The 123426-nt window shown below is 40.0% G+C and overlaps 4 protein-coding genes, 1 long non-coding RNA gene and 1 pseudogene across 6 annotated transcripts; 5 read left to right on the forward strand and 1 right to left on the reverse strand.

Moving 5' to 3' along the window:
- The first annotated feature begins 1873 nt into the window (after nt 1-1873).
- Nucleotides 1874-9670, forward strand: KRT25 (keratin 25). The gene is made up of 8 exons (XM_043469746.1): nt 1874-2379; nt 2682-2764; nt 3301-3457; nt 5682-5843; nt 5929-6054; nt 7781-7998; nt 8493-8560; nt 9280-9670. The coding sequence occupies exons 1-8, from the start codon at nt 1888-1890 to the stop codon at nt 9387-9389; spliced, it is 1416 nt and encodes a 471-aa protein (XP_043325681.1). The 5' UTR covers nt 1874-1887; the 3' UTR covers nt 9390-9670.
- A 6492-nt stretch (nt 9671-16162) lies between these two features.
- Nucleotides 16163-45622, reverse strand: LOC122442250. The gene is made up of 6 exons (XR_006269597.1): nt 45568-45622; nt 30899-30937; nt 30425-30607; nt 28221-28303; nt 19078-19222; nt 16163-16291 (listed from the first exon to the last, which is right to left on the reverse strand). It is a non-coding gene; the product is annotated as an uncharacterized LOC122442250 (long non-coding RNA).
- Nucleotides 30455-34733, forward strand: KRT24 (keratin 24). The gene is made up of 8 exons (XM_043469760.1): nt 30455-31051; nt 31790-31872; nt 32252-32408; nt 32904-33065; nt 33163-33288; nt 33632-33849; nt 34063-34175; nt 34375-34733. Exons 1-8 carry the CDS (start codon nt 30455-30457, stop codon nt 34476-34478), a joined length of 1560 nt encoding a protein of 519 aa, XP_043325695.1. The 3' UTR covers nt 34479-34733.
- Nucleotides 45623-47094: 1472 nt separating the features above from the next.
- On the forward strand, nt 47095-58597 carry LOC122446346 (annotated as a pseudogene).
- Nucleotides 58598-66557: 7960 nt separating this feature from the next.
- On the forward strand, nt 66558-76288 carry KRT222 (keratin 222). 2 transcript variants are annotated; one of them, XM_043469788.1, is made up of 6 exons: nt 66558-66725; nt 69891-70019; nt 70762-70982; nt 73392-73468; nt 73678-73813; nt 74221-76288. In XM_043469788.1, the coding sequence occupies exons 1-6, from the start codon at nt 66630-66632 to the stop codon at nt 74447-74449; spliced, it is 888 nt and encodes a 295-aa protein (XP_043325723.1). In that variant the 5' UTR covers nt 66558-66629; the 3' UTR covers nt 74450-76288. The 2 variants fall into 2 exon arrangements, with proteins under 2 accessions (XP_043325723.1, XP_043325732.1); XM_043469797.1 differs by having other exon boundaries at nt 66672-66807.
- Nucleotides 76289-79838: 3550 nt separating this feature from the next.
- Nucleotides 79839-101813, forward strand: SMARCE1 (SWI/SNF related, matrix associated, actin dependent regulator of chromatin, subfamily e, member 1). The gene is made up of 11 exons (XM_043469773.1): nt 79839-80405; nt 82627-82678; nt 82856-82899; nt 85845-85949; nt 90838-90918; nt 92095-92226; nt 92491-92662; nt 97675-97847; nt 98381-98482; nt 99103-99313; nt 101540-101813. Exons 2-11 carry the CDS (start codon nt 82672-82674, stop codon nt 101746-101748), a joined length of 1236 nt encoding a protein of 411 aa, XP_043325708.1. The 5' UTR covers nt 79839-80405; nt 82627-82671; the 3' UTR covers nt 101749-101813.
- The last annotated feature ends 21613 nt before the right edge of the window (nt 101814-123426 follow it).

The raw sequence follows: 123426 nt of genomic DNA on the forward strand, positions 1-123426 counted from the left end.
TGCTGAAATCATTATCCATATCGAAAAAACGAAATTTGATTACATACCATAGAATACACAAAAATTATTCCAAACTACCAAAGCCTTAACCATGAAAGGCAAAATGTTTCGAGTATGTTACCAGAAGATACTTTTATGACCTCGCAGAGTTAATCACTTCCTTAAGTTAGATAAAATAATCACAATCCAAAAATGAAGAGTGATGTGTGCATGTGTGTGCTTAGCCACTCAGTCATGTCCAACTCTTAATTCAACCTATCTAAAAATAAGATGATAATGAGTTAATATCCAGAATATAAAACAAACTCCTACAACTTCACCAAAAAAAAAAAACCCAACATGATATTTTAAGTGGGCAAAGGACTTAAATAGACATTTCTCCAGAGAAAATATGCAATTGGCCAACAAGGACATGAATAGCTGCCCAACATCACTAATCATTAGGGAAATGCAAGTCAAAACTACAATGAGATACCACGTGATATGGTGACTGTCAAAAAAAAGGAAATAACAAATGTTTGTGATGATGTGAAGAAATCAAAATCCTTGTGCACTATGTATGGGAATATAAGATAGTGCAGCCACTATGGAAAATAGTACAGTATTTCTTCAAAAAATTAAAAATAAAATTTCCATATGATCTAATAATTCTACTTTGGGGTATGTTCCCATGAAAAGGGTACACAAGGACTGGAACAGATATTTATACATCCGTGTTCATAGTTGCATTATACATTATTTAAAATAACTAAAAAGTGGATGCAACCCAAGTGGCCACTGACTGATGAATGGATAAACAAAATACATGCAATGGAACATTATTCAGCCTTAAAAAGAGAGGAAAATCTGATACATGCTGCCACATGGATGAACTCTGAAGACATTTTGCTAAGTGAAACAAGCCAGTCACAAAAGGACAAATAGTGTATGATTCTACTTATCACAAGTGTCAGAAGAATGACTGGCACATAGTAGGTTCTAAATGAATGAAAGAATTAACCCATATTTTCACAACAGCCTCACATAATAAATATTCATGGAAATTTTGTCCATAAGCCAATTTCCAGATTTTTTTCCCCAAATTGCCATAATATTTAGAGTTTTCAATAAATATGTGGGAATCCACATCCAGGAAGAAGCTTACTGATGACTTTCACCTAAGCGAAACCACCACGAAGTAGAAACAGGTGAAATAATTCTTTCCAGGTTTTTGCTTCAAATTTTGCAAGGTCAGGAAATAAGTTAATGTCCTTCCAAACTCCCACAACCCATAACAGCAATTAGGGGTGTGTTCCTAATTACCAAAATGGATGTGAGAAGACAACTCTACCCAGACATAAGTACGTGTCAACAAAACACCCTGCATGTCAGCCAAAATGGAAATTAACTTCCCACCAGAAACAGTAGCAAGGGTTGAGGAGGAAAGACGGTGGTTGAAGATCCAAGCTGGGGAAATAATGATTGCTGTCCTGTCCTCTATTTATGTGGAAAGAACTGTAAAAACAGAAGCAGTAAAAGTCTCAGAAACATCAAAATCTACCTTGGCCTAACAGCCCAAAACCATGACACCAGATTTTTATTCGGTGGTGGACTGGTGAGTTTTTATCTTCTAAGGAGGGAAGTGAGGAATGACTCACTCACAATTTAAAAATGTAATAAGGAACCAGAAATTGCTCCACCCAGACCCATTTCTCAGATAACCACCAACCTGCGGGCAACTGCCCTCCTACAGAAATGAGCCGGGCAAAGTTAGATACTAATTAGGAAAATTCATCCAATTAAGCTAACTTGCTGAGGCTGGCAAGCAGTGTTTGACTCTCTGTAGGCAGAATTTCATCCAGAACACACTTGAGCATTGTCTATAAAAAGGACGAGAGAAGAGCTGGGATGGGCAGTCACTCCATTCCAGCTTTCATAAACACAGCTCTGCAACACACCTGTCCTGACATCATGTCTCTTCGACTTCCCAGTGGATCCAGGAGGGCCAGTCCCCGTCCCACCACCAGCTCTCTCAGGCTCTCTGGTGGGGGAGCCAGCTTTGGGGCTGGAAATGCTTGCAGCATGCCTGGAATTGGAAGCAGTTTCTCGTGTGCCTTTGGGGGCAGCTCGTCAGGAGGAAATGCCTTGGGGAGCAATGCCTGTGCTGGCTTTACTGTGAATGAGGGGGGCCTCCTTTCTGGCAATGAGAAGGTGACCATGCAGAATCTCAATGACCGCCTCGCATCCTACCTGGAGAATGTTCGCGCCCTGGAGGAGGCCAATGCTGACCTGGAGCAGAAGATCAAGGGCTGGTATGAGAAATTTGGGCCCGGTTCTTGCCGTGGTCTTGATCACGACTATAGTAGATATTTCCCAATAATCGAGGATCTTAAAAACCAGGTAAGAAATTACACTTCACCATCATTTTTATGCACTTTTATTTCCAAATGTTCTTTGTCTTTCTTCACTGAATACTAAAAACATTTCTCATTCCTACTTGTGACTTCTTAAAGGGAATTTCAATTTAGCACTGGAAATAAGCACTAAATAGATTCAGTAGTTATGATGAAAATGTCACTATCTATCTAGTAACTATATTAACTTGGATTATTTCCATTTCCTAATCTTAAACACACACACACTTTTTGGTTTTTATCAGTTATGATAAATTGCCTCTAAAAAGTCAAACTCCCTGCTTCCAGATCATTGCTTCTACCACCAGCAATGCCAATGCTGTTCTGCAGATCGATAATGCCAGGCTGACCGCTGATGATTTCAGACTCAAGTAAGTAGACTTACAGAGTGAAAAAAAAAATTCACAAGGTCAATGAGAAGCATTCCATTAAATTTATTTTTTGATCCCTCATTAAATATTACCAACTCTGGTCCTAACACTGTAAAATACTTGGACTTAAACAGAATGTTATTATTTTTTTACTCTTTGGCTACAAAATATAAAGTATGAACTGCTATCAAAGCAGTGTGCAAAACCCTAGTTCTTTTTCTGCCAAGAAAGTATCTCAAAATAATTACGATACAACATATTTTGAAAATGTCTCTCGTGGCCAAATGTGTCACTTTATTTTCTTAAACTTTTTATTTTGTATTGGGTTATAGCCGATTAACAGTGCTGTGATAGTTTCGGGTGAATAGCAAAGGGACTCAGCCATACATATACATGTATCCATTCTCCCCCAAACTCCCCTCCCATCTAGGCCAAATGTGTCACTCTAAAATTCCAGAATTCTAGCATTTGATTACTGATCAGTGACTAATTCCCCAACCATGAAATTAACTGGAAAATCATTAACCCTCTTTAAGGTACGAAAATGAGCTGGCTCTTCATCAGAGCGTAGAGAGTGATGTCAATGGGCTTCGCAGAGTTCTGGATGAAATCACCCTCTGCAGAACAGACTTGGAGATTCAGTATGAAACCCTGAGTGAAGAGCTGACTTACCTCAAAAAGAACCATAAAGAGGTAAGAGCTGACTGCCATCCCTCTGCAGACACTATCCATTTAACAGGAGATAATGGACTTGACTTCTTAAGTAAGAAATTGGCACTAAAGATCCGTGATCAGACAAACATGAGGCCTGAGTGGTTCATAGCAGTGGTGAAGTATTAGTCCAGATTCACCTCTGATCTCACATCAAATTTCCCATGGCAGGGAGGGGGAAAGAATCTTCTTTTCCATACCAAACATACCAATCAGGGTTCCAAGAGCAATGTTTCAGCTAGGCAATTATGGCTAAGTTAAAACAGCATACTTAGGAGATTACATCTAATTAGATAAAATAAATATACTCTAAGGATATCTTAAGGAAACCAGAGCTAGATTTCTATAAAACAGTGGCAGATTTAAAACACTTAAACATTTACTTCGTATACACTTCAGCATATGTTCTTAATGTATAATCTTAATATATATGATAGATATAAACTTAATGTATATAAAAATAATGAGACTGAAGCTAAACATATAAAAATGTACACTTCCAAATAAATATCCAAAGTGGTCATCATTGGAAGTTAGATTAAAAAATCAGATCATACAGCCATGACTCTGGAGACATTTTGGGGAAGGCTTTCAGAACCACTGTTTTCTGAGAAATCTTTATTCTTTGAAATTGAATTTCTTTTAAAATAGTCAAAAAAGTTCTAAGAGTCATGCCAAACCTCAAAGCAGGAGATCAAGCTAAGAATGCAATTTGATTAGCCGTGAGGCTGTCTTGAAACAATACCTACTTAAAGAACATTAATATGAACATACAGGTTCAGGAATGTTTATAGTCCATGGTAGCTACGTGATAATCTTTTTTTTTAATCTTTGGGTGTACAACTCAGCATGTGGGATCTCAGTCCCCCAACCACAGATGGAACCCGTGCCCCCTGCAGTGGAAGCTCAGTCTCAACCACTGGACCACCAGGGAAGTCCCTATAACAGATTTTTGATGAATTGAATAAATTGATTTTTTAAATGATTCACTCACAGACAGACCCACATGCATCTTTTTTATATATTTCTGCTTGAACTGAGAAAGTTTTCACTAAATCCTCAGAAGTAAAAACCCCACCTGGAGAAAGAGAAGGTATACAGATCACCGGGAAAAAAGAAAGCCTCATTATTGTCATTAGGTCCAATTCAGGGCTCTGGACATGGGCAGGCAGGAGGGTTTCTGCAGTAGAGACCTAGGCTGATCCCTGCTGTTGCAATGTATACAGTCTTAGCAGTGATGTCTGCTATCCACAACCTTAGAACTGAGTGCATCCCAACAGCCCACACCTCGGATGGGATAATAAGTAGACTTTGGCTGCAAAACTGATTCCAGCTTCTGTGATGATGACAATGATCATAATAACTAGCATTTGTTTTAGCATTTAAACACCAGATAGTATTACTAGGTCTTATCATTAATAATTCTTTCCCATCGTTCAACCACCCAGAGAAGGATATTTTTTATTCTTATTTTATCTGAAAATCGAGACTAAAAAGTCAAGGATTTTCCCAGGTTCGCTTAACCACTATAGAGTAGAACCGGAGTTCATGCAGAGATCTGTCTGACACCCAAGTCCATCATGACACTAGTCCCTGTGCAAGCTTAACAGCTTAACTGACAGCTAGGATTCTTTAGAGGAGTAGGTTCTCCCTTTATTAATTGCAAGTAAGCAAGTATGTTTAAATTATAAATATACATATGTAACAAATATTTGTTTATAATTATTCAGAATTCTTTAGACTTAGCCCCTGGATCATGTTCCTACTGTCTGAGGTCAGGAGAGAGCTGATCAGAGAACACTTCAAAGCTGGTCTCTTAAGTAAAATGCAGACCAGTGCATCAAGGTGGAGACATTTCAGCCATAAATAAATAGAATAAGAGATAAGGATAACTCATTTTAAATATCTTAGGGACTTTCATTTGGGAAAGGAAGAAAGACTCTTTTTCTGTGCAGCAGAACTAAAATCGATGAATTGGAGTTTTAGGAGCAGGAATTAAATTGACCAGAAGGAAGAGCTTTGGAGCAATTAAAACTTTATGAGAATAAAACACATTACTTCATGAGACAGGAAATACGAAATGTAGAGGTAGCTGCACAGCCTGGGAGGTGGACCCAGAGAAACTCTAAGAACCCTACCAAATCTAAGCCTCTAGACTTTTTACGACGTCCCTACACAGCTAAGCTGATTGCTCTTCCATCTCCAGGAAATGCAGGTTCTGCAGTGCGCGGCCGGAGGCAACGTGAACGTGGAGATGAACGCAGCGCCCGGCGTGGACCTCACGGTTCTGCTGAACAACATGCGGGCCGAGTACGAAGCCCTGGCCGAGCAGAACCGCAGGGACGCTGAGGCTTGGTTTAACGAAAAGGTGAGCCTTAACCGGAAAATACCCCCTCTACCTTTGAACGCTGTTCACAAAACTAAGATGTGCTCCCTCCTTTACACCTTGACAGAGCGCTTCCCTGCAACAGCAGATCACGGAGGATGTGGGAGCCACCACCTCAGCTAGGAATGAGCTGACAGAGATGAAGCGCAACCTCCAAACACTGGAAATTGAACTTCAGTCTCTCCTAGCCACGGTATGAAAAGGCTGATCTCTTACCATCTCCTAGGTTATCTTTTTTATTCTTTTTTTTAATTGATGTATAGTTGATTTACAATGCTGTGTTAGTTTGAGGTATAGAGCAAAGTGATTCAGATATACACATAGACTTTAGCTGCAAAATTGATTCCAACTTCTATGATGATATAATGATCATAATAACTAACATTTAACATGTGAACATTAAAAAAAAAATGTGAACATTACATATATATATCTTTTTCTGATTCTTTTTCATTATAGCTTATTACAAGCTTATTACAAGATATTGAATATAGTTCCCAGGAGGACCTTATTGTTATCTATTTCATATAAAGTAGTGTATATCTGTTAAGCCCAAGATCCTAATTTATCTCTTTCTCCCCTTCCCCCTTTGGTAACCATAAATTTGTTTTCTATGTCTGTGAGTCTGTTTCTGTTTTGTAAATAAGTTCACTTGCATCACTTTTTAGGTTCTACATATAAGTAATATATATTTGTCTTTCTCTGACTTACTTCATGTATATGATAATTTCTAGTTGCATCCATGTTGCTGCAAATGGCATTCTTTCATTCTCTTTTTTTTTTTTATATTCTCAACTGAATGTCCCTGTTTTTTTTCTTTTCTTTTTTTCATTTATTTTTATTAGTTGGAGGCTAATTACTTTACAATATTGTAGTGGGTTTTGTCATACATTGACATCAGTCAGCCGTGGACTTACATGTATTCCCCATCCCAATCCCGCCTCCCACCTCCCTCTCTACCCAATCCCTCTGGGTCTTCCCAGTGCACCAGGCCCGAGCACTGGTTTCATTTATGGCTGAGTAGTATTCCATTGTGTAAATACACACCACATTTTCTTAATCCATTCATCTCTTGATGGGTCCTTGGGTTCCTTCCATGTCTTGGCTACTGTAAATAGTATTGCTATGAACATTGGTGTGCATGTATTTTTTCAAGTTAATATTTTCTCTGGATATATGCCCAGGAATGGGATTGCTGGATCATACAATAACTCTATTTTTAGTTTTTTAAGGAACCTCCATACTTTTTTTCCATGGTGGCTATACTAATTTACATTCCCACCAATGGTGTAGGAGAGTTCCTTTTTCTTCACACGTTCTCCAGTTCATTATTTGTAGACTTTATGAGGATGCCATTCTGACTGGTACAAGCAGCTACTTCATTGTAGTTTTGATTTGCATTTCTCTAATAATTAGTGATGTTGAGCATCTTTTCATATGCCTGTTGGCCATCTGTATTTATTCTTTAGAAAAATGTTTACATGGGTCTTCTGTCCTTTTTTTGATTGGGTTTTTTGTTTTATATTGAGCTGTAGGAGCTGTTTGTATATTTTGGAAATTAAGCTCCTACGTTACCATTTTAAATGTGTGCCAGTTGATGTTAAAAGCCTTAACTGTGTTGAGAATATATCCATATATCCAAAAAATATATATTTTTATGTAGTTAACTTAGAACATAAGAAAAGAATGGTATTTTATGTAACAGCTGAAGCAGCATCACCGATATCTTTTGGCTTATTCTACCAAAAAAGAAAAATTTGCTGATTTTTAAGAGTGTCAGAGAGTGTCTTCTTAACTATGTGTCAATGTGAAATCTAAAACAATTACAGGGAGAGGGAACAAAAGGAAAAGGTCATCTATCAAAGCAAATGTCTGCATATCTGTATATCCATCCCAGATTCTTTACTGTTTTCCAACAGAAACACTCCCTGGAGTGCTCCTTGACGGAAACGGAAGGCAACTACTGTGCTCAGCTGGCCCAGATCCAGGCTCAGATCGGGGCCCTGGAGGAGCAGCTGCACCAGGTCAGGACCGAGACCGAGGGCCAGAAACTGGAGTATGAGCAGCTCCTGGACATCAAGGTCCACCTGGAAAAAGAAATCGAGACCTACTGTCTCCTCATTGGTGGAGATGATGGGTAAGTGGAATTCTTTACAGGGAAAATGCAATATACCAAAATCTGCTTGAAACTTAGATACCCGGAAAGTGAACATAAATTGAAATGACCAAATTTATGAGCATAAATGCTAAATATTAAGCGTGATACACTACTGCCAAGATACAAATTAGCCACATCTTACAAAATCAAGGTGCCACAAGCCCTGTATTTAAGGTGAGAAGATTTTAAAAACCACATCTTGTTGCTAAAGCAAAGTAGCTTCAACTGTGTGACCCACTGAAACTCTTCTCACCGAACAGCTAAAGAAAAACAAGAGTTAAAAAAAAGAGGGGGACTTCCCTGGCAGTCCAGTGTCAAGACTATGCTTCCACTTCAGGGGGTGCAGGTTCAATCTCTGGTCAGGATACTATTAATAAGAGAACAAAAAAGGAAAACAAGAGTGAATCTAGAGTTAAAGGATTTCTTTCTAAGTCACTCTCCTGTGTGACATTTTCAACAATTTGTGTCCACAGGGCTTGCAAGTCTGGAGGTTACAAGTCTAAAGACTATGGAGCTGGAAATGTGGGAAACCAAATGAAAGGTAATTAAAATGGAATTCTGATTTTCTGCTATTCTACTTCCTTTTCAATGCACGGCTTGACTGTTTTCATATTTCCAGACCTCAGTAAGTACAGATGTAATAAAGAACTGTAGTGGATACCAGTGTGTGCTAGATGTCTAACTTTAGCGATGTGTGCTAATTTTAAACAAAGTGTTTTGTCATCACATTTTTAGTTAGCCAAGAAATCGAAATTCCCCAAAAATGAGTCTGAGTATTTGTGCTTCCTGCATAGTCATTTCTATATAAAAATTCTATTATTCCTTTAATTAATATAACTTCTTATTATTTTTCCACTTTTTTACTGTAGTAAAATACACAGAACATAAAATTTACTATCTTAACCATACTAAGTGTATAGTTCAGTGGCATTAAGTACATTCATAATCTTGTGTAGCCATCATTACTGTCTATCTCTTTTCATCTTGTAAAATTGAAACTCTTTTCCTGTTTAAAAAAAAAAACTCCCCTTTTCCTCCTCCTCCCTCCAGTTTCTTCAACTACCATTCTACTTTCTCTTGCTATGAATTTGACTACTCTAGGTACCTCATATAAGTGGAATCATACCATATTTGTCTTTTTGTGATTGATTTATTTCTCTTAGCATAATATCCTCAAGACTCATCCACATTTTAGCTATTGTGATTTTATTCATCTTGTTTCAACTCTCTAAAAATTTCCTTTGAAATTTTGAATTTTAGATCCAGTCAAAGCCATTGTGGTTAAGAAAGTCCTTGAGGAGGTAGACCAGCGCAGCAAAATACTTACCACCAGGCTCCACTCCCTGGAAGAGAAATCTCAAAGCAATTAATCTGATATGCAAGAGACAGCATATGCCAAAAACTCTCTGAGAAGAGATGGCATAATATTTCTGTCTGGGAAAATAAGCAAGTCTTAAAAAAAAAGGTCTGTCCTCTTATCTTCCTGTTACTGAAATATAATCTCTGTCTGGGCAATCAGTAGCATTATCAGTAGTATCTTCCCATTTATCTGGAAGAACATCACACATAAATATGATGACTCATTTGATTACCCCACAGAAAATGTTGTCAGTTCTTTTTAGTCAATAAACCTTCTTCCTTTAGCAAGTTATCACTGGTGGTGTTGTCTTATCTTTAAAATGTTCATGTATGTGGTACAGATGTACGAACATCTAACAGCTCTTGATCTACATGAAAACTTTAAAAAATAATTAAGATTTCTCCCTGGATTTTCATGAGGCTTTCCCAATAACTAAATATGAGATAAACTCAAAAGGAATAAAAATCCTTCCACTGAACCCCCAATCTGCCATCCTTTGACATATAGCAAGTCTATTCCTTTTCACAGTAGTCCATTTCAGGTTCATCTATAAAACAATAACAGTACTTCTCTCAAGTGGTTATTGTAAAGATTAAACAAATAAATTATCATAAAGTACACTTAAGGGTAAGCACTCAATAAATGTTAGCTCATTTTTTAATACTCAATATTTATAGTGATTAATTTTCAGATCTCATTTACCTTTTGAATAAATATTTAAACACTATTTCAAATGTAAAGGAGGTTAATTAAAAGTTCTGGCTTAGAATTTAAGTTTTTTTAATGGAGAACTTCATTTGTATTACAAAGTACACTTGATATTTGTAACTCTCTTGATCAACATCTCCAAGAAAGGGAAATAAATTAGATAAACTGAAAACATAATTTCCTCAGATCAAATATTACCCCTAGACATTCAGCTGACTCTTAATACCCTATAGATACCCATGTTGTGATCCATTCATGAAAATCTGATTTCAAGATCCATCTGAAAGTATTACGCAGATAATAATATTATTATTAAGCAGGTAATAAGCACTAGAGTTATCCTTGAATTATTTTTATTGTAGTTATTTCTCCACTGATCTCCAGTAGCATATTGGTAGATCAGTGGAGAAATAACTCCAGAAAGAATGAAGGGATGGAGCCAAAGCAAAAACAACACCCAGTTGTGAATGGGACTGCTGATGGAAGCAGGGTTCGATGCTGTAAAGAGCAATATTGCATAGGAACCTGGAATCCATGAATCAGGATCAGTTAGGTCCATGAATCAAGGCAAATTGGAAGTGGTCAAACAGGAGATGACAAGAGTGAACATCGACATTCTAGGAATCAGTGAACTAAGATGGACTGGAATGGGTGAATTTAACTCAGATGACCATTATATCTACTACTGTGGGCAGGAATCCCTTAGAAGAAATGGAGTAGCCATCACAGTCAACAAAAGAGTCCAAAATGCAGTACTTGGATACAATCTCAAAAATGACAGAATGATCTCTGTTCATTTCCGAGGCAAACCATTCAATATCAGGGTAATCCAAATCTATACCCCGACCAGTAATGCTGAAGAAGCTGAAGTTGAACGGTTCTATGAAGACCTACAAGACCTTCTAGAACTAACACCCAAAAAAGATGTCCTTTTCATTATAGGGGACTGGAATGTAAAAGTAGGAAGTCAAGAAACACCTGGAGTAACAGACAAATTTGGCCTTGGAGCACAGAATGAAGCAGGGCAAAGGCTAATAGAGTTTTGCCAAGAGAACACAATAGTCATAGCAAACACCCTCTCCCAACAACACAAGAGAAGACTCTACACATGGATATCACCAGATGGTCAACACCGAAATCTGATTGATTATATTCTTTGCAACCAAAGATGGAGAAGCTCTATACAGTCAGCAAAAACAAGACCAGGAGCTGACTGTGGATCAGATCATGAACTCCTTATTGCCAAATTCAGACTGAAATTGAGGAAAGTAGGGAAAACCACTAGACCATTCAGGTATGACCTAAATCAAATCCTTTATGACTATACAGTGGAAGTAAGAAATAGATTTAAAGGACTAGATCTGATAAACAGAGTACCTGATGAACTACAGATGGAGGTATGTGACATTGTACGGGAGACAGGAATCAAGACCATCCCCATGGAAAAGAAATACAAAAAAGCAAAATGGCTGTCTGAGGAGGCCTTACAAATAGCTGTGAAAAGAAGGGAAGTGAAAAGCAAAGGAGAAAAGGAAAGATATACCCATTTGAATGCAGAGTTCAAAGAACAGCAAGGAGAGATAAGAAAGCCTTCCTCAGTGATCAATGCAAAGAAATAGAGGAAAACAATAGAATGGGAAAGACTAGAGATCTCTTCAAGAAAACTAGAGATACCAAGGGAACATTTCATGCAAAGATGGGCTCCATAAAGGACAGAAATGGTAGGGATCTAACAGAAGCAGAAGATATTAACAAGAGGTGGCAAGAATACACAGAAGAACTGTACAAAAAAGATCTTCATGACCCAGATAATCACGATGGTGTGATCACTCACCTAGAGCCAGACATCCTGGAATGTGAAGTCAAGTGGGCCATAGGAATCATCACTATGAACAAAGCTAGTAGAGGTGATGAAATTCCAGTTGAGCTATTTCAAATCCTGAAAGATGATGCTGTGAAAGTGCTGCACTCAATACGCCAGCAAATTTGGAAAACTCAGCAGTAGCCACAGGACTGGAAAAGGTCAGTTTTCATTCCAATCCCAAAGATAGGCAATGCCAAAGAATGCTCAAACTACCGCACAATTGCACTCATCTCACACGCTAGTAAAGTAATGCTTAAAATTCTCCAAGCCAGGCTTCAGCAATATGTAAACTGTGAACTTCCAGATGTTCAAGCTGGTTTTAGAAAAGGCAGAGGAACCAGAGATCAAATTGCCAACATCCAATGGATCATCAAAAAAGCAAGAGAGTTCCAGAAAAATATCTATTTCTGCTTTATTGACTATGCCAAAGCCTTCAACTGTGTGAATCACAATAAACTGTGGAAAATTCTGAAAGAGATGGGAATACCAGACCACCTGACCTGCCTCTTGAGAAACCTGTATGCAGGTCAGGAAGCAACAGTTAAAACTGGACATGGACCAACAGACTGGTTCCAAATAGGAAAAGGAGTACATCAAGGCTGTATATTGTCACCCTGCTTATTTAACTTATATGCAGAGTACATCATGAGAAATGCTGGGCTGGAAGAAGCACAAATTGGAATCAAGATTGCTGGGAGAAATATCAATAACCTCAGATATGCAGATGACACCACCCTTATGGCAGAAAGTGAAGAAGAACTAAAGAGCCTCTTGATGAAAGTAAAGGAGGAGAGTGAAAAAGTTTGCTTAAAGCTCAACATTCAGAAAATTAAAGATCACAGCATCTGGTCCCATCACTTCATGGGAAATAGACAAGGAAACAGTGGAAACAGTGGCTGACTTTATTTTTCTGGACTCCAAAATCACTGCAGATGGTGACTGCAGCCATGAAATTAGAAGACGCTTACTCCTTGGAAGGAAAGTTAATGACCAACCTAGATAGAATATTAAAAAGCAGAGACATTACTTTGCCAACAAAGGTCCGTCTAGTCAAGGCTATGGTTTTTCCAGTGGTCATGTATGGATGTGAGAGTTGGACTATAAAGAAAGCTGAGCACCGAAGAATTGATGCTTTTGAACTGTGGTGTTGGAGAAGACTCTTGAGAGTCCCTTGGACTGCAAGGAGATCCAACCAGTCCATCCTAAAGGAGATCAGTCCTGGGTATTCATTGGAAGGACTGAACTGAAGCCGAAACTCCAATACTTTGGCCACCTGATGTGAAGAGCTGACTCATTGGAAAAGACCCTGATGCTGGGAAAGATTGAGGGCAGGAGGAGAAGGGGATGACAGAGGATGAGATGGTTGGATGGCATGACTGACTCAACGGACATGAGTTTGTGCAAGCTCTGGGAGTTGGTGATGGACAGGGAAGACTGGCATGCTGCAGGCAATGGGGTCACAAAGAATCAGACACAACTGAGCAACTGATTCAAACTAACTGATCAAACTAAGGGAAAATAAATTCTCTCATTTATTTGTTGGAGAAGGAAAGCACTGAAGCCTGGTTAAGGGATCAGGAAGCCCTGAACTGCCTGGATTCAAAATAATTTCTACCTCTTTCTAGCTGTGTGTCTTTGTGAAAAGTATCTAACTGTTCTGTTGCTCAATGTCATTACCTGTAAAACTGAGATAAAAATGAAACTATCTAGTTCAGAGGGTTGTGGTGAGGAGTCAGTATCCAGTCCATGTACTTTGAAAAGTGCCTGGTTCATATTAATCTCTCAATAAATGTATCTGTATCAAAAGGTACAAACTGCTAGTTATCAAATAAATAAGTACTAGGGATATAATGTACAGTGATAAACATAATTAACACCACTCTATGTGATATCTGAAAGTCATTAAGAAAATAAATCCTAAGAACTCTCTTCAGAAAAAATTATTTTTTTAAATTCCTATATCCATGGGGTCACAAAGAGTTGCATATGACTTAGCCACTGAACAATAACAAATTCCATATAAAAAAGATCTACATGAGATGAATGAATGTCCACTAAACTTCTTACGATAATCATTTCATGATGTATATAAGTCAAATCCTTATGCTGTACACCTTAAATTTATACAGTGCTATCTGTCAATTACACCTCAATAAAACTGGAAGAGGAAATAAAAATTTTTTTTTAAAAAGTAAATGTAGGGAACTTCCCTGTTGGTCCAGTAGTTAAGACTCCATGCTCCCAGTATAGGAGGCCTGAATTTGATCCCTGGTAAGGGAACTAAAGGGCTTCCCTGGTGGCTCAGAGGTTAAAGTGTCTGTCTGGAATTCGGGAGACCCCGGTTCGATCCCTAAGCTGGGAAGATCCCCTGGAGAAGGAAATGGCAACCCACTCCAGTACTCTTGCCTGGAGAATCCCATGGAGGGAGGAGCCTGGTAGGCTACAGTCCATGGGGTTGCAAAGAGTCGGATACAACTGAGCAACTTCACATAAGGGAACTAGATCACACAAGCTACAACTAAAGGATCCCACATGCAACAACTGAAGATTCCTTCATGCCGAAACTAAGGCCCAGCATAGCCAAATAAATGAATAAATAAAAGTGAAATATTTTAAAAATAAATTAAATGTAGCTATATAATGATGAAATTAGAGAACTTCAAAGACATAGAGCTTAGAGGTTATAGAGTCCCTGTCAAGCTTCCCTAAAGAGGATTCAGGCCCCAAAAGGATGAAGTGGCTGGTTTAGAGTCATCCTTGGTTCTCAGAACAAGAGCAATAATCATATTAATCCCTTTAAAGGTGAATACTAACTCTCTCTACTTTATGATAATGCTCAGGAACTGAACTGAAAAAATCAGCCAACTAAAACAGAAGCATTTAGGAGAAAAAAAAAAAATGACCTAATTCCAACCAATGTGTTGCCAAAATGGCAAGACTACAAAGAGAACAGAGAAAAAGGCACAGCTCCTGATCCTATTCCTTGTGATACTCATGCCTGCAGGAGTGCGGGGCTCAGCAAGGCCAAGGTGTTCCTGCTCAGGAGGGAAGTACTACCTGGCAAGGCAATTAACATGCTTGAACTAGTCTCAAAGGCAGGATGTAGCTGAAAGCTCTCCAGAAAGGGAAGAGGGATGTAACTGCTGTGGTTCATCAGAGCCTTTTACCTACTTAATGTAAAAAGGAGTATAGTTATATACGGTACTGAGAGAACATGGATTTTAATTTTTTAATTATCAAGATTACAATTTGCATCTTAAAAATTGCTTTACCACATCTACCTGTCACATACACATACAAACATACACACACAAAGAAGTTCTTTCTTTTTGCAAAGAAGTAAACTAATACAAAATATAAAATATCCTGTGATAATTTTTAAATTGCTCTGAAGGGGCAGAATTTAAGAAGGAAATACTGAATTTTCTGTGTAAGGAACCCTAAAAACTAAAAGATCTATGCGCTTCACTGGTAAATTTTCTCTCTTCAGGTGTGACACCTCTCAGCCAAAGAATCTCTCCCAGATAAGTGGGAGGCCAGGGACGGCCTCGGGTGACAATCTGGAGGAGAGGGTGTCAGCCATATGCTTACTTAGATGTAATGAGACAATTGTTGGGCAGAGTCAAAAGACCCAGGTTTCTAATTTTGGTTCTTACATGGACAAATTATATTACATAAAGGAAAACATAACTTTTGAGCTTCAGGTTCCTTCTCTGTAAAATTTCCTGACCACTTCTCACAAAGCTCATAAGCATTTACTCTGCGTGTGTGCTCAGTTGTATCCAACTCTGTGCAACCCCATGGACTGCAGCCCATGGCTCCTCTGTCCATGGAATTTTCTAGGCAAGAATACTGGAGTGGGTTGCCATTTCCTTCTCCAGGGGATCTTCCCAACCCAGGGATCTCCTGTGTCCCCTGCATTGGCAGGTAGATTTTTTACCACTGTGCCACCTGGGAAGCCCATTCATAAGCGTTTGCTTATACACCAATATGTAGCCTCAGTTCAGTTCAGTTCAGTCGCTCAGTCGTGTCCGACTCTATGACCCCATGGACCGCAGCATGCCAGGCTTCCCTGTCCATCACCAATTCCCAAAACTTACCCAAACTCATGTCCATTGAGTCCTGGGGATGCCATCCAACCATCTCACCCTCCGTTCTCCCCTTCTCCTCCCGCCTTCAATCTTTCCCAGCTTCAGTGTCTTTTCAAATGAGTCAGTTCTTTGCATCAAGTGGCCAAAGTATTGGAGTTTCAGCTTCAGCATGAGTCCTTCCAATGAATATTCAGGACTGATTTCCTTTAAGATGGACTGGCTGGATACATAGGCTGGTAGGGTTGAAACCTGCAAAAGTGATATAGAAATGCAAGCATGAATAGCAGAAGAGATTAGACAAGAAAAATGATTTCTTATTTAAAGGGGAAAGAAGTCTTGAATCTGAGGAATCATTAGAACAAACTTGAAAAATGACTCCATGCCAATTAAGGATAGTGGTGTAGGTGTAAGTATAGGTTTCCATGGCGATAAACACCAGTGAAGGTAGTGTCATGATGCAATGACTGGGATCCACAGCAGTGGGCTTTTCCCAGGTGACAGACATACCATCTGGAACCTCAGTTATCAGAATACAGTATAAACAGGCTGCTGATCTGAAAATCAAAATCAACAGAGATTTGGTCCAAGCAGATATTACAGCAAATATTCAGTAACTGAAGAATTAATGAGTTAAGTAAGAAACCTACACTCCTCAACCTCTTTCTTAAAAATAACGCATTGCAACATATACATAGCTAGCCTTCTATTTTTCAGGTCACTGCTGCTAGTGATCAAAATTCCAGAACTATTTTTAAATGGGCAAGGACATAAGGGTTATTAATTACCTCGATTTGTCATTAAAAACAAAAAGCAGTCTTCTGTTCAAAAGGGGGTTGTATTCCAAGAGTTGTTTATAAATATTTCTAGGTAACAAACATATTTCACACTTACTATTTGTCACATATTATTCCTAGTCCTTTAGGAATATAATTTGTTTAATCCTTATGATAACTCTATGAAGTAGGAACTGGTGTCTTCATTTTACAGATGAAGAAACACCAAGGCACAGAGATGTTAAGTAATTTTCTCAACATCACACAGCTGGTAAACAGCCTGATAATGACTGGAGAGCTGGAAGTGCAAAAATGTGGTTCCAGGATTCTTTAAGTGCCATGCCAATGCTGACCTTTGGGAACTTGAATATATTTTCTTAGAACAAAGTTATTGTTGTTTTTGTTGTTCAGTCACTAAATTGTGTCCAACTTTTGTGACCCCATGGACTGCAGGCCTCTCCATCCCTCACTATCTCCCAGAGTTTGCCCAAGTTCATATTCATTGAACATGTTATAAATGAACAATGTTGTACATAGTTACAAAATTCCATGCTGGCTTATTTTACCACATGTAGCTGAGCTGAAATTCTGTAGATCTGTTGATGTACTATCCCTGGTTCCCATTACAGTGTCAGTCAGAGCAAGCACTCAATAAATGTTTCTTGAGTTTAATACACAAAGGACACCCCACTATGGACATAAGCACTCTGGAAGGACTTGGAGCATCCAACAGCAGGAACATAGGTGTCCTCCTTCCCAGCCTCGCCCACATCAGTCCCAACAGTTTGAGAGTGGAAAGGAATTTGGACTAATGGGCCAATGGAGGTAGAACAAGTCTTTGGCAGTTGACAGATGGGGGTCTTGGTTTTAACAGCAGCTCAAAATTTCAGCAGCAAAACTAAGGAGAGAATCTGGGTTTTTACTGCTGAGTAGGAGGATACGATTGCAAGTCTGTGACAGAAGGTGGTGTGAAACATTGTGTGGAATGGCAAGCTGAGTTGATAGGACCAAGCTACAGGGAAACTGGGTCTCTAACTAGGGCAGCTGTTTGTAAGCAAGGGAAGATGATAAATAAACCATTGGCAACCAAGAGTGTACAGCTAGGTCAACCACCGAGATGGTAAATAAACTCTATTGTTACTTGGTTTTTTAAAATAAGCAAGTTATTTTTCTGACACTTTCTCAACATTGTGAAAATTACATGAGAGAAGATTTGATGGGAGCATATAAAAAGGAACAAAAATTTTATGCACATTCTTCAAAATTAGGGACTGTGACTTTCCAAGATCTGAGTGCTTTTTGCAAGATGCTCAATTAATAATTGATAAAAATTGACATATTACTGTGTATAAAGTATAAACTAATAATATAATAATAGAGTGATAAATAATAAAGTAGAATAATACTAAAACAAGATTAATAGAATAAAATTATAGAATTATAAATAGAAAAGAGGTAACAGAATAAACAGAATAATCAATAAATATAACAAGTGAATAATAAATAATACAGTAATAAGTAAACAGAATCACAACTGAATAGAGTAATAGGTGAATGGTAAATGAATGAAGCAATAGAACCAGCTATTAACTATTACATTCAACATAAATGATGAAATGAATTTGAAATAATCATACGACCTTGTGAGCAATTAAGAAAGCTGGCATTAATTACCATATGTAAAATAGGCAGGTAGTGGGAGTGGCTGCACAATGCAGGGAGCTCAAGCTGGTGCTCTGTGACAACCTAGAGGGGTGGGATGGGCGGAGGTGGGAGGGAAGTTCAAGAGGGAGGGAATATATGTATACTTATGGCTGATACACATGTTATATGGCAGAAACCAACACAACATTGTAAAGCAATTATCTTCCAATTAAAAATAAATTAAGGGCTTCCCTGGTGGCTCAGAGAATCTTCCTGCCAATGCAAGAGACACGAGTTTGATCCCTGGGCCAGGAAGATCCCACATGCCGTAGAGCAACTAAGCCCATGAGTCACAGCTACTGAGCCTGTGCTCTAGGGCCTGGGGCCCGCAACTACTGAAGCCCGAGCATTCTAGAGCTTGTGCTCCACAAGAGACGCCATCTCAATGAGCAGCCCTCCCAGCTCAACTAGACAGGAGCCCCTGCTCGCCACAACTAGAGAAAAAAGTCTGCACACAGCAATGAAGATCCAAGACAGCCAAAAATATTTTAAATAAAGAACTAAACAAGGTATGTTTAATTGATTAATTTTGAAAAAGAAAGCAGGTATTAGACTTACCCTTTCCCCAAAATAAATTATTCTGAAGCTATCAAAATTCCCAAATTTAATTTTGAAAATCTTATGGTATAGCAGGAAGACATGATTCCAGTTTATTCAAACAGGCATTTTGGTCCAACTTCCTCTTTGCACACAACAGCAAAATCTACAAAGCAATATAATGGAGAATATTCTTTATCCTATGAATAAATAAGCAAATTAAAATGCAGATGCCTTGGAGCTTTATTTAGGCAATACCATTAACTACATTGAGATCTTAAATCATCACTCTGAGTTTTGAATTTTTTTATTTTAAAAGAAATAAATTAATCTAAATTATTATGCATGCTTCATCCTTTTCTAAGTGGTAAAGAATTATTCAAAACGTGCCTGTCTAGTCTTATCTCTAGACTAGACAGCAGAAAATGCATATAATTTAATAGAAAATATTTTAGAAATAGTCTTATTTGAAGCAATTTTTAAGCAGTTTCCAAAAGCACTGGTATCAAAGTTAAGGTTTATCTACAGAACAAAATGGAGGTCAAATGCCCAGTTGATGTCTTGAAAACTTTGACGAGTGCTGGCCTATGAAAATCAAATTGAAGAAAGAGACTTACCACAAAATAGAATCATGCCTCATGCTTGTCTACCTCACCTTCAAAACAATAATTTTCTTCAAGATTCATTTTATTAATAGCAAAACCAACCACAGAAAATAGAAGTACAGTTTTAATTTAGTTTAAAAATCTTTTAAACCTTAATAGAATATGGTAGAAATCCATCCCAACACCAACGGGAATTCATGCAGCTAGTGAGCCAAGTGACTCCAAATTTTGGCTATGCAATTTAATCTTGTCCCGGCTGCAGTTTGGCGCCACCTTCTGGCAGTTGTCTTCTATGTCTAAAATCAAGAGAGAATTCTGGGACCCGCTAACTTCAAGAAAGTAGGCCATGGGTATTTTCATTGCATTATATATGTCTGTTCAAGGACTGATGGCCCCAGTATAGAAATTCATGAATGTATATCTATGAGTTAACCATACCAATCAGAAACGGGTACATGATATACATAAGCAATTCATGAAGTATGAATGGCCAACCAGCTTTAAAAAAGTGACCAAGGGCCAACATCTATAGTAAACCAAGAAAGGCATTAAAACAGGTCCAGTTTGTTTAATGATTAAACTCATGGTGTAGGGAAAAGGCACTAATACATCACTGGGTGGACTGTAAATTGGCAAAAAACTTCATAAGAACATCTCAGCACCAGATATTTAAGAAAATAATATATCCTAAAGGGCCAACAGCTCTATTTCTAGAAATTTATTCTTAAACAATCAGTTATTTATTATATGTCTATTCCTCCTAGCAGTGTTTTATCACAGTGAAAAATTAGACATAATAAAATATCTGACAATGAAGAATCAACAGACCATCAAAAGTCCATAAGAGGAGAGTCATGCAGCCATTAAGGATATTCAGGTTCATGGACTGACCTGAAAAGATGTCAGTCATCAATTAAACAAAAAGCAGAGTTTCAACACAGAAAATACGCTATCATTTACCTTTAAAAGAAAAAGAATTGTACACAAATTATATACGTGCCCATTAAAAAATGGAAACAATATACCTATAAGTGTTAACAGTGATTATTCACTGGTAGTGAAAATATGGGTGATGTTTATTCCTGCTACAAGTTTATATATATTTTCTAATTTTTTCTGTGATAAATATCGGTAAATTTTTGAATCTTCCAAGAAAAATCATCTGTTTGTTTAAATGTTTTTACAATGAATATGTTCCTATTTTTAATCTTTAAGGAAAAATAAAAGAGTAGTCAAGTGGTAAGTAATGTCATAGAAACTTTAAGAACAATGAAGAAAGAAGTCGTGGGGAGGAGAAGCTGGTAAATTAGGAGCTGGTGACTGGAGTAAGAAAACGTTCTAGAAGAGGCAGTGTTTGAATGGTGGTGAAATGTGGACACACGGAAAGAAGAGAACCGGGCATGGTTTGGGTCCTCGGCTGGCTCCAGGACGAATCATACAAAGTGCTTCTAGAAACACCCAATCACCTACCATGAAGACGTGATAGGTCAGTGTCCAAACATCACCCATTTACCCTTTCTAGAAGTATCAGGGACTTCCCTGGCAGTGGTTAAGACTTCGCCTTCCATTGCAGAGGGCCTGGGTTCCATCCCTGGCCAGAGTACTAAGCTTCCACCTGCCTCACAGCCAAAAAATCAAAACATAAAACAGAAGCAGTGCTGTGACAAACTAAATAAAGACTTTTAAAGAAGAAATATCAATACGTGTGTCTACTCTGCACCGAGAAGGGCAATGGCAGGCCCTGGACTTGCTGTTGAACGCCACTGTGGGAAGAACGCTAGGCTTACCCCCACGCACTCTTCAACCTCAGATTCCCAGACACCAGGTTTCTCTGCCTCCTTCCAGGGCACAGGGATCAGAGGAGAACTATTGCTTGCTGGGACCTGTTTCTCATTCATCTAGCCAAGCCCCACATTAGAGCTAAGTCTCGTTCATTTTCTCCCTTCCTGAAAAGATCTGGCTTCTTAATCAGTATTCCCACCTGTTCCCTTCATGCAATAGTAACCATATAGACTGGCCCCCAGGTTCAACCCTCCCAAGCCTGGCCCAGATCTACAACCTCCCAATTCATACTTGCCCTGTCCTGTGAACCCTTCCCATCTGAGGCCACAGCTCTGCAATGGTTTCCCAACAGCCGTGTTCCCCTAGGGTCAGCCCTGTGCCTCTTCTCTCACAAGCAAAAAACAATTTGGCTAAGTACTAGGAAGATTTCCAAGTGTTCCATTAACTTGTACATGGCATTCTCTTATTATTTTCACCTTTCCTGTACCCACAGTTATGTCTCCTCTCCCATTCCTAATTCTGTACTTCTTAATCTCTCTCTCTTTTCCTAAATCAGAACCACAAAGATGTCATCTATTTTAATGGTCTCTTTAAAGAATCAGTTTCTGAGCATCTGTATGTATTTGTTATTTTCTATCTCGATGTCAGCTCTTCTTGTTATTCATCTATTTTTCATCTATTTTATTTTGTTGTTCTTTTAAAAAAAATTTTTGTAGAGACATCCCTGGCGGTCCAGTGGTTAAGACTTTGCTCCCCAGTGCAGGGGGCGCATGTTCGATCCCTGGTCGGGGAGCTAAGAACCCACATGCCTGGCGGCCAAAAACCAAAACATGAAACGGAAACAGTATTGCAACAAATTCAATAAAGACTTTAAAAGTGGTCCACATCAAAAAAAAAATCTAAAAAAAATTTTGTAGTAAGGTTCTTCATTGTTAGTCTCTCTTTAATAATGCAGCTATTTGAGGTTATGAATTTTCCTCTACAATTTTAGCTATAACTCAAAAGTCCAGGTCTGGAGTTTTCTTCATTACTTTCTAGTTGGTTCGTAATATGGGGTTTGATTTTCTTTGGTCCAGGAGTTTAGGAGAATGTGTCTGAGTTTACAAATTAAGGTTGTTCCAGTTGTCTTTTTATTGCTGAATTCTAATTGTGTCAAATAAAAACAAATCTGGACTTAGATAAGGATGATTTTCCTTAGAAAGACTCTTGCAGTAGGAGGATTGCTCTGATGTCAGAAATATACAAGCATGTCAAAATCATGCAGAAAAGAGTTTTTTTTTAATAGACTAAAATAGGAGGCAGGCAGAGATACACAGAATCTTTGGAGAGGAAGCAGGGCAAGCAAGGAGAAAAGACCTCTGGGATCTGACAGGAAAAGAGTCTGCTTCTCCTGAGGTCAGCTGATTCCAAGGAGCAATTATAAGGGGGGCATTCCACTTTTTTTGTACTTGCTCAAGCTTGAGGGCACATGTGCCACAGCTAGAGAGTCCATGCACATGATGCAAAGATCTCACAACTAATGCAGCCAGATAAATAAATTCTTTTTTAAAAAGCCATGAGGTTAGGGCCTGAGAGCCCTTAGCAAAGGTGACTGTGACCATTTTGGGGAAGGATGGCCACATGGGGTCACTTTATAGCTCAGAAGGTTGAGTCCCCAACTTTCTGGAGACTCAAGAAAAGTGACCTGCTCAAAAAAAAAAAAAAAAAAAGCCAGAAGAAGCTGAGGGGTCAACCTCAGAGAGACACAGAGGAGACTGCCCAGCAAACTGACTTAGTAATGGCGAGAGACATGGGAGCCTGGGTCATGCCACTCACGTTACCATCTGGGTTATAGCTGTCTGTGAGTCCTCTAAATAGATGCTGTCTACCTTGTATGAAGGAAGATCCAAAAGGACCTTTCAAGCAAAAACAGTCCAACTCTGTGCTTAGTTCAGTTCAGTTCAGTTCAGTCACTCACTCATGTCCAACTTCTTGCGACCCCATGGACTGCAGCACACCAGGCTTCCCTGTCCATCACCAACTCCTGGAGCTTACTCAAACTCAGGTCCATTGAGTGAGTGATGCCATCCAACTATCTCATCCTCTGCTGTCCCCTTCTCCTCCCACCTTCAGTCATTCCCAGCATCAGGGTCTTTTCCAATGAGTCAGTTCTTCAAATCAGGTGACTAAAGTATTGGAGTTTCAGCTTCAGTTCAGTCCTTCAAAGGAATACCCAGGATTGATTTCCTTTAGGATGGACTGATTTGATCTCCTTGCAGTCCAAGGGACTCTCAAGAGTCTTCTCCAACACCACAGTTCAAAAGCATCAATTCTTCGGCACTCAGCTTTCTTTATAGTCCAACTCTCACATCCATACATGACTATTGGAAAAACCATAGCCTTGACTAGATGGACCTTTGTTGGCAAAGTAATGTCTCTGCTTTTTAATATGCTATCTAGGTTGATCATAACTTTTCTTCCAAGGAGCAAGCATCTTTTAATTTCATGGCTGCAGTCACCATCTGCAGTGATTTTAGAGCCCAAAAAATAAAGTCAGCCACTGTTTCCACTGTTTCCCCATCTATTTCCCATGAAGTGATGGGACCAGAGACCATAATCTTAGTTTTCTGAATGCTGAGCTTTAAGCCAACTTTTTCACTCTCCTCTTTCACTTTCATCAAGAGGCTCTTTAGTTCTTCTTCACTTTCTGCCATAAGGATGGTGTCATCTGCACATCTGAAGTTATTGATATTTCTCCCGGCAATCTTGATTCCAGCTTTTGCTTCATCCAGTCCAGAATTTCCCATGATGTACTCTGCATATAAGTTAAATAAACAGGGTGTTTTACAATATACAGCCTTGACATACTCCTTGGAACCAGTCTATTGTTCCATGTCCTAACCATTGCTTCTTGACCTGAATACAGATTTCTCACGAGGCAGGTCAGGTGGTCTGGTATTCCCATCTCTTTCAGAATTTTCCACAGTTCATTGTGATCCACACAGTCAAAGCCTTTGACATAGTCAATAAAGCAGAAATAGATGTTTTTCTGGAACTCTCTTGCTTTTGCTTTTTAAAGGATCCAATTGATGTTGGCAATTTGATCTCAGGTTCCTCTGCCTTTTCTAAGACCAGCTTCAACATCTGAAAGTTCACGAATGGTTGAAGCCTGGCTTGGGGAATTTTGAGCATTACTTTGCTCGCATGTGAGATGAGTAAAACTGGGTGCTAGTTTAAGCATTCTTTGGCATTGCCTTTCTTTGGAATTGGAATTAAAACTGACCTTTTCCAGTCCTGTGGCCACTGCTGAGTTTTCTAAATATGCTGGCATATTGAGTGCAGCACTTTCACAGCATCATCTTTCAGGATCTGAAATAGCTCAACTGAAATTCCATCACCTCCACTAGCTTTGTTCGTAGTGATGCTTCCTCAGGCCCACTTGACTTCGCATTCTTGATGTCTGGTTCTAGGTGAGTGATCACACCATCACGATTATCTGGGTCGTGAAGATCTTTTCTGTATAGTTCTTCTGTGTATTCTTGCCACCTCTTCTTAATATCTTCTGCTTCTGTTAGGTCCATACCATTTCTGTCCTTTATTGTGCCCATCTTTGCATGAAACGTCCCCTTGGTATCTCTAATTTTCTTGAAGAGACCTCTAGTTTTTCATGTTTGTTGTTTTCGTCTATTTCTTTGCATTGATCACTAAAGAAGGCTTTCTTATCTCTCCTGGCTATTCTTACTTAAATCTCCACCTCTGCTAAGTCACTAGGTGGCGCTAGAGATAATGAACACACCTACCAATACAGGAGACCTAAGAGAAGCTGGCTGGTTCCCTGGGCAGGGAAGATCCCCTGGCGAAGGAAATGGCAACCCTCTCCAGTGTTCATGCCTGGAGAACTCCATGAACAGAGGAACCTGGCGGGCTACAGTCCATATAGGACATGACTAAAGCAACTTAGCACACACAAAGTCACGTGTCTGTTCTCCTAACTCTCCATAAACTGACTCAATGATCTTCAGGAAAATTAGGGAACTGAGCTGTGTAAAGGAATTCTAGAGTCTTCAAACACGACAAGTACAAAGCTAAGTCATTTTCTTTCAGAACAAAATTTGGCAAAATGTCACCGAACAGATGCAGGTGGGGAAGCAAAGGCCTTAAGCGGACACACTTAACTGAAGCTACCAAGAGAAGAAGAATGGAAAGATAACAGGGAAAGAATTCGGGAAAGGAGAGGAAGGTGTGAAGGAAGATAAGCGCTCACAGCATTGGTGGATTTCTGCTCTATCTGTAACTTCTTTGGTGTCTGACAAGAGCACCGGGTTGAAATCGATTTAGGGATGATGCCAGATCCAACTAGAACCACCTCTCAGAATACTTCTTGTTGCAAAAATTTTTTTTCCTCCAAGTAGTTGAGCCTGGTGGGGCTCACAGTGGCCACCACCAGGACATGAACCTAAAAAATGATTCTCTACAAGGGAGGCTCCGGCTCATTCTGGCATGTCCTTGCTGCGCCCTCCACAAATAGCACCTCTCCTCACCAATAACCCTTCCAACACACACACACAATCACAAGCCCAGAAGATGGAGAAATAAAGACTTAGAAGGCAGAACAAACAGTAGGGGACAAAAGTGATCAAAGTGTTCACAAAGCAAGTCAGGCCAGGCTGTATTTCATTCATTTCAAGGAATACTTAGTGACTCTCCGCAGTATGTCACGTATTACAGAGAGACTGTGCACACATCAAATTGGAGCTTTTCCCTTTCCCCGGCTATCTGCCACCAAAATTTCTGCCAACACGCCACAAATTCTCTGGTGCCCACTTCCTTCCCTTAGCTAATCTGATCTTGTGCTTTTATCTCAGTATTCTCTGGAATGAACAGACGGTAGATACCCTGAGATCATTCTATTATTAACTCAAAAGATTAATCAGGGGCAACATGCCATATTCTTTAGTGTTTAGTTTTCCTCCTAATCTAAAAACATGCAGCTTATTCCTCTGAAATCTTTTAAAATACAAATCCATCTCACAAAAAAAATGCTGCTGGTTACTACTGGCAAATCATTCTGCACTTATTATAAAAGTCAGGTGCTACAGTGAAGTGTCATTTATATGATCCTTCACAGGTAAAAATACATAAATAAATGAACTGCTAATCACAAAGTAATCAAACATACATGGAACTGAAGGCAGAGCATTGAGCTGGGAGCCTGGACACCCAGGATTCAGTCTATTGCTTTTAAACAATTATATATTAAAAAAAACTACCGGATGCCAGGCACTGAAGCCAGCATTCCTGAATGTTCTGTTTCACTGGAACCTCATCCAATTCTGAAAGCTTTCATTTTACAGGTGAAAGAAATGCCGAGAACTAATGTGTAATCTTTGGCAAATCATTATTTTAAGTAAACAAATTATTAAATTCAGGGATGTCTGAGAACAACAGAGACTAAGGTTTATTAAAGAATTCTAATACTTCAAACAGGAAGAACACTTTATTTACATATGTGATTAAAATTCTTTAATTCGTGAAATGCCAACATTCCAGACAGTTTGTAACTCACGGAATCTAGATTAGTCTGTTGGATAGAGTCACTATTTAAAAGAAAAGCACATAGAAAGAGAAAGCATGAAAAAGGATTTAAGGAAATCCAAACAGGGGGAATTCCTATGGGTTTACCTCCACATTTATTCACCCACTGCCTCATTAGGTAAAGAATTTGAAAAATAAATAAAAAATAAAATGAAGCTATGAAATCTCAAAAAAGAAAAGAATTTGAGGCCGGGCTTCCCATGTGACTCCGTGGTAAAGAATCCACCTGCCAGCACAGGATATGCAGGAGACATGGGTTTGATCCCTGGGTCAGGAAGATCCCCTGGAGTAAGAAATGGCAACCTGACCCAGTATTCTTGCCTGGAAAATTCCGTAGACAGAGGATCCTGGCAGGCTACAGTCCCTGGGGTCGCAAAGAGTCAGACACGACTGAGCACACACACATACACAATGGCCATTTACTTATTAAATGCCTTTCCCAGCAGTCATTTCCAAAGTATAGAATAAAGAATAAAAGAATAATATCAGAGAAGCATCTCAGAATCACTTAATTTTTTTTTTTTTCCCTGCGGGATCTTAGTTCCCTAACCAGGGATCAAACCCAGGTCCCAGCGTGACAGCTCTGAGTTCTAAAGACTGAACTGCCAGAGAATTTCCAGAATAAGTGAATTTTTAAACTGAATTTTAAAAACAAAGAAGAGATAGATGTCAGCTTTTAAAATTGTATCAAGAAGAAAGCTAAGAATAAGAAACAAGAATACCTCAGTCATCTCAAGCTTCCTCAGTTAAGACTCAAATATCTAAATATCCCAAAATAGACGATACATAAAGTTTCCGAACTGAAACTGCTACAACTCAGATGACAACTATAGAAAAACTCCACAAACCGCAGGAAAAATTCAGAGGCCAAAGATACTGCTAAACTTTGTCTCTTCTCATTCTTCTCACCTAAAGCTCTTTCTACCCAGGATCTGAAATTTCTAAGTTTCACCAAGTTTCTTCCACTTAGGTATTGTGCCTTTCTGTATACTTTTTAGCCAAATGCCAGCCTTTATGAAAGTGGAAAGATTACATTTCATCATTTGAAAAGGAAGGAAAAGAAAGGGACTGTTCCTCCCAGAACCCTAATATTTGCATATAATTTACCCATTACTGTTTAGACTTCTTTGGTTTCATAGCTTTGGGGAAAGGTTAGGCAAGGTGACCAAAGTACTTTAATGGGCGGTGCATTTTTTAACTTACCTTAGAACAGTGTAATGAGAACTACTCCCAGTTTAACGATTTAAAGTTTAGGAAACACCTTGAATCCTCAAAGCACTGATGCGCTAAAAGTAAAAACAGTGACACACCATTACTGCAAAAACAGTAGAACCTAAAAGCTAAGAACCTAAAGAGTTACACAGTAAAAGGAACAATCACCTGTTTAATAATATGTCCCCATCAAAGGCAGTCTAAGAAAGAAATCAAAGCAGGCAGAACACTGGACAACAAACAATTGAATATAAAGATTCAAGAACTCACACAGTTTAACAGAGACTGCCAAGATAAGCAAGAAAGTTGTAAATAAAAGTCAGCGACTTGGGCCTAAAGCTCAGCAAGCCAAGAAATATTTTTGAAAGCATCTATACCTTCCTAAAAAACCCACTTTTTAAAAATTGCTGCAAAATGCCCATAATGTAAAATTTACCATCTAAATGATTTTTCAGTGTACAGTTCAGGAATGTTATATACATTCACATTATTATGTGACCAAACTCCAGAACTCCTTTCTTTTGCAAAACTAAAACCCTGTACCCATTAAACAACTGATTTCCCCTCCCCAAGTCACTGGCAACAACCATTCTATTTTTGGTCTCTGAATTTGACTACACCAGGTACCTCATATAAATAGAATCATGCAGTATATCTAAACAGAAAAAAAAAAAAAAAACCTTTCAAACCAGAGAAACTACTAGCAGAGGCAAATGGAAATAATCTAAAGAACAAAGGGACAGAAAAACAGGAAGCAGAAAGTGAACAACGGGGGAGGATTCTAGATTTCAGTATCTATGAAATATGATCTCAACCATAACGTTAGTTATCAGAAGTGGATCTAGATCCTCTTTTCTAAATATCTTTCAAACAAAAACAGAAAAAACCTGAGCAGAGAGTAGACTGGAAACTCCAGGTTTGGGTATCTGCAAAACAACTCCAAGCCTAACACTGGTTCTCAGAAGTGAATCACATAAAATTTTTTTTAAATAAAATAAAAAATAAAGTAAATTTAGGGAATTTCCTGGCAGTCCAGTGGTTAAGATTCCGCGCATCCACTGCAAGGGACACAGTTCACTCTCTGGTTGGGGAACTAAGATCCTGAGTGCCTCATGGTGCAGCCAAAAATAAATGAATGAATGAATAAATAAATTTTAAAAGGAGTGATTCAGATCCTCTTCTCTAGTTATCAACAAAATCAACATTATCTCTTCATTTCTTAAGATCTGATTCTAAAGAAGGAAGTTGATGTTGTTGACTTAAAAAAAATAGTCACAACCTAGAAGTAGAGAGTCATGCTTTAGTTTTAGGACCTGAAGCCTGGGAACAAAACATAACTCTCAGCTTCTAGGTTGTGACTGTTTTTTAAGTCACCAGTATCATTATTTCATATTCCAGTTCAGTCAGAAAGAAAAGCATCTTTGCAGCACAGCATCACACCGCTAACTCTGATCTAATACTAAAACCATCTGCCTGAACACTTTCTCAATCTTTCTTAGACTTTCTCTGAGCAAATAAATGTCATTAAGATCTAATAATGCATACATATAAATGTGGAATACTATTGTTTCAGAGTTTCTTAGTAACAGTAGAAATAGCTAATTCGATCTCAAAATATTATACAAAGGAAGACAATCATCTAAAGTCACAAAATTCAAAAACCTTAGAAATAGGCAATTGAAACAATCAGAGAAGGACAAGCAAACCCGAAAGAAATGCTGATGTTAAAGCTCATTTCAACTTAAAGAGAATAAAATGAACAAAGTCATAAGTTTGATGGGAAATTTCCATTCTCATCATATTAAGTATATTTTCATTACACCTGTTAATCTGGGGATATGCCCTGCAATTGGGAAATCATGAAGCAAATTTAACACAATTACTCTTTCAGAAAAGAGTTATCAGTCACCAAACCTCTGAAAGATTAAAACTGTAATTCTGAAAAATAATTTTTTTTGCTTTGCTCCACCTTATTTCTTTTCTTAATTTAGTAGAGGCCCCGAGGCTCTGACCTAGCTTCAGAGAATGAGCCAGTAGAGTGGGTTCAGAGGGGGAAAAAGTATGCAGTTGCAGATTAGCAAAGGTGTTACAGGGATTAAGAAATGACACAGCCAAGGAACACCCTAAAAGTGTGTATATAAGGGCCCAAGAGGCAGCCTGCAAATAGGTTCTTCACGATCACCTCTCCTACTCACCTGGACAAGCCAGACCTTCGCAGGAACACCATGTCTTGCTCATCTCGCATGTCCTCCTCCAGGGCTGGAGGCAGCAGCTCCGTCAGGGTTTCTGCTGGTGGCAGCAGCTTCAGCAGCGGAAGCAGATACGGTCTCGGGGGAGGCTCTGCCCGGGGCTTCCGAGGAGGGGCCGGCAGCTGTGGCCTGAGTGGGGGCGCAAGCGGAGGCTTTGGAGGGGGCTTTGGTAGCTCCTCCATAGGGGGCGGTTTTGGAGGAGCTTCAGGTTCTGGGATTGGCTTTGGTGGGGGCTCTAGCTTTGGCGGGGGTTCTGGCTTCGGCGGGAGTGCGGGATACAGCGGAGGCGCTCGTGGAGGTTTCTACAGCTATGGTGGTGGCGTGGGTGCTGGCCTGGGTGGTAGCCTTGGTGACGGGGGGCTTTTCTCTGGAGGTGAAAAGCAAACCATGCAGAACCTCAATGACCGGCTGGCCAATTACCTGGATAAAGTCAGGGCCCTGGAAGAAGCCAACGCTGACCTAGAGAACAAAATCAAGGAGTGGTATGAGAAATTTGGACCCAGGTCTGGGGATGGTGGATCTGGAAGAGATTACAGCAAATACTATCCAATCATTGAAGATCTCAGGAATCAGGTGAGACACTAGCCATGCTGAGTTTCTATTATTTCTGTATCTTTCCCATTTATTCAGATCATGAATGATGAATTTAAGTCACAGAATTATTTGAAAACATATTTGTTTTGTTGTATGTGTAAAACGGGATTACAAGACATCCAAACACATTAATTTTGTTTGCATCTCACATTTGAGTATTTCTACATAAAAGTAGAATTTACACAATGCCAGGTAGCTAATTAACCTAAGAGTGATGGCCATAAATCGACACTAGCTTTCTCTAATTTTTCATCATGATTAATTCTGGCAGGTTGATGTCCTTTAGCCTCCTACTAGACTTAAATAGCCTTATACCTATTTTTCTTCCTCGAAAACCTGGTGCAAATAGTGTATGAGAATGTGATGGAGTCTAAAATGTTTAGATGTAGTTGTATGGGAAATATATTTTTAAAGACTCTTTTATTTCCTGAAAAAGCTCATAGAATAACTGACCTTCCAAAACAGCAAAACTATGTAGAGGATTGTGTTCTGTGAAACAATGTTCCATGCTCATTCCAGCAAATGTACAGGCTGCTAATTTTTGCAGAAGGATGTAGTCTAAGTACATTAGGGTCATCAATGCAGGTGTCATTACTAAGCAAATTTTAACTCACTTTTAAAGGTTCACTCAGGAGACATCTACTCTCACAGACGGGCATGTAGACATAGGTTTAAAAAAAATAGCAACCATGATTTATTCACTATTGTCTTTTCTAGATCATTACTGCCACCATTGAAAATGCTGGGATCATTCTGCAAATTGATAATGCCAGACTGGCTGCTGATGACTTCAGACTGAAGTAAGAAAAGTGAAGACGTGAAAACAAACATTGTAGGAAAAATAAAATTCAATCCCTTGGCTTAGTTTATTCTAAATTTTAAAGAAATCTTTTAGGGGATCAAGACCTAAATTCAGAAACATCCCAAGGGTACATTTTACAAAACCCTCATTCCACAAACAAGAGCAGAACGAAGGCAATTTCAGGATGAAATTTTTGCTATCAAAAATATCAGATATCAATAGAGTTAATGTACGGTTCAGATTTTGCTTTACAAGGGGAAAACTCCTAAGAGAAAACTTATCGTTCATAGATCAAATTGCTCAGGGGACAAAACGTTTTCTTGCATATATGAGAATCGACTGTACTCTTTGAAATGGGCTGTACTGTACTCTTCCAGATATGAGAACGAGCTGCATCTCCGGCAGACCGTGGAGGCTGACATCAATGGCCTGCGGAAAGTCTTGGATGACCTGACCATGACTCGCTCTGACCTGGAGATGCAGATTGAGAGCCTCACTGAGGAGCTGGCCTACCTGAAGAAGAACCACGAGGAGGTAGGAACGGGGTCCACATTAATCAACAATGCTGGCCTACAGAGGTTCCCCCACATCCATTCTATAAAAATAAAATAAATTCCATCTGGATGGACTTTCAGCTTCTGTAACCAGGAGGAAAAAAAGTAATCATGAGAAAATTATATGTGAATTTGGTGGTTTTTTTTTTTTTTTTTTCCTTTCCGTGTCCTAGTTTCAACTTTTTGTTGGCTTATGCACATCTTAGGAAATCATTGCTTTTCTTTTAAGTTTCTCTTTTCTTCGTTGGCTGCACTGGGTCTTCATTGCTTGATTTCTCTAGTTGCGGCGATCAGGGGCTGCTCTTCATTGCGGTGGCTTCTCTTGTTGCAGAGCACCGGCTCTAGGGCACACCGGCTTGAGTGGTTGTGGCACCCATCCCCTGCACTGACAGGTGGATTCTTAACCACTGGACCACCAGAGTAGTCTGGGAGGTCATTGCTTTCCATCACTATGGTCCTTTTTGCTTCGTGCTAGGAAATGAAGAGTATGCAAGGAAGCTCCGGAGGGGACGTGACTGTGGAAATGAACGCTGCCCCAGGCACGGACCTGACTAAGTTACTGAATGACATGAGGGCACAGTATGAGGAGCTGGCTGAGCAGAACCGCCGTGAGGCCGAGGAGCAGTTCAACAAGCAGGTAGATCATCACCCTGAGCCTCTGAGTCCATGGCCACGTGTGAGCCACTTCCTGTCATTGCACCAGCCTGCAACAACTGCATTTTATTTGTATTTAGAGTGCCTCACTGCAAGCGCAGATCTCTACTGATGCCGGGGCAGCCAGTTCCGCCAAGAATGAGATCACAGAACTGAAACGCACTCTGCAAGCCCTGGAAATTGAGCTGCAGTCCCAACTGGCCATGGTTTGTGCAAAGAACTTCTCAAAACTCTCCAACGGGGAAGTTGAGCAGTTGGTTTCCTTTCTTTGCCAAGATGTCCCACTTGGCATGTCATAAAAGCAGGATTAGGAAGGACTGTATTATGGTTGTCAAAAGCATAAGACATTCCAGTTAAAGATAATATATCTATTTCCAAGAAAGATTTAGTTTAAAAAATAATGGCAAGAAAAATTAAGGAAGCAGAGAGAGCCATAGAAGTTGTAACTCATGGAAAGTGCATTTCTCTTAGTATCTTATAAAATGTATTTTTTTAAAATCATCCAATGATTTGTTTTCATGGTGAAATTTTTATTTGCTTTTCTCTTAGAAAAGCTCCTTGGAAGGGACCTTGGCTGACACGGAGGCCAACTACATGGTGCAGCTGTCGCAAATTCAGATGCAGATCAGCAGCCTGGAGGAGCAGATCTGCCAGATCCGGGGTGAGACCGAATGCCAGAACGCAGAATATGAGCAGCTGCTGGACATCAAGACCCGCCTGGAGATGGAGATTGAGACCTACCGCCGCCTGCTTGATGGAGAAGGAGGGTAAATGAAAGTCAGGAACATGCTAAATGCAGACCTTGGTGTATTTATGTTATGCATAACAAAAAGGGGCGTGGGGACCAGACTTGTATTTATAATGCAAGAGTGACACAGTCCGATGAAAAGACTGCTGCCATCTTGGGAAAGAGTCCGCTGCCTGGAGGGTTTCTCCTGCCTTTGCAAAGTGCAAAAACAAACAATTCTTTTTTTCTCCAGTGGTTCTGGTTTTGGAGGATCTGATTTTAGAAGTTCGGGATCCAGAAACATGGGATCCAGGGATTCATCCATGTCTGATGGCTCAAGATCTGGAACTTCTGTCCAAAGCAGAGGTAGATATTTTTTTCATGTTTCTGATTATTTTATAATGGAAACATAAAGACATGCTTTGTTTCTCAAACAGAAAGTATGTACTGTTGTTCACATCATCTTACCCAGATAGAACATACTCAATGAATACATTTGGATTTATCTTGATCTATGTTTCTGTGAGTTTCTGTGAGACTGACATTGTGATTCTGCGATTTTCAGACCCAAGCAAGAGTAGAGTGACTAAGACCATCATAGAAGAGGTGGTGGATGGCAGAGTCATCTCATCTCAAGTCAGCAATGTTTCTGAGGTGAAACTGAAATAAGCAATTTCCAGATCAACAAGAGTGTCTTTCAGAGGAAAAAAAAAAAAAAAAACTCTAAAGGACACCAATGAAGAAACTGCATCAATCTAGCCATCTTTCAGGATCACTTCAGGGAAAAGTATCTATCCAGAAATAGAAGACGAACCAATTTTTCTGCATCCTCTTCTTTTCTTATTAGAATGCTCTTGAAAAAGTTGAAAGACAGCTTTGCTTTAATTATTTCTGTGCTTCAATAAACTTACTTTTGCAAGTTAACTAAATTATTCCTGAATTTTTTTAAGAAATGCAATACTTTAACCTAGAAATGAAGCTACCAGTTATGACCTAGCTGCATTATCATCATGAATAATAATATATGTATTATACATTATTTATATAGTATCTTCTTCATGAGAATCAAAATTATAGCCATTTTGTATGTGGGAAATTTTAACAACATCACATTAGAACACATTGATAGTTGATTAGACCTCAGGGTCTCTACAACTGCAGTTAACAGTTCAGCCCAAAGAAGGATGAGATTATTTGAATAATCAATCTATAATTAATTACTGTCTAATTTCTTTTTTCTGCTTTTATTTTTGAGTTTCATTTTATATTAGAGTATGTTGTTTAGTCACTAAGCCCTTTCCAACTCTTTTGCGACCCCATGGACTGTAGCCCACCAGGCTCCTCTGTCCATGGGATCATCCAGCAAGAATACTGGAGTGGGTTGCCCTTTCATCCTCCAGGAGATCTTCCCAACCCAGGGATCGAACCCAAGTCTCCTGCTTGACAGGCGGATTCTTTACCACTGAGCCACCTGGGGCTGTTTTATATTATAGTTGATTGACAATGTTGTGTTAGTTTCAGGTATACAACAAAGTGATTCAGTTATACATACACATATATCTATTCTTTTTCAAATTCTTAATATATAGTTTCTTTTTGTCCATCACTGAACTGGGGATTTCATGAGATAAAAAGAAACAAAAAATATGTCTCTTACTTCAAAAAGTTTACATTTTAGATGGAAAGGAAAGCTAAAAGCACAAAGAAAATAGCAGACAATACAGGGTGTTACTACTAAAGGGCTTGATTCCACAGTATCCACCAGAAGAGCCACAGGAATCTGACAATTCATGTTTGCAGGACACTTAGGAGAATGGTCAAACTAAAAATCTTAGGAAAGAAGATGGGATGTGTGATACGGTGCCAAATTTCTGAAAACCTTCAAAGTCCCAAAGAGAAGAGATGCTCAGACATTTGCTCCCTTGTCAAATCTAGCCACATCTCTAACCAAATATTGTCACATAGCCAAGCTGGTGTTTCCTTTTCCCCTGCTCTCCATGGCTGAAGTCTTTTACCCCATCAGTGGTCCTCAGAGCTCTGTCTTGCCTTGCTGGGAAAATGAAGCCTGTTAAAGTAGGGTAGAGGGTTTATTTGGCCAGTCTCAGGAAGAAACAGGCAAAGGACAAAGCCAGGTTCTATAAGGACTTTCCCACTTAAGGAATTTAATAGGACCAGATCACAAATTAGATCATCAATCCCACAAGCCAGTCTTCAAGAAAAGAACATGGAACTTGGCACAAAAACTCAAATGAAATATTACAATAGGGTAAACTTGAATGTAATTCATGTAAATTGTACCTTCAAATATAAAGTCAATAGGAGCTGAATGAGCGTATGGTATCTTAATAATAAAAACAATCAAATAATGTAGCTTTTTTCTTGTAGGCACATTGAATAAAAAATAAAAATGAACCTAAAAGCACCCTGTAACCAGAGAATGAAGTTAGTACCTAAGCCTCAACCACTATTCAGAGAAAAAGAGCAACATTGTCTCAAGTCAAACATGTGTTTCCCATCAAAGCATTACAGCAAGTTAAAACTTGGATGTTTCTTCTCTGCTGAAAAGTTATGAAATGTGAACTTGCTGATTCAGCCTGATTAAAGACAGAAGGACAGACTTGGAAACCAGCTTATATGTGGCCTCCCATCCTTTGGGCCATCATGGTCTCATCAAGAAAGCCTCTCTCCATGAGTCATCCCAGGTCCAGTCTTCCAGTCCTGTACTACCTGGGGACCTATGTTTATGGTTAGTATTAGCCTCATGTCAGGGCAAAAATATGTGGCTACTCTGAAGATTATCTTTAGGTGAAACCCTCATTCTGGGTTTCCCTGGCATGCATTGAGATGCTGCATTTGTACTAAATGATGGTTTACAGATACAGAAAGGTCTGGTTCATAAGTGCCAACTTCTGAGATGCAATAAGATGTGTTATAAGCTCATTCAACTTTAAAAATTTAAATAATTGAAATTATTACTGAATTATTTTGGATTGTGAAATTTATTTAGAGGGCTGAATAAAATACTAAGGACAGGGTGTTCATATGTTATTGTTTGACATTTCAAAGACAGGTACCGGATTCCAGCCTATTGTTGCTGTTCAGTCACCAAGTCATGTCCAACTCTTTGAAACCCTGTGGACTGCAGCACACCAGGCTTCCCTGTCCCTCACCATCTCTGGGAGTTTTCCCAAGTTCATATCCACTGAATCGATGATGCCATCCAACCATCTCATCTTCTGTTGTCCCTTTCTCCTCCTGCCCTTAATCTTTCTCAGCCTCAGGGTCTTTTCCAATGGATTCCAGTCTACCCACCACAAAACTTATCCAAAGATCTGGAAACTGGTTTAAGGAAACTGCAACAGTCAAGTGTAAAATGTTATAATATGTTATAATAAAGAGTTATGATGTAGATATCCTAAGAAATTAAGAGAACATGGCCACTTCCTTTGGAAAGCTAATTCATTGGAATGATAGGGAGAAGAGTTCTCTCAGAGACTGACCATTCCTCATAATGTGACAATTAAGATCTGTCAGATTCTTTAATATGCTTAGACCCAGAGATCTGGTATGTGCAAGGATATTTGTTACATTATTTTCTAATAAAGTAAAAGCATGGAAACAGCCTGAATGACCATCAGTAAAAAATAAACTATGTGCATACAGACAATGGAATATAATGTAGACATTAATAAGAATGCATTAAACAAATACACTCACAGACATACAGAACAGATTTGTGGTTGCCAAAGGGGAGGGGAGGAGAGGGGTCAAGTGGGGTGTGGGGTTAGCAGATGCAAACTATTATATATAGAGTGGATAAACAAGGTCCTGCAGTACAAAACAGGGAGCTATATTCAATATCCTGTGATAAACCATAATTCAGTTCAGTTCAGTCACTCAGTCGTGTCTGACTCTTTGCAGCTCCACATACTGCAGCATGCCAGGCCTCCTTGTCCATCACCAACTTCCAGAATTTGCTTAAACTCATGTCCATCGAGTTGGTTATACCATCCAACCATTTCATCCTCTGTCGTCCCCTTCTCCTCCTGCCTTCAATCTTTCCCAGCATCAGGATCTTTTCCAATTAGTCAGTTCTTCGCATCAGGTGGCCAAAGAATTGGAGCTTCAGCTTCAGTATCAGTCCTTCCAATGAATATTCAGGACTGATTTCCTTTAGGATTGACTAATTTGATCTCCTTGCAGTCCGAGGGACTCTTGAGAGTCTTCTCCAACACCACAGTTCAAAACATCAATTCTTTGGTGCTCAGCTTTCTTTATGCTCCAACTCTCACATCCATACATGACTACTGGAAAAGCCCTAGCTTTGACTAGATGCATCTTTGTCGGCAAAGTAATGTCTCTGCTTTTTAATATGCTGTCTAGGTTGGTTGTAGCTTTTCCTCCAAGGAGCAAGCATCTTTTAATTTCATGGCTGCAGTCACCATCGGCAGTGATTTTGGAGTCCAAGACAAGAAAGTCTGTCACCATTTCCATTGTTTCCCCATCTATTTGCCATGAAGTGATGGGACCAGATGCCATGATCTTAGTTTTTGAATGTTGACTTTTAAGCCAACTTTTTCCCTCTCCTCTTTCACTTTCATCAAGAGGCTCTTCAGTTCCTCTTTGCTTTCTGCCATAAGGATGGTGGCATCTGCATATCTTAGTTTATTGATATTTCTCCCAGCAATCTTGATTCCAACTTGTGGTTCATCCAGCCCTGCATTTCACATGATGTACTCTGCATATAAGTTAAATAAGCAGGATGACAATATCCAGCCTTGACATACTCGTTTCCCAATCTGGAACTAGTTCGTTGTTCCACGTCCAGTTCTAATTGTTGCTTCTTGACCTGCATACAGATTTCTCAGGAGACAGGTCAGGTGGTCTGGTATTCCCATCTCTTGAAGAATTTTCCACAGTTTGTTGTGACCCACACAGTCAAAGGTTTTGATGTAGTCAATGAAGCAGAAGTAGATGTGTTTCTGGAACTCTCATGCTTTTTCTATGATCCAACAGATGTTGGCGATTTGATCTCTGGTTCCTCTGTCTTTTCTAAATCCAGCTTGAACATCTGGAAGTACATTGTTAACGTACTGTTGAAGCCTTGCAGAAACCCAAAAAAGATGTCCTTTTCATTATAGGGGACTGGAAAGCAAAGGTAGAAAGTCAAGAAATACCTGGAGTAACAGGCAAATTTGGCCTTGGATTACAGAATGAAGCAGGGCAAAGGCTAACAGAGTTTTGCCAAGAGAACACACTGGTCATAGAAAACACCCTCTTCCAACAACACAAGAGAAGACTCTGCACATGGACATCACCAGATGATCAATACCAAAATCAGATTGATTATATTCTTTGCAGCCAAAGATGAAGAAGCTCTATCCAGTCAGCAAAAACAAGACCAGGCACTGACTGTGGCTCAGATCCTGAGCTCCTTATTGCCAAATTCAGACTTAAATTGAAGAAAGTAGGGAAAACCACTAGACCATTCAAGTATGACCTAAATCAAATCCCTTACGATTATGGAAGTGACAGTGGAAGTGACAAACAGATTTAAGGGATTAGATACAGAGTGCCTGAAGAACTATGGATGGAGGTTCATGACACTGTACAGGAGGCAATGATCAAGACCATCCCCAAGAAAAAGAAATGCAAAAAGGAAAAATGGTTGTCTGAGGAGGCCTTACAAATAGCTATGAAAAGAAGAGACGTAAAAGGCAAAGGGGAAAAGAAAAGATATACCCATTTGAATGGAGAGTTCCAAAGAATTGCAAGGAGAGATAAGAAAGCCTTCCTCAGTGATCAATGCAAAGAAATAGAGGAAAACAATAGAATGGGAAAGACCAGAGATCTCTTCAAGAAAATTAGAGATACCAAGGGAACATTTCATGCAAAGATGGGCTCAATAAAGGACAGAAATGGTCGGGATCTGGCAGAAATGGTAGGGATCTAACAGAAGCAGAAGATATTAAGAAGAGGTGGCAAGAATACAGAGAAGAACTGTACAAAAAAGATCTTCATGACCCAGATAATCACAATGGTGTGATCACTCACCTAGAGTCAGACATCCTGGAATGTGAAGTCAAGTGAGCCTTAGGAAGCATCACTATGAACAAAGCTAGTGGAGGTGATGGAATTCCAGTTGAGCTATTTCAAATCCTGAAAGATGATGCTGTGAAAGTGCTGCACTCAATATGCCAACAAAATTTGAAAACTCAGCAGTGGCCACAGGATGGGAAAAGTACTGTTGAAGCCTGGCTTGGAGAATTTTGAGCATTACTTTGCTAGCGTGTGAGATGAGTGCAATTGTGTGGTAGTTTAAACATTCTTTGGCATTGCCTTTCTTTGGGATTGGAATGAAAACTGACTTCCAGTCCTGTGACCACTGCTGAGTTTTCCAAATTTGCTGGCATATTGAGTGCAGCATTCTTAGGACTTGAAATGGCTCAGCTGGAATTTCATCATCTCCACTAGCTTTGTTAGTAGTGATGCTTCCTAAGGCCCACCTAACTTCGGAGTCCAGCATATCTAGCTCTAGGTGAGGGATCACACCATTGTGATTATCTGGGTCATGAAGATCTTTTTTGCATAGCTTTTCTGTGTATTCTTGCCACCTCTTCTTAATATCTTCTTCTTCTGTTATGTCTGTACCATTTCTGTCCTTTATTGTGCCCAAGATGTTTGCATGAAAATTTCCCTTGGTATCTCTAATTTTCGGGAAGAGATCTTTAGTCTTTCCTATTCTATTGTTTTCTTCTATTTCTTTGCATTGATCACTGAGGAAGGCTTTCTTATATCTTCTTGCTATTCTTTGGAACTCTCCATTCAGATGAGTATATCTTTCCTTTTCTCCTTTACCTTTAGCTTCTCTTCTTTTCTCACTTATTTTTAAGGCCTCCTCAGACAACCATTTTGCCTTTTCACATTTCTTTTTCTTGGGGATGGTCTTGATCATTGCCTCCTGTACAATGTCACGAACCTCCATCCGTAGCTCTTCAGGGACTCTATCAGGTCTAATCCCTTGAATCTGTTTATTACTTCCACTGTGTAATCATAAGGGATTTGATTTAGGTCATATCTGAGTTGTCCAGTGGTTTTCGCTACTTTCTTCAATTTAAGTCTGAATTTGGCAATAAGGAGTTCATGATCTGAGCCACAATCAGCTCCTGGTCTTGTTTTTGCTGACTGTATAGCAAAAACACTATTTATTATGATAAATCATAATCGCAAAGAATACATACATATATATACACATATAACTGAATCACTTTTCTGTGCAGCAGAAGTTAATACATTATTGTAAATCAACTATGCTTCAATAAAAAATAAAATGTTAAGAATGCATTAAATTTCTGTGTACTAACCTGTGTGTGAGTATTAAGTCACTTCAGTCACGTCTGACATTTTGGGACCCTATGAAACATAGCCCTAGGCTCCTCTGTTCACTGGATTCTCCAGGCAAGAATACTGGAGTGGGTTGCCATTCCCTTCTCCAGGGGATCTTCCCAACCCAGGGACTAAACCTGTGTCTCTTATGTCTCCTGCACTGGCTGGCAGATTCTTTACCACTGCACCACCTGGGATCTTCCTTGATAGCCCAGCTGGTAAAGAATCTGCCTGCAATGTGGGAGACCTGGGTTCAATCCCCGGGTTGATCAGATCCCCTGGAGAAGGGAGAGGCTACCCACTCCAGTATTCTGGCCTGGAAAATTCCATAGACTGTAGTCAACACCACTGAGTGACTTTCACTTTCACTTTTCCACCTAGGAAGCCATGTGGTAACCTGGAATAATCTATAATATTCTGTTAAGTATAAAAAACAAATGCTCAGTCAGTATACATAATACATTTGTGTAATATATATAGAAGGGAGAGAAGAGAGATTAACCCTCATGTATTTTTATGTGTTTGTATGAGCGTAGAAAACTGTGATTGCACCAAAAGGTTAGCTGTGATTACCTAGTGGGGTCTGATGAAGAACTAGTGGGCAGAGGAAGAAGAATGTGCAATCTTTCTTAATACATCTGTTAATGGCTTTACTGAGTCTATGGAGTAGGCACTGCTTTTGTATTTAAAAGTAACTTAGAAAACGTGCAACTGTATGTGCTTCCTCTGATGATGCAAAAGCATTACAATGAACTAATAAGTCTATAATTATAAAAGCTAGGTGTTTTTATAAGTGATGGCAGCATAACAACTTTTTTTATTTTATAGTGGGGTTTAGCCAATTAACAGTGTTGTGAAGGCATAACAACTTTTTGAGCCAACCAAAAAAGGGGAAGAAGATGAATTCATAAAAGAAAAGGAATTTGCATTTCCTAAACTCCGGGAGTTTGTGATGGACAGGGAGGCCTGGCGTGCTGCAATTCATGGGGTCGCAAAGAGTCGGACACGACTGAGCGACTGAACTGAACTGAAGCACTTGTTATAGGTATAAATACTTTTTTGTTGCTGTTCAGTCATTAAGTCATGTCTGACTCTGCAACCCCATGGACTGCAGCACACCAGGCTCACCTGTCCTTCACTATGTCCCGGAGTTTGCTCAAATTCATGTCCATTGAGTAAGTGATGCTATCTAACCATCTCATCCTCTGCTGCCCGCTTCTTCTTTTGCCTTTCAATCTTTTCCAATGAGTCAGCTCTTCACATCAGGTGGCCAAAATATTGGAGTTTCAGCTTCAGCATCAGTCCTTTCAATGAATATTCAGGACTGATTTCCTTTAGGATTGACTGGTTTGATCTCCTTTCAGTCCAAGGGACTCTCAAGAGTCTTCTCCAACACCCAGTTCAAAAGCATCAATTCTTCAGTGCTCAGCTTTCTTTTTTTTTTTTCATTTATTTTTATTAGTTGGAGGCTAATTACTTTACAATATTGTAGTGGGTTTTGTCATACATTGACATGAATCAGCCATGGACTTACATGTATTCCCCATCCCGATCCCCCCTCCCACCTCCCTCTCTACCCAATCCCTCTGGGTCTTCAGTGCTCAGCTTTCTTTATGGTCCAACTCTCACATCCATACATAAATGAACGTTTACCATTTCCTATATTCAACTCACGATGTAGCCTTATTCTGTAAAAAGTACCCAAAAGAGGACTATGTATATTTCCATTTTTCCAAAACTACCTTTCTCCCAACTAAAGTAAATAAGCAGAGTTTAAAATTCCCAGAACCCTCCTCCATCTGCCTCAACAGGAGGAAATTGTCAAAACTGGAGACAGGAAGTGCTAACAGAGGTGGCCCTCAGCCTGAGTTCAGAAAGAAGACAGGATACTAAATGCCCCTTTGGCCGTTAAAACTGAAGCTGGATTTCTGATAGTGGGCAAAACAAGGGGAAGACCAGCTTTCAAAGTAGGATAGGAGATGTTTCCTGGTAAAGTCAAGTGTGGCATCTTGAAGTGAGCTTCATAATCTTACCCTGGCTGCAAAGGTGGAGGATGAAACAGGTGAGGCAAATATTTTCATTAAAACTAAATTTTTATGCACAAAAAGTTTAGATGATATGCATTATAAGCAAGAGCCATTCTAAAAATTTTATAATAAGATGGTGAGGAGATCTTCTGCAAAGAACTTTGTAAAGATCTGATACATGTTTTGAGAGATGTAATCATAGTCTAAGCCTTCCCTCTTATCCTTGAAAACAATCTATAGATACAATACATAACTGAGATTATTAGTACCTGGAACTCACTGACCTTGTGGAAAGAGGTTTTCATACTCTCACAATTTCTGTCAATTAAGTCTGGCATCCTCATCTTCAGAGACATATCACTTTTAGCTTTACTTGTTGCTGACAGCTATCTGTGAAATACATTACTTCAAATAATGTTTTCTTAGTTTGCCTAAGATCGAAAGGTCAGATTGTTAAATCTCCATGTTTTTATCAAGAACTCTGTTGCACCATTTCAAAATGAGGTCATTTTGCTTTCCCCATTGGGTGTTCCACATCTAATAGTTTCCGTAAAGATCCAATATTAATGCTTGTGATTTCTATCACAATCATAGCATGGGGCTTCCCAGGTGGCTCAATGGTAAAGAATCTGCCTGACAATGCAGGACACACGGGTTCGATCCCTGGGTCAGGAAGATCCCCTGGAGGAGGAAATGGCAACCCACCCCAGTATTCTTGCCTGGAAAATTCCATGGACAGAGGAGCCTGGCAGCCTACAGTCCATGGGGTCACAGTCAGACATGACTGAGCAACTGAGCACAAAGCACTTTGGTGTATGCTAGAATCTCACACAACATAGTAAATTAACTATGCTTCAATTAAAAAAAAAAATCACACAGTTTTAAAGAGTTGGATAGTGACTTTTATTTCAACCTCAAACCCAGAACAGAAATTCTTCCTGAAAGATGATTCTAGGCCTCTAGCCTCCAGCTGAAAGTGCCCAGAACTTGGAAGTTCCTGCCTTGGTAAAGCAGGTCATCCAATTTAAGGACAGATGTAATGTTGGAAAAGTTTTCCTTATGTTGAGCCAGACTTGTCTCCCTGTGTAACTTCCAGCAATTTGATCCTGGCTCACCAGGCTTTGGCAGCAGTTTTTTTATAGGCTGTGTATCTTCTCTTTTTTCTAAACAAAAAATCCAGTTTCTTTAGCCTCACCTGACATTGTTTCATTCATTCACTCTTCATTATCTGGATCATGTGTTATTGACATAATGGACATATTTGCAGTTAAATAGTATCCTAAAATACAGCACCCAGAACTAAACACCTGGTTCAAGAGAAGAGGGAGAATGGCCCCTGGACCCTGATTCTTTTACTGTATTCTCACTAGCAGCCACTAGTCTGTTGAGGGGGAACTTTTGCAGAGAAACTTTATCCTTCACCTGATGTTTTGTTCCCTTTGTGTCTTTAACTTACAGAACTTCGCTTTTAAAACTTCACTTATTTTACAAAATCTAATTTATTGGGCATCATCCTTTCAGTCTGAAAGATTTTGTAATATACTTTCAAGTCTCTCACTCAACATATTACATATAATTGGGATCATTTTGAAGAAAAGTAACAACCATGAAACCTAAAAATGCAGATCTCATCACCCTCATGGCCCCACACTGGCCAATAATAGCTATCAGCTCGACATCTGTGTTTCCTAAATATGTCATTTGAGGACTTTATTCTGTGTAGAATTGTTTCTACTTTAACAGAAGTTTTAAGGGATGTTTATTTGATGACTGGGATGTTCAAAGATACAGGAACAGGCTCAGATTCCACCTCAAGTACAGTGAAGCCAAGGCCATGCAGAGAGACAACATCAAGCAACACCAAGGTTATTGACCAAAAACATTGTCCTTCTAGTGGGACAGCTTTCATTAAAGATAGGTAGACTACACACGAAACAGAAACAGACTCAGACGTAGAGAATAGACTTGTGGTTGCCAAGGGGGAGAGGCAGGCTGGAGAGGGATGGATTGGGAGTTTGAGTTTAGCAGATGCAAATTATTATGTATAGAGAATGAATAAACAACAAGGTCCTACTGTACACACAGGAAACCCTATTCAATATCCTATGATAAACCATAATTGAAAAGAATATGAAAAAAGAATGTGCATATATGTATAACTGAATCACATTGCTGTATAGCAGAAATTAACTCAACATTGTAAATCAACTAAAAAACTGAAAAAAAGACAGATGATAATACGTGAACAACACATTTTGTAATATGCAAATCATGGGGGAAGGGACTTCCCCATGTTAGTAAGAAATTGGCGGGGGGCTGGAAGCGCAGCTTGTTCTTCTTCTTACCTCTAAGTAGAGTATTTCTGCTACAATTCAGGATCTGCATAGAACGATTTAACTGCAAAAGAAATAAGAAGCAGCCACTGCAGAGGTTTATAAGAACCTGGAGAAACTTATAAGCTCGCTGTTTAATACTAACTCAGTACACTATATTGTATCAGCTCCTCTATTCCACTTTAATTATTTGAGGGTCTTAAACTTTAATAAAATAAGAACACAAAATTAGCATTAATCACTTCAGAAGTCCAAGGCAGGTTTCAAGAAAATTTTGAAACTTAACGTTTTATTTTTCTACAATTGACAAAATTTAGGAAAAACATCAGAGAAGGCAATGACACCCCACTCCAGTGCTCTTGCCTGGAAAATCGCATGGATGGAGGAGCCTGGTGGGCTGTGGTCCATGGGGTGGCTAAGAGTCGGACACGACTGAGCGACTTCACTTTCACTTTTCACTTTCACACATTGGAGAAGGAAATGGCAACCCACTCCAGTGTTCTTGCCTGGAGAATCCCAGGGATGGGGGAGCATGGTGGGCTGCTGTCTATGGGATCACACGGAGTCGGACACAACTGAAGTGACTTAGCAGCAGCAGCAGGAAAAATATAACAAGAGAATATAAAATGAATTAAACCCTTTTCTCTTCCCGCGTTTTATTCTTACATACTGTACAGGGTACATAAGCTAAGGATCGGCCACTTTGTATTCCTTCACCAGAAATCCCTAAAGTTGGTTTCAAATAACTTCATCTGAAAAGATAGCACTTATCACACAATTCCAAAGCAAAATAAAGTATAATAATCACAGTCATAAAAAAAATGCATGGGGGCAGAAATTCATAAGGGAAAATACAAGTTTAACTAGGTTGATATCATGTAAATATTCCCGGCTACCTTTCTCCAATGTTAGATAATAGATATCTGAAGGTATTTTCTGTACTTTTAAGTAAATAAACTCTATGGAGTTTAACAAATAATTACCAAAACAAAAATTTAATATTGTAGATGCCATTAAAAATCCTTAAGGTAACTCCATCAGAGATGAAACATCCACTTTATCTGCTATAATAGGAGTTACTAATTGATAATTCTCTCAACACTCCCTTGGAGCATTGGGTTTTGCAGTGTTGAAGCCTTTCTTCATGTCACACATTGCCCAAAAATCAAGTGTATGGCAATTAGACTCTCTCCAAGGGAAAAGAAGAATTGTAGGGGGAAATGTGGTTTAAGTGGCTTCTTGGGAGCTTTTTCCAACTTTGGGAGTGCCAACTGGGGAGTAAGTGAGGGAACAACAGGTTGAGAAATCTAAATGTCCATCTCACAGTTTACCTAAACCAGGTGGCACTCTGGAGCAGGCACACAGTACACTTGAATATAAAATCAAAGCATTGTATACAAAATTTTGGACCTGGCACTAATGGTCAAGGAGAAAAGCAAGACTACATGGGAATTGCCTCGCAGTTCAGTGGTTAGGGCTCCACACTTTCACTGCCGAAGGTCTGGACCCTGGTCAGAGAAGTAAGATCCCTCAAGACACATGACATGGCCAAAAAAAGGGACAAAGAAGAAGAAAAACAGTTCTGCAAGAAGTATTAATCAGATAATTGAAGAATTTCAAAACAAAGTAAGAAACTTTGCTACTGCTAGAAGAAAGAGCTGCACTAAAAAATCACAAAATAGTAAAAGATTGGGAACATCTTACACGTATATCTATACATTTCTCAATTTAACCAGATTAAGGAATTCAGCAAGCAACAAAATCTACCTCTTAACTATGTTAGCTTTTTTTTCCTAATTTGTTCACTTCTATATAGTTCATTTTATGGAAAGAGCTATAGAAATGTTCCCAAATGTTTCAATAAACTTTAAGTAAATTGCATACAATTTTTTTCTTCTTAAGAGATAAATGCTATAAAGAAATATTTAGTCAATTATCTAATGAATTTGTCTTTAGAGAATCATATATATATATAACTTCTTTGAAGACCCTGAAATTGGCATTGCTAAATACCAGTGCACAGAGGTTCAGAATGTGAGTGTAACAAACACAACTTTTGGGGGTCCTGCTTCCCCAGATATCAGATGCAACTGTAGACAACACCAGATTCATGCCACAGGCTGACAATGTAAAACTAGTAGCCAAGGGCTTCAGACAAAAGTAAGACATGGTTACTTTTATTGGGCACAACAGAAAACACAAGCCAATGACAGAAACACTATGTGAAGCCACACTTTTTTTTTTTTTTCTTTTTTTTTTTTAATTTTTTTATTAGTTGGAGGCTAATTGCTTCACAACATTTCAGTGGGTTTTGTCATACATTGATATGAATCAGCCATAGATTTACACTTATTCCCCATCCCGATCCCCCCTCCCATCTCCCTCTCCACCCGATTCCTCTGGGTCTTCCCAGTGCACCAGGCTGGAGCACTTGTCTCGTGCATCCCACCTGGGCTGGTGATCTGTTTCACCATAGATAGTATACATGCTGTTCTTTTGAAACATCCCACCCTCACCTTCTCCCACAGAGTTCAAAAGTCTGTTCTGTATTTCTGTGTCTCTTTTTTCTGTTTTGCATATAGGGTTATCGTTACCATCTTTCTAAATTCCATATATATGTGTTAGTATGCTGTAATGTTCTTTATCTTTCTGGCTTACTTCACTCTGTATAAGGGGCTCCAGTTTCATCCATCTCATTAGGACTGGTTCAAATGAATTCTTTTTGACGGCTGAGTAAAATTCCATGGTGTATATGTACCACAGCTTCCTTATCCATTCATCTGCTGATGGGCATCTAGGTTGGTGAAGCCACACTTTTTTTTATACTGGAGTCACCAATTATGAAGAGTATTTTTCTGTTTAGAAACAAATGAAATCCTAAAAATGAAAAGTCATTTTAGCTGAACACTATAGAAGGTCATTATTTACAAGAATGTTTCATGTTCAAAGAATCATTACCTAATTAATGCTGCATAAGTAAGAATTATTCCATTTATGTAAAGTTGAAAAACATGTACCACTATGAAATGATGTATGGTTTAGTGATGCAAACAAAAGAGGTTAAACTGAAAAGAATAGCAAATAAAATAAAAACACAAAATTCAGGGGCAGGAAGAAGAGGCACACAAGAGGCTCGATGACACTCTTAATGACAATGTCTCATTTCTAACGTGAGTGTGGTTGATGGGTATCTGTTGCATTATTTTTCCCAATACTCTGTACATAGTTTATAATTATTACTTTTTATCTACTCAACAATGTTTTTAAGTTCAATAAAGTTACAGGGCTTGAATTTTGAAGGAAAGATTTGAATAGGCAGACTTGAATCCAATATGAATGAAGGAAAAGCAATAGAACTGACCATTATTTATATGGGACTATGACGCTGAATCTGGCAGAGTGAAGAATTCACCAGGAAAACGATAGGATACAGCATACAGGGTCAAAACAGGAGAGTCTTAACAGCTTCTCTGAGAAGACACTAATCAATTTCACAAGGAACTCTTGGAAGCTTTAGGCTTAGGAGTAACATATCAAGGTTTGAATAAGGAAATTAATATGACCTCTGTATGCAAGATGGTTTGGAGTGGTGGGGATAGAAACTAGAGAAAAAGTGAGCATGTTACTATAGCAACTCAAAGATAAATTGAAATTTTTCTGAATGGAGATGATCCTGGGAGTAGTAAAGAATCTGAAAGTTGGGATTTAGTCAGTTATTAGACTTTAAAGAGCTAAAACAGGGTAAGCAAAAATTTTTAGTTTTCCAGGTAGAATAAAAATTGGTAAGTTGAGAGGGAGAGCAAGAAGAGATAATAGAGCAAGTTGTACTTAAATTGAATTTGATGTAACAATGGAACACCCAACTGGAAATATCCAATAGAAACCCAGAGATACAAATGGACATTGCCTACAAGTTACACTGAGATAAATCTGTAGGGCACGAAAAAAACTGTGTTTTCATTGTTATGCAAAATTTATTATGTACTGCAAAAATCCTAACCAACTGATAAACAGTCAAATTTGTAGAGTACATTTTAAAAACTACTCTACAACTCACACAACTCTAGAAATTCAGAGCTAAATGTATTCTGAGGTATGAAATATCTCAACTCAAGAACCACAAAAGAGAGGTCCTTTCTGGAAGTGAGTCACATTTTCAAACACTCATTCAGAATGGAATCATGTCTGTCTTGTAGGTACTCAACTCAACTCAAAAAACAGTTACTGATTGCTCAGAATAGGCAAGTACAGTAATAAGGTAACACAACTAAACTATTAAAGGTATCATACAGTTGAAAAAAGATCAAAGTTAATCCTAAAAGATTAACGTTTAGGATTCTCAAAAGAGAACTGAATACATTTGCAAATTCACAATCAGTGCTGACCTCAGTGAACATCTCTTTCAATGCAAAAGTCATCAGTTTTCTAACAACCTGGAGAAGTTTCAAAGATAATGATTTTTTTGGGTAACTGAGCTTGTGGTACTTGTTGGTCCACATGTCCCCCGATTTCACTTCTGGGGTCAGAAATTATAGATGAAGTGAGCTTCTGGGAAGATGGGACATTTGAAAAAAGTGATTCCAAAGGAGTTAAAGCTTAATGGATTAGTATAATGAATTTTCTGAGGGCAACGGCGTGGAAATATTTCTAAGAGGTGAAGCAGAACATGGAATCACTAAAAAGCAACTATTCTTGCCCAACCAACAATTTTGTTTTCATATAGGCTGGGTAAATTTTCAGAAAGTATGTTAATTTCCCAATGTAATGGTTTATATTTTAAGCCAAAAGATATCTTTAAATGTATTGAATTTTTTTTTTTTTTTTTTGCTGAATGCACCAGTGGTGTAAGAACCAGAAGAGAAATAAAAGTCAAATTGAGAGGCCAAAAAAAAAAATGAAAAGGAAATTTTCAAATGTGCACAAATACCACAAACAGTATTGCAGACTACAGTCTTCCAGAAATCAACAACTGGGCTTCCATAGTGGACCAGTGGTTAAGAATCCTCCTGCCAATGCAGGGACATGAGTTCGATCCCTGGTCCAGGAAGATCCCACATACCACAAGGCAACTAAGCCCATGGGCCACACCTGCTGGGCCCATGTGCCTAGAGCCTGAGCTCTGCAACAAGAGAAGCCACTGCAACAAGAAGCCCACACACCACAACTAGAGAGTAGCCCCCACCCTCCACAACTAGAGAAAGCCCTCGTACAGTAATGAAGACCCAGCACAACCAAAAATAAAAACAAATAAATCTTTAAAAAGAAATCAACCGTTGTGTTAAGCACAAAATCAGAAAATGATTCTTGAACATTTTTACTTTAATACCAGATTATCTTTCAAAGACAGCTCAGAAATTATTGTTAACTATACCAAGTTAAAGTTAAAAGTGAAAAGGTAGCATAGACAGCTAAAGCATCAATAGTGTCATATAAGAGTATACAGGTGAAAACAGAGTGGGTTCTGTTTTACTCAATCTTTGAGATTAGCACTGAGAATTTATCAAAGAGAATAGAAAATAATTTTCAAAGAGTGCTGAGTTCAACAAACATCTCTTTTAAGACATGGGTAGTTAGTCTTGCGGCTGCTTGAAGAGGGTTTCAAAGATAATGATTTTTCAAGGTTAAAATCTACAGACTCCACTATTTCCTCCAAACACTCAAAATTGTTCACAGAAGTAGAAGCATTATATTCACATAAAATGACACAATCTAGAGGTGTAATTAAGTCACATTATACCAAAAATTGCCAGTATGCTGTATTAGTGTCTTTAATCAGAACACAGTCTCACACCCAAGAGGAAAAGATTATCATTCAATCCTAAACACACAACAGTAATCCCTAAGAGAGCAACTCCCCTCCTGGTTATACAATAAGAAAGTCAAAACAGACCTGAGTCTTGCAATGAACATTCCATTTATTTAATAGCCAGTTTACCTCTTCCAAGCCTGTCCCCACAGGCTTGGAATATCATTAAAAAAAAAAAAAAACTGTACAGCTAAAAATTTCTTTTGTAAAATATTTTTTTAGAAAGAGCCTAAATGTACCACTCCTGAGACTCAGGTTTTTAATATATAAGCTTACTTAGAAAGGGATCCACGTATAAATACCATCTGCCATACTACCAGCCATGCACACTGCATCCTTCAAAGCTATACAACAGTGCCAAGAAGTCAAGGATGCTCAGACACTCAGAAACTGACTGGAAAGTTGAAAGCAAGGGAAGAAGAGAAGAAGGTGTGGACAGAAACAGATGCATCTGACAGCAGCTGTCAGGGAGCACAGTCCAGCCCAGAAAAAGTTGGAGGACTCTGTCATGACAGCAGAGAACTGAGGAAGTGATAAACACCAGGGGGAGGTAAGAAGGCAGGGGAGACATAGGACATGGAGAGCTTGCTTCTGGAGCAGGCATGTTCATTTAGCCAGTTTGTGCAGTGTGAGTGCATTTCAGCCTGAAAACAGCACTCAGTAATTCAAGCTATTATGTGAAGACTAATAAGCCAAAATAATATCCAAAGATATACAAGTCTGGGTTACCAACAACAATGATGTTGTACCACTGAATGTGATCCACACTTCTCCTGCTGCCCACACAATCTGTCCTGGGGAAGCTATTGGAAACAACAAAAGAGGAAAACTGAAGCTGAGTCCTGCATTCAAGGCATGTGAAACACATGCTCAATTCTGAGGACTAGACAATTACAACTATAATAGTGATGCAGGGCATATATCCAGAACTAGGAAGCAACCGGCACTAATGTCAGAGAAGGTTCATACAGAGACACAGCTTGCTTAGGCAAGATGGATGTTCAAAGTCAAACAGAGGAATTTCTGTAAACTTTTGTGTCCCCTACCATCAGCCACCCTCTGATTTGTCTACCTCCCACCTCTCCCTCTTTACTGCTACCATTTACCACTTCACATGAAGGCCATATCATCTGTGGTAAGAGCTCAAAGTCTAGCATATAATGTCTTTCCATATGTGTCAAAACGTTCCTTCCAAAAAAAAATTTTTTAACTAATTCTGGATGTTTAATACAGACAATATGTGTCCTTTTGTGGGTCTGGCTTCTTTGACTTTGTATGATATTTTCAAGGCTCATCCATGTTGTATCATGTATCAGTACATCATTCCTTATTGTGGCTGAATAATATTCCATTGAATGGATATACCACAGTTTGTTCATTCATCTGTTGACGAAAACTTGAGTTATTTCCATTTTGGGGGTATTATGATTAGTGCTGCTCTTCATAAAAACAGAAAGCAAATTGATGGTTACATAGGCTGGGAGGTTGAGGAATGGGGAGTGATTGCTTAATGGGTATGGTTTTTCTTCTGAAAATGCTTTGGAACTAGATAGATGTGTTGGTTACCCAACATTGTGAATGTGCTAAATGACTTGTACAGTTTTATTATTTATTTATTTTTGGCTGCATGGGGTCTTAATTGTTGCACTGGCTTTTCTCTAGTTGCGGTCTAGTTTCAGGGCGCTTTTCACTGCAATGGCTTCTCTTGATTTGGGCAGAGCAAGGCTCCAAGGTGTGCAGGCTTCAGAAGTTGCCAGACAAGGGCTTAGTTGCTCTGTGGCGTGTGTAACCTCCCTGAACCAGGGATCTAACCCATGTCCCCTGTATTAGCAGGAGGATTCTTAACCACTGCACTACCAGGAAGTCCTGTACATTTTTTAAAGGTTAATTTTATGTTACGTGAATTTCTCCTCGATTAATTTTTTTTAAGTGCAAGTCAAAGCCTCCATTGCCACCTGCCTAAATCAGGGTCCTATGCGTGGGCTAAATTACAAATAGGATATGTAAGATAGTTTAAAATAGATTGTCTGTAATACGTAGGTTGTCTTCCAAAGCCAAGATCAGACACTACCTGCTTTTTGAAGCTTAGGGGGTGTGTGAGTGTGTGTTAGTCACTCAGTAGTGTCCAATTCTCTGTGACCTATAGCTGACCAGGCTCTTCTGTCCATAGGATTTTCCAGGCAAGAATACTGGAATGGGTTGCCAAGCCCTTCTCCAAGAGATCTTCCTGACCCAGGGATTGAACCCAGGGATCAAACCAGGTCTCCACTGAAGGCAGATTCTTTACCATCTGAGCTACCAGGGAAACTCACTGGAACTTGTTGGGGAAATATAATTAAAAATAAAATATTCTCATTCAGAAAGCCTCTCCACTAAGGTAGTAGAGAAAGAAGACATTTTTGCATTGAATAAGCATTAAACCAGAATGTGACAAACATTTCATTAACTCCACTAGGAAAACCACAGACAGAAGGATCTCTTATCCTTTTATAGCCAAGCAACTAAAACCCATTACATCTTTGTTTTCAAGCAAACTCGTCCTCAAATAAGAGGACCTGACATCATCATTTGTCACACATAGTTCACCTAGTAATTCGGGTGACTTTACCTAGTGACTGGGGTTACTATCTGTGTTCACTAACAGGCTTCATATAGAGGAAAAGTACATATCTTGTAATAGGAGGTAGTTTTGGAGAGAGGCTCCTTCCTTCCCTCAGGAACTAAGAGACCGGGGTGTTGTTTTCCTTGGATGTTTACATTCCAAAGTATGATTCCCAGGTCCCTGAGGAAAACATTCCTGGGTCATATAGCTGGCCAATGGTTTATTGATCTTTTTAAAATGTGCACTTACGTTTTGAAGAGACAGAGAAAGAATCTACAAGATTTCTAAAGCAATTGTTTCCAGAAAAGAGAGATGGGGGAGGTATCTCTTTCCTTATTTTCAAGAAGGAGAATTAAGTCTCTCATTTTTAATTTTTGTTTATTTTCTCTGGTCTCAGCAAAAAGTAATTACTCCCTCTTCCAAGGTGCCTTTCTGTGGCACTTCCCACTTAGTATTTTGAATTGAAGTAATTTCAACAGGATCAGTATCTGTTTTCTTTCTGCACCCCTCCTGGTGCCCAGCACAATGCCCAGAGCCAACACTCAGAAAAGGCCCTGGATGACAGGCGAGAACCTTGTGGGGATGGAAATGTCCTGTACCTTGACTGCACCAATGTCAATATCCTGGTTGTCATTTTGTCCCATTGTTCATAAGATATTACCATCAGTCCAGTTCAGTTGCTCAGTCATGTCCAACTCTTTGTAACCCCATGAACTGCAGCACACCAGGCTTCCCTGGCCATCACCAACTCCCAGAGCTTGCTCAAACTCACGTCCATTGAGTCGGTGATGCCATCCAACCATCTCATCCTCTGTCGTCCCCTTCTCCTCCTGCCCTCAATCTGTCTCAGCATCAGGCTCTTTTCCAGTGAGTCGGTTCTTTGCATCAGGTGGCCAAAGTATTAGAGTTTCAGCTTCAGCATGAGTCCTTCTGATGAATATTCAGGACTGATTTCCTTTAGGATGGACTGGTTGGATCTCCTTGCAGTCCAAGAGACTCTCAGGAGTCTTCTCCAACACTGCAGTTCAAAAGCATCAATTCTTCAGTGCTCAGCTTTCTTTATAGTCCAACTCTCACATCAGTACATGACTACTGGAAAAACCATAGCTTTGACTAGACGAATCTTTGTCGGCAAAGTAATATCTCTGCTTTTTAATATGCTGTCAAAGTTGGTCATAACTTTTCTTCCAAGGAGCAAGAGTCTTTTAATTTCATAGCTGCAGCCACCATCTGCAGTGATTTTGGAGCCCAAGAAAATAATCTGTAACTGTTTCCATTGTTTCCCCATCTATTTGCCATGAAGTGATGGGACCAGATGCCATGATCTTAGTTTGCTGAATGTTGAGTTTTAAGCCAACTTTTCAACTCTCCTCTTTCACTTTCATCAAAAGGTTCTTTAGTTCTTCTTTGCTTTCTGCCATAAGGGTGGTGCCATCTGCATGTCTGAGGTTATTGTTTCTTCTCCCGGCAATCTTGGAGCAGTGACCCCACAAGAGACTGACCCAGACTTGCCTGTGAGCATCCAGGAGTCTCTGGTGGAGGCATGGGTTGGCGGTGGCCTGCCGCAGTGTCGGGGGCACTGAGTGTGGCAGTACACGCACAGGACCTTTTGAAGGAGGTCACCATTATCTTCATCACCTCCACCGTAGTTTGGTCTCAGGTCAAACAATAGGAAGGGAACACAGCTCTACCCATCAACAACAAATTGGATTACAGATCAAACCAGTCCATCCTAAAGGAAATCAGTCCTGAATATTCATTGGAAGGACTGATGCTGAAGCTGAAACTCCAATACTTGGGCCGCCTGATGCGAAGAGCTGACTCCTTGGAAAAGACCCTGATGCTGGGAAAGATTGAAGGCGGGAGGAGAAGGGGATGACAGAGGATGAGATAGTTGGATGGCATCATCAACTCAATGGACATGAGTTTGAGCAAGTTCTGGGAGTTGGTGAAGGACAGGGAAGCCTGGCATGCTGCAGTCCATGGGGTCGCAAGAGTCAGACATGACTGAGTGACTGAACTGAACTGAGCATGGACCCGCCCATCAAAACAAAACCCTGTTTCCGTCACAGTCAGCCTCTCCCACCAGGAAGCTTCCATAAGTCTCTTATCCTTATCCAAGAGGGCACACAAAATGAAAACCGCAGTCACAGAAAACTAATCAAACCACAGCCTTGTCTAATTCCATGAAACTATGAGCCATGCCGTGTATGGCCATTCAAGACGGATGAGTCATGGTGAAGAATTCTGACAAAATGTGGTTCACTGGAGAAGGGAATGGCAAACCACTTCAGTATTCTTGCCTTGAGAACCCCATGAACAGTATGAAAAGGCAAAAAAAGATATTACCATTGGCGGATTTTAATAAAGGGCATGTGAGTTTTCGCTGTACTATTTCTTACAACTAGATCTACAATTACCTCAAAGGTTTAATTAAAATTTTTAAATGTCCTTGAATTAATAAACACAAGTGAATTACTGTCAAGTAACAGTTACAGAATACTCTAAAGAGAAATACAAACCAGACTGAAGGGAAGAAAATTGACAGGGGCATTCAGGGGAAGAGTTGAGCAGAATTGAGGGATGCCTTTAGGTTACCATGGGGACTAGCAACCAGGATGCTAAAAACTGCTCTGCAGAGTAGAAAGCTCTGAGAATGGACTAGGTAAAAAAAAAAAAGAAAAAATTGACAAAATTAAAATGTTTAGCAACATGGATGAACTAGAAATTATCATACTATGTGAAGTAAGTCAGAAAAAGACAAATACCATATCCTAGCACTCATATGTGGAATCTAAAATATAACACAAATGAACTTATCTATGAAACAGAAATACTCACAGACATAGAGACTAAGCATGTGGTTGCCAAGTGGGTGAGGTGAGGGAGAAATGGATTGTGAGTTTGGGAACAGCAGAGGCAAACTATTATATATGGAGTGGATAAACAATAAGGTCCTACTGTATAGCATAGGGCATTCTATTCAATATCATGTGATAATTCATTATGAAAAAGAATGTGTGGGTGTGTGTATATACATACATACATATATATAAAATGTTTAAAGAGAGACAAAAAGAAGGCAAGAAGATAATATCCAAGAAAGGATGAATGCAAATAAAAAGGATTAAATTGTCTAGAATAACTAAGATAAAGGGAAGTTAACTAAGACACGACTCCCCGGGACACTTACTAGAAGACAGCTGGGTCAATGTCATGAGTTAGAGAAAGAAGGTTTAGAAAAATCATTTCTTCAAAGGCAGGAAGAGAAGCTAAAAGAATTCCTGTCAAACTGGTGAAGAAGATGTACTGGGACCCAACAAAGAAAGTCTAATACTGTGGCTCAAATGGGAGCCATGGATGGGTGCACAGTTTTAGCTTAAGAATTATAACTTTAGAGGTTAGGACCTCCTAACGAAAAGGGAGTGGAGAACAGGAAATCAAATTCTTGTGGAGTTTTGTTTAGTGCTTACAGTCTGCAATGCTAACAATATAACATGAGTTATATTGGTAATACACTGAAACTACATAATTGGTATCCTAAATTGGCCTCACTCTCTAATAATGTTCATTTTGGGAGTATGAAACATCCATGTACTGGGCTACAATGAACAAGTTAGGAAGGGGAAGTGCTATGGAAAATGCCAGAAAAAATAGGACCCAAATGCCAAATCTTTGATTAGAGAAATAGCCCTGCATTTCACTCTTGAGTTCCAACAGCAAAGAATTTTACCAAGAACACGCTGGCGTGCGCACGATGCTCTGATAAATCACTCCATGTGAAATGCATGTGCAGGACAAACAGAAATGAATGCCAGTATCACTCACACACCTTAAAACAGGCTGTGAAATGCTGACAAACATGTTCCAGCACAAATCTGTCTAATTATATTCTTAACTGATACATGAAACACAAGATTAAACCAGATCGTGTGGAGGCGTGCTCCTGTGAGAAAAATCAACAGAATAACAGAAGGAGGACAAACTAGTAAAGTGAAGGTCTGTCACATGCCAATTTTCTTACAGTACAAAAAAATATGTTTTATTTGCTGATGAATTATGCATCTATAATCTATCGAATGGCATGATTGATTAAAAAAGAAACTCGGCCGGCCTTTGAGCGACAGCGACGCAAGATGGCAGCCACCACGGGCTCGGACAATTTATGAAAACCGAATATACAGCCTTAAAATAGAATGTGGACCTAAATACCCAGAAGCACCCCCCTTTGTAAGATTTGTAACAAAAATTAATATGAATGGAGTTAATAGTTCTAATGGAGTGGTGGACCCAAGAGCCATATCAGTGCTAGCAAAATGGCAGAATTCGTAGAGCATCAAAGTTGTCCTGCAAGAGCTTCGGCACCTAATGATGTCTAAAGAAAATATGAAACTCCCTCAGCCACCTGAAGGACAGTGTTACAGCAATTAATCAAAAAGAAAAACCACAGGCCCTACCCTGCCCCCCATTCGATTTAAGCAGTCTTCATTTTCCACAGTAGTAAATTTTCTAGATTCGTCTTGTAGACCTCAAAGTACTGGAAAGAAAGCTCCCATTCAAAGGCAGTTTATCTTAAGATACTGTAAATGATACTAATTTTTTTGTCCATTTGAAATATATAAGTTGTGCTATAACAACAAAAAAAAAAAGAAACTCATACTATTTTAAGTGGCTAAAGAAATTATTCTTAATAAGCAAAATAATACCCAAGCTCTATGAGATTATCCCCCTAATTAAAGGATCAGTTAGACTGTTTAAAGAAAAGAGATTCGTATTTACAACTGCCTGGAGGAGAAATCCATCGGATAGAAACTTGTGTGCCATCAGTTCTCTCTGGTACAGTTTTCACTTTTTTTCAAATTAATTTTTATTGGAGTGTAGTTTCTTTACAATGTTGTAAATTCACAGCAAAATGAACCAGCCAGCACCTCCCTTTAGACTTCCTTCTCATCCAGGTCACCAAAGTGTATATAGCAGAGTTCCCTGTGCTATACAGTACAGTTTTTAGAATAAAACCTGATCACAATATTTATGTGTAAGACAGGCAAAATACTAAGTGGATTAAGATTCAGGACCCACACATGCAACAAAATTAGGCACTTGAACAGATGCCCAAATATGTTATATTAAAAGCACATACATATGTGCCCAAGTACATTACTTGAAAATAAATGAACCTATTATTTTCCTTTCAATATTTTTTTCATCCTGAAAGCAAAAATCCAGTCTTAAGTACAAGCAGGTTAGAAGAGACACTGTGTCCTTCAAAGGTTCAGGCCAAAATCCCAATATATCACTCAGTAAAAATCTATCAAGATGGAGGGTGGATATATGCCTGATTTGCTTGGATTCATAAACACTAAAAACGTGGGGAATGTAATGGTTTTGAACTACGTATCCATCTGCTGGTAGTTCATCACCCCCACTCCCACCTCCTTCAAGCAAATAAGTGACTCTGTTCATCGCCTCAGGGAAGAAGAAAGCAAAATCCTTGGTCTTGGAATAAAGAGGATTCAGAGTCCAAACAACAGAAGAAGCATCATTCATTTTACATGCATTTATTGTCTTCTCACTGCCAGGCACAAAGCTAGAAAGTGATGAAAGAGCCGTGAATAGGACAGACAGGTCTTGGGGCTTATATTCTAGAACAGAACCTTAGGATAGAAGAGCTTCCCTGGGACTGAAGGGAGAGGGGAGAAAGGAGGAGGGAAGAGACAGGGGTAGTGGTGGGTCTCCAAGAGAGGAGCCCCAGACCCTGCTGCTGAGTCAGAGCCCCTGCAAAGCAGCAGAATGGGAGGTAAGCTTGGGGACCTGATGGCTTCGGAGCACTACATCCTGCTTCTTGGACTGTGGCCCCAGGAAATGGACAAGAGCCAAATAGGTTATGGTTGAACGGGGTGTCTGGCAGATGGAGCTACAAACAACCCACCTGGAATTTCCATGCCAGAGGCACACTAATGTAGCAGAAGGGTTCTCAAGGCCTCAAGCAGGAAGCAAGCAGCTAGAAGCAAAAATACAAATTCAAACTAAGAGGCTTAATCTTCCGTTTTGAAATAAGGTAAGACATACACACACACACACACACACACACACACACACCGTTTTCTTAGAGCATTTACTTTAGAACCCTTGTCATTGTAAATTCTTTCTCTGTTTCTTTGCAATGTAAGTGAATCTTTTTAAAAGCTAAATAAGATTTTGTCCAGCTTTGCAACCTATGAAGGTCTTTGACTTCGGAATGTAAACATCCCAGGAAAATAACACACCAGTCTCCCAGTTCCTGTGGGAAAGTAGGAGCCTCTCTCCAAAACTACCTCCCGTTACAAGAAGTGTAGTTTTCCTTTATGCGAAGAAGCCTCTTAGCGAACACAGATGGTGACCCAAATTACCAGGTAAAGTTACGAGATGAACTGTGTGTGACAAATGGCGATGTCAAGTCCTCTTTCTGGAGGACTAGTTACTGCTTCTCTTGAGAACGGGGGTGTAACAGGTTGTATCTGCTTGGTTCTAGAAGGGGAAGATTTCCTTCTGTCTTTGCACTCAGTGATTCCTGGGATGTGCATCATATTCTAATATAAAGCAACATGTTTTCTTTCTCTACTATCTTTGTGGAGAGGATTTCTGGGTTGGGAGATTTTGTTGTTAATTTTTTCCCCAACCCCCAACAACACAAATGGAACCATTCAGACGGATAGAGACTGACTCAGGGAACCCAGACTTAGACAGACAACATCAAAGATAGTACAGGGGCCCCATAGTCACAACTATGAAGTTCCCCAAAACTTAGACACAAAATTTTGGGAAAAAAAGGTGGGAAGTTCATATGATGAAATTTAATTACACATCCTGTGCAGAATTGAAGCTCAAGGTAAAGACTAATTTGTTATAGAAAAATATAGTAATGTATATGTCCTGTCTACCCTAGCCTATGGACTCAGATTTATATCAACTATAGCAAATAATGGAACTTGCCAATGTTTAACTTTGGGAGTCCTATTTCAGACATTTGTGCTAAACACTCATTTCCTCTGGGTGAAGCATAGAGGGAAAAGAGTGGAAGGAAGCCTAACATTTGTAACAGTGATTCGCAAGTGATTCTCAAACTTTGCTGCATGTTAGACATCAAGGAAATCAAACCAGTCAGTCTTAAAGGAAATCAATCCTGAAGATTCATTGGAAAGACTGATACTGAAGCTGAAGTTCCAATACTTTGGCCCCTGATGCAAAGAGCCAAGGTCTTGGAAAAGACCTTGATGCTGGCAAACAGTGAAGGCAGAAGGAGAAGAGGGGGACAACAGATGAGATGGCTGGATGGCATCACCGACTCAATGGACATCAGTTTGAGCAAACTCCAGGAGATGGTGAAGAACTAGGAAGTCTTCTTCTCCCTGGTGGCACTAGTGGTAAAGAACCCACCTGCCAATGCTGGAGACATAAGAGATGCAGGTTCGATACCTGGGTTGGGAAGATTTCCTGGGTTGGGAGAAGGCCATGGCAACCCACTCGTGTTCTTGCCTGGAAAATCCCATGGACAGAGGAGCCTGGTGAACTGCGGTCATAAAGAGTGGGACACGACTAAAGTGATTTAGCATGAATGCACTTTATGTGCCAAGTGTTTTACATCAATTACTAAGACATTACCAGCTTATGGTCTAAAGGGTAGACTCTGGAGTCAGACTGCCTGGCTTTGGATCTTGGCTCTGCACTTCACTGGACTTCAGTATCTTTATCTATATAATGAGGATGATGATAATAGTACTACTATCATAGTAGTAATAATATGAAGGGTATAGCACTAGTCTCATTTTACAGATGAAGAAATTGACGTTTAAACAGTATTTAACCCAAGCACACTTGGCTAGTAATTGGCAGGCAGAGGCTTGACCCAGATCTTTTTCAAGTGTGTGGATCAAATTTAATCTAATTCCCCTCCTCTGTTTCTGATCACGGAGCTGAGACAGAAATGGGGCAGGGCACAACCTTTAAAAGAATGACTTAACTGTTGAGGACACAACATATACCTAAACTGGTTAGACTGACGAGGTCCTCTAAGAGGTGGACGATTCGATTTCCTGTGGACCATGAGCCTCATTATAGGCTCATTGTTATATATTAGCATGTGCTAAGTGACACACCCACAGATGCCAAGACAGTTCTGAATCCGACCATCAAAGGCAAAAGTGTGGGTGGTGACCCAGTTTCTAGAAATTTCCACTGCTTCCCCAAAATAGTTGGAATAATTCTCCCATTCATTAGCCTATGAAATTACTCAGCCCTGGTGGTTCAGATGGTAAAGAATCCACCCTGCAATGCAGGAGATCCCGGTTCGTTCCCTGGGTTGGGAAGATCCCCTGGAGAAGGAAATGGCAACCCACTCCAGTATTCTTGCCTGGAAATTCTCATGGACAGAAGAGCCTGATCCCGCATGAGGGTGACAAAGAGTCAGACATGACTGAGCAACTAACACACGTGCACACATAAAAACGAAACATCCCATATTTCAGAGCTGCTCTCACTTTCTCAGACTGCTTTCTGTCTATGGAATGTGTATCTCTCTAAATAAACCTGCTTTCATCTTACTTTATGAGCTTCCCTGGTGGCTCAGGCAGTAAAGAATCTGCCCACAACGTGGGAGACCTGGGTTCAATTCCTGGCTCGGGAAGATCCCCTGAAAAAGGAAATGACTACCCACTCCAGTATTCTTGCCTAGAAAATCCCACGGGCAGAGGAGCCTGCTGGGCTACAGTCCACGGGATCGCAAAGAGTAAGACACTGACTGAGCATCTAACACTTTCACTTTGTTTTTCAACTTAACTATGGCTCGCTCTTGAATTCTTTCCTGCTCAAAGCCAAGGGCCCTCAGTTGGTGGCCAGTCCCAGGGATTCACTCAAAACCTGGGACAGAAGCACTCATGTTCTAGTTGCAGAGTGTAAATCTGTATGATCTTTGCCCTCTCCTCCTCTTCCCTTCAAAATCAGTCACCACTTGCTAAAATTCACTGATTTCATGCATGCTCCCCCTCCTCTATGCCCAAGGCATTATTCACATCCAGTTTCCTATGATTGTCCAGCCAGAACTTTGAAAATAACTTCACTTCTTTCCTCATGAACACTGGTTCTCTAACTGCTGTCCTCACTCTGAAATCTTCGGCACTCCTCCCCAATTAATCTGACCATGTGACTCCCCATTTCAAAAACCAGGAATGATTCTCCATTTCTGACCAAATAAAATCTAGCCTTTGTAGCTTCCCTTTTCTATGATCTGACCCTGAACTCCCCTCTTTTTTTTTCTCTTTCCTCTACAATGCCTTCTCCACATTTTCTCCCCACAATATGGCCCAAAAGGTCACCTCTCCACTTCAGAACTCTTCTAGAACTTTATCTTTACCCAACACACTTCTGTGCAAACAGTAATCATCCAATAACCAACTGAATGAATGAATGACCTTCAGTCGTGAATTCTAATTCTGAAGGGTGTGGGGGCTCACTCTCGTGAATGTCCCTACAACTGGTGTTCTCAACCACAGCATTTTGGTTCTTGCGAGTTATGTTATAATTAATTTGTTTCTAGTAACAAAACACATTTCCAAATGATTTGTTTTTCTAATAACCAGAGTAGATTCAAGATGATCCCTATAAGAAGGAAGGAGGTCCTTGCTTATTTGCACTCTGTTATTTCTAAAACATAAAGAATAGCATGTAACTGTAACTAATGCACTGAGAATTACATGGATCCTGCAATTTTATATATGCCACAGTCTTTAATGAGCTATTATTACTGATTTCTCTAACAAAAGACAGTATTTTTAACAAGCAAATTAGCAAAATTTTCCTTGAAAAGTGACATTTGAGATCTTGAATTAAATAACTTCATGATTCACATGCTTATAGAATACTTTTAAATACATCTCCTCTCTCATTAAAAAAAAAAATCTGGCACTATTTCTTTTAATCTAGTATGTACGTGGAATGTTCCAGACATGGAACTCCCATTTGTGTGGGCCAGCAGGGCCCAAATATTTAAGCTGCAGTGTTTAACACAGTAGCTACTAGCCATGCGGGTTCTAAGCACTTTAAGAGTGGCTTGCCTAAATTGAAATGAGCATAAAAATATGCATTGGATTTCAAAGACAGTATCACAAATAAAGAATGTAAAGTATCTCATTAATACTTTGTATTTATTATATGGTATATGGTCCAGCTCTCACATCCATACATGACTACTGGAAAGACCATAGCCTTGACTATACAGACCTTTGTTGGCGAAGTGATGTCTTTACTTTTTAACAAACTGTCTAGGTTTGTCATAGCTTTCCTGATGAGAAGGCAGAGCACCAAAGAATTGATGCTTTCAAACTGCGGTGCTGGAGGAGACTCTTGAGCATCCCTTGGACAGCAAGGAGATCAAACCAGTCAGTATAAAGGAAATCAACCCTGAATATTCATTGGAAGGGCTGATGCTGAAACTGAAGCTCCAACACTTCGGGCACCTGACACAAAGAGTCAACTCAATGGAAAAGACCCTGATGCTGGCAAAAATTGAAGGCAGAATGAGAAGAGGGTGACAGAGAATGAGATGGTTGGATGACATCACCAATTCAATGGGCATGAACTCGTGCAAACTCTGGGAGATGGTGAGGGACAGGGAAGCCTGGCATGTTACAGTCCAAGAGTCGGACATAACTTGGCGACTGAACAACAACAATAACAACTACATGATGTATCTTAGATATTTAAGGTTAAAGAAAATATTTGAAAATTCATTTCACTTGTTTCTATCTTTTGATATGATGGCTAGAAAGTATTAAATTACATGTGCGGTTTACATTTGTGGCCCACATTCTGTTTCTTTCTTGGAAAGCACTGCTATAATGCAGAAATACCTGAGAGGTTTGTCTCAGATGCAGATTGCCAGGCCTGGAATCTAGTTCAGCTCTCTGTATTTTAGGCAGAGATCAGCAGGAACTACATAAAGTAATAAGAGTGTAATTCTTTCCTGATTCTCCTCCCACTATCAATGCCTGTTTCTCTTCCTATTTCTCAGTTGCAATTACCAAAAAAAGAGAATCCGTTTGGCCTAAATAATCATAAGCAATGCTCTTTAGTCAGAGCTTTTGGGTCAGGCTACTTCACAGGTCTCTGACCTACAGATTGACTCTCCTTAGGTAAAGTGTCCACCCCTAGACCAATCCACTGTGACCAGTGGGGAAGGTGGAAGAGGCGAGGGTCAAATTAAACAGAGCGTAGGAATGACCTGGAACCTCACCTCTCAGCAGGAGTCCCGGGTGCCCAGCTTCGTTTAGAGAGGACTGCGGGAATGCCTGGCACAGACTGGACTGGCCAGCGGTGAGTTAATTCAGAAATTAAAAGAACATAATGTATATTCAAAGGCCCTGTGAGCACCAGAGCCAAAGATTGATTATTTCCTGAACTACACTCCAGATACAATTTCAGCCAAGCCACTCTACAAATAACAGTGATAGATCTAGCCTTTAAAATATTTCAGTCATATCTAGCAGCCAGCTTTTCAGGTTAAACAAGGAATTTAGGTGGGGAGAGACGTAACATGGAGGCAGACAGGATAGTACCTGGAATACAGCCAAGGGATCAAAGCCCAGTCCCAAGGATGCCATTACATCACCAATCAGCATATGACTTTGGGAAAGACACCTTAACCCCTCCTGCACAGACTTATCATCTTTACAGTTTACAAAACAACAGGGATTGTGACAATTAAATAGAATGACAGATGTAAAGGTGCTTTATAAAGTTAGAAGAGCTGCACAAATGTTATATGAGTACGTAGGAGTTGTCATCAACTCTGTTTACTCATGAAAGAGTAACCCAACAATACATCTTATCTCAGTGAATATACCCAGCACAGGGGCTGTCCTGTTGTATTTTTTCAACCTTGTTGAAATGTTGGAAACGTTAACTGTCACTTCTCATCCTCTCTTAGCACTTATCTCCAGCCATAGCTTCATCTGTAATATGCTTTCAGGAATTCACCTCAATATATCAAACTCTGCCATCAGGCCAGCCGCCCACCACAAGTCAAGCAGTATGTATTTAAGAGAAATACAATCAGTCAATCCTGCAGCTTATGACAGCTGTCAGCTGAATATAATGGTCAGTTTTTCCAGTAACTGTCAGAATATTCAAGGTTTACAACATATTCTAATGCCCTCTTATAGCATTTCTGTTTAAATAATCCAAATGGTGAGGAAAGTCATAAAAGAAAAGCTTAGGTACCATGTTTTAAGCCCAGATTTATTTCCACGTAATATTTTGGGAAAACAAAACACAATTTTCTTCGTGTTATACCCCATTTTCTTTCCACAAGCTAAATTAACTTCCCTCTGCCAAATGTGCTCAGTTTTACAGAGACCCAATCCAGGAATACTGAGACAGTCTTCATTTTTTTGCTCTTTTATGGAGAGACTGACACTTCTACCAGATTGACAACAATAGGAGAAAAAGGTTTACCAAATATTTGCATAATTGATGAGAAACCCAGGGGTTTCCATGGCTTCTGAAAAAAGGAGCTCTGTATCTTTAAGGCTCCATGGCGCTCTCTCTGCTCGCGATGCAGACAGAGCAGGTTCTGCCGCAGAGACTCATCCTATCCATAAGGTTCTGTTAGCCAAGGTGGAGGATGGGAAAAGAATGGAGCTGTCCCAGCTACTCAATGAGATCAGGGCAAACTATGAAAAGCTCCTCACCAGAAATCAGATAGAGACCGTGCTCTCAACAAGGATCCAGGTAATGATTTCATACAGACAGGCATCTTCCAGGATAAGGAGACAATCCATGTCTATCCAATTCCTGTCCCGGCCTCTCTGAGGTACAGTATTTCCTTTTCAATGCAGCATATACTGGGGAAGGAATTTAGGTTTTACTGCAATGTGACAGGGACTTTAGGGGGAAAGGCTGTGTGTATTACTGTTAAATGACCATTAAATGAATGTTGATTGATGCATTTGATTTTTATATAAACCATGAGGTTACTGTCATTAACAAAACATGGGATCAGTATACAATAAAATGATGCACAGTAATCTTTTTTAGAATCTTATAGGAAGGAAGCATTTCAGATACCCTTGGAAGATACCATGGATTTACTTATAGAAATAATTTAAATAACACCTTTAAAATGACAGGCTTTATAGTGAATTTATTATCTAGCACACTTTGCAAGATAAAACTAAGTGAAATATTTCTAAAAGGTTTCTATCATTTTTTCATGAGTTTGATTTTATACCAGACTGTTACAAACAGAAATCATGTGAGTATGTGAACATGGTATTCAGAAACAATGATATAAATTGGGACACTCAAAATTCTCCAAATCAATAAGGACTTTCCACTTTGACTATAGATTTTTTTGCTTTTGTGCTAAAAGGTGAGAAATGTTTATCTCTAACACTAAGCATGTAATATTTAAGTATTGTTTAGAAAAAGAGCCAAATTAAATAAGGGCTAAATCCTCATTTCATAGACACTTTGTTTTAAAATGACAATCACTCTTAGCAATTAATTAAGGTCTCATCTCTAAACAAGTGGACAAACATCTATTTTAGAAACAAAGCTTCAGAAATTCAGGGTTTTGGGTTTGTTTTTTTTTTAGTTTACCTATCATATCTGAGTTCAAGTTCTATTCCAAGCACCCAAACACAGCAAAGAGTTTACTTAAGAACATCACCAAAAGGGAAAAAAATATTGCTGGGAAATCATAGGACCTTATCATGTTAGTAATTCATTTTTAGTAACATCATAAATGTAATCTCTAGGTAACATTTTCAGTCTTCATAAAGAATGATCAACATCTCAGATGAAGCAAATTCACTGAGATATTTGAAGTGCTGCAAGAATTCACTCACCTTTTACAAAGAGAAGAAAACAATAGATGACAATTTCTGAAAATTATAAACCAAATAAACATTTTATTTTGCAATAATAGAAATACAAGTTACTTAGTTTACAAGTCACAATGCTGAAAGACTAAAGTGAAAAAGCAAGACTACAGTAAGTTTTGTTTCCTTTTAACATAAAACTACTTTAGGGGACTTCTTTTTTTCCTAAAGAATTCAGAAAATCAATGGGAATAAATTTGAGAAAGCATGATTACTTAATTATTACACAATAAATGTAAGCTCTTTTAGTTATTTACAGATATACAACAAACCACTCTAGAACTTGGTGAATTAAAAAGACAATTGTATTGTCTTTCATATTGCTGTGGGTTAACTGAGTTCAGTGGGGGTGATTCTTCCACCGCACATGACACTGGCCAGGACCACAGTCATCTTGGGGTACAACCAGGTTGGGCCAGCCAACGTGGCTTACTCCTGCGTCTGGCACCTTGGCAGGACATTTCTGGAAGGCTGGCTCAGCTGAGACAGCTGGGCCTGTTTCTCTCCATCTGGCCTCTACACAGTCTCTCCAACAGGGTATCTGGACCTCTTATACATTGAGGTTCCCAATGTATACCAGGGCTCCCTAAAGCACAGAAGTGGAAGTTGTCAGGGCTTCCTAAGGCTTAGGCCTACAACTGGCACATCTTCTATATTCTGCTGACTAAGGCAAGACACAAGTCATCCCAGATTCAGTGTGGAACAGGACCAAACAAGGACATGAATCTGGGGAGGAGTGATTCACTGAGAGCCATCTTCAGAATCTAGCTACCACACAAACCTAGCTGCCAGCTCCTCACTCAAAATCCAGTAGGTACCAGAATTTTTATGCTCTTCTATTTCTGAAATTCTTGTCCTCCTCTTTTGCGGTTTCTCTAATATGTGTTGCTGCTTTGTTTTGCCAACCTAACACTAAGAATAAGTGACATAACAAATCAAGAGAAATGAATGAATTTTGTCATGTAATTCCTTGAACTATACTTTATTGACTTTCATTTAATCCAATATTTCCTTTAAAAAATCTATTGTCCCACCAAATTAATTTTTGTATGTTTTAAAATGCATTTTTTTTTTTTTGCCTATGAAGTTGGCTACACAAATCATAGGCAGTATTTTGAACTTATATGTTTACATAAATACTCTTTTTTTTTTTTTTTTGTAAAATGCATTTTTATATGAACATTAAAAAGTTCTAATTTTTGCCTCAAAATAGTACAATCAATTCCATACATTGCTCCGACTGCTCCTGGGGCCAAATGTTGAGAATTCTGTCAAAAGATACTTTCATTCAATCCCAGCATCCGCATAAGAACACTTAAAGTTGAATATAAACTAATTCACTCATTATTTAACATGAGAACATTTAGAGAGCAGTCTTTAAAGAAGTCATTTTGCTACCACCCTAGATATCCAAAGTTAGCATGCCTTCTAAAAAGATCATTTTGATAAAGGTGAATCAACAGTGGATTCTTTTAATATAGAAGTCTATTTTAGAACCTCTAATGCCTATGAAAACTTAACTCTCTAAATTATTCATAATATATTTTCTAGTAGTATTTACTTCCTGTCCATATATCCAGTCCCAGAAAAAATTGATTCATAAAGTAGCTTATAAGAAAAAAGTGGGGGAGGGGGGAAGAAGTAGCTAATTTTCTATCTTTCTTCCTTAATGATGCCATAAATAATGGAAAGTTAAGAATCAGAGGTCTCAAACTTAGGCCTTGCAAGCTTACTTCTCATTAAAATGTATTTTTCTGCATTTTATAGACCGTCATGGTAGGAAAGGACTTTCGAGGTTCATTTTACATCTGAGAATACCGAGGCTAAGAGTGCAATTAACTCATGCATGTGTTTAATTAGTGACTGAGCACCAACCAGAACATACATCTGTAATCTAAAGAAAAAAGATTTGATTCCTATCCTATTTGTCTATAACTGCTTTTAAAGGTCTCATTTTCAAAAGTGCTTTTTGTTGTTGTTGTTGCTACTATTGTTGTTGTTGGCTTTCTTCTAGTTGGAAGAAGATCTAAGCAAAAAAATGGACAAAGATGAAGAGGCTTTAAAGGCAGCTCAAGCAGAGCTCAAGGAAGCCCGACGCCAGTGGCATCACCTGCAAGTGGAAATTGAATCTCTGCATGCTGTGGTAAGCACGACCTCAAGGCGGCTGGCCCACTGGGTCCCCAGATGTTATCTGACTAGGAGAGGGGAAGAGTGACATCCCTTACTGGACAGCGAAAAACTAAAAATCAGGGCACTGAATTCTATCCATTTGACCTAGTTCAACTAGTGCCCTGCCTCCATCATGGCAATGTCTATCATCAGTTCACTGAAGGTTTAGTTCACACTTACAATAATGAAATAATCCTTACTCCAGAACCCTGGGGTTCTCTAAATGTTAGAATGGGGGAACAGAGCTTTTGTCATTATCCAAACTCATAACAGTGGAGAATTCTTTTATCCATGCTACAAAGACTTCTAATAGAAAAATATCTAAACACTTTCCAAAAATGCCTTTTATAAGGAGTCTGCTCTGGCTTTAATATTCAATATTCTATACTTTTCAATATTTAAGAAATCAAATAAATCAGGGTGATAATAAACTAATCACACTGCAGGTTCCTTTGGTGGGTGGCGGCGGGGGTGGGGGCGTAAGAATGATCATGGGATTCCTTGGAAATAGAAAACTCTCTAGCTGTAGATAGAAAATACAACTTTTTAAAAGTTGTGCCATACCTAAAGCTGTAAGGAAATACCTCTTGCATAAGTGCTGTACAATTATTGCAACCTTTTAAAGAAAGAACTCAACTGGGTGAAGACATTGCAAATCAGATTTCAGAGACACAGTTTGTTTCCTTGATTCACTGATGAAGATCTGTATAAAACAGGAAAGGGGCCTTGAAAACTCCCTACAAGCCAGTGAGCAACATTACCAAATGCAGCTGCAAGACCTAGAGGCAGTGATTGAAGGACTAGAAAAAGAGTTACAGGAAGTAAGGCGTGGCATTGAAAGGCAGCTTCGAGAGCATGAAATGCTCCTCAACACCAAGATGAGGCTGGAACAGGAAATCGCAACATATCGCCGCCTCCTGGAAAAGGAAGAAATCAGGTACCTAATTTCCATATAGTGAATGACCAGAAATACAGAGCCACTTAGGTCACTGATGTAGTCGGAAAAATTAAATCTAAAAACCTATCATTACCAAGACATGATCACTGAGTTCCTACCACAAAATAGGCACTGCAAAAAAATAAGTGGGAGAACTAGTTCCAGCCCCCTCAAATTATGAGGGACTTTCTCGATGGCTCAGTCAGGGAAATAATCTGTCTGCAATGCAGGAGACATGAGTTTGATCCCTGGGTTGGGAAGATCCCCTGGAGAGGAAAATGGCAACCCACTCCAGTATCCTTGCCTGAAAAATCTCATGGACAGAGGAGCCTGGCAAGTTATAGTCTGCGGGGTTGCAAAGAGTCAGACACGGCTGAGAAAGCACACCCCAAATTATGAATACACGAGCCAAAGTCGGGGACTTGAGCTACAAGAAAGAGTACAAGCAAGCCTGGAACAAAATAGAAATGATCCTCCATCACTACAAAGAAGACCTTCTTTAACATTCTCACTTTCCCTGCCATTCACCCCTTATAGAATTAGTGCCTCCAATAGACCACCCATGAAGAAAGTTTGAAAAATTCACACATTACCGCTTTTCCCCCTCCCACAAGGGCCCACTCCAGGCACACATCAAACTCCAAAATAATAATAATACTATTAGTAATAGTGTTGTTACTATTATTATTATATTACAACCATGGAAAACAATGTTGTTCTAATTACATGGTTTGAAAGACTTCCAGATACTCTGACAACAAAAGGCATCAAAAGAGGGATTCTTAATAGTTCACACACAGTTTCATAATCTGCAATCACTTGTAAGTTCATATGACTTGGAGCACAGCACAACCTACAATTTTCCATATTCCCAGAAAAATAATGCTTTATTTGTACTTGCTTCAGAATTCTGAGTCCTCTATAAAACTGGGTGAAACTACTATCATCTATAATAAGTCTTGACATTTACCAAATCCTTGCAAAACATAAATTGAATTAAAAATACCATTTAGTAGCTAAGTGATGCTGGGCAAATTATTAAATCTCTCTTTGCCTCAGTTTCTCATCTATAAAACGCCTACCTCAGAATTGCTGAGGATTAAATGAATTAATGTTTGTAAAATGCTTAAAACAGTGCTATGTAAATAAATTATATAGCTGTATATATATAATTCATTTATTATGAAATAAAATGGTTGTAGATTTGGTTTAATGCCTAATCATTCAAGATGTTGATAAAAATGGTCTTTAACATTCCTTTAACACAATTTTTAAAGTTTTATTATGCTATATTTAAGATACACAGGTATTTGGGCTTCCCTGGTTGCTCAGACGGTAAAGAATCCGCCTACAATGTGAGAGACCTGGTTCGATCCCTGGGTTGCTAAGATGCCCTGAAGAAAGGAACAGCTACCCACTCCAGTATTCTGACCTGGAGAATTCCATGGACCTACAAGCCTGGCAAGCTACAGTCCATGGGGTCGCAAAGAGTCAGACATGACTGAGCAACATTCACTTAAATTTATTTAAGATAAAGTTACAAAAGTTATCAAGAAAAATATAATGAACTCCTATGTTTAAGAAGTGAAACATTTATCGTGTTAGCTGCTCAGTTGAGCCCAACTCTTCGCCACCCCATGGACTGCAGCCCAACCAGGCTCCTCTGTCCATGAGATTTTCCAGGCAAGGATACTGGAGAGGGTTGCCATTTCCTTCTCCAGGGGATCTTCCCAACCTAGGGATCGAACCCAGATCTCTTACACTGCAGGCAGATTCTTTACCGACTGAGCTACAAGGGAAGTCCATGAAACATTTATAATGTTACTGAAGTCCCCCTAATCCCTACCTCAGCATCTAAACCACACCCCAACCCATCTTATTCCCCTCCATCAGTCTAACCTGGCTCCCAGGTCTGAGGCTTGTAAGTCTCATTATATATATCCCTAAGCAAAATGGGGAATTGTTTTGCATATATTTTAATCTTTGTAAAATTAGCTAGCTATAATCTTTCTTCCCCCCCCCCACCCCCGACTCAATGTTATACTTGGGAGATTGTTCCCTACAGATACAGCGTATCTTTAGTTCACTTATTTTCCTGCTAGGTAGTACTTCCTTTGTGTTGGTGGTGGTTTAGTCTCTAAATCCTGTCTGATTCTTGTGACCCCATGAATTGTAGCTTGGCAGGCTCCTCTGTCCATGCGATTCTCCAGGCAAGAATACTGGAGTGGGTTGCCATTTCTTTCTCCAGGGGATTTTCCCCACCCAGGATCAAACCCAGGTCTCCTGCATTGCAGGCAGATTCTTTACTGACTAAGCTACAATTTATCCATTCTCTTATTGGAGAGCATTTGTTTCAATTACATGCTAATACAATGTTGCTTCTATAATATAATTTTTTTCCAATTTCAGATATTATGGTAGTATCCAAGGTGGGAAAAAAGAACAAAAACCTACCACAAGTAGAGTCGGTTTTGTTTTACCTTCAGGTGAGTTTCTGATTTAACTAACCTGAAACGTGAAGTGCCATTTATAGGGATTATAAATTCTCTAAAGTAGCAAAAACAAGCAATATTTGAATAAAGTTTGACATACACATTGACTGTGACTAGTACTTAGTATATAATAGTACTGTGAATAGTACTGAATAGTACTGTGAATGTTGTAATTTAATATTTCATAATTAATATTTTCACAGCCATTATAAATGAAATATCTTTTTCAACAAAAGTCCCACAAAAGTATGAGGATGAAAAAGTGGAAACAGTGACCAAACAGGCAATATTAAATGGAAATATTGTGAAAGAAAGCACTGAAGCTCATGGCACTATTCAGTAAGTAAAATAATTTTGACTTAGAAATAATAGTGAACACATGCAAAAAAAAATTAACTTCAATTGAGTAATCTCAGTAATCTTTGAATGTGTCTAAACATAATTTTATATATTGTGATTTTTAATCAGACATGAATAAATATATAAAAACTCAGATGAAGTACTCAATCCTTAATTCATCATTTTCCCAAAAAAGATAGCCAAAACATGAAAATTCCATAGAATCCCTTAGAAATTTTATTCATATGATTTTTAAAGAATACACATATAACTGTCACAATGTAAATTATAAATTGTAACTTAAAATCTAATATAAGTGATAGACATTTCTTGATTTATTTTTCATATACAGTACATATTACATTTTTTTACTTCTTCATATAGGAAGATTTATTTTATCATTTCAGGACAGAGAAAGTGGATGAAGTTATTAAAGAATGGGAAGGCTCCTTCTTTAAAGATAACCCTCGATTAAGGAAAAAATCAGTTTCTCTTCGATTTGATCTTCATTTAGCAGCCACTGATGAAGGGTGTTCACAGACTAAGCAGGATAATCTACCAGATATAGAAGTCAGGCTTATCATGAGAAGATCATGCAGTATCCCCTCTATCAAACGTCCATCAACAACTAATTAATACAAGGACAGTATTTGATTTGATGTGAAAATGACATTAGGATGGACCAGGGTAGGCCTGCTGGCCACCTTCTGTTCCAAAATTTAAGTTATTAAGTATGTATGTTATGATCAATGTATGACTCATCAGAAAAAAAAGAGGGAGGGACAAAATGTCTCTGGATATAATTATAGGTGTATTTTTTTTTTTTTTTTGGACAAAGGGAGCTTAAAATCAGAAATTTAGTACAGGTTCTATTTTATTTATTATCCAAATAGTCTTCTTTTTCACTTAAATTTTTGTCAGAAACTGTAAGCGTTAAGATGGTTTAGTTAAGTCTTTAAAATTTCACTAAATGGCTGAACATTCTAAGGAAAAGGGAAGAGTCTGTTTAAATATGATTGTATTATGTTAAGAAACACATTGAGTCATCATTATTCAATGACTGGTTACATCTAAAAGAATTTTTCTACTTATAAAAGAAAGCAATTATAAACAAACCTTTAAAGAGGACTCACTACTCACTTAACCGAATTCTTTCCTTTTGAGATAATAATTTGTGCAGGTAGAAAATAAGAGTTATTTTCTACAAGATGTTTTGAGCAAACTATAGAAGACACCCCCAGGCTCATCTGATGATTAAATTAATCTTCATCTGAAGGTTCTCTGTCATCATTATCTGATTTCCTGAAGAGTAACTTTACTCGAAGAACTGTAAAGTTGTATCCTCCCACACAAAAATCAGAGGGCCAGCTACAGAAGCAAAAGAGGAAAGCTAGTTACTACAATTACTGGAACAGGATCCAACCTCTTATCATTCCAGCTTTTCCATCTGTATAAAGTTAAATGTGATTTAATTTGAGTCTCTGATACGAGCATTAGATAAAGATACTATATAAAGTATTATAAATACGTCTTGCAAACATTCATGTGAATTAAGATAACAGTATTGTTATCTAAGCAAAGAGTATTTGCAGGATTTATGTTTGTAAGTTGTTCAAACCCTAATAAATATGGAAAGAAAATATATTTGTGAATAAGTCAAGTATTGTTGCAAAGTTTTTTAAACAGCCTAATTTGTTTAATACAGGTATATTTAAAGACCTTAAATAATAAATACTTGTTTTAAAACATTAGAAATTTATAGGCTATCAGTTTTTTTCTAAGCAGAAAAAACACTGAGTACAACTCTCCATACTTTTTTTCCCAGCTAAAGTATCACCTAAAGGGCTATAGCTGTTAGGATATTAATACAGCCTTTGGAACTCTCTCTTCCTTCTTTCAACCAAAAAAAAAAAAGTAATTTTAACCAGAAAAAAATTATGTTAAATAATCTTTAACATAATGCAGGGAATAACATTTAAATGTTTTTCAGTTAGTTCAGCTTTATTTTAGCCTGGCTTATTCTATTTTGTGAAAGGGATGATTTTGTTTTGTCACGGACACAACAGCATGTGAAGTACTTCTTTTTGCATAAGCATCTGACCTAAAATACATCCTGTACATCAAAGTGTTTTCATTCAATATTAGTTAAATGCTACTAACTTTATTAAAGCTTTGGAAATGCAATCATATAAGCTATTGTACTAAAAGTTACTGTACTAAGCAACAGTATCATAAATAAAGGAATATATTTAGTGTCATCTATACACAGTGTTAAAAACAGTACCCGGCATCATGAATGTAACTGCTCGTGATAGTAATTCCACTATGCAGCTCTTGTATGTATAACATGTACATTTTAAAATACAGTACCTGAATTTATAACAGCTTTATTTGCTTCAATATTTGCATTTTAAATTGGGATATGAGTTTACCATAGTAAATGATACCATTACAATAAAAAAAAAACTGAAACATGAACTTGCAAACCTGTATTGTATTTGAGTCTGATACATTGTATTGAGTAGAATTATTCCAATATTGTTAGCTTCATTGCAGAACGGAGAAAACTACAACGAAGGTGCATAAAAAGCACAATTGTTATACTTTTATTTAGCAACAGAAAAATTAAGAATGGTATATTCTAATATATGATATATTCTAATTAAAGAATAAAAATAATCTCATAGTCCTGGGAAAAATATAAAAACAGCAGCCACCATTTGCAGAGGGCTCACTCTGCTCCTGATCCTGTAATCAGCATCCTCAAACTCAATCTCTAATCCTCACAGCAATCCTACAAGATGAACAGTATCATCCTCATCTGATGGATGAATAGAAATTAACATTCTTCAATCTCTCTGAAATGGTTCAAATGCATGCTTCCATAACAAAATACAAAAGTAAATACTACGAGTCCCTTCGCTGTTCACCTGAAACTACCACAACATTGTTAATCGGCTACAACCCAATACAAAATCAAAAGTTTAAAGTCTGGGGGAAAAAAGTAAATAATAAGTCCAGTTACCAACAACTGCACAATCCCAGCCCTGGGACTGTCACTCGTGACCCATGCAACCAGGAAGGAGTTACTTAAATTCTCTAGGTCTCTGTTTTCACACCTGAAAATGAAGAGAAAGGTGGCACTTGATCATCATTCCTGCCCTGCCTACTTCACAGAGCTGTTTGAAATAATACACATGTAAAAATATTTGGCAAAGCACTACTCAAATGTACAAGAATATATGGATGAAAACAGTCACTGGGAGAGAAGAATTCATGTTCACGTCCCAAATATCCAGATATTTTGAACGTAAGGCAGAAGACTCTAAAAGCAAACCATACTTTGTCAAAGTCTACACAACATGGTGAATCACTCAGACCTGGAAATCTACTGGACTTCAATATTTCACAATGACTTCTAGTAATAGCAATTGAACAGCCATAACTTCTGCTTTCACAGAAAGGGCTGAGAAAACTAGCTTATTTCACCGTGTTTCTTATAGCCACACTTTTGTTTTTATTAGCCAGACTTTTATAAGTGGTTCAGACAGACTTCTGTCCTTCCTTTCCCTATTTTAAGGATGGGGGTGGGGATCCATTGAAAAATGCTTCATTAGAACAAACTGTAGACAACCTGCATGGCTCAGTGTTGGATTCAAAACCTTTTTGAGTCACAAACCTCTTTGAAAATCTGTTAAAGGCCAAAACCTCTATTTGGAAGAGGGTTGGGAGGAAGCACCTAAAAATTGTGTACAATCTTAAAAGGTTATAAAGGAATAAACCTCCTGGAGCCAATTCACAGACTAGTAGGTGTCCAAGGACTATGGGTGTTTCCTTGTCCTCTCCCATGTTCTCCTCTTTCTTCCTCCCAGTCATGGTTCTCGTTCTACCCCTGTTTTTTCCTTCCCAGCATCTTCCCACAGCACGAGGGAAAGAAATCAAAGAGACTTCAATCCCAGCTTAATCACTCACTAATTTGGGAAGGAAGAAGAACCTCAAGGAAGTACAAGTAGTGTCAAAGAGCAATGCAGGCAAAGTTCCTGGATCTTGCTGCCAGAAAGAAAACTAAACTGCTTGGTCCTGTCTCTGGGGTTTACCATTAGGTGCCTGTGAGGGTTCCCAATATCTTTACATGTAGTATGAACAGTCATATTAACTGTTCATCCCACATCTTCCAGGAATAATCACCATTCAAAATAACCTGTCCTGCAGTCCCCATAAATATCCCTGCCCATGCAAGATCATATGTCCTACTGTCTGCCTGGGGAAAAAATCAACAGCAACTCCGTGTAAGTAGAGTCCATCCTGTTGGATATTTCACTCTTAAATCTTTTTTTTTTTTCCTCAATATTATAGTGGTTTTTCACTCTTCAATCTTCATCTCTAGGACTTTCTCTATTATATTTTGCCTATATTCTTCCTTCCTTAATTTTGCAAATCTTCAGAGCAGAGAAACAACTAAAGGGAAGATGATGAGATAGCTGATCATTTATTCACTCCACAGATAGGGGCACGAGAATGGGCATTGTTTCAGATGTTGAATCCCCCGGCCCAGGAGCTTTCATTCTTGATGGGAAGAAAAAGATAACAACATAAAAATATAATAAATAGAGTATGTTAGGTGGTAATACATACTATAGAAAAAAAACATGAATAGAGAGGAGGTTGGGGAATGAGTTACAGCTTTATATAGATCAGGAAAAACATACTGAGGTGACATTTGAGTAAAGATCAGGAGATAAGAAAGTGTATCAGTGTCACTCCTTTCCTTTCCTACTATTTTTGAGTCCTCCCTTTCCCACTACAGTATGCTTTGTTGCTAACACCCAGCAGTTTTTCTGCAGAAGACTGCCTAGAGATGACATAACCAAGCACCTGCCCCAGCATGGCGCTTGCCCAATCCTCCACCATAAAAGCCAGTGGAAGAAGGTACTGGGATTCCCTGCTGAAGCCTTCGTGTATTTTACATTAATCCATGTATCTGATGCTTTTATATTTTAAAAAAGCAGTTTCTGGTACATTATCTCAAGCCCCAGTCAGGCTGCCCATTATCTTTTGATGACCTCTTTTCCCTTTAATATGCTCTTTAGTTTCACTAATCTCTAATCATGAACATGAAAATATTGGAGGTGGAAGAGGGTCACTTGTCCCTGGTTTTGCATACTTCTGGAGATGCCCTAGTCCCTGCTGGCACACCCAGGACGGTGGCTAAGGGTAGCTGAAGAATCCAATCATTCTAAATGTCAACACCATTTTCAAGTAATTTCAGATCCTTCCCCCTCTGCAGTGGCCCACATCTGTCAAGTGTTTATATATCCAAGGAGAGGCTGCTATCTAGTACATCTACGTAGTCATGATTTAGTGAAAAGAGTCCTGGACTAGACCGTAGCCTGCCTCGAAATACATTTACTGAGCTTCTAACAATGGTCCAAGGCCTTATTGGGCACTGACTATAGGAAGATGACCAATGCAGACGGCTGAACTTTTGCTTTCAAGGCTCTCATAGAGTATTCACAATGACAAACACAATCTGATACAATGTATTAGGTAAAGGCCATAATAGTTATCAAAGAATCTTGGGCGTTCAGAAGAAGAAATTCAGGGGGGTGGGGGGCGCGTGAGGCTGGGAGTTCCCAGAAGGCATCAGTGACAGAATTTGAGCTGGACTCCTAAGGACGGATGAGTTTAAGCCCAAAAGTGAAGGACTGTCGTTCCTGGCAGAGGAAACCGAATGAGCCAAGGCGCTTTGGGACACAGACCCCCTGCCTGGCGCTGCAGGCACACACAACCTGGCACAAGGAGATTTACATCTCCGGGCCTTGGCTCAGAAACCTGTGACAATTACACCACACTTGCGCTTGGGAACAACTGGACAGATCTGTGTTGCTTTCGCCAAAGCTCTTGCCAGCGGTTAAGGCAGGAAGCCCTGGGAGGCGCGCAGGAGGACGGAAGCTCGGTAAAGCCGGCTCTCCACCCCTCTATCCTCGGCTTGCTGAATTATATACACTCCAGCTTCCAGAGAAAGAGGAAAGAAAAAGACCGGAAGGAGAAAAACAAACTCTCGGGGGCAGGGACGGGGGCCGTGCGCGGCCTGAGCCCGGCCGGGGTGGTGTGCGGGCCGCGCGGCCACAGTGGTTCCGGGACTCGCGACTGGGCGCGCCTCCCGCTGCCTTCCGGCCCCGAGCGGGGAAGCTGAGGCCGCGCTCCCACCTCCCCTCGGCTCAGCCTTGCACCTCCCGCCGCGTCACCCGTCCCCGCTCCGGCTCCTCGGGGGCCGCGCGGTCCGGGCCTACCCGCGGTCGGGCCACCTCCTCCCTCTCCAGAGTGACGAATCGGCGCCCGGCTGGCAAAGTACTGACATTCGGGGGGTTCTGAGGAACGTATGGAGCCTGAAAAAAATCTTTGACTGTACTAAACACCACCGCGTCCCCACTAGAACGTTTATTTTTCTGAAGATAGTCGGTTGGGGCCTGGAAAGGAATTAAGAAGAGTGTTGAAAGTGCGAGCGCGGAAGCTCGGGACGCGAGGGGCGGGGCGTGCGCGGGACAAAGGGAAGCGAGGCCGGAGCTGCGGGCGCTTTTTCTGCCCGCGGGTGAGTGTTTCCGACTGGGCCCGACTGGGTCGGGAGGGTGGAGAGGCGTGGGGTCCCGGCTTGGCTGGGGTTGCTGGGGGTTGCTGGGGTTCAGACTTGGCCGCGGGACCAGGGCCGGGGGCCGGTTGCGGCCTCTCTGAGGCCTAGCGGAGCGAGGGTGGGGATAGAGTCCCATTTGGGGCTCCTTTTGGGCGGCCAGAAGTGCCCCTTCCACTAAACCCGCGGAAGTGGTCAAAGCGCTTCTGCAAGCTCCTCTTCAGTAGAGTCGCTGGTAAAGTGCACCTTCACATCAAACCTAAACGAATCGATCTCAGGGGAAGCCCTTGGGGCAAGCTAAGCCCTTGGTCCTTACCCCCCGGAAGGTGGTTTCCCCTTGTCCAGGCAGCGATCTGAGGACTCACGGTGTGGCTTGGAGTGAAGAGCGAAAGCTCGGCAACAGTTTGGCCTGGGTTTGAAACCCAACTCGGACACTTCCTGACTGTGTGTCTTGAGTCAAGTTACTTATACTGAACGAGACTCCTTTTTTCCCTCCGTAAAATGGCAGTAGCAGTACATATCTCGTTGGTAGTGTGACTGTTAAACCAGATGATGTTAAAGTAGTAAACCTGTCCCGTATAAGGTATTCAACAAATAACTTCTCCAGGATTTTATGCCAGGCACCGGGGATGCATACAGTGGTGGACAGATGTACGAGATCACTCTTGAAATTTATGGTATAGCAAAAGAGATCAGTAATTTCAAAGTATTAACAATAAAATGTGACACACCAGGGAGCTTATGACAGTTATTATCTGGGCCCCCCACAGCAAGGCCTACTGGATGTTGACAGCCCACCCAAGCTTGAGCAGGAAGGAAATCTGCCCCAGACTCTGGTTTCCTGCCTGTACCTTAAGGAGAGACAGGAGACCCAGGTTGGGCCATTGAGAAAATAAATGATTTCTTTCTTTCTGCACCAGGCCTCTTACTCATAATGCTCCAGAAATGCCCTTAAAATACAAAACAGGAGCAAAAAAAAAAAAAAAAAGTCATGTTTGTTTCTCATAATGTTGGAAGAAAATACTCTAGCAGTCATAGAAGTTATTTGCCTTTTTGCTAAAAATCAATGTTCGTCTCTTTGTACACATTGTGTGTAATGTATAGTGAGGTAAGGAACAAGTTCCTGTGTGTGTGGTCATGCCCTGAGCTAGTATTACTAGGACCAAAGTTGGTAAGAATTGAGCTAGGTACTGGGACAGCAATAATGAATTAAATGGTCCCTGTCTCCATTCAGCCCCCATATTAGCAGATGTAATATGATACCACTGATCTGTGTAAATTGGAGTACAAATGAGGGAACATTTAATTTTGTACAGATATGTCCAGAAATCTCCATTGAGGAGATATATTTTGAGTTGAGCTAAGAAAGATCAGTAAGAGTTTTTTCCAGTAGACTCTCAAAATTTATTCCCAGCGGTTATGAAGCTATTTACCATTATGTTGTTTTTTAGTCACTCAGTTGTGTCTGACTCTGGCGACCCCATGTACTGTAGGCTACCAGGCTCCTCTCTCCATGGGATTCCCCAAGTGAGAATACTGGAGTGGGTTCCCATTTCCTTCTCCGGGGATCTTCCCGACCCAGGGATTGAACTCGGGTCTTCTGCATTGGCAGGCGGGTTCTTTTACCGCTGAGCCACCGAGGAAGCTCCATTTACCACTGTAAGAGAATGTGACGTTTATTGTCACACCAGTTACCTTTTCCACTGCCTTCAGGAGTAAAATGCTGTTTTACTAGAAAGGAATCGTTATCCTAAAAGGAAGGCAGAGCTGTGGCTGATCAGGGAGCTGTCAGTGTCTGGTAGGCCTTGTTGAGGTAGGCCCCAATAATACATCATATTCTTTCATCACTGTATTAACCAGTTTGATTAAATGTTTACATGGCATCAGCAAAACGTTTTCCATACAAGAGGTGGCTCAGTATCAAAAAAAACAAAACAAAAAACTTGCAAGTACATGTCTAATTTTACTTTTTAATATCCCCTGTCATTTGTTTTAGTCATTTAATTCTGATCAACTAAGTGACCTAAAGAACTAGTAAAATATTTAAAAGGCTTGATTACTAGAAGATAATGTAATTTTACAAAGAAATATCAAACTACCCTATTCTTTAGAAAAACATTCTCTTATGCTTGCTGAGTTTTGATTATCTTTATTTTTCTTTTTTTTTTCCTTTTTTTTATTTTAGTGTCTCAGATTCATTCTTAAGGAACTGAGAACTTAATCTTCCAAAATGTCAAGTAAGTTTCATTTTTTATATTTATCAATCTATATTAATAAGAGACTAATGCCCTAGCAAATGGGAATTCCAAAATACTCTCATTTTTTTTTTCTTCAAAACAGGACCATTGGTAGTTTTGTTGCATAGTATTATATCTCAGTTGTTTACAAGAAGTTATTTATTTTCTTTCAAACAGAAAGACCATCTTATGCCCCACCTCCCACCCCAGCTCCTGCAACAGTAAGTTTTAATTTTCTTGTTAATGTAATAGCCAAGTCTGGCCTTGATACAAAAACCCAGATGTCTTCCAGTGACAGTCACTCAATCATCACAGCAACAGGATGAAAAATTCAGCTAAAAAACAGCACTTCCTACTAAATAAAATAACTCTGCATCTTACCTTGAACCAACCCCAACATTTAAAGAAACATACTACTGAAATGTCAACCTCCTATGCTCAGTTCTTTTTTTAATTAGAAATAAGTGGCAAGTTTAACACTTTTCTTGTCATCTCTGTTAAGAACCTTGAAAGCTAATATGAAATAAATGCTCATTCTGGCATTTATTGTTTTTAAACCTAACCTTCAATTGGTTACATTTTTCTCTTCCTATCTGTATATAATTTTCACATTAAATCAAACAATAAAGCTTCCAGTTCTATACTACCTTATTGTAAATCTTTATTTTCAAGCTGCTCAAGTAAGGATTTCATTATCTGTGGGTCAGATCCTGCTATTGAGTTTTATGCCATAAATAATAGTTTATTGGATTGAGACTTGATATGTTTCAAAGTGTATAAATAATAGTGAACCAGTTTTTTTCACCCAGCAAGCTCTGGCCCAGCTTGGTCAGCATGTAAAATAATTGCCCAATCCACAAAACAGATTTAACAGTAACTCTTCAGGCCTTGCTGAAATGGATTCCTTGTTATTTTTTTTTATTTAAAAGCAAAAACAAAACACTGTTAACATTGACCATATCCTACAAAAGCAGTTCTTTAACTAAAGCTGTTAGCCCTCCTTCCATACTCCCTACCCCTAAATTTCAGGCTAGCTTACTAATTAGGGCCTTGTGTAACTTTGTTTTCTCCACTAGATAAACTACTTTTATTTACTAACCTTCTGTATGTTTGTTTATCAACAATTTGTTTTTCCTTAGTAAGATGCTTTTAAAAAGGGATACTGTATCACATCTCAACTTTATATAACATACAGTTTCTAAAGTTACTTCCAGTAGATCTTAAAGTCCTGTGTTTGGTTTATTTCCTTCCTTAAAGAACATTTCTTACTACCATCTCCTTGGCACTCTGCTAGTGGCTATACAGGTGGAGTTGAACAATTGAGATTCCTGACCTCAAAGAGCTAACCATGTACTTCATTTTTGGAAATGGTATAACTGCAGTGTTTTAGTTTCAATTTTTTTTAAGTTCCCTTACTTAATTTTCTTAATTATTGCCTCATAATATTGAACAGTGATTATCATTGCGTATGCAACCTTTGAAGGTGTCATTTTGACGCAAATACTGCCTCTAACAGCGTATATTATCTTGAAGACATTAATTTTTTTGAGATAATAGAAATAGCTCAGAAACCAACCCTATGATTTCCTAAATGTAGAAAGGGATATTTTTACCTTTCTTTAATCATACTTCTGTACCATTATAATTTTACATTACACATAATATACAGAAGACTAGGGGTTAGTACATCCAACAGAATGGATATTAAATGAGTTATCCTCCTTTATTTTATTTCCATTTCTTCTTCCACCACCATCACCACCACCACCTCCACCTCCACCTCCACCCACCACTACCACCCAAACGTACCACCACTCCAAGTAATATACACTTCTTTCGTGCCTTTGATACTTCATCTGTGTTTTGCCTACTTATATATGCTTGATTTGCGTCTTCTATAACTACATAGACTAGAAATTGATCACTTGTTCTCTTGTAAAGAATATCAAATGATTGATCTGCTTGAATGCCTTTTTTTTTGGACACTAAGGATATGTGCAGTGGCATGTTTTAGAAAATTGTGTTGATGATAGCTACAGCTTAGTTGGGATGTGTTGTTTATTTTACATTATACAATTCAGCATTGGTATTAATTGCATGTTAAAATGAAATTACTGTCACTTGTTTTGATTGAATTTCATTAGGTCAAATACCTTACTTTTGGTCTCTCTTTGCTACATCCTTTTTATGCACTATATTTGATTCTCATGAACATTGGATGTCATTTTATTAACCACAAAGGGCACTGCTATATAAGAGCCCATTTGTGATCACATCAACACATAATTTACAAAAGCCGAGAATTCTGTTGCTCCAACAAGCAATTGTGGTTGGAAAGAGCTAGGGCTATCAGGAAATCAGACGAGAAAAGAAAGTTCAAGTCTGTCTAATAGAGAAGTAGTTCACACTAAAACTAAATGCAGAAATTGTTCGTGATTGACCTGTGGAAGATGGATCAAAGAAGAGATGGAAGAGAAAGCCTTTAAAAGAATGACTGGGTTAAAAAGATCAGCCAGTACCCCCAGAATGAAATCCATGCATTTCTTACAAGTCTTTGTTTTGAAATCATGTTTGTGACATCCATTGAATCCCACATATGTTTTTTTCTATTGATGACTTCTGGCTTCCTGATTTGAATCTCTTCTCATTTCTCACACTATATAAAATGATTTAAAGTTGTCTTTGGAAGCAGTCCATTTCTTGTTTTTGTTTTTGGTAGATAAGTGCATTGGTGGCATTCATATGACTGTCAAATAAATCATGTTTTGTTTTGCATGTAAAGTGTTTTCAGACTCCTAGTTTATCACATTTCAAGCTTTCCAATCTCAGACATATATCGCTAAGTTGTTATTTCATATATTGACCATAAAGTGATCCTGAATGTTCGAGACACTTCAGTGTATTGCTTATCCTGAAAGACAAACATATTCACACTCATACAACCACCACTGGCCCCTGCAAAGAGACAGAAAGAGACAAAAAAAAAAAAAAAAAACCACTTGCAGACTGGTTTTTCAATGAAAAAAAAAGAACAATTACAACACATCATTGCTTGTTTAAATTCAGGTTGCTTTTGCATGCCATATGCAGATCATTTTTCATTTCTGTGTTTTCCTCGTTTGAGCTCATTTCTCATTCGTGTTTTTGTCTCATTTGTTTCCATCAGCAAATGCCCAGCACACCAGGGTTTGTGGGATACAATCCATACAGTCATCTCGCCTACAACAACTACAGGCTGGGAGGGAACCCGGGCACCAACAGCCGGGTCACGGTAGGAGAATCAACTATTACAGCATCCAGCAAACAACTGGAATTGACCAGAAATGCCTTCAGATTTAGGTCCTTTTGAATCATCAGCACAGCCATTAAAAAAAAATTTAACCTGGCTTTTAGATTATTTTAAATATTCATTGTACAATCTTATACTGAAAAACAACAAAAAAAAATAGTGAGATCTGGATATGTATACAGAAGAAAAGGAGAATCCATTCTGTTTGGTGATTGGTAGAGATAAAGCCGTGGGTACTTAATGCTAGTACTCTATGTAGACAAACCTAGGATTCCCTATGGTTAAGATGCCCTTTTTGAGGCGAAGAGTATCTTTCATTTAAGGTAATTGGCATTAGGCTCAAGAACTATTTTCTTAATAAAGGCTGGGCTTATAGACCTGGCCTTTTTGGGCTATCCTACCAGTTTGAACTGCTGCACACAGTTATTTGTCTTTTGGATTTAACAGTTGACATAACTGAGATTCGTTTCTCCCTAGTTAAAAATATATTTGTGCCAATTCAAAGAATGGCAGAATGAAAGCTGAACAAAATTGAGTTACCAGACTATACATATCTACAACCAGAAGTACATTTATAGTTCAGAGGGTAAAGGATATGATTTCTGAAACTTAGATGTTTCACTTAAATAATCAGCCTAAGATACCAAAATTGGATGATGTACTTCAGACTTTTTTTTTTTAACTTCAGACTTTTTACTTTAAAATTATCTTTAACTTCATTTAAGGAAATTTAAGGTACCCAAAAAACAAATAACTGTAACAGTGATTTACCAAAAATAGATAAATAAATCCAAAAGCCAAATGCCTACATACATTGGAATGTGATATTGGTAAGAATTTATACAACCCAGAATGGCTGTAAACTTTTTAATACCTGATTTTTGTTTGCTGTATTCAAAAATAATTCAATTAGTGTGACTTCAAAAAAGCCCTCTCACCCTGTAGTCAAGCTAGAGCAGAAAGCTTGTAACTACCAAACTATATGTCTATCTTGGTAAGCATATTGCTTAGCTTGATAGGTTTTGTTTGTCTAAATATTTCATTGTTTCTGCATAATTTGTACTTCATAAGCATATCAAGTTTTATGTGCCATGCATATTTCATGGTATCTGAAAAGAATTCTGACAAAGTGTGTGTATGTATGCATTTTACAATGCATACAATTTTTATGTGCATCGGTACTTGTTTTTCCCCTGGCCTGAATGTGTTGTTTGACAAGTGTAATGGGTGGCAAAGTAGTCAAATGATAAAGAACATTTTAATTTAATTAAGGGGCAGAATCAATTTTGGATCATTTATGTTAATACAGAAAATTATTCATGGGTAATAATCAAAAGAATGATTACATTTTAATAGCTCTATACAGTCAGCTCTTGATTATCTATGTTGATGGAAAAGTAATGGTGGTAACGGTAATATTAGAATCATTTGTATTTTATTTTCTGTAAGCATTTTGTTCCCAACTTGGATGTATCTGGGAATCCTTTTTTAATAAAGTGGTATCATTCAGTGGAGACTTAGCAGGAACAGGAAAGTACAGTCGCTGTCTCAGGACCTTGGCCAGTTTCTCCCCATTCCTTCTTGGGGATGTCGGAACCCAGTATTTGGAGTAAGCACTAGCTTTAGGGTAGATTAGTATGGGAAGGCTGTTGGGCATGGAAATGTTGATGTTCTGGTTCTTTACAGTTGTTTTATTTTGTATTATTGTCCTCTCAACACCATATTGAAGTGTAATCCAGGTGCTATGTAGACTTGAACTAAAGGGCCTAGGAAATGTGGAGGCTTTTAGCCTGTGTTAATCCTTCAACTTTTAGTGACCTCTCAGGTAATCATTCTTTACAAAAATTATGCCTAAAGTTTTATACTCCCTTTTTTTTTGTCTGTATATCTAATTTAAGCTCTGTTAGGACTCAGTAGATCTGATTTTGACCTTTATAAAAGTGTTATTTTAATATGACCCCATTTATGTGTTACTTTGTCGGGGAGCTTCTCTGGTATTATTGTCTGCAAATCACCTTAAGTCATTGATCTGAAAGAATGATTTGATGACACCCTGTGGAGTAGCTTCCCATAGGATCTACGAACATGTGGTTTTCCCGATGACTCCAGTAAACTTGAAGAGTTTTCAGACAATAAACACTTTATATACATAAGCATGTTGAAACCTTTTGGAGTGCTTATGGTAGCTATGAAGTGGAATTCACTTCTGGTCAGTTCTTCATCAGATGCTGATTAACATTTTCTTAAGTACAGATGTGAAAACAGATTGAGACAGAATGTTAAGAACAGTTCATTTCTGTGCTTTAATGGGAATTTCATCCCAGAAGAAAACCTTGGATAAGATCTTACCAGAGAAGCAGCTGAAAATTGGGAAGAAATAACACAAATCTCTTGAGTAGCCAAAATTTCACAAAACCATAGACTTTATTATTCAAAGGGGACCTTCCTCTGTTGTAAGCAGTTTTAACTAGCATAATTAGTTGTTTTCCCCCAACTCATTGCCATTTGGAGAGAGGGACAGTTGCTGCTGGAGGTAGGTTTCCTGTCAGCAGCAAGGAAGGAAACAGCTAAAAAAGGGACATGCCTTCTAAAATCATAACTATCAGGTCATTTAATAAAGAAACCAGAGTTTTTCATACCTCAAACCAGGGGATTATAGTAAAGCAGTGGTTATAATTACGTACGGTGCAAACTGCCTTTTTTTTTTTTTTTTTAGAAGAGTAATGTTTGAGACATTTTAGAAAGATGTCTGTTTGAGATGGTTAATAAATTAAGACTATTGAGCGATATTAACCTTTAATGTCCTGAAAACCAGCTAGAATTTAAATTTGTTGTTATTGTTTTGGTTTGGTTCTGTTCGTATTTGTAAATTGACTGGTCAATGTGATGAAAATATGACCTCAACATGCAGATGATCCAGGTACCTTCCTTTGGGAGAAAAAAAAGAGGCAAATTCATTGTTATAAAATGCAGCTCTTTGAAAAATTTCAAGGAGCAAATATTACTGTAATTTGTTTTTGAAGTGTTCTAATTCATTTGTAACCCACTACGTGAAATTCTGAAGGTTTGTGTTGGCTGTGAGTTGGAGGTGCTTTCTAGTAACTTTATGTATGAAGAATCAGACTTTTGTGTGTTTCTTGCTCTGAATTCATGACAGAAGGTTAGCTTTGTAGAAATCCACACCCACCCACCCCCAGAGAACTCCTACCGCCCTGAGACAGGTCTCCTGTTGGCTGTTCGTACGGCTACTGTTGACAGTCTCACTTCACCCTGCTGCCCACTGCTGGCTGAAAGCAGGGTTTGTCTACCCAAGCGTCAGCATCCTGTGTGGTAAGAATACATGGGCGATGTGGAAAGAGAGGAATGCTGCTGCAGAGGTGAAATGCTTTCTTGTAAGTTCATGTATGAAGAAGCAGAGTTACTGACAAGTATATAGAGCTGGAGGGAGCCCTTCTCATAGGAAGAAGAAGCATTGTTTGAAAGTGGTAGAAGGGGTACAGACACACTCTTCCCTGAGCCCTTGGGTGAAAAATAAGGTTAGACTTGGGGTCTCAGCTGAGAATTGGCAGGGGGGGTTCCCTCTGGTTTTACCAGAAGAACAACATATGGGCGAGGGAGCAAATGCCACCTTAGTTTTCCTGTAAAGATTTGTTGATTCCTATCTTTTGATAATTAGAAGGAAGCCTTCTTCCTTCCCAGCCTGGCAGGAAAATCAATATCAGGAGTCTTCCAGAAATGTGGGGGAAACAAATGTAATTCAGCCATGATTTGATGCTGGGCCCTTGGTCAGATGCAGCAGTGTGTGCAGAGATGTGAGTTGGGGCAGAAGCAGCTCTCCTGTGCTGTGGGGGGGGGGGGAGGCGGGGGGGCATGGGGCTGCCTGCTCTCCTGCCTGGATTTAGCCTTTAGAAAGAGCTCATCTCCTCTATTTCTTTCCCTTTTGCCTTTCTCTCACCCACTTTCGTCTTTACCTTTTTTAAAAACTATTTTTCAGTCTCCTCACCTTCTGTTTCCCATTTCTTTTTTCTCTGTCTTCCCCCACAAAAATCAGCATTTTTAAAAACTTAAGTGGAGTTTCTTAACATACGTTCTCAAAGTAACTTAATCAGGCCCCGTTTCTGTCATTTCTCTGTTCCTGGTAAACTTGTTCACTCCTCCACTGTGACTAGGAGTACAAAAAAGGCGTGACTTCAATGCACACTTCCTAATCTCCTTTATTTAAAAAAAAAAAAAAACCTAGATATGGGTATAGAACCTTAAGAAAAATAAAATCTCTAGTCATAGCAAAGGAGTAATAAGGTTTTTTGTTTGTTAGTTTTTCACTGTTGAATCTAGGGAGTAGGTTTTGTGGCGGTGGTAGTTGTTCATGTGGAAATGTGTTCCTGAAATGGTACAAATAGTAAATAGTCCCCAGTAGGCAGTGTGAGATGTGGTGAGTGCTGATCGGGTTCAGCTTCTGGTGAGATAATCAAGTGTTGACTGTATATGTAATGGTAAATTAAGCAAAATAAAAGGATGCCAGGTAATGTCCTAAATGTGGGACATCTGATGTATAACCATATATTTTTGCTGTATTGATAATTGTGTAATATTTTATTTGTTCTTACAGCCAGGTTGTCAAAGCAGTGGCAATAAACTGCTAAGTAACATATTAAAAAGCTCTGTGGTTAAAGTCATTTTCTTTATTTTCTTTTGATGTGAACATTTCTGAATTTGCAGTGATAGCTATTTTCAGTGGAGAAAATATAAGAATCTTGTATCCATGGACGAGTAGAAGAAAGGCGCATTAGAATTTTTAAAGGGACTCTCTTTTCAGTTTGCTGGTGAACTTCTAGCAATTGAGTAATGAACGTATTTAACTCTCTTCTAGGCGTCCTCTGGTATCACGATTCCAAAACCCCCAAAGCCACCAGATAAGCCGCTGATGCCCTACATGAGGTACAGCAGAAAGGTAGGTGCCCGGGAGCCAGCAAGGAATGAGGACTGCAGTCTTTGTTCTTTGCTTTACATCAAGGTTCAATGGACTTAGCCAGCCATTTTGTGCATGGTCAGAGGAGAGGATACAGGATCGCAGTTGTTAAAGACATTAGTTCTGATTTCAACATTCCAGAACTAAAATCCAACAAGAAAATGATTAAATAGACAGTTAAGGGCTTCCCTTTTATGCCAGTGGTTGAGCATCTGCCTACCAGTGCAGGGGACAAGGGTTCGCGCCCTGGTCCGGAAAGATCCCGCATGCTGCCGAGCAGCCGCTGCCCAGCACAGATGCCTGGAGTCTGTGCTCCGCAACAGGAGAGGCCCGCACACTGCAACCGGAGAGGGTCCCCTCTCGGTGCAGCTGGGAAAAGCCTGCACAGCGATGAAGACCCAGCCTGGCCCCAAAAATAATATAAATGTGCATATAATAAGCAGTTAAAATACTTAAGATAAAGTTGTGTAGCCAGCATTGTATAGTCTTTTGGAGAATATTTAATGACATGAGAAACATGTTAGGTGAAAAAAAGGAATGCAAGACTACAAGTACTGGTATCTTATTTTTATAAAAATAATAGGAAATACATGTCAGTTTGAATTTTTTTAAGAAAAGCCTAGAAGACAATGGTTATCTCTAAACAATCAACTTATGGTACTTTTTATTTTCTTCATACTTTTCTTGAATTTTTCTTTTTTTTGTTGGGGGGAAGGGGTGATGAACCTCCATTACTCTCCAAATAATAAGTATAGCTGATATCTTTATTAAAGATGAGCATTTACCTATTTTCACCACTACTTAGAAATTTTGAAATTTTTGGTCATAATTACTATATGTGTAATTTGACGGTATGTTGTATTATGCACAGTAACCGCATTCTTTCTAAACTCATGAATTTTTAGAAAGACATAGACTGTGTAGAGTTATCTCATCAAAGTGTCTGCAGTGTTTGGAGGTTTCTGAAATCTGCCTTAAAGTAACCCAGCAGAGGACCCTTGATAATTGTTGCAGCAGGCTGATGGGAACAATGGGTTTTGATACTATTCCTTGTGCCTTTGTTGATGATTGAAGTAAAGGTTTCTATATTAAAAAGTATTTGTAAAAGTCTGTGTTTTTAGGCATCAATACTAAAATCTGAACTGTTTCCTTTTCAAGGTCTGGGACCAAGTAAAGGCTTCCAACCCTGACCTAAAGTTGTGGGAGATTGGCAAGATTATTGGTGGCATGTGGCGAGATCTCACCGATGAAGAAAAACAAGAATATTTAAACGAATACGAAGCAGAAAAGGTAGGATGGAAACTACTGTGGGACAGGTACAAGATAAAGTTCATGAACACTTGCTTATTACTTATAAAAGAAACATACAATCTAATCAGACAGCTGAGGCTTCATCTGCCTGGGTCAAGTCACTCAATTTCTCTAGACTTCAGATTCCTTGTCTGTAAGAAGGAGATAGTTATCCTGTCTTTTGATGTTCAAATGAGATAATGTAAGTATTCATTATAACCTGCAAAATATTAATTCTAAAACAGAGAAACATTTGAATTTCAGATAGAATACAATGAATCTATGAAGGCCTACCATAATTCCCCCGCGTACCTTGCTTACATAAATGCAAAAAGTCGTGCAGAAGCTGCTTTAGAGGAAGAAAGTCGACAGAGACAGTCTCGCATGGAGAAAGGAGAACCTTACATGAGCATTCAGCCTGCTGAAGACCCAGACGGTAAAAAAATAGTGGGGTTTTGTTTATGCTTTCTCTGAGAATTAAAGTATGAGAAATCTCTTAAGTTGAAGTTTTGTTTCCTATCCTAAATGGAAAACAAAGCATAATTTAAGTGCCATTTCAATATTTTAAGTAATTATTTTGATTAAGATTTGTGTGTAAATTTCCCAAAGAAAAAGAAACACCCTTTTTAGCACAGAAAATAGCAAAAACTCCCTATTGTTTATCAAAATCTTTGTACTCAGAATGCATGAAAGGTTTTTTTAGTCATAATCAGAATTTTACCTCACTGCTTTTAAAAGTTAAATGCCTTCAAGTTATTGTTATTGGTTCCTTAAATCAGCTGAGTTAAAGGCTCTTAAGCGAGAACGTTAATGAGTGGGGAGAGACATTTTGAACTTTAGTTAATTCAGAAATCCAACTAGAATTTGTAAGTACAACTCATAATGATACTTATAAGGGTGTTTTATTGCCTAGTCGCCAGACTTAGAAGGGTGCTTTATTGCTTAGTCGCCAAGCCACATTGGATCTTTTGCAACCCCATGGACTGTAGCCCACCAGACTCTGTCCGTGGGATTTCCCAGGCAAGAATACTGGAGTGGGTTGCCATTTCCTCCAGGGGATCTTCCTGACCCAGGGATCAAACCCACGTCTCTGCTTGGCAGGCAGGTTCTTTTCCACTGAGCCACTTAGGAAGCCCTGCGAGGGTGCATACCTGCAAATGTCACACACACACACGCGCGTGTGTAGCAGAGCTTCCTGATCAGCGTTCTGTGAAGGGTGTGCAGGTGTGCCTGTGCTCTCTGCTTCTCTGCAGCCAGGTGGGGTCTGAGGCCGCAAGGAGCGTCAGAGCCAGCCACCTCCAGCGATGAGTGTACGCATCCACAGAGCACGTGTGCTATACAGATCATTTTCCTCATGTGCTGCTGTGATGTGGAAGAGGTTGGAAGCTCTAGCTGCAAGCAACAAAAACATCAGGAAAATAATTTAAGATCCCATTTTAAAGTAGTAATAACAAAGAAGAAGCCTGTAAGGCCTTTAAGAAGAGACCTTTAAGAAAAGAAGCACTAATACCACTTAAAGACATGAATAAACTGAAATACTTGGAGAGAAAAACAAAAATGAGTTTTTAAAAGAAAGGACTGGAATATTGACAAATATCCTAATAAATACAAATCTAATAAACATAGAGACTAGAATAGGGAATAGAGACAATAAAGCATATTAAGCAGAGTCAGCAGTGCTACAGACACACGAGCACATACAAACTCTTAATTGCTCAGATTGAATGATTAATGCAAGAAAAAAGCACAGAACTAAAAAATAGAAGAAGATCCAGTTTACAAATAATTGGAAGGATGGGAGGTCAGTAATAAGTGAGAACAAAGACTTGCAATATAGAAGCCATAAGTAGGAGTCAGATGAAGTTTTCACTAGGTGAAGGTAAGGAACAGCATGAGCCTGGAGAGGCGCTGAAGGAGACTCACTAAGGAATAGTCTGAAAAAGAGAACCTTTCTCTGTTCCTCAGGCTCCTGCCCGTTATATTTTTTAAGTTTAAAATATGATATTAGAACTAGAGCTGGCAGTAAGAAAGGACAGGAATAATTAAGATGCCAGGATAAGGATGACTTTAGACCTTGGACTTTACCCCTCAGAACAGAGTAGAAAGAGGAAGACTTGGGGGGTGGAAATGTACATAAAACCAAGAGGAAGGCTGAAGGTCCACAAGTACAGCAGCTGCTCACTCTAGCAGAGAAGACCTACAAGCCTACAGGACATAGGCAGTTACCCTCACGAGATAGTGCAGGCTTTTTTTTTAGAAAGAGAATATTCATGAGATAAAGTAAATACCTGCTGAATTAGAAAATATAAACCTACCCTCCCCTTCCCCAAAAATCAATCAGCCGACTAAAATGTAAGGAAAGATAGGTGCAGACTTCCTTGGTTAAGTCTATGCCCTCCCAATGCAAGGGGTGTGAGTTCGAGCCCTTTTTGGGGAACTAAGATGCCACGTTCTGTTCAGCATGGGCAAAAAATAATAAATTTTCTTAAAAAGGAAAGACAAACCCGTATTGCTAAGACTTTACCAGTGATCAACACTGGGGACATATGAAAGAAGAACAATAATAAAAAGGAAACCTAGATGGGTAACCTAGCACAAATGTATATAATCCTAAGTGTGAATATGAAAAACTCTCCCTTAAGAAGTAAAAAAGTCACAGAATTTTTTTAATGGTATCTTTTGTTCCAGTAATTTTAATTTCAGAAGTACATATCCTAAAGAAATTACTTGAAACAAAAATAATTGGCACAACAGTTCATAGTGGTGGTATTTCTGATAATAAGAGTTTCAGTAACTACTTAAGTATCATATATTAAGGGACGTGCTAAAATGACACAGCAGCAGAGTTAGGGCCTTTGCAGTAGAGTTTCCTACACTGTGGTCCCCCGCCTCTGATAGAGGAACTTTTGTTTTAATGTGTATTGCTTAGGAGGAAGCGCTTTTTTAAAAAGTTAGTTGATTTAAATAAAAATATTAACAAATAATAGCACATATTGTTAGCAGATATGTCAAAAACTGGTAATGATAAGTGCAAAGGTTCAGTTCAGTCACTCAGTCGTGTCTGACTCTTTGCGACCCCATGGACTGCAGCATGCCAGGCCTCCCTGTCCATCACTAACTCCTAGAGTTTACTCAAACTCATGTCCATTGAGTAGGTGATCCCATCCAACCATCTCATCCTCTGTCATCCCCTTCTCCTCCTGCCTTCAATCTTTCCCAGCATCAGGGTCTTTTCAAACGAGTCAGCTCTTGGCATCCGGTGGCCAAAGTATTGGAGTTTCAGCTTCAACATCAGCCCTTCCAATGAATATTCAGGACTGATTTCCTTTAGGATGGACTGGTTGGATCTCCTTGCAGTCCAAGGGACTCTTAAGAGTCTTCTCCAACACCACAGTTCTAAAGCATCAATTCTTCAGTGCTCAGCTTTCTTTATAGTCCAGCTCTCACATCCATACATGACTACTGGAAAAACCATAGCCTTGACTAGACAGACCTTTGTTGGCAAAGTAATGTCTCTGCTCTTTAATATGCTGTCTAGATTGGTCATAACTTTTCTTCCAAGGAGTAAGTGTCTTTTAATTTCATGGCTACAGTCACCAACTGCAGTGATTTTGGAGCCCAAAAAAATAAAGTCCGCCACTGTTTCCACTGTTTGCCATAAAATGATGGGACCAGATGCCATGATCTTAGTTTTCTGAATGTTGAGTTTTAAGCCAACTTTTTCACTCTCCTCTTTCACTTTCATCAAGAGGCTGTTCAGTTCTTTTTTGTTTTCTGCCATAAGGGTGGTATCATCTGCATATCTGAGGTTATTGGTATTTCTCCTGGCAGTCTTGATTCCAGCTTGTGCTTCATCCAGCCCAGAATTTCTCATGATGTACCCTGCATATAAGTTAAATAAGCAGGGTGACAATATACAGCCTTGACATACTCCTTTTCCTATTTGGAACCAGTCTGTTGTTTCATGTCCAGTTCTAACTGTTGCTTCCTGACCTGCATACAGGTTTCTCAAGAGGCAGGTCAGGTGGTCTGGTATTCCCATCTCTTTAAGAATTTTCCACAGTTTGTTGTGATCCACACAGTCAAAGGCTTTGGCATAGTTAATAAAGCAGAAATAGATGTTTTTCTGGAACTCTCTTGCTTTTTTGATGATCCAACAGATGTCGGTAATTTGATCTCTAGTTTCTTTGCCTTTTCTAAAACCAGCTTGAACATCTAGGAGTTCACGGTTCACGTATTGTTGAAACCTGGCTTGGAAAATTTGGGACATTACTTTACTAGCATGTGAGATGCTTGCAATTGTGCGGTAGTTTGAGCATTCTTTGGCACTGCCTTTCTTTGGCACTGGAATGAAAGCTGACCTTTTCCAGTCCTGTGGCCACTGCTGAGTTTTCCAAATTTGCTGGCATATTGAGTGCAGCGCTTTTCACAGCATCATCTTTTAGGATTTGAAATAGCTCAACTGGAATTCTACCACCTCCCCTAGCTTTGTTCATAGTGATGCTTCCTAAGACCCACTTAGGCAAAGTGTAATAATGTAAGTGCAGAGGTGAAAGTGAAGTGAAAGTCGCTCAGTCGTGTTCGACTCTGCGATCCCATGGACTGTATAGTCCATGGAATTCTCCAGGCCAGAATACTGGAGTGGGTAGCTGTTCCCTTCTCCAGGGGATCTTTCCAACCCAGGGATTGAACCCAGGTCTCCCGCATTGCAGGTAGATTCTTTACCAGCTGAGCCACAAGGGAAGCCCTTGTGCAAAGGTAATAGCTACTAAAAATAAGCTTGTAAACTAGACCCATACTATATGTATATGAACTTGAGTGAATAGAAATAACGTGTGATACCTTCATACACTGATAACAAATGTATAAGTGTATAAATTGATAAAAATTAAAAGTGAAATTTAGAACTAAACCTTTTTTAAGGCCTTAGTGTTATTTTAATCTGGTAAAATATATATGCCCGCCTGGGAAACTGCTATTACTAGAGGTAATGTTTTTTCTGCAGTGGGCATTTTCCTTACTTGGAAGTGCTACAGTGACAAAGACACCAAAAAGTTCCTGTGTATCATCAGTTGTAAAAGCTTTGAATTACTATCCAAAGAGTGAAATATTTGGCAGAATCTGTACTGCTGTCACGTGCAGCCTTCACATTGATTTCCAGGCCAAAGACACTTGGTTATATCTCATTTGTGTTTCAGCCAAATATCAGATGCACATCCTCACTTAAAAGATTTTGTGAGAAAAACCAACATCTTGGCCGGTGAACACATTGTATCCTCTGTGTGGTTTTTATCAAGTGACTGCCCTGGTGCTCCCTTGATGCCCTTTAAACCCACTTATTAGTCCAGTGAGGACCATGGCTCCTTGGTAACTAAGTGTTAACATTGTCACACTCTCCTGATTATGGTAATTGGCGACCTGATTACCGGATCATGTTGTTTATTCCAGATTATGATGATGGCTTTTCAATGAAGCATACAGCCACCGCCCGTTTCCAGAGAAACCACCGCCTCATCAGTGAAATCCTTAGTGAGAGTGTGGTGCCAGACGTCCGGTCAGTTGTCACAACAGCTAGAATGCAGGTTCTTAAACGACAGGTCCAGTCCTTAATGGTTCATCAGGTAAAGACAGAAAACATTTGTTATAGTAAGATGGGCCTGTGCCGTAGGTGCCTGGTAACCTGATTGTATACCAGGCATGAGTGTGCCTGTTAAATATTTATGTCCAATCTAACCTGTTCCTAATTCAGGGAAGAGGCTGGAGGGAGTAGACCCTTCCCAGAGATTTAATAAGTTTGTCATTAAAACTGTAACAGGGAACCTTTTGACGGAAACTGTATTTGTTAAGAATTTTGAGACATCCTATCAGCCTTTACTAGCATACTAAATGTTTTTCTTCCAAAACATTGCTGAGAGCTGACAGTATTGTCTAACTTACTCTTGTTAATGAGTCATTCTCTCTGTGCTGCATTTTTACATTTTTTAAATCTTAGCACATTATATAATAAGTAATTTAAATTAAAAATGCAAAACACTTAGCACACTGTGAAAAAGTGGACCATTAAAATAAAAGAGACATATTTTCTGTGTTTGACATTAGCTTTAGAGAAGATAATTTAGTAGTAGATAACAAAACCTAATCTTATCTTTTACAGCGAAAATTAGAAGCTGAACTTCTTCAAATAGAGGAGCGACACCAAGAAAAGAAGAGGAAATTCCTGGAAAGCACAGACTCATTTAACAATGAGCTTAAAAGGGTATCGATTTAATATGTTAACTATACTTGTATCACTGTGTCTGTTACTTTTTTTTTCTCATTCTTTTTTCCAAAATAGTGTGTTTATATAGTGTCATTCACTTTGAAACAGGGTTAACTTTGCTATAGCTGGTAAGATCTTTACTTTATAAAATAATTTCCATTTTCTGGCAACCTTGCAATAGGTTTGAAACATTGTATAGTATACACGTTCAGTGAACTAGGCCTGAGGCTCTAGAACCCTCTGATATTTTAAACTCTCATACACTTGTGAATTATTTTCATTGCAACTTATTCATCAAATGTCTTTATTAGCTGTAGCTCACAGTTAGCACTTCACATGAAAACAAGTAAATGTAGTGTTGGCAGCCTGAAATATAAAATAGAAGCTTTGAATATAAGCCAGTGCTTTGAGCGTTGCTTCACCAACTATTCTGTAACACTTGATACTACATGGCTGCTAGGGCAACTTTCCTGTAACCACAAGAGCTTGGTTTTTTCCTGCCATATATATGAATATAGTTCTTAGCCAAGAAAACCCACTTGTGAAATAATTTCTCTGGTTCAGAGATTGTAAGAAAAGAACATTACTAAGAGAGTGTTTTGTTTTCTGACTACTAGTTGTGTGGTTTGAAAGTAGAAGTGGATATGGAAAAAATTGCTGCTGAAATTGCACAGGCTGAGGAACAGGCTCGAAAAAGGCAGGAGGAAAGGGAAAAAGAGGCCGCAGAGCAAGCGGAGCGCAGCCAGAGCAGCGTTGTTCCTGAGGAGGAGCCAGCAGCGAGTAAGACCGAGGAAAAGAAGGAAGACGGAAGCATTCCGATGGAGACAGGTAACCTGCCTGTTGATTGCAGAGTAAATGTTGAGGGTTTTTACAGCTGTCTTTAATTCTGATTTTCCTTTCTCAGTGCTTTCTGGAGGTCACTCTGTTAATTTTGCCTCTTGAATTATTCTCCATCTGACATACTCATTTTTTCTTCCCAAATCTTAACCTCTTATAATAGATTCCCTTAAAGTGTTAATATTGGTACAAAATAGGAGTGATGTGTTGCCTTTAGTCTGGCTGTTTGAGGTCTTGGGTATTTGCCCAGATTGAGTCATGTCATTCCCTGACTTGGGGATAGAAAGTATTGAATGTAGTGGTTTAATGGTTAAGGGTACTGGCCTGGAGGCCCACAGATCTGGGGACTGTTTCACCCCATGCTAGCACTGTGTCCTTCAGTCTAGGTAAGTTAATTCCAGTTTCCTCCTTTGTAAGTATTCTAGCACCCACCTCTTGAAATTGAGTTCCCAAGAATAAGAAGCAGATGTACATAAAATCATCATTACTGGATTTGACATGGTATTGGCACTCAGTATTTTAACCTTTATTGCTAAAATTGTTTAAACAGCGTGTGGTCTTTGCACTTAAGATCAGTCGTCTTTGGTGACCTAGAACAGAGTTGGGCAAATAAAACCTGCAGGCCAAATCCTGCCTGCCACCTAGTTTTATAAATAAAGTTTTATTGGAAAAGTTTTATTAAGTTCTATTTTATTTTATTAAAGTTTTATTTGTTTACACATTATCCGTGGCTGCCTTGGGGCTCCAGCCGTGTAGTTGAGTAGTTGCAACTGAGACAGCCTGACTCACAAAAGCTGAAGGTTTCCTATCTCGTCTTTAAAGAAAGTGTTTATTGATTCCATCCTAGAAAAATTCATACTTCCAGTTCTACTGATTTTCCTGACTAAAAGCATGCCTCAAGGCAAACAGTAACGTGTAAAGCTTATGTAAAGTACAGATCACATCAGTTGTTGGTTGGAATCTTGGGGTTGCCCTGCGCGCTGTTGTGACCCTGCCCAGCACCCTGTGTAGTAAACAGAACTGAGCTGGAGATACGGGAAACAACCGAAAGCTCCCTGGGCTATCATCACAAGAGCGAGAGGGGCCACAGTCACACTTGGCGCTCTGCTGACAACTGCTGATGTGAAATCTGGAAAATATTAAGTGGAATGTACTGTCTTTACCAGATATTTCTACAGAATGTAATTCAGCAGATTAACATTTCAGATAGTCAGATTTTAAGTTTAATTATCTGAACCTTTTTATGTTTTGTGTGCACGTGTTTTTTATCTTAACAAATTTGGAGCATGAACACGTTTTGTGGTTAAAGCAAGAGCATAAGAATGAAAGTATGGTTCCTCCACTCATTTGGCAGCTGGAACACCACTCAGTCCTCTGCCACTGTTTTGTCATCTGTGAATAGAGTACGCCTGTAGGTCTTTGGGCTTCCCAGGTGGCTCAGTGGTAAAGAATCCTCCTGCCAAGCAGGAGACCTGGGTTCGATCGCTGGGTCAGGAAGATCCCCTGGAGAAGGAAATGGCAACCCATTCCAGTATTCTTGCCTGAGAAGTCCTATGGACAGAAGAGACTGGCAGACTGCAATACATGGGGTCACAGAGTCAGACACAACTTGGCAACTAAACCACGACCTCCATAGGTCTTTACTCAAGTTTTTATCCTCCTAGCTGAAGAAAAAAGCTGAAGAAAATCATTTCAGACTATTGGAGCAATAACAGAAAGCAGTCTACCATGACCTAGAACAAAATACTTTATCAGTCTTGTACCATTTCCTTCCCTGCTTTCTTACTCATTAAATCCAAGCACTTCACACAGCATTGTCCAAAGAAATATGTCCCTGTATAATTAGAAATGTTCTGCTGCTGACTCTTTTTAATGAAATTTAAATGAAATTAATTTTAATAAGTCTTCAAATACCACTATGCACTTTAGACTTAGAGCACATTGAAATTTGGAAGCTAAATTTTCAGCAGAAATACTTGATCTGTATTTACATTCAAAATTTACAGTTAAAAAGTAGATTTTTTTCCCAAATTCCAACTTGTTTTAAACATGCTGAAAGTTCCTCGGTCACACTAGTCCATCTCAGGTGCTTGATGTGTGTATTCATGTGTAGTGAGTGGCTGCCTTGTCATTGGATGCTGCAGCTCTGGAGTGTCAGTACAGTTAGAAGAGTAAATTTTTGTCTGGGAACTAACAGTGACAAATGTGTGATTACAGAGGAGACACACCTTGAGGATACGACAGAAAGCCAGCAGAATGGTGAAGAAGGCACGTCTACTCCTGAGGACAAGGAGAGTGGGCAGGAAGGGGTGGACAGTCTGGCAGAGGAAGGGACCAGTGATAGCAACACTGGCTCAGAAAGCAACAGCGCAACCGTGGAGGAGCCACCAACAGATCCCGTACCAGAAGACGAGAAAAAAGAATAAATGTTGCCTTGTTTTATGTGTTCTAAATAACTTTTTTAAATGAAAAAATGTTTTTTGAGTTTTAATGGTGTTATGTGGTTTGTGTATTAATATTGTTCTTGTCCATATCACACCACCAAAGGCTTTTGGACCATTTAGCATCACGAGCTGAATGGCACAGTCATCTTTCGTAAGCGGTTGCAAAGATGGTTCTTTGGATCTTGTTTCTAGCCCTCAACTGCTGAGAGCCTCAGAATTTAGATTAACTGAGAAAATGCCCACCTCTTTTAGAGAATTATCCTTTGATGCTGCAGAATCTACTTGTACAAATGCCTTCCTACAGCTCACTTGGGTGCTTACCAAAGCCATAGCTTTAAGCCTTCCCAGTCCCCATCAATAGCTTCCTGAAGGTCCGCTTTCCTGTTTCCTTCCACAAAGAGCAGCTTCTTGAGAACGTAATCATGTATGAGTGAGTATTTGTTCACTTACCCTTTTTTATTTTTCATCAGTGTCAGATATCAAGAGTTGTGTTAATGTGTTGAGTGTACCTACAACCACACTTGGATTGTATTGATCCAGAAATAGTCTCCATAGTTACTGGCTTATAAAATAGTCATTAAAGTGAACATGGCACATATACACTTATCTATACTGCCTTTTGTTGTAATTAATATTGGATATGTTCTGAGAGAACATAAAGAGAACTCATCTTTATTGTACAGGGGGAAAAAAATACTGTTTTTCCCTGAGTTTTCCAAAGACAGAGTAGATCACAAAACTGAAGGAAGTAAATATTCTCGTAATGGAATATGTAACTTCAAAACGATTAGCCCATTCTGGAAAGAAAACAGCTGGGAATTAAGGTTCATCCACTGGAAATTGTTTTACAATAATCAAAACATTTAAAACCTCAAGGCTCAGGATCCCATAGGTCAGAGCCAACCTTTTTGATAAACTCTTAGTAAAGTCTTAGAGACTAGAAGCAAGATAGTTTGTGACAAATATGCGTTCTAAAAACTAGAATAGATTTTTACTGAATAGTGGTATAACTGATGGTATATGTTTCTTAAAGGTCCAAATGTAATAAAAAAAATGGAAAAAAGAGTCTCAGTGTTCTTGATGCACTAAATATTCTCATGCAAGGCAAGCTGATAATTCTGTTACTATGATGTAGTGACAACATGGAGGGGCCTTTCACAGCTGTTAATGAATTTGCTTATCCAGATAAGGTCCTGTCTCACCAAAGTACGTAAACTGCTGTAAGTAAGTTCATTTGTACAAGACACTTGAGAAAATGCGTTTCTTTATATTGTAGTCAGGTCACATGGTCTTCAACCCCAAAAGTAGTAAGTTTCTACATTCACAAATGAGAAAAAAGTTTTACACTGACAAAAAAATATGTCCAAATAATGGTAAACCCTTTACTTACATGTAGATAGCTTGTCTATATGGACAAGACTTGATTTATAGTGAACTCACTGCAACTGAGCTCACAGCCCACAGTGACTATGACTGACCAGCCTCCTGAGAGTGAGAGGAGGAAAGGAAACAGCTGGGAACACCCCTTGGTACCTGTTTTTTTTTCTTAAAAACACATGGAATCTTTCTCCTGTTGCTTTCTGAATCAAAAACTAATGTCTCAGGGACTTCTGGTGATGGTCCAGTGGTTAAGCATCCACCTTGCAAAGCAGGGGACACAGATTCGATCCCTGGTCAGCAAACAGGTCCCACATGCCCTGGGGCAACTAAGCCCTCATTGCAACTACTGAGCCCGAGCACTCTAGAGCCTGAGCGCTGTAGTGAAGACCCAGCACAGCTAAATCTTCAAAAATAAACTTTTTTAAAAATCATGTATTAGTTCTGGGTGTAGGGTATTGTAGGACTAAGAACTTCAACCAGCTCATCCCCGACAAACTGGCTATCCAGTTTAGTACATTGTCAAAACTGGGCAGAGGAGTGGTTAATGTGGGTGGTAAACAGTGCTAGATCAAGATTGCTCTGGTATTGAAGTCTCTTAAAAAGATGGAAGTGGTTCCTTTGCTATGCTGGAGATGACAGGGAAAACAAGTCTTATCTAGACTGAGCCTGCCCATGCAATGCTAGAGCAACAGGCTGAAATTAAGATGGGGTTTGGCAGCTTTTAACCACAGGGCAGGAAAGTCAAATTAAAATTCTTTCCTGTCAGAGTGATCATGCAGAAAACACTGATGTTTGAGTTGTTTTCCTAGTTTCTTTAAGAAGGTGGCGTATGGTCAAGGTCCTTGTCTTCCATATCCCAGTAGGCATTGGGCATGTCACCGAAACTCTCTGAGCCTCTTTCAACATAAAATAGACTGAACTACTTTCAGTCCCCTTACTTCTCCACATAGACATGAATTTTTTTTTTTAATTTTTAATATTTAATTGTAGTTGCAGCAGGTAGGATCTAGTTCCCTGACCAGGGATCAAACCTGAGCCCCTTATATTGAGAACTCAGAGTCTTAGCCTCTGGACCACCAGGGAAGTCCCACAGTCATTATTTTTAATGCATTTAATGCATATAAAGTTGAGGGCTTACATTTTTATTCATTTTTAACAACAAATGGCAGAGGGGAATCCCCAACAGTCTCCTGGTTTTCTTACAGGAGTTTCAAATGTCATATCTCCCCATTTATCAACAAGCATGACTTTTTAAGTAACTCTCCTGCATTACATGAAAATGACATACTCTGTAAAGCAGAGCTTTCAGGAAAGGAACTAGAAGGAAGCTCGTTTTAACATAGAAACATCCTATGGAAAAGATACTTGACTCACTATATTTGAAAGAGAATCTGGAGCTTAAATCCCTCCAAATTTTTAGTTTTGATCCTTCCCTTTTAGAGACTAGGTTTTAAACAATTGGTGCTGACAGTGTGAGACGCATTGCCTGCCATTAAATTGAAGCTGTGGCTTCTCGTGTGAACAGGCAATGAAGCTGGGATTATACTGTGTTAAATCCTCACTTCAGAAATCACTCCCTTCTACCCTGAAGCACTACCACACGCAGTCTCCCTGCCTGGCTTCAACAAGGGCAGGAATTTTATCCTATTGCTTATCATTGCTGGGCAAAACTTGCTGGAACAACAATTACCTTCTTAATGATTTGCACATTAGAGGGCTCAGTGTCTACCAAAAAAAAAAAAAAAACCCACTGTGTAACAACCTGAAAGGAACTCTGAGTCTTTTTAGAAGAAATCATGCTGGATTATCATCTGGTTTACAATGATGTTTCTTTGATCAACACGGTAGGGGAAATTCTGAGTATAGTCAAAAATATCTACAGGTCTTAGTAATCATAAAACTGTTTGTAAACATCTTAACATTAGGTTCAGTTCAGTTCAGTTGGTCAGTCATATCCGACTCTGCAGCCCCATGGACTGCAGTACGCCAGGTTTCCCTGTCCATCACCAACTCCTGGAGCTTGCTCAAACTCTTGTCCATTGAGTCAGTGATCAACCATCTCATCCTCTGTCATCCCCTTCTCCTCCTGCCTTCAATCTTTCCCAGCATCAGGGTCTTTTCAAATGAGTCAGTTCTTTGCATCAGGTGGCCAAAGTGTTGGAGTTTCAGCTTCAGCATCAGTCCTTCCAATTAATATTCAGGACTGATTTCCTTTAAGATGGACTGGTTAAACCGTATGAAATTGTCAATGTAAGTTTTTATCTACAAGATGACAATTTCACCTGGTCTAACTTAATAATTCTGCATTTTATAGTCCAAATTATAAGCTCTTAATAGCAGTTTTCTGTGTGTGAAATGATAAAACTTTGGACTTCCAGGCTGACACTTCTCTAAAAATTACTGCCTATTATTAAAATCCAGATTAAGATGCAAATCCTAAACTATCAAGTATTTAACAGCCTGATTTTTAAAATACAACACAATAACAGATAGTTAAATTAGCTGGCTTATGTTCACATGTTTTCTCATTTAGCAACAAAAACATGTAATTTTTTGCATGTATTCAAGACATATAGGGAAGGAAAGTTCCCAAATGATTTAATTGCTTTTTACATAGAACTGAGACAGTGACTGCAGATCATGGCCACCTCCCTATATGAGCCATTTGAAAGGCAAGGAAGACCACCTCAGACTTGACCTTCAGAAGTGGCAAAGACCTTGGGTCAGCCACCTCACCCACCCATCAGCCCCTTGGATAAAACCATTCCCTTCCACAAGTCTTCTAGGATTGTCACCTAAAAGGAACACCTCCAGTCTTGGCTGGTGGGGGTGGTGGAGGGAGGGGGGTCCATCCTCTCAGGACAGCTCACTTCTTGAATTAACTAAAAGTATTTCCTCTCATTGAGCTAAAACTTGTCTTTCCATTATCTCACCCTCCTGGTTCTGCTTCTAACCTTGAAGGCAAAGAGAATGAATGTAATCCTCTTCCAAATAAAAGATCTCTAAATATTTCTCTCTTTTTTTTCTTCCTAAATAACTGATAGACATATGATCCTATGGATTTCTTAAGACAGTTGAGTCTAGATGGATTATGGTTTGTTTGTTTGTTTCCTGAATCATCTCAAATGATTAGCAATACTTCTGTGGACAATTGTGGTTGAGAAGTAGCACTGATTTCAATGAATAAAGCAAAGAGAAAATACATCTACAAAAAAGAAAAAAATGAAGTGAATGCATATGATAACACTGTTTTAGGCATTTAGGCATCTTTATGTTGATAGGATGCTTTATTTTTGGTGTTCTTATTTTCCTTTTTTTTTTTTAATTGAAGTATAGTTGATTGACAATATCATGTTAGTTTCAGGTGTACCAAAAGACCTTGGAATATTTCAAGACTGGTGTCCCTTGAGGTCCTGCCATAGAACACAATTTCTCTCTTCCAATGTCTCTCTTGATGACCTGGGAGTAAAGGACTATCCCTCTTCTACTCTTGAGGTCTAGACCACCAGAAAGTACAAACGTTTTCTCTAACAGGATCAAACCCCAGTTCCTCTGCTGTGTACTGAACTTAATCAAGGCACAGCATCTCTAGACCTCAGAAACCACCTGTCTGAAGCAAGGAGGGTTGTTCTGTGATGATCTCATGGTCTTGCCCAAAATGAAAATTTTATAACTGTGTAACGTATGCAAACTCTATAAAATGAGGGTCAATATTTTCATATGTAGCAAAACAGGGAACAGGCAGATTCAGTTCATCACACAACACTTCTCAAGGCTTGATCATTTGCATTCCACTGCCACAATTTTTATCATTTCTGGGTACTGCTTGTACTATGATTACTTAACAGCTTTCTTTGAATCAACTTATTTATTCCACTTGAATAATTTATTTTATAAGAAAATTTTATATCAGCATACATGCAAAACTATGGCCTGTCATAAAAATATATTTAAGCACAGATATTTATTTAAGCATAAACACAGTTATATTTATGCTTAAATATAAAGTATTTTAAAGAACATGGTTAAGAGCATCATCTAAAGTAAACTGAAAGGGACTTCCCTGGCAGTTCAGTAGTTAAGACTCCACACTTCCAGTTTGGGGCAGGGCAAGGGTTCGATCCCTGGTCAGGGAACTAAGATCCCACATGCCACATGGAGAGGCCAAATAAATAAATAAAAATAAAAGCACCTGAAGGATCCCACATAGCAGTCTGGATAAAGCTCTTTGGAGTCAACTGCGATAAAGGGAAGTTATCTTTGCTGTTGTCATTCACTCCCTAAGTCATGTCCAACTCTTTATGACCCCATGGACTGCAGCATGCAAGGCTTCCCTGTCCTTCACTGTCTCTCAGAGTTTGCTCAGATCATGTCCATTGAGTCAGTGATGAAGTTATATTTCCCTTATAAGCCCTGGAGTGTCAGGAACATTGTTTTCTTAGAAACTCTCCCTGGGTCAATAGCAGTTTACAGCTCAAGAGCAAATTAGTGAAAGTCAATCCCATGATCACTTAATGCTGAATCATAATAAAAGCCAACATTTGTTGAGCACTTACTATGGCCCTTGTGCTTTTCACACTTTTGAATCTTATATCTAGTTCCTGAAGTCAATATAAGAGTTGATCACTTTACCAATGAAATCTATATTTACAATCTTGGACTCAATCAACTCCTACAAATATTGTTTCTTGTGAAAAAAAAAAAAAAACCTAGCCTCAAGTTGTAGCACAATGTAAATGTTATGGAAATTGAAGATTTGTCTTAGGGATTTCATCACTGTGGATCAGTAATCAAAAAGACTCAAGAGAAGAGAATCTACTCAGAGATCAGTGTTCTTATAAAAGGAGATGTACATATAAAAAGTATTCTTGTTTGAATCCTCACCTCCTTTTCCTCCAGAACTCTCCATACTCCAAAAATTAAAAGAAAAATACACATATATATACACACATTTTTTTCTGATTGTTACTTTATATTGGCGTTTAGTTGATTAGCAATGTTGTGTTAGTTTCAGATGTATAGTAAAGTGATTCAGTTATATATACACATGTGTCTGTTCTTTCTCAAATTCTTTTCCCATTTAGGTTATTACAGAATGTTGAGCAGAGTTCCCTGTGCTACACAGTAGGTCCTAGTTAGTTAGTTAGTTAAGTCACTCAGCCGTGTCCGACTCTTTGCAACCCCGTGGACTGTAGCCCACCAGGTTCCTCCGTCCATGGGATTCTCCAGGCAAGAATACTGGAGTGGTTTGCCATTTCCTTCTCCAGGGGATTGTCCCAACCCAGGTCTCCCGTATTGCAGGCAGACGCTTTAACCTCTGAGCCACGGTGGTTGTCTATTTTAAACATAGCAGTGATACATACACAGATTTAAAACAAATGACTTATAAACTTTTCGATGATACGAGTTATTGTACTACATACGGAACTGCCCTCAAGTCTGATAGGGTGTGTTATGTTTGCATTTTACCCCTGTTGTGGTTTCCTGTCAATCTGTGAGCCTTGGGGAACCTTCTAGAAGACCTCCTTGGTTGAGTCTCAGAATTTTAGCAAGCACCAACCTCAGATGTCTGTTACGCAGTTACTGATGGCTCAGTAGGTAAAGAATCCGCCTGCAATGCAAGAGACACAGAAGGTGAGGGTTCAGTCCCTGGGTCAGGAAGATTCCCTGGAGAAGGAAATGGCAACCCACTCCAGTATTCTTGCCTGAAAAAATCCCGTGGACAGAAGAGCCTGATGGGCTACAGTCCAAAGGATCGCAAAGAATCAGACACAACTACACAATTAAGCACACACACACACTGACTCTCTGAACTTCACTTGTCTCTTCCTGTGTGGGTGCCTTGAATGGATCTTCCTCCTCCTCGAAAAACACTCCAAGTTTCCTGGGACGTTAGCTTTAAAATCAAACGTCAGTCACAGTCTAGGTGGACATTTCTCAGGTTAGATTATCCCCAGGGAGGCTGCCAGGCCCCACCCAAGCCTACTGAATTAGAGTCTACCAGGGTGGAGCCTAGGAATCAGGCACATCAAAGTTTTGAGAACCAGCAATTTGGTTTAATCCCCTCATTTTCCAAAAGGGGAAACTGAGGCCCAAGAGAAGTAAATGACTCACGTAAGATCCAGCTGTCTCAGCAACAGGACAAGAATTGTTCCTTGCAACAGATCCTCAGGATAGTCAAAAACCCCTCCCAGTCCAGTTGGACTGAACTCTGCCAAGAGTTTGACATCCCCACCGCGTGGTACTTTTTCATGTTTCTCTTTATGCCGCTTGACTTAGTAGACCTCACATGGCTAACCAGTTACTGGTCCTATCATTGCCAGTGTCATCAGAAATCCAAAAACCAGTTGTAACCAGCAACCAGGAGCCTAGAGTTTGATGCGCTCTCCATAAGCAAAACTTGTAAAATCTAACCTAGGAAAACTCCTAAATTCCATCCTGTAAAGCCATGCTGAAAGGCAGTGGGGAGGGGTGGCTAAGAACACAGGCCTTCATGCAGTTTTGGGTTCAAGTATGTTGCCTGATGCCTGGTACGTAGTAAACACTCAGTAAAAGCTGGTGTGTCGATGATGATGATAATTCAAGACAGAATACCTGAGCAAACTTGGAAACATCTAAATCCATTCAATAGGGGCATCTGAATCCAAAGAAACTCACAACTTGATCAACTGCAATAGGATTCTAGCTGAAGCAATGCTGGGTTAACAGACCACACAGTCAGCTTGGAGTTAAGAAAAAATGAGCCACTCAAACTGTTGAATGCCTACCAGATGCCAGGCTCAGAGCTAGGACTTTTGGACACATCATTTCGTTTATCTGCTAACCACACAGCCTTATGAGAAGATAATAGGATATCTTTTTCTTTTTCTGCTATACCATAGGTCTTTGTCAGTTATCCACTTTAAATATAGCAGTCTGTACATGTCAATCCCAAACTCCCTAACTGTAGGATATTCTATTTTATCATCCTTATTTTAAAGATGGAGACTCTGAAGTTCAGGGAAGTTAAATAACTTGTCCAAGATCACACAGTTAATTTATGGTGGAGACAGGATTCCTACCTAGATCTGTCTGACTTCACTACCATGGGTGATCGATAAAATTCCACCTGTGATATACAGACTCATTGCCAGCGGGCCTCCTCCCTTCTTCAACTCTTTTTAAGCACCAACGCTTTTCTCTTAAACCTTAAAATGATTTTTTAAGGAGAAAGGATTAGAAGAAAATAACTTCTCTTTAAAGAACACAGATGGTAAAGAATCTGCCTGCAAGCAGCAGACCAGGGTTTGATCCCTGGGTCAAGAAGATCTCCTGTAGAAGGGAATGGCAACCTACTCCAGTATCTTTGCCTGGAGAATTCCATGGAGAGGGAGCCTGGTGGGCTACAGTCCATGGGGTCACAAAGAGTCAGACATGACTTAGCAACTAACACACACACACACACACACACACACGCACAGACTGCTAATCTAGTCATCTCCCAGATATTTGTGTAGATGGAAACATCCACACATACGGCATTCCAAGTCAAAAACAGCAGCTCTGTGCGTTTAAATCATTTTGTTGGTATTTTCAGTCTTACAAAACAGTTCTCACAGCATACCTAATGAACCGTAACCATCACCCAAAGTACATAGCTTAACAACAAATGGGGAGCAAGTGAGATAACTGGTAAAACATCCCACCAGAATGGAATCTGTCCTAAATAGTCTGAGACTCAGCTGAACCCAACACATCAGCAATTGGCATTATACGTGGAAGCAGGGGGCTGATGCAAACGAGGGACCAGGAAACTCGTGCTTATCAGAATAGCTGCTTTAAGTTGGCTGCAGCCATGCTAATGCACTAAGGAGGATCTGTACGGGTCTCCCTTGTATTGTTTTTTAATAATTTACTTGTTTATTTAATTTTTGGCTGTGCTGAGAGGGTTTTCTCTAGTTGCAGAGAGCAGGGGCTACTCTCCAGTTGTGATGCACAAGTTTCTCAATGCAGTCAGTTCTCTTGTTGCAGAGCACAGACTGTAGGGTGCATGGGCTTCAGTAGCTGCAGCTTCCAGGCTCTGGAGTGCAGGCTTGATAGTTGTGGCTCTCTGGCTCAGTTGCTCCAAGGTATATGGGATCTTCCTGGACCAGGGATTGAACCCTTGTTGGCAGACGGATTCTTTACCACTGAGCCACCAGGGAAGACCTCCCCTTGTAGTGATACTAGAATTATTGTAGCAAGATTTTTTTTTTTTTTTTACTGTCACCATCCACTTTGAAGGTAAATTTTATGATTTCTGACTTAAGCTCCTGTGAAAGTGAGAGTGTTAGTCGCTCAGTCATGTCTGACTCTTTGTGACCCCATGGACAGTAGCGCACCAGGCTCTTCGTTCCATGAAATTCTCCAGGCAAGAACACTGGAGTGGGTTGCCAATTCCCTTCTCCAGGGCATCTTCCTGACCCAGGGATGGAACCTGGGTCTCTTCAGTTGCAGGCAGATTCTTTACCTTCTGAGCCACCAGGGAAGCCCTCCTGAGGTAGGTCTATGAACCAAGTGGAAGTTGACAGACACGTTTGTTCTGCTGTGGCTGAAAGTGTTCTTGGTCCATGCAACCTGGGTGTCCTGCCATCAGGACAATTAGTGCTGGAACACACAGGGATGCTTGATAGCCTGAAACTAAAGCACAGTTTATTTATCCATGATTTGCTTTCTCAGGAGCAAGAAACACAGAGGACTCTGAGCATCAGGCTTGTGGACCACGTAACTCCCTCTTCTCCAACAGGAGTCGGTTCCCTGACACTTGGCGCTCCCCTCCAGGAGGGGAGAGGATGGCCTGTTTTCTGACTCACTCTGGCCGGAGGCAGAACCCCTTTGTACGTTGGTGTCCGAGTGATATTACCTCCCAACTGGGAGAGCGGACAGACGCTCCAGCCATCGCTCACCTGTGCTGTGCCTCCAGCGCCCTCTACAGGACATTGTTAAGAACTGGATGCCGGGAACTAGGACTAAACCGGCCCCCTTTACTTGGGACTGAGGAGGGATTTCAGGGCTAAAACTGGGAAAGTCCTGGGCAAGCTGAGATACACTGGCCACCCCATTAAATAAAGGGGGACCTAAATCTGATTGTGGGGGCATGATCGTCGTCATCATTTTATGGTTGAAGTCTGGGGATGGGGAGGGGACAACACGGACCGGGATTCTAAGGAAAGAGGTGCAGAGGTTACCTAGCAGGGAGAAATAAGCTGTTGAATAATGAGGCTGTTTGCCCTGAGTCAAATCTCTCAGCCCCAAAGCAGAGCCATGTATCAGATTCTACAGCCCAGGTTGGGGAAAGAACGGGGGACTGGAGACTTACAAGTTTCCTCATGAGTTGTGAATCATTCCTTTGATTTTCCTTCACTTGACAAACAGCTGCTGAAATCTATTATATTCCAAGAACCCTCCTAGGCACCAGTAATAAAGATCCAATACGACATGGCCCCTTGCCTTTTGTCTGGTAGAGATTGTCTATCCAAATGGTCAGAGCCCAGTGGATGTGCACCTGCATGAATCAAAGACTTTGCAAAAATGTGCCCTGGAAAGGCCTTTTCCCTACAGAGCAATGAGTGAGGCACTCCTTTTGGTGGGTACTTGAGCATGGCAGGAACTGACTGGTAGGAGTCAGGCCCAGGGCCAGGGGGCAGAGGAGCATTGGACGGCTCCTTGGAGTCCTTTGAACTCTGCTCTAAAGCTAGCCCACCTTCTCTGCCTGACCCCCAGGGACTGACAGAGCCCAGGAAATTTCTAGCCAGAGGAGATTGGCTAAGTAAATCATGATACTGAAAGTATTTTCCGAATTAATGCTGGTAAGAAAGAATATGTAGCAAGATGGGGCTATACATACGCTCTCAGATTGCTTCCGCTGTCTCAGTCACTCAGTTGTATCTGACTTTTTGTGACCCCATATACTGTAGCCCACCAGGCCCCTCTGTTCATGGGATTTCTCAGGCAATAACATTGGAGCCGGTTGCCATTTCCTTTTCCAGGGGAACTTCCCAGCCCAGAGATCGAACCCATGTCTCCCACATTGACAAGCGGATTCTTTACCGCCACCTGGGGAGCCCAGACTCTCAGACTAGTTTCTTTCAAAAAGTAAATGTATGCTGGGATCATACTGTTGTACAATTAAATACGCATCCAGAGAAAAACTAGAAGGGAAAACACAGAAACCGAATCCAGCGTGTTTGTGGTATGATTAGGGGTGATATTTTATTCCTCTTGGCAAAACTGGGTTTCGTATAGTTAAGTCATTTTCACCATAAACAAAGGAAATATCTTTAGTGTTATAAAGTTCATATGGACTACATTCTAATGAAAAACTACAGTTTAAAAACAAAACAGTGCTGCTACAAATTAAACCTGTTACAAAAGAGAAAAAAAAAAAAAGAACAGTCCCGGATTAACACATCTGAAGTTATCCAGGAAGAGAAGAAACAAAAGCCTGTACAGGGGAATTAATTCTACTTTCAACTCATGGGGCTTAATTATTTTGTCCATCCTCCCACCCAACTGGTGCCAGAGATGGCGTCTGTAACACCCAGGCCAGAAGCGAATCCAATGGCCAAAGATGCTGGATTAGCTGAGCTGGCCTCCAGGCAAGCTGGGAGATGTAATGAGGGCTGGTGTCCTTCCAAGAGATGATCTTTGAAGGATAACAATCCCAGGTTGCCATCAAAATGAAGAGATAGAGACAGATTCAGCTGCTGGGCTGAGCTCAGCTGAGTGACAACTTGCTATAGCCCTGAGGCGGGTGTGCAGATGACTCAGGAGAGCCGCTGGGGGCCTCAGGGTGAGAGGATGGGAAGGTGGGTCCAGTACCTCATAGCTCCTCCCATATACCGCAGGCTCCTCCTTGGTGCTTCACAAAAGGTGTGAGATTGTTTAAGTCTGTTTTAAACAGTATGCTTCCTGTTCATCCAGTTTCAAGACTCCAGGGATGCCAATGAATCCCCATTAAACTGTCTCCAGCCAGCGCCCATCCCAGGACCCTAGGCTTCCCCTGGATTGAAGAGAAGGAAGTAGGTAATTAACCAGGACATTTGACTAGCGGTTGAACTGACTCTGTCCCTGAGCTTTATCCATTTGGAGACATGGTTCTGGGGTCAAAAGGGGCCCCCTTGGAGGTTGCCCAGCACCTTGGCTCCTTGTATTTACCTCCATCTCTGGCCCTAGAAAGCCTCCCTGGCCTCATCTGGAAACCGACTTCTCCCCTCCCCCATGCCTGCAGGCCAGCAAATTCCTCCAGGGCCCAGACTCTGCTGGCAAAGATTTCTGCCCCCTTCCTCCTGTCCAGATCAGTGAACGCTCTGTCATTTTCAAATCACCCTGACTGGGTGGCCTTGACCTTGATCTTGGGGTGGGATGGGGGAGGGGCAGGATTTGCCCTGAACATTTCTTCCTGGCTCCCTCCCGACCTCTTACTCAGAAATACATGAACGAACTGCCTTTCCTCCAGAAAAGATGGTAGACAGAGGTGGAGGAGCCAGTGACAGATCTTCTCCAGCCATTCATTCAACACTTATGGGCGGTTTGAGAGTCCTGTGATGGAGCACACTCAGAGATGAGGGGGTCCTGGGCCCTTGGAGAAAGAGGAGAGGAATGCACTGACTCTACCAAAGGCCACATGCATGGTCCCATGAGTCAAAGGAGGGAAACAAACTTTCCTGTGTACAGACACTAGGGAAGGCTTCAGAAGTGTGGTATCTGAGCTGGTTCTGAAAGGGCTGTGGGAGATGGAGAGAGGGCACTGTGGGAGGCAAGGGAGGCCCTGGTGGAAAGTTTGGAGCAGAAACAGAAAGGAGCAGCAACTGAAACTGAGTTCCCCTCAAACTGAGTTCTTCTGCCAAGCTCACGGTTAACCTCCTTATCCAAAATTTCGTCCCTTTCTTGTCCTGCACCTGTTACCCTTCCAGATTGAGGAGTATCAAAGAAAAGGGGGGATTATAACCAAGCAGGACCCAATGGGGCCTTCCTGGGAAGACCCCCCCACAACATGTCCTCTACCTGCCTCTTAGTTGTAGAAAAACTTTAGCCTCCTAGACCTTCCCAAATAACAAATTTAATTAGAGAAGTGAGAAAATGCAAAAATCAAGGAAAACAGTCAAGTAAGACAAAATAATGGTAGCTTAGCAATTAAACAAAGTCAAGGACCTTTAGTCCCTCCTCAAGGGCTAGAGATCATATTCTGAGCCATGTCCTTGTGCTAGTTCACAGACAACCAAAACCCCCACCAAGTGGAAGATGTTAACTACGTGCTGACCACAAGCGGGTAACCCCAGACCAGCTGGAACCAGAAGGTTGATGATGTTAATCCCTGATTACCTCACCACCAACCAATCAGAAGAATGTCTACAAGCTAACCATGTACGCAGCCCTCTCCCTCACCCTGTCTTTAAAAATCTTTCCTTGAAAGCCATCGTGGAGTTTGGGGCTTTTGAGCATTAGCCACCTGTACTCCTTTTGGTGCCCTGCAATAAACACTGAACTTTTCTTCACCACAACCTGGGGTCAGTAGATTGGCTTCAGATTCAAGCTGGGTTTGATCACACAATAAGCCAGTTGCTTAAGTGGAGGGGGGATACTCTTTGGAGGGTTCTGATTCCAAACCCAGGCTGAATTTCAGCCTCCACTTGGTCCTCCTGGCTGGGAGGTATAGGAATGAGTTGTTACAGGAGACTATTAAAGCAGGTTAAAATTTGCCTACTGGACTCTGGTAAAACCACCCCTTTCTCAGTAGGAGATAATGCAATCAAAATTTCTCAGAGGCCCTGGACTTTGAGGTAGGGAATCCCCAGCACCCAGGAGAGTCCCGTGGCTGGAGAGGTCAGCAGATGGTAGTGACTCAGTACTGGGAAGACCAGTGCTTCTGTCCCGTTTGGCCGAAGAGCTCTGGCCAAGGGACTGCTGGCTCAGATCCCTCGTCACAGAGACCTTTCTCCACCAGATACGGATCAGCTTCCATCCAGATTCCCTGAAGAAACTCAGAAACCCAAAGCACCTCTCTAGAATGGCTCTCAAGAACTACTACCAGGATAGCCAGTCCCGAGCCCTTGCCTCCTAAGAAGTACCTACTCTCTGCAAATGAGAGTGAAATCAGGCGGCTCAGAATCCTGCCTCCCACCTGGGGGAGCTCTGAGAACCAAATGAGGCAATCCATGGATGCAGGTGAGCTATAGAAAGTACAAGACTCTGTTCAAAGCCTAGGGGGTTTTTGGTTGTTGTCTGTAAGGCGAGAGATGCTATACGAAAATTCTCCCCCTCCCGTTTTCACTTCCTCTTCTTTCACTTTACCCTGGGAAGGGGAAAATCCTGTACAGATTAACAGCTGATGTGTAAAAGTACCCAAACAACATTCTTCAAGTGACATTTTAAGAGCATCTTCTGGTCACAGCCACGTGACTGGGTTCTGACGTTTCAGACTCAAGACCTGAAGAATTGCTAGATCAGAACAAACTGGGGGTGGAAGGGCCCATAGGTCCGATGTACCACTCTATTGCTCTCTCAGAGGGTCTCCAGCCTGGGTTTGGACGCCTCCAAATGAAGAGTGGGTGCTGTCAATGTATCCAGGCAGCCCCACTGACATTGGCTCCGCGTTATGCTAGACGATGTGGACAGGCTCACCATCCACTGGTCCTGGGTGGGGCCTGGTGGGAAGTCATGGGTACAGAGAGCCCAAGAATGCCCTAATGCTGCCAGCCTTTTCCCCCTCACACAAGTCCCCAGGTAAGCCAGACCAACCAAGGACAGCTCAATGGGAGTTACAGTCCCCAAGCCATGCCAGTACCAATAATGTCACCAAGATCTGGGGACAGTTCCTACATTTACTAGGGTTAATAATAACACATATCATAACCTATATGGGAAAAGAATCTGAAAAAGAATAGAAATAGGTATATGTATAACTAAATCACTTCACTGTACATCTGAAACTAGCACAACATTGTCAATCAACTCTACTCCAATATAAAGTAAAAATTTAAATAAATATAAATTACTACTAATGATAACTACATGTGTGCTGTGCATTTACTATGGAGTCAGTCTCTAGGGTGAGTCAGGCTGGGAGTGAATGATGAAGGAGTGAGTAAGAAGAGAAGATACTCTCAGTGGGTTTGGGTGGTGAGGAATCTGGGAGTGGGGAAGTATGGCCGGAGAGTAGCCTCAGCCTGCCTTTGGGAGATGCCAGACCTTCACACAGTCACCTTGAATCCTCCCCCTGGTCTCGCCCCAGCCTCACCAATGCCTACCCTGCCATCAAGATGCAGCCCACATGTGCCCGCCTCTGAGAAGCTTTTACCAGCATCTCTATTTCCAGGTGGAGTGAGATGCTCAGCATCTGTGGTTTGCAGTCTATGTCTCCTCCCAAGGATGTGGTCCCAACCTGAGTCACCATGGTATCCCTAGAGCCCCACTCAGGGAGGGTATTAAAGAATATTGGTTGACATTCATCTTTGTACCCCAGTGACTATTACACACAGTGTATTACAGAAGAGATAGATGTTCCATGAATGAATGATTAAGTGAATGAATGCATACCAAGGGGTTATAGGACAGCATATGACCTTAGGACAGGCACCCAACCTTACACCACTTTTGTTCTCCAAGGGTTTCACAGTGAAGCGACCACTTCACTGGAAGCACTAGCTCAGCTCAACATTTGAAAATCACTCATTTAACAAATATTTACTGAGCTCTGACCATGTGCCAGGCTGGGTTCTGGGTGAACAAGACACAAAACCCTTTGCCCTCAAGAAATGTACATTCAACAGGGAATGAGACAGACTGTCTTTTGTGTCATGTAAACACATCCCTTCCCCTCACACCTCCTCCTTGCGCACCCAGGCCCCTCAACTCTAGCACTTGAAGGCGCCAGTAATGCCCTGCCTCTGGCGTTCTTCGGACAGCAACCCATGAAGCGTAACGAGAGGAGTGACATGGTGCCATTTTCAGTAATCAGCGACAGATGCAGGGGAGGTGGCACTTTTGCTTCCTGGTCCCCAGATCTCACTCTGCAACCACTGACAGTGTCTTCTGCCAGGGGGTGGAACCAGCCCTCTTAATTGAAATGAATTAAATAGTCAGCTTTTCATAATTGAATGACGCAGAAATGACCTGAGGACCACGCTTGCCCTGGGCACCTTGGCATCGGGCCTTAGGTGCATCACTGACCTGGGCTTCCTCCTCGGGTGCATGACTTGCCTCCCCGGCTACATGGTTCCCAGCAGAGAGTCTGTTAGACCCTGGCTCGTGCTGTTTTGCAGGCATTTGGAGAGGGGTTGCCAGCCTCCAGGATTAATGTCTGCTGGAATGTGGGCGCTGTTCCTCGGCAGCATTTCCGAGTGGTATGACTCTCTCGCTAGGCACTGGAGATGGGTGCTGAAAGACACCCAAAACTCACTTGCACCAAATGAGGGGGCGTGCGTCCGCCTTTGAGACCGGGCCTATGTGGTTTTCCTACAGAGCTAGGTATGCAGTACCATCTCAACAAAGACTCACGTTAAAAGAAAAAGAAAAACATATAAAATGCTCAAGAACTGTCTGTTTCAAGTCATCACGCGGTGAATTGTTGCAGACTGATCAGTCCTTTTTTACAGCAGATTATCTTAACTGAGTTGGCATGATGTGAATTTGAAAAAGGTTTGACATGAGTTACGTCCTTCCCAGATTCACTTTTCCTGTGTCCTCACTAAAGTGGAGGGGTTGCTAGCTCCTAAAAGTAGCAATCCTTTACATAACCCTTTTCACGCCCACAGCGCAAGGGAGGGGTGTCAATACGATCCGTCACCAGAAGAAAGCCTTACAATTTCTGCAATCACAGGGAATTCAAAGGATGGCAAATAAAAAGCAATATACACTCAGCATGGCACAATTAATGAGTATTATTCTCTTGATCCTTTTCCCAGTTCTGCCAGTAAAGCTGAGCTCAGTGGGTCTGCTTTCTTCTTTGTAATGCCAACTGATGAAGTCACCAACCTACCCACCCCTCACCCTCCCCAAGGCAGGCCAGCATCAAAAACACCAGTATCTAAGAAGGAACTACAGACGATGGCGTGTCTGCCCCGAAGCTGGGGAGGGAGAGGTGCCACTCTATATCCAAAAAATACTTCAAAGAGTCAGATTTAATAAGGTGTCAGGTTGAAGATTTTCATAAGAATATAAATCATATTCTCCAGGGTGATGTGTGGACTCACATGATTTTTCATTACTCTTTCAGGCTGGACTTGATCTGAACAAATCTATCCCTGGACACATTCAGTCAACAAAAGGGTCTGGGGAGATCCCTAAAGCTTTAGAAATGGTTACTCGAAAGACAACCATAAAAAGAGCCTTGGAAGACATCTGTAAGTCTGACTGGTTTTCTCACTTGAGGATGGGTTGTCTTAGAAATCACATTGGAGCTGACATCTCTGCATCCCTCAACTGTCCTGTGGGCTTTCTCTGTCAAATCACAAGAAGATCATTCAATTTTCCCCTTCTCCCACCTGCACGGAAGAGCAAGTGAAACCTAAGTGTGTTTTCCCTTACTGAAGCACCCTTTGGATCATTTAAAACCCACAAGGATGGCATCATCTCCCCACCTCCTCTCTCCCTAGAAGCCCTCCTGGTCCAACTTGAACTTCCTGTTTAGATCCTTCAGAGTCTTCAGTATGAAACAAGACAAGTACATCTCTATCACTAAGTCCCTGACTCTTGGCTTTGTTTTACCAAAGACTTCTCATCGGGAACAGACAGTGAGGCAGAAAAAGAGGGGAGTGAGGGAGGGGGAAAGTAATCATGACCAATCACTAAGAATCACTCATAAAAAAGCAGCTTCTCAATTAAAACAATTAAGTGCTCATCAAGCTCACTCTCATGGTGTAAAGTCAAATATTGAATTTCAGTTGCCCTGTAAGGCCTAACTGAGATTCTAACTAGTCAGACATAAACTGTACAGCTGGTTCATTCCTGGGACCCTTTGGGGCTTCTCAGAAGCAGCATGCCCTCTCACCCACAGTGTATCCCCACCAAAAAAAAGACACATTCTTACAAGTATAATCTACCTGATTCTGAGAACTCTTTTAGCCCAATTTGCTCAAGTGTATGTATCCAATTACTATGCCCTTGAATCTCACACCATTTCCTCCTATAAGACTATGTCTCTGTCCCAGTCTTGGCCCATCAAAATGTCACTATCCATAGGCTGACTCTGTTGGATACATCCCTCTAATAGACCACCACACAACCATTAAAAGTGATGTTGTGGAAGAATATTTAATGATGAGGAGGAAAGCTCATCAGATACTTGTCAAGTGAAAATTGCAGGTTTAAAAACAACAGGTGCCATAAGGTGCAAGCCCACTTTAGAAGGTTGTATATATATATATATATATATATATATATATATATGTATATGGCACAGATATAGTCATCTCTTAGTGGTTTTATATTCTTTCTTGGGCTTTTCAGCAGGTCACATTTTATGAATATTTTTATCATTGAAAAAATGTAAATAGAAAATAGAGGAGGGTATGGCAACCCACTCCAGTACTCTTGCCTGGAGAATCCCATGGATAGGGGAGCCTGGAGGGCTACAGCCCGTGGGCAGAGGTTTGCCTACAGTGCATAGGCTGAGTCGGACATGACTAAAGCAACTTAGCACAGATGCACGCAAATGGAAAACGTCCTACTTGTCATAGGCTGTGTGCCCCCTGCCATCCCAGTTAATGTGGTTAAGTCCTAACCTCCAATACCTCAGAATGTATTTGGAGATAGGGCCTTTAAAGAGATAATCAAAGTCAAATTAGGTCATTCGGGTAGGCTGTAATCCAATATGACTTGTATCTTTATAAGGAGACAGTGGAATGAGCATGTGAATACACAGCGAGAAGGCATCCATCTGCAAGCCAAGGAGGGAGGTCTCAGAAGAAACCAGTCCTGCCAAATCCTTGATCTAGGACTTCTAGCCTCTAGAACTGTGAGAAAATAAATATCCATTGTGTATGCAACCCAGTGTGTTTTGGCAACCAGAGCAAACGATACACTACTCATCCACCAAAGACTGGCCCCAAGGCCAAGCCTGCCCTGAAACTACCTCTCACCCCCAAACTTCCCCTCCCTCTGTCTTTCTGTTGCTACTGCTTCTGTGTCACTTGGCCTTGTTTAGAATACATTTGCTCACACTCCCCCCTGCTGCATTGTAAGCTTCCTGAGGATGAAGTCCACGTGTTAATCACCTTTTTCTATCCCACTGCTGCTGGTTCAGAAGGCCTGGGAGTTCTCCATGAATGGCCATTGAAATAACCAAGGAACAGGAATGCCACTGGGGATCAGACCACCTAGATGTTTTCTGGCGGTGGTGGTGTTGGTGTGTGTGTGTGTGTTGGGGGTGGGTGTGGTTTTTCCAGGAGGGCACCACCTCTTAGCAGCTGTGTGATCTTGGGGGCGGTCACACTTCACACCCAAACCTGAAGAGTTTAGAAAGCATTTTCCTACGGAGTCTCTCATTTGGTTGTCATAACAATCCACCACGATTGCCATCGTTTCCTCCAGTTCACAGGTAAGGTAACCATGCTCAACGAAGGCAGAGAAACAAAACATTTCATTGTGAAAATTTACAATAATAGCTAAAATGCGCTGAGTGTCTGGTACAGCACTGAACACTTTTCGTGGCTTGTCCCAATTAATCCTTACAAGGAGCCGGGGAAGGAGGAATTGTCCCTAGAGCTATCTTACAAGTAAATGGAGGCTCAGAGGAGTCATCTGAGATCACAGGGCTAAAAATGATGGAGCGGAGCTTAAACACAGGCTTGATAGCCACAGCGCACACTTAGAACCAATGCCGCCTTCTCCTCACATAAATCAGTATATTTTGTTATTGTTCAGTTGCCCAGTCGTGTGTGACTCTTTTGAGACACCATGGGTTGGGATTTTCCAGGCAAGAATACTGGAGTGAGTTGCCATTTCCTTCTTCCAAGGGATCTTCCCGACTCAGGGATCCAATCCTTATCTCCTGCCCTCATCTCCTGCGTTGCAGGCAGATTCTTCACCAGTGAGAGCCACCAGATATACAGGGTCCTAAATGAGAGACGCAGACAGGAATTGCTCCAAAGTTCAGAGACGGAGTTGGTCTAGACAGTCTTCTTAAACAAGGCGAGGTTCGAGCCAAGTCTTTTCAGACATAGCTGAGTGGAGAGGATGGGGTGGGGCCCGCCTGCCTCACTTCAATGCTGTTTATCACTGAGTCTCACAAGTCAAATTTAACCACTCAGTTTAACTCCTCATATCCCTCTGGAACCACCAGGCTCTACCAGCACCGAAGTGGGAGGTACAGGGATGCAGAGAGGATGAAGTGGAAGGTCCCTGCCCATGAGGAGACCAGTCTCCTGTGTAGAACAATAGGGTCCAAAAAGATGTGAATCAGTTATGATGCCGTAACTTCAAGGGTCTATCCAGGACCTTGGGGAAAGCCCTGGTCTGAATTCTGCCACTGATTTTCTATGAGACTTTAGGCAAATCGCAACACGTCTCCCGGCCTCAACTTCTGCACCGGGAAACAGAATCACTGAATATGTATTAGAGAATGATTTCTATAGGCTACCCTCTACCATTTACATCCTATTTCTTCTCCCTCTCTCTATCTCTCTCTCTCTCTCTTCCTCTCCATTTTTTGTTAAAAATAGGAATTTAATGTTAAAGATAGAGGTCAAAGCAAAAACAAAAGTTTAAAAGTCAACAACATACAGATAAAAGTCACAGGAGCCAATAGACCCTCAAGAAAGATGCTTGTTAAACACAAGATTAATTAATCCATTCTCCTAGGCCCACCTCATGGTTCCACACAATCAAAAACACTAACTCGGGCAATAAAATGTAAGGAAGGCAGCTATTTCTTGAAGATGGAGATATAAATAGCACCAATTGCCATTTACATCCTGCTGGGATGAAGGATGCTTTCAGCAGAGACGTTGTAAATGGATTAACCATTTCCTAGGGAAGCCAGAGGAAGAAGTTTGGGCCTACAACAATGCGTGATACCTAGAGCTGCGCCCACCTGCTTCCAACACTAGAACTCGTGGGGGCCTCTCCGAAATTCTTTCTGCCCCTAGTGCTAGCCCTTCTCCCACTGGAACAGTCACCTTAGCAGTGGGGACAGGTTTCTCTTGGCTTATTTCTTGTAAGATTCAAAAGATAAGAGGGATTCCTAAGGAATTGGATGGGCAGTATTTTCTTACTTAAGAACAGAAGTTGAATAAATAGAAACAATCCCCTAGGACCAGTTGA

Source organism: Cervus canadensis, chromosome 1, assembly GCF_019320065.1.
Source record: "Cervus canadensis isolate Bull #8, Minnesota chromosome 1, ASM1932006v1, whole genome shotgun sequence".
Lineage (NCBI taxonomy): Eukaryota > Metazoa > Chordata > Mammalia > Artiodactyla > Cervidae > Cervus > Cervus canadensis.

What these genes read in the sequence shown, in the direction of transcription:
- KRT24 (XM_043469760.1), top strand. Translation starts at nt 30,455, where the DNA reads ATGTCTTGCTCATCTCGCATGTCCTCCTCCAGGGCTGGAGGCAGCAGC. An exon ending in TTGAAGATCTCAGGAATCAG is followed by an intron (nt 31,052 to 31,789) that starts GTGAGACACTAG and finishes TGTCTTTTCTAG; the next exon opens with ATCATTACTGCCACCATTGA. An exon ending in GCTGATGACTTCAGACTGAA is followed by an intron (nt 31,873 to 32,251) that starts GTAAGAAAAGTG and finishes GTACTCTTCCAG; the next exon opens with ATATGAGAACGAGCTGCATC.
- KRT25 (XM_043469746.1), top strand. Translation starts at nt 1,888, where the DNA reads ATGGGCAGTCACTCCATTCCAGCTTTCATAAACACAGCTCTGCAACAC. An exon ending in TTCAGTCTCTCCTAGCCACG is followed by an intron (nt 6,055 to 7,780) that starts GTATGAAAAGGC and finishes GTTTTCCAACAG; the next exon opens with AAACACTCCCTGGAGTGCTC. An exon ending in TGTGGGAAACCAAATGAAAG is followed by an intron (nt 8,561 to 9,279) that starts GTAATTAAAATG and finishes TTTGAATTTTAG; the next exon opens with ATCCAGTCAAAGCCATTGTG.
- KRT222 (XM_043469788.1), top strand. Translation starts at nt 66,630, where the DNA reads ATGGAGCTGTCCCAGCTACTCAATGAGATCAGGGCAAACTATGAAAAG. An exon ending in TTGAATCTCTGCATGCTGTG is followed by an intron (nt 70,020 to 70,761) that starts GTAAGCACGACC and finishes TGTATAAAACAG; the next exon opens with GAAAGGGGCCTTGAAAACTC. An exon ending in CGGTTTTGTTTTACCTTCAG is followed by an intron (nt 73,469 to 73,677) that starts GTGAGTTTCTGA and finishes ATATTTTCACAG; the next exon opens with CCATTATAAATGAAATATCT.
- SMARCE1 (XM_043469773.1), top strand. An exon ending in ACATGAGGTACAGCAGAAAG is followed by an intron (nt 90,919 to 92,094) that starts GTAGGTGCCCGG and finishes TTCCTTTTCAAG; the next exon opens with GTCTGGGACCAAGTAAAGGC. An exon ending in TTAACAATGAGCTTAAAAGG is followed by an intron (nt 98,483 to 99,102) that starts GTATCGATTTAA and finishes TCTGACTACTAG; the next exon opens with TTGTGTGGTTTGAAAGTAGA.